The sequence below is a fragment of the Moschus berezovskii genome, chromosome Y (assembly GCF_049115385.1).
Source record: "Moschus berezovskii isolate FMDL1 chromosome Y, NW_MosBer_1.0, whole genome shotgun sequence".
In the NCBI taxonomy this organism is placed as follows: Eukaryota; Metazoa; Chordata; class Mammalia; order Artiodactyla; family Moschidae; genus Moschus; species Moschus berezovskii.
In genome coordinates this window covers 41,346,246-41,490,424 of record NC_142489.1, presented here as the reverse complement: position 1 = coordinate 41,490,424, position 144,179 = coordinate 41,346,246, and the positions used below count along the sequence as shown (strand labels likewise).

Below are 144,179 nucleotides of genomic sequence, written 5' to 3'. Positions count from 1 at the left end.
AATCTATTTGTTACCTCCACTGAATATTCATAAAGGATTTTATTTCAGTGTACCTGGCTAACATAGTGGTTTTCCCCACTTTCTGTAGTTTAATTCTGAATTTACATATGTGAAGCTCATGTTCTGAGCTGCTGTCAACTCCAGGTCTTGTTTTTGCTTATTGTATACAGCTTCTCCATCTTTGGCTACAAAGGGGTGCAGTCACCTTGATTTAGGTATTGAACATTTGGTGATGTCCATGTGTAAAGGTGATATCTGATAACACAGACTTCCCAACATATCCATATTAGGTCTGATGAAAATTTGTCTAACAAACATCTGAAGGTGGCACAATGCTTCAGATAACCGTCAATGTCTATCATACTGATAACATGAACTTTAGATAAAAAGTGTCTGCTAGTTCTCCCTCTGATCACCACCCCTTGCCACTGTTATTAGTCCAACATGGTTTCAATGTGTTTCCAAACTGTGCACTTTCCCTGTAACTACATGCAAGAAAGTTCCTTTCTGGCACTGGGGGTGGGGAAGTGGTTAAAAGATGCTTATAGTGAAAAATATGACTCTTGGTCAGTGATGTTTTCAAGTAAAGGTCTCAATCAAAGAGGAGAAGGGTCAAAATTAATAGAGAGGTTCTTTCATTAAAACAAGAGTTGTGAGGGCAGCAGGCAGAGCTCTCAGAGATGACAGGAGAATCCAACAGGAAGAAGAAACACTCTTCTTGCCTACAAGAGTTCAGCCAAAGAGAGACTCAGGACTCAGCCAACGAAACACCACCAGAGTTCAAACCCTCAGCCTCCCATGGATACACTCTTTAGTCTTGCTGTCTTAATTTCTTCTTTCTATCTTTGAAAGAGCTATCTTTGCCCTCTTAGGAATACTTGCATGTGACTCACCATGGTTGCACACCCTGAATGACTATTCTCTTCCACTGAAATAAACACAATTTCATTGGAGTAATAACTGGCAGTCTGTTTTAGGTCAACCCAATGTTAACATTGGGATAAACATCTGGAAAAACCGCAGTAACTTAGTGTCCTCCCAATACTAGTATTCTAGGATTGTGGCCTTCCTTTTTCTCTCTGAAGGTAAACAAAAACAAAACTAAAACCACAGTAGGTTTCTTAGGTGGGTCTTCAAATGATGTGGCTGTCATCTTGCCTCAGGTTACATGAAATGCATAAAGCACACAGAAGGCACACCAGAGGATGCAAGTGGGCCACGAATTTGTGTGAACATATCAAGAGAGTGCCGTTAAAAGGCTGTAAATTGTCCCAACCAAGGAAGAGGGGTGACAACTAGGTCTTCTTCTCACATCCACTCAAGAAATCAAGAGGGTGTTTAAGACCTTTCCCTAGAGCTTCAAGTGTGCCTTCTCTCCACCATAACCAGGAAGTACTGTGATGTGGTGGCAGAAGCCCAAGGCAGAGTGTATTTGCCCCAAACCTCCAGTTCGAGCCCCACCTAGGACCCAAACCCATCTGTCAAGATGTCACCATTACCATGGCAGCCATTGTTTGGTCCACCTACCATCACCCCTGGAGATGCCACATGCCTCTCCAAGAGTGTCAGACTAAAACCAGAAAGTCCCTAACCCTAATCCACAAACCTCCTAACGACACTTCAACCTCTAAACCAAGCACCCCTTCCCACCACTTGCAAAATCAGAGGTACAGATTTACCTCAGATTATCTAAGAAAGCAAGGCAAGGATGGTCTCCTGTGTGCAGCGAGAGAAACCACCCTCATAGTATGGCTACTTTTATCTCCCCTGAAGCCGTGGTGAAACACCTGGCATCCTTGAGAGGCAGAAATATGCTCCTAGCCCTAGATGCTGCCAATCTAATGGGGATGCGAGCTACAAGGCAACTGACACTGGCGCCAAGGGAAATGTGCTCAAGGAGGTCGTGATGAAGAGGGTGAAAGGCTCGATCAAGTGGTCTGATGTGAAGAATATGTATGGCTGCATCAACAGGCATGGTACCAAGGGAAGATGTGTTCATTCTCCCAACTGCCATCACCTGGAACAACCTCCACAAGTTCTAATGCAGCCTGGACACTGCGAGACAGTGGAGCTCATGAAGAGCAGGGCGAGACAGGCACCAAGGCCATTAACATGACTGGACCAAGGGTTAACCCCAGTGAGAGGAAGCCACTATGCTGCCAACGGTCACAGCTTCCTCCAGGGCTTATACATCTACCACCCTGTGTCATGCCCACACAACCCCAAAGGTGTCAAAGGCAACATTGATGAACACAAGGACAGTGGCGAAAGCTTCACTCTGGCTCAGGGCCTCGGACGCCATATTCCTGGCCACCCCCAAGAACAATGTTGGAGGCGCTTCCCACCCTTCTGCAAGGACCCAGCTGTGACCTGCTGCCCATGGACCATGATTACCAACAGCACCTCCAGGTCTGACTACCTGACCGGATCTGCCACCACCGCAAGGCCAAAGGGCTGTTATTGTGGTCTTGGCCCCAGCTACCTGCTGAGTTGCTCACCAGGCTACTCTTAGGAGCCCAAGGCAGAGGATAGGGATATGGGGAGTGACACCAACAGAGATCCGCAACAGAGGCCCCCTCCGGCTACTAATCCCACCACTTTAATAACTCACCCTGCAACCTACAGCAAGGACCTGGAGCCCAGAGCCAAGATTCCATGGGAGGAGAGGCAAGATCAAGAAGAACTCCACTGCTTCAGTTTCAGCGTCTGTGAAGAACACTATCCCTGAGGAGGAAAACCCCTTGGCATGAATATGCCCTCTGCCACATGGGCTATATAAAACTTCTATTCCCTCGCCAAGGACTCCCTGGCCTTGACCACCGGTGATGTCCCCTTGAGGAGGTGATGTCCTTTGTTGAAGCTCAGTCCAAAAATGCACACTGACTGTGAGATATGGGCCATCAAATAATACATGCCCCTTACCCATGGTGTGATAATTAATTGCAAGATCTATGTACTTCTAAATTTTGTCATATCCTCTACCTTGGTAGTTTCTGTACACACACACTCACACACACAGAGACACACACCTCTGACCTATTTTTTAAAAAGATCAGATCAGGACCATGGCTATTATTCTCCATCCCCAGGTGAATTAGGTGAAGAAATTTTACAAAAAGTCAAGATTTCTCATACTGAAGGTGACCTGATATTGTTGTGATACTATCCACCTGATTGGTCATTTTCTCAATAAAACATTGCACGTTGCTTTCATCTGTTATCACTGTTGTCTGACACTATTAAAAGACTACTTTCTCATAACTGGATTTGGACAGCCCTTTCAATCTTTTTATAGAATGAGTTCTGTCAGTGATCATACACATGGATCTCTTTACAAGTCATGAACTGAAGACGAATTATGAGTTTAGAAGTTGAATGTCAGGGTATTCTAAACGGTAAGAAGTACTCCAAATTCCTTTATTTTCATCCTCTTTCCGTGACCTGGATTTGGAACAATAAATTGGCAGCATGACCCCAAATAATCAGACTTAAAGATTAGATAGGTAGTCGTGGACTGCAAGGATATCAAACAAGTCAATCCTAAAGGAAATCAGTTCTGAATATTTATTGGAAGGACTGATGCTGAAGCTCTAAAATTTTGGAATATGACTCACTGGGATAGACCCTGATGCTAGGAAAGATTGATGGCAGCAGGAGAAGTGGATGAGGTGGTTGGACAGCATCACTGACTACATGGGCATGAGTGTGAGAAGTGTCTGGTTGCTTGTGATGGAAAGGGAAGATTGGCATGCTGCGGTACATGGGGTTGCAAAGAGTTAGAAATGAAATGACTGAGCAAATTAACTGAACTAAACTGATATAAAAGAAAATGAGCATGAGGTGCTGGGGTGGTGGAAAATGGGGAGATGCTCATCAAAGTGTAGAAACTTTCCATTGTAACTTGAGTAAGTTCTGAGTACCTTATGCACAGCATGGAGACTGTAATTTAACAGTACTGTAAATTACTGTACTTAAATTTTGGTATGAGAGTACCAAATTTTGGTACTTAAATTTTGGTATGAGAGTAGAGCATTAACGTTCTCACCATTACAACAAAAAACATAATTCTAACTATGTGAAGTGAAGGAGGTGCTAATTAATCTTATTGGTGGAAATATTTTTTTTCCCTTTTAAAAAATCTATTTAATTGGAGGCTAATTACTTTACATTATTGGGTTGGTTTTGCAATACATTGACCGCAATCTGCCCTGGATATACATGTGTTCCCCATGTTGAACCCCCCTCCCACCTCCCTCCCCATCCCATCCCTATGTTTCATCCCAGTACTCCTGCCCTGAGCATCGAACCTGGACTGGCGATTTGTTTCACATATGATAATGCACATGTTTCAATGCCATTCTCCCAAATCATCCCACTCTCACCCTCTCCCACAGAGTCCAAAAAACTGTTCTATACATCTGTGTCTCTTTTGCTCTCTCATATACAGGGTTGTCGTTATTAACTTTCTAAATTCCATATTTATGCATTAGTATACTGTATTGGTATTTTTCTTTCTGGCTCACTTCACTCTGTATAATAGGCTCCAGTTTCATTCAACTCATTAAAACTGATTCAAATGTATTATTTTTAATTGCTGAGTAATACTCCATTGTGTATATAGATTTCTTATCCATTCATCTGCAGATGGACATCTAGGTTGCTTCCATGTCCTTGCTATTATAAACAGTGCTGCTATGAACATTGGAGTCATGTGTCTCTTTCAATTCTTGTTTCCTTGGTGTGTATGCCCAGAAGTGCAATTGCTGGGTTGTATGGCAGTTCTATTTCCAGTTTTTTTAAGGAATCTCCACACTGTTCTCCATAGTGGCTGTATTAGTTTGCATTCCCACCAACAGTGTAAGAGGGTTCCCTTTTCTCCACACCCTGTCCAGCACTGATTGCTTGTAGACTTTTTGATAGCAGCCATTCTGACTTGCATGAAATGGTACTTTATTGTAGTTTTGATTTGCATTTCTCTGATTATAAGGAATGTTGAGCTTTTCATGTGTTTGTTAACCATCTGTATGTCTTCTTTGGAGAAATGTCTGTTTAGTTCTTTGGCCCATTTTTTTCATTGGGTCGTTTAGTATTTTGGAATTGAGCCGCAGGAGTTGCTTGTATATTTTTGAGATTAATCCTTTGTCAGTTGCTTCATTTGCTATTATTTTCTCCCATTCTGAAGGCTGTCTTTTCACCTTGCTTATAGTTTCCTTTGCTGTGCAGAAGCTTTTAACTTTAATTAGGTCCCATTTGTTTACTTTTACTTTTATTTCCAATATTCTGGGAGGTGGGTCATGGAGGATCCTGCTGTGATTTATGTCGGAGAGTATTTTGACTATGTTCTCCCCTAGGAGTTTTATAGTTTCTGGCCTTAAATTTAGATCTTTAATACATTTTGAGTTTATTTTTGTGTACGCTGTTAGGGAGTGTTCTAGTTTCATTCTTTTTGGAAATATTTTAAAATACATACTTGTACAAAATTACCATATTGTACATCTTCAGTTCAGTTCTGTTCAGTTCAGTCATTTAGTCGTGTCCAACTCTTTGTGACCCCTTGAATCACAGCACGCCAGACCTCCATGTCTTAATAGTTTTCTCTAACTATTTCTCTTAACTATTAAGTTGACTTTTAATAGTTTTCTCCAGCACCACAGTTAAAAAGGATCCATTCTTCAGTGCTCAACTTACTTCACAGTAAACCTCTCACAAACATATATGACCACTGGAAAATCCATAACCTTGACTGCACAGACCTTTATTGGCAAAATAATGTCTCTGCTTTTTAACATGCTATCTAGGTTGGTCATAACTTTCATTCTTACACTTAAACTCATTTTAATTCAGTTGCTCAGTAGTGTCCGATTCTTTGTGACCCCATGAATCACAGCACGCCAGCCTCCCTGTCCATCACCAATTCCTGGAGTTCACTCAAACTCATGTCCATCGAGGTGGTGAGGTCATCCAGCCATCTCATTCTCTGTTGTCCCCTTCTCCTCCTGCCCCCAATCCCTCCCAGCATCAGAGTCTTTTCCAGTGAGTCAACTCTTCACAGGAGGTGGCCGAAGTATGAGTTTCAGCTTGAGCCTCAGTCCTTCCAATGAACACCCAGGACTGAACTCCTTTGGGATGGACTGATTGGATCTCCTTGCAGTACAAGGGACTCTCAAGAGTCCTCTCCAAAAGCACATTCAAACCATCAATTCTTCGCTCAGCTTTCTTCACAGTCCAACTCTCACATCCATACATGACCAATGGAAAAACCATAGCCTGGACTAGATGGACATTTGTTGGCAAAGTAATGTGTCTGCTATTTAATATGCTATCTAGGTTGGTCATAACTTTCCTTCAAATGAGTAAGCGTCTTTTAATTTCATGGCTGCAGTCAGCATTTGCCGTGATTTTGGAGCCCAAAAAAATAAAGTTTAACAGTTTCCACTGTTTCCCCATCTATTTCCCATGAAGTAATGGGACCAGAGGCCATGATCTTAGTTTTCTGAATGTTGAACTTTAAGCGAACTTTTTCACTTTCCTTTTTCACTTTCATCAAGAGGCTTTTTAGTTCCTCTTCACTTTCTGCCATAAAAGTAGTGCCATCTGCGTATATGAGGTTATTGATATTTCTCCCAGCAAACTTCATTTCCACTTGTGCTTCTTCCTGCCCAGCATTGCTCATGATGTACACTGCATATAAGTTAAATAAGCAGGGTGAAAATATACAGCCTTGACGTACTCCTTTTCCTATTTGAAACCAGCCTATTGTTCCATGTCTATTTCTAATTGTAGCTTCCTGACCTGCTTATAGGTTTCTCAACAGGCAGGTCAGGTGGTATGTTATTTCCATCTCTTTCAGAATTTTCAACTTTTTATTGTGATCCACAGAGTCAAAGGCTATGGCATAGTCAATGAAGCAGAAGGAGATGTTTATCTGGAACTCTCTTACTCTTTCAATGATCCAGCGGATGTTAGTATTTGGTCTTTGGTTCCTCTGCTTTTTCTAAAACCTGCTTGAACAACTGGAAGTTCATGGTTCACGCATTGCTGAAACCTGGCTTGGAGAATTTTGAGCATAACTTTACTAGCGTGTAAGATGAGTGCAATTTTGCGGTCGTTTGAGCATTCTTTGGCATTGCCTTTCTTTGGGATTGGAATGAAGACTGACCTCTTCCAGTCCTGTGGCCACTGCTGAGTTTTCCAAATTTGATGGCATATTGAGTGTAGAACTTTCACAGCATCATCATCTTTCAGGATTTGAAATAGCTCAACTGGAATTCCATCACCTCCACTATCTTTGTTCGTAGTGATGCTCTCTCAGGCCCACTTGACTTCACATTCCAAGATGTCTGGCTCTAGGTCAGTGATCACACCATCATGATTATCTGAATCATGAAGATCTTTTCTGTACAGTTCTTCTGTGTATTCTTGCCTCCTCTTCTTAATATCTTCTGTTTCTGTTTAGTCCATATAATTTCTGTCCTTTATCGAGCCCACCTTTGCATGAAATGTTCCCTTGGTGTATCAAATTTTCTTGAAGGTATCTCTAGTCTTTCCTATTCTGTTGTTTTCCTCTATGTCTTTGCATTGATCGCTGAAGAAGGCTTTCTTATCTCTCCTTGCTATTCTTTGGAACTCTGAATTCAGATGCTTACATCTTTCCTTTTCTACTTTGCTTTTTGTTTCTCTTCTTTTCTCAGCTATTTGTAAGGCCTCCTCAGACAGCCATTTGCTTTTTTGCATTTGTTTTCCATGGGGATGGTCTTGATCCCCGTCGACTGTACAATGTCACGAACCTCTGTCCAGAGTTTATCAGGCACTCTATCTCTCAGATCTAGTCCCTTAAATCTATTTCTCACTACCACTGTATAAGCATAAGGGGTTTGACTTTGGTCATATCTGAATGGTCTAGTGGTTTTTCCTACTTTCTTCAATTTAAGTCTGAATTTGACAATAAGGAGTTCATGATCTGAGCCACAGTCAGCTCCTGGTCTTGTTTTTGCTAACTGTATATATCTTCAACATCTTTGGCTGCAAAGAATATAATCAGATTTGGTGTTGACCATCTGGTGATAGCCATGTGTAGAGTCTTCTCTTGTGTTGTTGGAAGAGGGTATTTGCTATTATCATTGCGTTCTCTTGGCAAAACTTTATTATCCTTTGTTCTGCTTCATTCCGTACTCCAAGGCCAAATTTGCCTGTTACTCCAGGTGTTTTTTGACTTCCTACATTTTCATTCCAGTCCCCTATAATGAAAACGACAATGTTTTTTGGGTGTTAATCTTGTAGGTCTTCATAGAACCATTCAACTTTGGCTTCTTCAGTGTAACTGGTTGGGGCATAGGCTTGGATTACTGTAATATTGAATGATTTGCCTTCAAAATGAAAAGAAATCATTCTGTTGTTTTTGAGATTCCATCCAAGTACTGCATTTCGGACTCTTTTGTTGACCATGAGGGCTACTCCATTTCTTCTAAGGGATTCCTATCCACAGTACTAGATATAATAGTCATCTGAGTTAAATTCACCCATTCCAGTCCATCTTAGTTCACTGATTCCTAGAATGTCTACGTTTACTCTTGCCATCTCCTGTTTGACCACTTCCAACCTGCGTTGATTCATGGACTTAGCATTCCAGGTTCCTATGCAATATTGCTCTTTAAAGCATTGGACCTTGCTTCTATCACCAGTCACACCCAAAACTGGGTATTGTTTTCACTTTGGCTCCATCCCATCATTCATTCTGGATTTATTTCTCCACTGAGCTCCACTAGCATATTTGGCACCTCCGACGTGGGGAATTCCTCATTTATTATCCTATCATTTTGTCTTTTGATAAGGTTAATGGGGTTCTCAAGGCAAGTATGCTGAATTGGTTTGCCATTTCCTTCTCCAGTGGACCACATTCTGTCAGACCTCTCCACCATGACCCGCCCATCTTGGGTGGACCCACAAGGCATGGCTTAGTTTTATTGAATTAAACAAGGCTGTGGTCCATGTGACCTAGAGCCACACATCTTGGAATGTGAAGTCAAGTGGACCTTAGAAAGCATCACTGCGAACAAAGCTAGTGGTGGTAATGGAATTCCAGTTGAGCTGTTTCAAATCTTGAAAGATGATGTTGTGAAAGCGCTGCACTCAATATGCCAGCAAATTTGGAAAACTCAGCAGTGGCCACAGGACTGGAAAAGTTCAGTCTTCATTTCAATCCTAAAGAAAGGCAATGCCAAAGAATGCTCAAACTACCGCACAATTGCACTCATCTCACACGCTAGTAAAGTGGTGCTCAAAATTCTCCAAGCCAGGCTTCAGCAATATGTTAACCGTGAACTCCCAAATGCTCAAGCAGGTTTTAGAAAAGGCAGAGGCACCAGAGATCAAATTGCCAACATCTGCTGGATCATGGAGAAAGAAAGATAGTTCCAGAAGAACATCTATTTCTGCTTCATTGCCTATGCCAAAGCCTTTGACTGTGTGGATCACAATAAACTGTGGAACATTCTGAAAGAGATGGGAATACCAGACCACCTGACCTGCCTCTTGAGAAACCTGTATGCAGGTCAGGAAGCAACAGTCAGAACTGTACATGAAACAACAGACTGGTTCCAAATAGGAAAAGGAGTGCGTCAAGGCTGTATATTGTCACCTTGCTTATTTAACTTATATGCAGAGTACATCATGAGGAACGCTGGGCTGGAAGAAGAACAAGCTGGAATCAAGATTGCTGGGAGAAATATCAATAACCTCAGATATGCAGATGACACCACCCTTATGGCAGAAAGTGAAGAGGAACTCAAAAGCTTCTTGATGAAAGTGAAAGAGGAGAGTGAAACAGTGGCTTGAAGCTCAACATTCAGAAAACAAAGATCATGGCATCTGGTCCCATCACTTCATGGGAAATAGATGGAAGAACAGTGGAAACAGTGTCAGACTTTATTTTTTTGGGCTCCAAAATCACTGCAGATGCTGATTGCAGCCATGAAATTAAAAGACTCTTACTCCTTGCAAAGAAAGTTTTGATCAACCTTGATAATTTATTAAAAAGCAGAGACATTACTTTGCCAATAAAGGTCCGTCTAGTCAAGGCTATGGTATTTCCTGTGGTTAGGTATGGATGTGACAGTTGGACTATGAAGAAAGCTGATCACCGAAGAATTGATGTTTTGAACTGTGGTGTTGGAGAAGACTCTTGAGGGTCCCTTGTACCGCAAGGAGATCCAACCAATCCATTCTAAGGGAGATCGATCCTGGGTGTTCATTGGAAGGACTGATGCTAAAGCTGAAACTCCAATACTGTGGCCACCTCATGCGACGCGTTGACTCACTGGAAAAGACTCTGATGCTGGGAAAGGTTGGGGGCGGGAAGAGAAGGGGACGACCGAGAATGAAATGGCTGGATGGCATCACCGACTCTATGAACATGAGTTTGAGTGAACTCCAGGAGTTGACGGTGGACATGGAGGCCTGGCGTGCTGTGATTCATGGTATCGTTGAGAGTGGGACACGACTGAGCGACTGAATTCAACTAAACTGTGGTCCATGTGATCAGAGTGACTGGCTTTCTGTGATTATGACTTCAGTTTGTCTGCTTTCTTATGCCGTCTCGCAATTCCTACCGTCTTATTTGGGTTTCTCTTAACTTGTTCATGGGGTATCTCTTCACAGCTGTTAGAAACCCTTTCAACAACACGCTGGGTTGTCTTTTGGCCCACTGTGAGGGATACTAACTGGAAGGGCTAAAGAAGAAAATCTTATCAAAGACTGTACTCAATACTGGCCTACTTACTCCCTGGGAGGAGGGGGAAAATGAGTCAGGATACTTGGCTACAACACCATTTTACAGCTCAGTCTATACTGCAAACGCGAGGGTAAACACAAGGAGGTTCCTTATGTCCAGGCCTTTATGGCCCTCTACCAGGATTCCAAAGTAAAATGGAAAATATAAGCTTCAGGACTTTGATAAACTCTCTTCCAAAATCCTTTTAGCAAGTTCTGAAACAGAAGACCAGGTTGACCTTCTTTTTCCTCCTCTGCTTCAGCAGAGTGTTCATGGGGAAAGGAAGTAGGACATGCCTGTAAGTCATGAGCCTAGACCCAGAAGTCAGGAGGCTAGGCCCAAAAGTCACTAGGCTGGACCCAGAAGTCATGGGAGGGAAGTCACTCACAATAGCCTTGGCTTCTTCTCAGTATGCACCCCCCACCATGCCATTACGATCAGGAAGTAAGCTTTGTCCTCCACAGAAGGAAACGTCATCCTCAGACATAATCTGCCCCCTAAGAGAAATACTAGATGGGGAGGTGGGAACTATGCACGTTCACGTTCTGATCTATATGCAAGACATTATCCAATGAAAGGAACAATTAGGCTCATATTCCGAGAACCCCCCAAAATTTAAGGATAAATTTGAGTGTCTTAGCCTTAACTTCTCCTTCACCTGGAGAGATATAATGGTCATCCTCACCTGGTGTTGTAAACATGAAGAAAAAGCTCTAATCCTAGATCAGGGTAGAAAAGTGGCTGATGAAATACAGCGGGTAGATGTCAGTCTGGCCCCTGTCAAAGAGGCAATCCCCTCTACATAACCAGACTGGGATCCTAATACAAGCGCAGGAAAGGAATCCTTAAAACACCTCATTATTTGCCTACTACAGAGAATGACCCAGGGTGTCCTAAAGGTTGTTAATTATCATAAGATAAAAGAGGTTACACAGGAAGAAAATGAAAATCCAGCTCTTTTTTGAGGCAGACTCACAGAAGCCTTTAAAATCTTTACCAAGACAGATCTAAAAAGTATGGAGGGAAGAGTCCTGTTGGCCCATTTTTTCATAACCAAGGCAGCCTCAAACATAAGGAGAAAATTACAAAAACTAGGAAAAGGAACAGAGACCCCAATTTCCGATTTGGTAGAGGAGGCAAATAGTGTGTTTTTGAACAGGGACAAGGAAGAGGAAACAAAAAGGGAGCCAAAGGGAACCCAAAAAGTTAGAAGAATAGAGAGGCAGACCCAGGCCTTGACCTAACAACAGGCTAAAATCCTGGCCTTGATTGATCCTGCCACTACATGAGAGTCCCGGGGATAACAAGGGAAGAAGAAGGATGTTAAAAATCCAACGCGGCAAAGACACACCCAGTGTGCCTGCTGCAAATAGGACGGGCATTGGAAAAGCGAGTGCCCACATTGCCCTAATGGAAGGTGTATGGAGACCCCTACTGCTCCCTCTGTGTTAGTCCTGGGCAACCGGGACTGCCTGTGCCCAGCGGCTCGAGAAACCCCTGTGAATGGTGTGATCCAGATTACTCCCCTCGACCTGTGGGTGACTCTACAAATAGAAGGTAAAGATGTGAACAGAGAAGGGGCTGCCTTCTCTGTTCTTCCTTTCCGATTAGGACCTTTAGACTCCCAGACTAAAATGGTGATGGGGTAGATGTAAAACCCCAAAGCCAAAATTTTACTAAGTCCATCTATTGTAAGGTGGGCAATTGGAAAGGAATCCACCTCTTCTTATATATCTCTGGTTGCCCTGCTCCCCTATTGGGGAGAGACCTTCTTTGCCGCTTCCAGGCCAGAGTGACTTGGGGAAAACTAGAAGAGGATAATTTTCTTTGTCTGGTGTCTGATTATTTACATCCAGATGTAGAAAAGTAGGATTCTGTCCCTTTATCAGTTCAGTGCAGTTCAGTTCAGTCACTTGGTCATATCTGACTCTTTGCGACCCCATGAATCACAGCACACCAGGCCTCCCTGTCCATCACCAACTCCTGGAGTTCACTCAAATTCGTCCATTGAGTCGGTGATGCCATCAGCCATCTCATTCCGTGTCGTCCCCTTCTCTTCCCACCTCCAATCCTTCCCGGCATCAGAGTATTTTCCAGTTAGTCAACTCATCGCATGAGGTGGCCAAAGTATTGGAGTTTCAGCATTAGCATCAGTCCTTGCAATGAACACCCTGGATTGATCTCCTCTAGAATAGACTGGTTAGATCTCCTTGCAGTCCAAGGGACTCTTAAGAGTCTTCTCCAGCACCAGAGTTCAAAAGCATCATTTCTTTGGCGATCAGTTTTCTTTGCAGTGCAACTCTCATATGATACATGACCACTGGAAAAACCATAGCCTTGACTAAATGGACCTTGGTTGGCAAAGTAATGTCTCTGCTTTTTAATATACAATCTAGGTTGGTCATAACTTTCCTTCCAAGGAGTAAGCGTCTTTTAATTTTATGGCTGCAATCAGCATATTCAGTGATTTTGGAGCCCCCCCAAAATAAAGTCTGACAGTTTTCACTGTTTCCACATTTATTTCCCATGAAGTGATGGGACCAGATGCCATGATCTTTGTTTTCTGAATGTTGAGCTTCAAGCCAACCTTTTCACTCTCCTCTTTCAATTTCACCAAGAGGCTTTTGAGTTCCTCTTCACTTTCTGCAATAAGGGTGGTGTCATCTGCATATCTGAGGTTATTGATATTTCTTCTGGCTATCCTGATTCCAGCTTGTGCTTCTTCCAGCCCAGAGTTCTTCATGATGTATTCTGCATGTATTCTGCAGGGTGACAACATACAAACTCGATGTACTCCTTTTCCAATTTGGAACCAGTCTGTTGTTCCATGTCCAGTTCTAACTGTTGCTTCCTGACCTTCATACAGGTTTCTCCAGAGGCAGGTTAGGTGTTGGGGTATTCCCATCTCTTACAGAATGTTCCACAGTTTATTGTGATCCATGTAGTCAAAGGCTTTGGCATAGTCATTGAAGCAGAATTATGTTTTTCTGGAACTCTCTTGCTTTCTCCATAATCCAGCGGATGTTGGCAATTTTGTCTCTGGTTCCTCTGCCTTTACCAAAACCTGCTTGGACATCTGGAAGTTACGGTTCCCATATTACTGAAGCCTGGCTTGGAGACTTTTGAACATGATTTTACTAGCGTGTGAGATGAGTGTAATTGTGAACTAATTTGAGCATTTCTTGGCATTGCCTTTCTTTCGGATTGGAATGAAGACTGACATTTTCCAGGCCTGTGGCCACTGCTGAGTTTTCCAAATTTGCTGGCATATTGAGTGCAGCACTTTCACAGCATCATCTTTTAGGATTTGAAATAGCTCAACTGGAATTTCATCACATCTACTAACTTTGTTCATAGTGATGCTTTATTTATTTTTGTAATTTTTTTTTATTGTACACCTTTTTTTTATTCACATATGACAACATACATGTTTCAAAGCCATGCTCCCAAATCATTACACCCTCTCCCTCTCCCTCAGAGTCCCAAAGACTGTTCTATATATTTGTGTCTCTTTTACTGTCTCATATACAGGGTTATCTTTTCCATCTTTCTAAATTCCATATATATGCGTTAGTATACTGTATTGGTGTTTTTCTTTCTGGCTTACTTCACTCTGTATAATAGGCTCCCATTTCATCCACCTCATTAGAACTGATTCAAATCCATTCTTTTTGATGGCTGAGTAATACTCCATTGTGTATTTGTACCAAAGCTTTCTTATCCATTCGTCTGCAGATGGATATCTTGGTTGCTTCCATGTCCTGGCTATTATGAACAGTGCTGCAATGAACATTGGAGTACATATGTCTCTTTCAATTCTGGTTTCCTCAGTGTTTATGCCCAGGAGTGCAATTGCTGGATCATAAGGCAGTTCGATTTCCACTTTTTTAGGAACCTCCACACTCTTCTCCATAGTGGCTGTTATAGTTTGCATTCCCACCAACAGAGTAAGATGGTTCCCTTCTCTCCACAACTTCTCCAGCATTTATTGAATGTAGAGTTTTGGATTGCAGCCATTCTCACTGGTGTGAAATGGTATCTCATTGTAGTTTTGATTTGCATTTCTCTGATTATGAGGGATGTTAAGCATTTTTCATGTGTTTCTTAGCCATCTTTATGTCTTCTTTGAAGAAATGTCTGTTTAGTTTTTTGGCCCATTTTTTGATTGAGTCATTAATTTTTTCTAGAATTGAGCTGCAGGAGTTGCTTGTATATGTTGGAGATTAATCCTTTATCAGTTGCTTCATTTGCTATTATTTTCTCCCATTCTGAAGGCTGTCTTTTCACCTTATTTATAGTTTCCTTTACCGTGCAGAAGATTTTTATTTTAATTAGGTCTGATTTGTTTATTTTTCTTTTATTTCCAATATTCTGAGAGGTGGGACTTGGAGGATCCTGCTGTGATTTATGTCAGAGAGTGTTTTGCCTACGTTCTCCTCTAGGAGTTTTATAGTTTCTAGTCTTACATTTAGCTCTCTAATCCATTTTGAGTTTCTTTTGGTGTATGGTGTTAGGAAGTGTTCTAGGTTCATTCTTTTACAAGTGGCTGATCAGTTTTCCCAGCACCACTTGTTAAAGAGACTGTCTTTTCTCCATTTTATATTCTTGCCTCCTTTGTCAAAGATAAGGTGACCAAAGGTGCGTGGATTTGTCTCTGGGCTTACTATTTTGTTCCATTGATCTATATTTCTGTCTTTATGCCAGTACCATACTGTCTTGATGACTGTGGCTTTGTAGTAGAGCCTGAAGTATGGCAGGTTAATTCCCCCAGTTCCATTCTTATTTCTCAAGATTGCTTTGGCTATTCGAGGTTTTCTTGTATTTCCATACAAATTGTGGATTATTTGTTCTAGTTCTGTAAAAATATCGTTGGTATCTTGATAGGAATTGCATTGAATGTATAAATTACTTTGGGTATTATACTCATTTTTACAATATTTATTTTTCCAATCCACGAACATGGTATATTTCTCCATCTATTAGTGTCCTCTTTGATTACTTTCACTAGTGTTTTATAATTTTCTATGTACAAGTCTTTTGTTTCCTTAGGTAGATATATTCCTAAGTATTTAATTCTTTTCGTTGCAACAGTGAATGGAATCGTTTCCTTAATTTCTCCTTCTATTTTATCATTATTAGTGTATAAGAATGCAAAAAATTTCTGTGTGTTGATTTTATATCCTGAAAATTTACTGTATTCATTGATCAGCTCAGGTAGTTTTCTGGTAGAGTCTTTAGGGTTTTCTGTGTAGAGGATCATGTCATCAGCGAACAGTGAAAGTTTTACTTCTTCTTTTCCAATTTGTATTCCTTTTATGTCTTTGTCTGCTCTGACTGCTATGGCCAAAACTTCCAGAACTATGTTGAATAGCAGTGGTGAGAGTGGGCACTCTTGTCTTGTTCCTGACTTTAGGGGAAATTCTTTCAGCTTTTCAACATTGAGGATAATATTTGCTGTGGGTTTGTCATATATAGCTTTTATTATGTTGAGGTATGTCCCTTCTATTCCCACTTTCTGGAGGGTTTTTATCATAAATGGATGTTGAAATTTGTCAAAGGCTTTCTGTGCATCTATTGAGATAATCATATGATTTTTAATTTTCAGTTTGTTAATGTGGTGTATTACGTTGATTGATTTGCGGATATTGAAGAATCCTTGCATCCCTGGGATAAAGCCCACTTGGTCATGATGTATGATCTTCTTAATGTGTTGTTGGATTCTGATTGCTGGAATTTTGTTAAGGATTTTTGCATCTATGTTCATCAGTGATATTGGCCTGTAGGATTCTTTTTTGTGGGGTTTTTACCAGGTTTTGGGATTAGGGTGATGTTGGCCTTATAGAATGAGTTTGGAAGTTTCCCTTCCTCAGCAATTTTCTGGAAGAGTTTGAGTAGAATAGATGTTAGCTCTTCTCTAAATTTTTGGTAGAATTCAGCTGTGAAGACGTCTGGTCCTGGGCTTTTGTTTGCTGGAAGATTTCTGACTACACCCTCTAGTTCCGTGTTTGTGATGGGTCAATTCAGATTTTCTATTTCTTAATGGTTCAATTTTGGAAAGTTGTACTTTTCTAGGAATTTGTCCATTTCTTCCAGGTTATTCATTTTATTGTCATACAATTGTTGATAGTATTCTCTAATAATCCTTTGTATTTCAATGTTTTCGATTGTGATCTCTCCATTTTCATTTCTAATTTTATTGATTTGGTTCTCCCTTTGTTTCTTGATGAGTCTGGCTAGTGGTTTTTCAATTTTATTTCCTTCAAAGAACCAGCTTTTGGCTTTGTTGATTTTTGCTATGGTCTCTTTTGTTTCTTTTGCATTTATCTCTGCCCTAATTTTTACGATTTCTTTCCTTCTACTGACTCTGGGATTCTTCATTTCTTCCTTTTCTAGTTGCTTTAGATGTAGAGTTAGGTTATTTAGTTGACTTTTTTCTTGTCTCTTGAGGTGTGCCTGTATTGCTATGAACCTTCCCCTTAGCACTGCTTTTAGAGTGTCCCAGAGGTTTTGTGTTGTTGTGTTTTCATTTTCATTCATTTCTATGCACATTTTGATTTCTCTTCATTTCTTCTATGATTTGTTCATTATTCAGCAGCGTGTTGCTCAGTCTCCATATGTTGGCATTTTTAATAGTTTTTCTCCTATAATTGAGATCTAATCTGACTGCATTGTGGTCAGAAAAGATGCTTGAAATGATTTCAATTTTTGAATTTACCAAGGCTAGATTTATCGCCCAGGAAGAAGGTTCCATGTGCGCTTGAGAAAAAGGTAAATTCATTGTTTTGTGGTGAAATGTCCTATAGATATCTATTAGGTCTAACTTGTCTATTGTATCATTTAAAGTTTGTGTTTCCTTGTTAATTTTCTGTTTAGTTGATCTATCCATAATGTAAGTGGGGTATTAAAATCTCCTACTATTATTTCATTGTTGTTACTTTCCCCTTACATACTTGTTAGTAATTGTCTTACATATTGCGGTGCTCCTATGTTGGGTGCATAAATATTTATAATTGTTATATTTTCTTCTTGGATTGACCCTTTGATCATTATGTAGTTTCCTTCTTTGTCTCTTTTCACAGCCTTTGTTTTAAAATCTATTTTATCTGATATGAATATTGCTACTCCTGCTTTCTTTTGGTCTCTATTTGCGTGGAATATCTTTTTGCAGCCCTTCACTTTCAGTCTGTACGTGTCCCTCGTTTTGAGGTGGGTCTCTTGTAGACAACATATATAGGGGTCTTGTTTTTGTATCCATTCAGCCAGTCTTTGTCTTTTGGTTGGGGCATTCAATGCATTTACATTTAAGGTGATTATTGATAAGTACGATCCCGTAGCCATTTTCTTTATTGCTATGGGTTCGAGCTTATACACCCTTTCTGTGTTTCCTGTCTAGAGAAGATCCTTTAGCATTTGTTGGAGAGCTGGTTTGGCGATGCTGAATTCTCTCAATTTTTGCTTGTCTGTAAAGCTTTTGATTTCTCCTTCATATTTGAATGAGATCCTTGCTGGGTATAGAAATCAGGGGTGTAGGTTACATTCTTTCATCGTTTTAAGTATGTCTTGCCATTCCCTCCTGGCCTGAAGAGTTTCTGTTGAAAGATCAGCTGTTGTCCTTAAGGAATCCCCTTGTGTGTTATTCGCTGCTTTTCCCTTTCTGCTTTTAATATTTGTTCTTTGTGTTTGATCTTTGTTAATTTGATTAATATGTGTCTTGGTGTATTACACCTTGGGATTATCCTATTGGGGACTCTCTGGGTTTCTTGGACTTTGGTGATTATTTCTTTCCCCATTTTAGGGAAGTTTTCAACTATTATCTCCTCAAGTATTCTCTCATGGTCTTTCTTTTTGTCTTCTTCTTCTGGGACTCCTATGATTCGAATTTTGGAGCGTTTCACATTGTCCCAGAGGTCTCTAATATTGTCCTCATTTCTTTTAATTCGTTTTTCCTTTTTCCTCTCTGTTTCATTTATTTCTACAATTCTATCTTCTAGCTCGCTTATCCTGTCTTCTGCCTCTGTTATTCTACTGTTTGTTCCCTGCAGAGTATTTCTGATCTCATCTATTGCATTATTCATTGTATATTGACTCTTTTTTTTCCTCTAAGTCCTTATTAAACCTTTCTTCCATCTTCTCAATCCACCTCTTCCATCGTCTCCACTTTATTTATCTGTAACTCCGTTTTCCTTTCCAGATTTTGAATCATTTTCACCACCAAAATTCGAAATTCTTTATCAGGTAGATTCCCTATATCTTCCTCTTTTGTTTGTGTTGGTGGGCATTTATTTTGTTCCTTTACTTGCTGGATATTTCTCTTAAGCATCTTCATCTTGCTTATATTGCTTTCCTTGGGGTGGCCTTTCCATCTTCTGGCAGTTTGTGGAGTTCTCTTTATTATGTAGTTTCCTCACTGTGTGTTGGGTTGGACGGGTGACTTGTCAAGGTTCCCTGGTTAGGGAAGGTTTTGTCAGTGTTCTGGTGGGTGGAGTTGGATTTCTTCTCTCTGGAGTGCAATGAAGTGTCCAGTAATGAGTTATGAGCTGTCAGTGGGTTTGGAGTGACTTTGGGCAGCGTGTATATTGAAGCTCAGGGCTATTTTCCTGTGTTGCTGGAGAATTTGCATAGTAAGTCTTGCTCTGGAACTTGTTGACCCTTGGGTGGTGCTTGGTTTTAGTGTCGGTATGGAGACGTTTGATGAGCTCCTATTGATTAATATTTCCTGGAGTCAGGAGTTCTCTGGTGTTCTCAGGATATGGGTTTAAGCCTCTTGCCTCTGGTTTTTTGTCTTATTCTTGGAGTAGCCTCTAGACTAGTCTATCTGTCATTTCCAAGGTGGGTCCCTCTGTTTTAGCTTCTGTTTGCTGATCTCTTCAGTGTCTAATTCCGCCCTAACACTAGGGTGCCTGTGGACACTTTTCAAAGGCTCAGTTGTTCAATCCTGTCCTGGAAGGGAGGAACACTGCAAATATCTCTGTCGTCTCTGGGGAGTGCTCGCAGCGTCTCAGCCACACTGGGTTTGTCCCCGCTCACAGCGTGTGTGCTGTCCCAGTGTATACTGCACAGGCTCTAGGTTGCTCTGCCGGGAACTGTCCTAGGCTGGCGATGGGTTGTATGAACTTCCCATGTCTGAGGGGCTGAAGTTCAGGTTCTCGGGCACTCCACAAAGACGCAGACGTGTTTGGGCCTGCGTTTTGTGCCTTCCCTGGTCCGAGCAGCTCAGGTGACCAGGTGTTTGGCGAGCGCGGTGGCTGCGAATTATCTCCTCCCCAGTCTCTATCACTCAGTTTTCTGGGTGAACAACCAGCGCACCTTCTAGGCGGATATCGACTGGCCCGAGCCCAAGAAGTCTTGATTAGCAATGAAGCCTGCCTGCAGTTTGGTATCAGATGCCTTTCTGGGGCCTCAGTTGCCCCCTCCGGCTCTGGCTGCCCTCCCTGCCTGTCTCGGCGGGGGATGGGGGATGGGCCTACCTCAGCCGGCTCTCTCTGCTCAGTCCTTTGTTCTGTGAACGGGGCTGGCAGAGTCTTAGGTTAGAGCTTTCCACCTTTTCGTGGGGAAGCTATCCCAGTCTGCTTTGCTATCCCCAGTTCTCTCAGATTGTTCTCGCAGCATTCAAGCCCAGTTCTCTCTCTAAGCAGTTCAGCCATCTCCTCCCTGCCCAGCCCCCGCTTGCTAATGGCGTATGCAGGAGTCTGCACTGCTTCTACGCTGGGAGTTACCGTTTGGCTGGTAATCTGTGGGTTTAAAAAAAAAAATCTCCTTTCTAAGACAATGGGCTGCTTTTCTGGGTGCCTGATGTCCTCTGCCAGCATTTAGAAGTTGTTTTGTGGACTTGACTCCATGTTCAAATGTTCTTTTGATGACTTTGTGGGGGAGAGTGGTCTCACTGTCCTATTCCTCTGCCATCTTGTTCCTTCTGTCTGAGAGGGGAATGAATGTTTGCCCAGTTGCAGGCAGGAATCGCATGGAATCCTTGTGTGCTTCAGGTACTCGCCACTGCACGAAATAACTTTTACTTCCTTTCCAGGCTGCAGAGTCTTATTAGTTTCCAATTCAAGAGTCAGAAAGAACAGGACAGGCGCCCTGGATGTCCAACTGGAGATAGCTCGGCCGTACTCCCCTGTGTGGCTCAAGCCAGGCACCGGGCTCCGGGGACGGTGGGGTGAAGGAGTTGAGGCCTGCGAGGGATGGGTGCCGGGCTGCTGGGGCCACAGGAGGGCAGAGTGAGGGACCGGGAAGGCTACGGGGTCTGGGGCGCGAGGCAGCGGGGATCCGAGCTGGCAGCAGCTGCGGAGACACGGTCTGAGCTGAGGTGAAGGGCTCTGGCTCCGTAGTGATGTTTTCTAAGGCCCACTTGACTTCACATTCCAAGATCTCTGGCTCTAGGTCAGTGATCACGCCATAGGATTATCTTGCTTGTGAAGATCTTTTTTTGTACAGTTCTTCTGTGTATTTTTACCACCTCTTCTTAATATCTTATGCTTCTGTTAGGTCCATATAATTTCTGTCCTTTATCAAGCCCACCTTTGTATGAAATGTTCCCTAGGTAGCTCTAATTTTCTTGAAGGAATCTCTTGTTTTTCCTATTCTGCTGTTTTCCTCTATTTCTTTGCAATTGATCGCTGAGGAAGGCTCTCTTATCTCTCCTTGCTATTCTTTGGAACTCTGAATTCAGATGCTTATATCTTCCCTTTTCTACTTTGCTTTTTGCTTCTCTTCTTTCCACAACTATTTGTAAGGGCGCCTCAGACAGTCTTTTTGTTTTTTGCATTTCTTTTCCATGGAGATGGTCTTGGTCCCTGTCTCCTGTACAATGTCACAAACCTCTGTCCATAGTTCATCAGGTACTCTATCTCTCAGATCTAGTCCCTTAAATCTATTTCTCACATCCTCTATATAATCATAAGGGATTTGATTTAGGTCATATCTGAATGTTCTAGTGGTTTTCCCTACTTTCTAAAGGGAAAGTAGGGAAAAGTAGTAGATTATGTCTGAATTTGGCAATAATGAGTTCATGATCTGAGCCACAGTCAGCTCCTGATCTTGTTTTTGCTAACTTATAGAGCTTCTCCATCTTTGGCTGCAAGGAATATAATTAATCTGATTTCGGTGTTGACCATCTGGTGTTGTCCATGTGTTGAGTCTTCTCTTGTGTTGTTGGAAGAGGGTGTTTGCTATGACCAGTTCGTTCTCTTGGCAAAACTCTATTAGCCTTTGCCCTGCTTCATTCCGTGCTCCAAGGCCAAATTTGCCTGTTACTCTATGTGTTTCTTGACTTCCCACTTTTGCAGTCCAGTCCCTATAAAGGTCAGTGGGGGTGGCCAAGAGGAGCTACACCACGTCCCAGGTCAGGGCCAGCGGTCGAGTGGAGCTACCCCACATCCAAGAGGCGGTAGCTGCCCAGGCGCAGGAGGGCTGAGAGGAGATACTCCATGTTCAAGGTCAGGAGGGGCGGCCTTGAGGAGATATTCCTTGTCCAAGGTAAGTTGCAGCAGTTGCGCTTTGCTGGAGCAGCTTGAAGAGATATCCCACGACCAAGGTAAGAGAAACCCAAATAAGACGGAAACTATTGTGAGGGGACATCAGAGTGGAGACACACTGAAATCATAATCACAGAAAACTAGTCAATACGATTACATGGACCACCGCCCGGTCTAACTCAATGAAACTAAGCCATGCCTTGTGGGGCCACCCAAGATGGGCGGGTCATGGTGGAGAGGTCTGACAGAATGTGGTCCACTGGAGAAGGGAATGGCAAGGCAATTCATTTTACTTGCCTTGAGAACCCCATGAACCTTATCAAAAGGCAAAATGATCGGATACTGAATGAGGAATTCCCCAGGTCGGAGGTGCCAAATATGCTAGTGGAGCTCAGTGGAGAAATAAATCCAGAAAGAATGATGGGATGTAGCCAAAGTGAAAACAATACCCAGTTGTGGATGTGACTGGTGATAGAAGCAAGGTCCAATGCTGTAAAGAGCAATATTGCATAGGAACCTGGAATATTAGGTCCATGAATCAACACATGTTGTAATTGGTCGAACAGGAGATGGCAAGAGTGAACGTAGACATTCTAGGAATCAGTGAACTAAAATGGACTGGAATGCTTGAATTTAATTCAGATGACTATTAAATCTACTACTGTGGATAGGAATCCCTTAGAAGAAATGGAGTAGCCATTATGGTCAACAAAAGAGTCCGAAATGCAGTATTGGGATGCAATTTTAAAAATGACATAATGATTTCTGTTCGTTTCCAAGGCAACCCATTCAATATTACAGTAATCCAAGCCTATGTCCCAACCAGTCACGCTGAAGAAGCTGAAGTTGAACAGTTCTATGAAGACCTACGAGACCTTTTAGAACTAACACCCCAAAAAAGATGTCCCTTTCTTAGATGAGGTCAATCCCCAGGTGTGGGATGTCTCCAGCCCTGGGCTAGCCATAACTTTCCACCGATAAAGATTCTTCTGAGGCCAAATGCTCCCTACCCCTGGAAAAGACAATATCCCTTAAAACCAGAAGTTCTTGAGGGTCTTAGACCGTTAATAAATACTGAGATACTGGAATTCTAATCACCTGTGAGCTTCTCTGCAATACTCCAATCTTGCCTGTTAAAAAACCAGATGGATCTTATTGATTCATCTAGGATCTAAGAGCTGTTAATGAAGCTGTGGTTCCCATCCACCCCATAGTCCCAAATCTGCTGGGATCCAGCTCATGAGAATCCATCCATGACAAAGTCATGAGGAAACGATCTGACAAGCACGGCAGATCAGGATTTCAGGGATTTAAAAAAACTGCCCTGGTGCTCACCTTAAGATGATATCTGTCTTTCTGATGTTTATCTTTCTGACTGCTGTCTTTCTGACTGCTCTTTAATTTCTGCGACACAGGCAGAAGGCCTTCCCCAATCTCTTTCCAAATAAAATCAACTGTTTATGACCTTGGCACTATTGCACATGACTGCTCACAATACCTTAATCATAAATAGCATAAAGAACGTGATCACACAGAAAGCCCTAATAGAGCCCTTTGGGGGGTGAAGAAGCCCTATTAAAGAATATAAAAAATATTATTCTAGAAGTTGTTACTGAATCAACATTTGCTAGCTGTTTTCTGCTCTTGATGTAGAAATTATTGTTACTATAGTTGGAATTTAGAATAATAAGAGTTTAGCCCTAGTGTAGAAACAATAAACAATCATAAATATTTAACCAGTAATGCGAGGCAGAGGCTGACTCACCGGAGCTGCAGAGTCTGTGTAGTAACTAAAAAAGAACTGATCATTGTGTTAAATTTCTAATATGACCTTATGAGATTATAAATTTTCTGTTTTCTGTTTAGCACATGGCAAGTGGAAAAATAGGAATAGCTTACAAAAAAAAGTTTTGCATTCACCTAGCTTGTAAGAAAAGGTCATGAGATGTTAATAGGCCTCAAGGCCAGAAGATAATGTATTAATGTCTACTATAATAAAGAGACTAGTAAACAGAGAAGTATGCGGAAAGCATTTTGGTTTTGTAAAGGGCAAACTGACATAATGTTAAGCTGATTTTGTTCATAGCCTCCCTTTAGAACTGTACTAGTTAAGGGTATATAAACACTGATGTAAAAAAAATAAAATAGTCTTGATTCAACACTCAACCAAGACTCAACTCGCTTTGTTTTCTTCCTTTTATCACTGACGCCGCTCATCCTGAGGGTATCCCTGGACTCAACTGAAGCAGGGACTTCGGTACAAATCCATAAAACCTCCAATCCCAAGTCCCAGGAAATGCTAAGTACTTCTCAGTCTTAGATCTTAAAGATGCCTTCTTTTGCATTCTTCTTCATCCTGAGTCCTAAAATCTCTGCTTTGAAGTGGTGGGACTTGGAAACAAGGGAGGCCATACAACTCTGTTGGACTTGACTACCAAGGGTTTAGGGACGGCCCTCATATTTTTGGGGATTCCTTGGAGAGAGAGCTAAGGGAATTAACTTTAAAGTACTGTAATCTAATACAATATTACTTGTATTAGCAGACGCAAGAGACGCCGGCTCTGGCGCAACCGACCACGTGCAGAAGCGTGGCCAAGAGGAGCTACCCCATGCCCAAGGTGAGGGCGGTAGCTGAGAGGAACTGTCCCACGTCCAAGAGGCAGTGGCTGCGAGGGCACAGGAGGGCCGAGAGGAACTACTCCATGTTCAAGGTCAGGAGGGGTGGCCTTGAGGAGATACCCCTCGTCTAAGGTAAGGTACAGTGGCTGCATTTTGCTGGAGCAGCTGTGAAGAGATATTCCAGGACCAAGGTAAGAGAAACCCAAATAAGACGGTAGGCATTGGAAAGGGGCATTAGAGGGCATATGCACTGAAATCATAATCACAAAAAACTAGTTGATCTGATCATATGGACCATAGCCCTGTCTAACTCAATGAAACTAAGCCATGCCGAGTGGGGCCACCAAGAAGGACGGGTCATGATGGAGAGGTCTGACAGAATGTGGTCCACTGAAAGAGGGAATGGCAAACCACTTCAGTATACTTGCCTTGAGAACCCCTTGAACAGTATCAAAAGGCAAAATGACAGGATATGAGGAATTCTCCAGGTCGGTAGGTGTCCAGTATGCTACTGGAGATCAGTGGAGAAATAGCTCCAGAAAGAATGACGGGATGGAGCCAAAGAAAACAAATACCCAGTTGTAGATGTGACTGGTGATAGAATCAAGGTCCGATGCTGTAAAGAGCAATATTGCATAGGAACCTGGAATGTTAGGTCCATGAATCAAGGCAAATTGGAAGTGGTCAAACAGGAGATGGCAAGAGTGAACATAGACATTCTAGGAATCAGTGAATTAAAATGGACTGGAAAGGGTGAATTTAACTCAGATGACCCTTATATCTACTATTTTGGGCAGGAATCCCTTAGAAGAAATGGAGTAACCATCATGGTCAACAAAAGAGTCCGAAATGCAGTACTTGGATGCAATCATAAAAACGACAAAATGATTTCTGTTCGTTTCCAAGGCAAACCATCCAATATTACAGTAATCCAAGTCTATGCCGCAACAAGTTACGCTGAAGAAGCTGAAGTTGAACAGTTCTATAAAGACCTACAAGATCTTTTAGAACTAAAACCCAAAAAAGATGTCCTTTTCATTGTAAGGGACTGGAATGCAAAAGTAGGAAGTCGAGAAACACCTGGAGTTACAGGCAAATTTGGCCTTGGAGCACGAAATCAATCAGGGCAAAGGTTAATAGAGTTTTGCCAAGAGAATGTACTGGTCATAGCAAACACCCTCTTCCAACAACACAAGTGAAGACTCTACACATGGACATCACCAGATGGTCAACACTGAAATCAGATTGATTATATTCTTTAGCCAAAGATGGAAAAGCTCTATACGGTTGGGAAAAACAAGACCAGGACCTGACTGTGGCTCAGATCATGAACTCCTTATTGCCAAATTCAGACTTTAATTGTAGAAAGTAGGGCAAGCCACTCGACCATTCATATATGACCTAAATCAAATTCCTTATGATTATACAGTGGAAGTAAGAAATAAATTTGAGGGACTAGATCTGATAGAGTGCTTGATGAGCTCTGGATGGAGGTTCGTGACATTGTACAGGAGACAGGGACCAAGACCATCCCCATGGAAAAGAAATGCAAAAAAGCAAAATGGCTGCCTGAGGAGGCCTTATGAAGAGTTGCAAAGAATAGCTAGGAGCGATAAGAAAGTCTTCCTCAGCACTCAATGTAAAGAAATAGAGGAAAACAACAGAATAGGAAAAACAAGAGACCTCTTCAAGAGAAGTAGAATTTCCAGGGGAACATTTCATGCAAAGATGGGCTCGATAAAGGACAGAAATGGTATGGACCTAACAGAAGCAGAAGATATTAAGAAGAGGTGGCAAGAATACACAGAAGAACTGTACAGAAAAGATCTTCATGATGAAGATAATCACAATGGCATGATCACTCACCTGGAACCAGACATCTTGGAATGTGAAGTCAAGTGGGCCTTAGAGAGCATCACTACGAACAAAGCTAGTGGAGGTGATGGAATTCCACTTGATCTATTTCAAATCCTGAAAAATGATGCTGTGAAAGTGCTACACTCAATATGTCAGCAAAATTTGGAAAACTCAGCACTGGCCACAGGACTGGAAAAGGTCAGTCTTCATTCCAATCCCAAAGAAAGGCAATGCCAAAGAATGCTCAAACGACGGCACAGTTGCACTCATCTCACACGCCAGTAAAGGCTTGCTCAAATTCTCCAAGCCAGGCTTCAACAATATGTGAACCGTGAACTTCCAGATGTTCAAGCAGGTTTTAGAAAAGGCAGAGGCACCAAAGATCAAATTGCTAACATCCGCTGGATCATGGAGAAAGCAAGAGAGTTTCAGAGAAAACATCTATTTCTGCTTCATTGCCTATGCCAAAGCCTTTGACTGTGTGGGTCACAATAAACTGTGGAACATTATGAAAGAGATGGGAATACCAGACCACCTGACCTGCCTCTTGAGAAACCTGTATGCAGGTCAGGAAACAACATTTAGAACTGGACATGGAAAAAGTGACTGGTTCCAAACAGAAAAAGGAGTACGTCAAGGTTGGTTATTGTCACCCTGTTTAGTTAACTTATATGCAGAGTACCTCATGAGGAACGCTGGGCTGGAAGAAGCACAAGCTGGAATCAAGATTGCTGGGAGAAATAGCAATAGCCTCAGATATGCAGATGACACCCCCCTTATGGCAGAAAGTGAAGAGAAACTCGAAGACCTCTTGATGAAAGTGAAATAGGAGAGTGAAAAGTTGGCTTGAAGATCAACATTCAAAAAAAGGAGATCATGGCATCTGGTCCCATCACTTCAGGGGAAATTGATGGGGAAACAGTGGAAACAGTGTCAGACTTTACTTTTTTGTGCTCCAAAATCACTGCAGATGTGAATGCAGCCAGGAAATTAAAAGACGCTTACTCCTTGGAAGGAAAGTTATGACCAACCTAGATAGCATATTAAAAAGCAGAGACATTACTTTGCCAACCAAGGTCCATCTAGTCAAGGCTATGGTTTTTCCCGTGGTCATGTATGGATGTGAGAGTTGGACTGTGAAGAAAGCTGATCTCTGAAGAATTGATGGTTTTGAACTATGGTGCTGGAGAAGAATCTTGAGAGTCCTTTGGACTGCAAGGAGAAACCAGTCCATTCTAAAGGAGATCAATCCTGGGTGTTAATTGGAAGGACTAATGTTGAAGCTGAAACTTCAAACTTTGGCCACCTCTTGACTCATTGGAAAAGACTCTGATGCTGTGAGGGATTGTGGGTGGGAGGAGACGGGGCCGACAAAGAATGAGATGGCTGGATGGCATCACCGACTCGATGGACATGAGTTTAATGAGCTCCGGAAGAAATGATGGACACGAAGGCCTGGTGTGTTGTGATTCATGGGATCACAAAAAGTAGGACACGACTGAGCGACTGAACTGAACTGAACTGAATCTAATACAATATGTGGATGACTTGCTCATAGCTAGTCCAGATTTTACCAGCTTTCAAATGGACACTCTTAAAACTCTAAATTTCCTGTATGCAAAGGGTTATTGAGTATCCCCCCAAGAATGCTCAGATTAGCTGAACCCAAGTAAAACATCTTGGATTTATAATTACGGAAGGAAAAATAATGCTCGACCCCCAGAGGAAATTCCTCATCTTAAATACCTCATACTCCCAAACAAAAAGCAACTTAGGGGATTTTTAGGAATGACTGGGTTTTTCAGGATCTGGATTCCTAATTATGGCAATCTGGCCTGAGCAATTCGTGAAAAGTTAAGAGAGGAAGGGGAAGAGCCACTCGACTGTGATGAGACCTGCAAGTTTGTCTTTAATGTCCTAAAAGAGTCTATCACTACAGTCCCAGCTTTAGGCCTCCCAAACCTGGAAAAGCCTTTCAGTCTTTATGTTTCTGAAAGGAAAGAAACTGCTCTTGGAATGTTAGGGCAAATGATGGGACCTGTATTACAACCCGTGGCTTATCTCTCAAAAAAACTAGATGAGGTGGCCATAGGGTGGCCCACTGGCCTCCATGTAGTAGCAGCCACCGCTCTTATGGTTAAGGAGGCATCTAAGCTGACCCTGGGTCAGCCTACCACAGTTTATACACCTCACCAGGTGCAAGCAGTCTTGTAAACTAAAGGGGATAGGTGGATGACAGAAGGAAGGATCACCCAATACCAAGTGCTTCTCCTTGCCACTCCAGAAACAAAATTGAGGATCTGTCAGGCTTTAAATCCAGCCATCTTACTGACAGATCCCCTTACTTCCCCTTTGGACCACCAATGCATGCAAATCGTAGATGAGTTATGTTCTTCTCACCCGGACCTATCAGAGACAACTTTATCTGACCCAGAGGAAGAATGGTACACAGATGTGCAGTAGTTTTGTAGAAAAAGGAGAGAGGAAAGCAGGATATGCTGTAGTGAGCCTAGAAGAAACTAAAAATTGTGGGTCTCTTCTCCCAGACACCTCAGCTCAGAAAGCTGAACTTTTTGCCCTAACAAGAGATTTGGAATTAGGGGAAGGAAAGAGGATTAATGTGTATACAGACTCTAAGTATGCTTTCCTCATCCTGCATGCCCATACAGTAATTTAGAAAGAAAGGGATGCTCAATGCTTGAAGCTCTCTTATTAAACAGCTCATTCTCAGGCTCCTGGAAGGGGCAAGATGAGGAGGTCCACGGAAATAGAAAAGTTGATTAGGAGGAAAAACGAGCTGCTAGGGAAGCTACCCCTGTCACTGCTATCTGCCCCCTTTTTACACAAGGAATCCCTGACTCCAGATTATACCCCAGAGGAACATTCCCAATGTGTTGAGCGGGGCTGGGATATTGGGTCACATGGGTGGTTTCAGACTGATCAGGCCCAAATAATACTCCCTGACTCTCAGGTTTGGAAAATTACTAACTCCTTACATAAAAGTACCCACTTTGGAAGAGATAATCTGGAGTCCTTGCTCAAGCCTATTCTCTACCATTCCCAGTTGGCTAAGGTTGTTAGACAGGTCACACAGAATTGTGATACCTGTCTAAGAAATAATTAAAAAACCAGATCCTTGCCACTTCCTCTAATTAAACCTGTCCAACATCAGGGGTCAAACCTAAGAGAGGACTGGCAGGTGGATTTTACAGCCATGCCAAAGGCCAAAGTGTTTTCTTATTTACTAGTCTTTATTGACACGTTCACAGAATGGATTGAAGTGTTCCCCACGAAGACAGAGAGAGCCACAGAAGTCTGTAAAGATCTGCTGAGGGAAATAGTACCTAGATTTTGGCTGCCTCGATCACTTCAGAGCGACAATGGGCCCTCATTTACAGCCACGATATCCCAGAACCTGGATGCATGCTTAGGCATAAAATACCACCTCCACTCATCCTGGAAGTCTCGAGTTTCAGGAAAGGTAGTGAGAGCCAACCAGGCTCTTAAAAGGGCTCTGGCCAAGCTATGTGAAGAAACACATAATAAGTGGCTAATTTGCTACCCATAGCCCTCATGAGGGAATGGACAGCCCCCAAACAGCCACTATTATTAAGTCCTTATGAAATGATGTATGGATGTCCATTCTTAACTTCTGATTTGTTTTTTGATGAGGACACTAATACACTGTTCAGTTCAGTTCAGTTGCTCAGTTGTGTCCAACACTTTGCGACCCCATGAATCGCAGCACGCCAGGCCTCCCTGTCCATCACCAACTCCTGGAGTTCACTCAAATTCATGTCCATCAAGTCGATGATGACATCCAGCCATCTCATTCTCTGTTGCCCCCTTCTCCTCCTGCCCCCAATCCTCCCAGCATCAGAGTCCTTTCCAGTGAGTCAACTCTTCACATGAGGTGGCCAAAGTATTGGATTTTCAGCTTTAGCATCAGTCCTTCCAATGAACACCTAGGACTAATCTCCTTTCAAATGGACTGGTTGGATCTCCTTGCAGTACAAGGGACTCTCAAGTGTTAAAACATATAATTGACTTAGGATGGTTTCAAAAAGAACTCCAACGATATGGAGAACAGACCCTCCCTAAACCACAGGAAGACTTGAAATCCCCAGGTAGAGCTGTGAGACCAAGTATTAGTAACGACCGGCAAGAAAAATGGAGTCCAAGCCAGCTGTCCGAGAAATGGACAGGACCATATCACGTTGTCCTAGTAATTTCAACTGCTGTAAAAGTGAAGGGTCTATCTTCCTGGGTCCACAATTCTAGAATAAAACCCTATGTCCTACAGGGGCGAGGAGATAGGGACTGAGACTCCAAAACCAGAGGACAACTATTCCTGTGAAGATCTCAGACTCTTTTTCAAGCAGAACCCCATCAACTCTCTCTCAGATAAGTAGAATGCATCATATGATGTTCTTCCTCTTTCTAATCGTGTCTCCCTGCATTGATATTAATCTCTCCCTAAACGAGGCATATATGATTGCAAACCACACTGCTTCTCGACTCAACCTAACCAGCCTCTGCTGGATCTGCATTAATGGCAGAAGTTGGGGGTATATACAACCTATACCAGGGTATCAATGACCCACCCTTCCAGCCGAGCTATATGCTTTTACCCAGCGCAACCCATCTGGTCACTGTATGGCCTTTTGGGAAACAGGGGGAACAAAACTTCATGCTTTGGTATCAGCAACAGCTGTTTATATTTACCCCCTCAATAACATCTGAAATCCCACCTGAGCCCTTATTTTCTCTCTCGACTAACACTCCCCAAGTGACCTTCCCTATCCGTCTAAAAAGCAATTCCCTTACAGGGGTGTCAGTGGGAAATCTAGGCAACTCACAATGTGCAATGACCTTCACTGTTAAAATTGATGGTAAAAACCGGCACCTAGAAATTTCCCTAGGGTATTATGATTTAGTCCAAAGTCTGGGAACTAGAGGTTCTGGCAGAATTGACACACTATACCTATCCCCAAACATGAGTCTCCCTTCAGATACTATTAACCAGTCTCAAAAATCCATGTTCTGTTCTGGACGACCAAAGAACCAGACCGGTTCATCCTGGCTTATAAATCGGGCAGGCAACTCTGACGACTGTTATTCCCTTGTTTGGGTACCCACCCCTGAAAACCTAACCCTATGGTGGGAGCCTAAACGAAATACTGTCTGCCTTGAGGACAAAACCCAGGATGCCTCACAACACTTAAATCCCTTCCTAATGCCCTCACTGCTGCCGGTTTTGCAGCAAATGGAGTGACAGTCTCCTCCCAGCTACTAAAAGACTGCCCCTGTTCCATTATGCCATGTTCCAGTTATAAGGCAGATGGAAATCCTGTTCATCTTTGGCAGACCCGTTTTGCTGCCCAGCTTAAACCCAGTCATAGTGTCTATTTCATTGTGGAGATAAAGTTTATTTATCCCTACCACCTTTTTGGTCAGGAACTAGCTCCCTAGGATATGTCACGCCCCACAGAGAGCTGGCCTGGAGTAATACCTCCTTGCTTGTACCAGTATATACCAACCAAAGGATATGTCATGTGATAATACTTACCCCTCTTTTTCCTGGACTGACCGCTGGTTTGACAGGTGCTGCTATGGAGGGAAATTCTTTACATAAATTTCAGCAGCTTTCTACTGACACTGCTCTATCCGTAGAAAAAATGGTAAGGACCCTCCAATGCCTACAATCCCAGTTAGACTCCCTAGCCACAATGGTCCTACATCAGGCCCTAGATTTACTGACTGCAGGACAGGGGGGCACTTGTCTGTATCTAAAGGGAGAATGCTGTTTTTATCATAACCAGTTTGGGCAGGTCCAAGAAGATATCAAGGGGCTTTTGGAACAGACCACAAAGTTCCGGGATTTGAGTTCAACAGGTTTATGGAGTTCTCCTTCTTTCCCTTCTTGGCTCCTACCATTCACGGGTCCAGTGATAACTATCTTATTAGGCCTCTTATTTGGCCCCTGTATACTCCAACTCCTTGTAAAGTTTATTTCTAGCAGACTCCAACAGTTCCAAGCCAAACTGATATTACTAAAACGGTAGAAGCTGGTTTTAGATGTGGAATACCCCAACTTAGATCAGGTAGAGAGAGACTTCTTCTCTGCTAGGCAGGTCTATGCCCATGAACAGCAGGAAGAAGTTACAGAAGAAAGAGACCTCCGCCCCAATTCCCAAGAAGTATATTGAGTATGAAATCTCCCAGGGAGGAGTTGTTAGGAGGAGCACACTGATTGAAACAGCCAACTCTGGCCAGGCACCATAGTAACCATTTGAATGAGTTATTGTATGACAGTTCTTGATAAGAAATACAGAACTAGTAAGCTACCACCACCTGGAAGAGTTCAGGAAATGTTGAAAGGAGACACCACGTATTTGTCCACTTCCCATAATCCCTCTCGCCAGCATCCATTTTGGCTCAGTGATGCGTATGCCACCAGGAAAGACCCTGAATTAAAATGATTGGCCAAAGACCACCTGGAAACTAAACCCATCACCATAAAACCTGAGACTGCAAGCCTCGAGGCAGAGCAGTTCTCCTGGGTTCCCTTACCCTACTGCTCTCCACCCGGGTGCCCTTCCCAATAAAATCTGTTGCTTTGTCAGCGCGTGTCTCCTCAGACAATTCTTTTCTAAGTGTTAGACCATAGCCCGCTCTTGGGGCCCTGTAAAGGTGCCTCCCCCTTCCTACAACAGGAGGACTTCCTCGGAGGAAGTTGGAGGTCACCATTAACCCACTGTAGAGCCGCCAGAACTTACACAGGACTGTGGAAACCAGTCTTGGAGGGCACAAACAGAACTTTGTATGCATCAGGGCCCAGAAGAAAGGAGCAGTGACCCCACAAGAGACTGGTCCCCAGACTTGCCTGTGAGTGTCCAGAAGTCTCTGATGAAGGTGTGGGTCTTCAGTGCCTGCTACAGGATTAAGGGCACTGAGTGTAGCAATGCATGCATGGGACTTTTGAAGGATGTCACAATTATCTTCATTACCTCCACCATAGTTTGGCCTCAGGTCAGATAACAGGGAGCAAACACAACCCTGCATTTCCAACAGAAAATTGGATTACAGATTCAATGAGTATGGCCCAGTCCTTCAGAAAAAGACCCAATTTCCCCTCAGTCAGTCTCTCCCATTAGGAAGCTTCCATAAGCCTCTTATTTTTCTCCCTCAGGGGTTAGACAGACTGAAAACCACAACCACAGAAATAAGAGGGCATTCATTGCATGAATGAAGCTTACTGGTTTGTCAAGTAGGTTCCAAATCTTAGGAGAAATTGGCTTGAAGGAAGACAGTCTAGGGTAAGTACATAGTTCATTAACATAGCTTAAGAAAAACATTTCTATAAGAAAAAAAAATGGCTACCTCAAGGTTTGAAAAAAGTTAAGTTCAGGTAGAACCCCCTGTTGTCATGGTGACACAGATATTTAAAAGAAACTTCCTTTTAAATTTGTATAGAGAAAACAATTAAAAAGAAAAAATCTGACCGTTGTAGTTTGTTTCCTCCTGCTGCTTAAGAGAGAGTTAAAAACAAGTCTGAGACTTGCAGCCTATTTCCTCCCTTTGGAGACCCCTAGCCTTCCTGCCTGTTGCCCTCTCAGCAACTCATTCTGGCCCACTATGGCTCCCTGTTGCGCCGTCGTGAATTCCTGTCTTCCTCAGTCTCATCTAAGTGCTTCATTGTAAATTGCTCAGGAATAGAGAGAAGGAGAAGGGACTGGGGTGACTTGAATTAAATTTTAAAGGATAACAGAGCATTGCCAGTTGAAGATAGAACATTTCATGTATAAAACTTACATATGAATTATGGGGTTTAGGTAAAGAATTATTCAAATTTATATTATTTTACAGAAGGTCACTAAATAGCTGCATCAGTTTGTTGAAATAACCTTATTTTCCCACTCTAAAATGGCACCTTTATCCTTATCACGTGTCTGTATTTGTGTGTTTATATTTTCGTATCTTTGGGCCAGAATAACACAATATCATGCACAGAGGGGCTTGTGAGCAACAGATTTCTTAATTTGTTTCCTTCTTTTCTCAGGGGTGTGGAGTCTCGGGGTAGAAGATCAGCGTACCAGTATAAACAGATGAAGTCACTTTCCTGAGTTGCAGGCTTGTCTCTTATAGAACATTTCCAGCTTATAAGTGCAATTTTTTTTGATAAATCTGTTAGGTAGGTAGAATAGGGGAAAGGAGTCCAAAATGTTGGTGGCCAAAAGACAAGGAAGGGAAAAGCCTGCGAAAATAGAACAAAGGAAAGTCCGAGGACAGGAGTGAGGACCTCAGGTAAAACAAACAACACTCCTAGCTGGCCCAATTTACATAGGGCAGTCCCAGGGTGAAAAAAGCATATAAAAAGAGGAGCCAAAGCTAGCTCTGTCTCTCTGATTGCTAACTAGCTTACCTTTTACTGTCGCTTTGTCTCACAAAGAATTTTTGCAATGAGAAATCAGAGCCTGAGCTTCATTAGGTCCTGAAGTCAGGCATCCTGGGTTTTGGTTGGGCTTAAGTCCCAGGAAAGACAGCTGAAGGGCAGGAGGAAAAAGCAGTGGGAAAAACGTGCCACGGAATCCCCTTCATAGCTAACTGGGAAATTTGCTAAATATCTGACTGGTGCTCACAGTTTTCATTGGTCTGATTCTTGGCACAAAGAGTAAGGACATACGAACCCCCACCAACTTGGGTAACTGCTACTGGGGCCCAGCAGATAGTTCCTTTCGGACATACTGAAGAATAGCCTCTCCAGAGTCCCTCAGTTGTGCCCACTGCTGCCCGCCTGTTCGCAGGGTGTTTGAGGAAACAAGAAACGAGAGATTGTAAAGGAAGTAAGATTTCTTGAGACATATGTCCTTCCAGCCATAGGAGTGAGGGTCTCCTACCTTAACCGGAGGTCTTCTGGAATCTGAGACTGGGCCGCATGAGCTTTCTGCTGAGTTCGTTTTTCGCTCTCCTTGTCTCCAGCATGATGGGCCTTCCCCTGCATTGGGTTTTCTTCGCATTCTGCTTCTACCAGGGGAGCTTCGCTGAGTTGGTCTCCTGCTGTGCTTGGTTTATTCCACGCGGAGGTTGTTTCAGCCAGGTTAAACCTGAGTCACAGCACCATAGATGTCACACGTGTGTATGTTCCTCGGTTCTTTGTCTTGTCACAACAAAATTTTGGAGTGATGGACATTAAAGCCGCCTCGGTGTGCCACAGCTCTCGGGTCTTGGATAGACCGTGTTATAGCTCTCAGGTCTTGAATGGACCATGTTATACCTCTTAGACAAATCAGTGTTACAGCTCAGTGTTAGCAGGAAAATCCATTTTTGAGGCGTGAGGGCAAGTCAGTCCAAAGATGCGAGGAGAAGAGCGGCCCAGTGCATGGGAGAGAGAGGCAGAACTAGCTTTGGTTCCTCTTTTTATATGCCTTTTTTACCCTGGGTCTGCCCTGTGTAAATTGGACCAGCCAGGAGTGTTGTATGTTTTACCTGAGGTCCTCACTCCGGTACTCAGACCTTCCTTTGTTCTATTTTTGCGGACTTTTCCCTCCTTGTCTTTTGGCCACCACCATTTTGGACTCCTTTTCCCCATTCTACCTACCTACCTAAGTTAGTCTTAGTACTCAACTAACAGATTCAGCTCTATCCTGCTGCTTTTACTTATGCTTCTGGTGTTCGGGGCTTGAAATAAAGGTACTTTAGTAATGTACTCTATACTGTACTGAGCAGTAAGCATACAAAAGCACAACCACTTATAGAGGATACACACATGAAACTATGTACACCACACACTTGAAAAAAAAACTTTGAAGAATTTTAAAATATTTTTCAATTCAGTTCAGTTTCTCAGTCACGTTTGACTCTTTGCCACCGCATGAACGACAGCATGCCAGCCAACCCCAACTCCTGGAGTTTACTCAAGCTCATGTCCATTGTGTCAGTGATGTCATCCAACCATCTCATCCTCTGTCATCCCCTTCTCCTTCTGCTCTCAAGCTTTCCCAGCATCACGGTCTTTTCAAATGAGTCAGCTCTTCGCATCAGGTGGCCAAAGTATTGGAGTTTCAACATCAGTCCTTCCAATGGGCACCCAGGACTGATGTCCTTTAGGACAGAGGGGATGGATCATCTTACAGTCCAAGTGACTCTCAAGAGTTTTCTCAAAAATCACAGTTCAAAAACATTAATTTTTCGCCAATCAGCTTTCTTTATGCTCCAACCCTCACATCCATATATGACCCCTGGAAAAACGATAGCCTTGGTTAGACAGACCCTCGTTGACAAATTAATGTCTCTGCTTTTTCATATGCTGTCTAGGTTGGTCATAACTTTCCTTCCAAGGAGTAAGCATCTTTTAATTTCATGGCTGCCATCACATTTGCAGTGATTTTGGAGCCCAGAAAAATAGTCAGCCACTGTTTCCGCTATTTCCCCATCTATTTGCCATGAAGTGATAGGACCGGATGCCATGATCTTAATTTCCTGAATGTTGAGCTTTAAGTCAACTTTTTAAACTCTCCTTTTTCACTTCACTTTCTGCCTTAAGGGTGGTGTCATCTGTATATCTGAGGTTATTAATATTTCTCCCAGCAGTCTTGATTCCAGTTTGTGCTTCTTCTAGTTCAGCGTTTCTCACGATGTACTCTGTATATAAGTTACATAAGCAGGGTGACCATATACAGCCTTGACCTACTCCTTTTCCTATTTCGAACCAGTCTGTTGTCCCATGTCCAGTTCTAACTGTTGCTTCCTGATCTGTATACAGTTTTCTCAAGAGGCAGGTCAGGTGTTCTGGTATTCTCATCCGTTTCAGAATTTTCCACAGTTTCTTGTGATCCACACAATCAAGGGCTTTGGTATAGTCAATAAAGCAGAAATAGGTGTTTTTCTGAAACTCTCTTGCTTTTTTGATGATCCAGCGAATGCTGGCAATTTGATCTCTGGTTCCTCTGCCTTTTTTAAAACCTGCTTGAACATCTGGATGTTCATGGTTCACATATTGTTGAAGCCTGGCTTGGAGAATTTTGAGCGTGACTTTACTAGCGTGTGAGATGAGTGCAATTGTGCGGTAGTTTGAGCATTCTTTGGTGTTGCCTTTCTTTGGGATTGGAATGAAAACTGACCTTTTCCAGTCCTGAGGCCACTGCTGAGTTTTCCAAATTTGCTGACATATTGAGTGCAGTACTTTCACGGTATTATCTTTTAAGATTGGAAATAGGTGAACTGGAATTCCATCATCTCCACTTGCTTCTTTCTTAGTGATGCTTCCTAAGGCCCACTTAACTTCACATTCCAGCTTCACACAGACACAAGCCCACATGTCTTTCCTGCTCTCTATAGTGCCTGAATTCAACAAATGGAAAACTAAAACTAGAAAATTGACCCACCCTCCCAGGAGAGCAACCAGTTCAGAAAGAATCCACTGGCAAGATATGACATTCTGTCCCTCTATATCTCTTTTTAAACTGCCTACTGGAAATGTCACCACTTTCCTTTAAACCTTACTCGCAGTTGACCCCTACAAGTCTTCTTATCTTCTGACCTGAATTCATTATGGTGGCCAGATGGGTTTTGGCATATGGCAAGGTCCTATGGCAAGGGCCCAACGCTTCCTGGTCCTCAGTCTACAGGTGCTAGGGCATACCAGCATGCTGCTGCTGCTGCTGCTTAGTCACTTCAGTCGTGTCCGACTCTGTGTGACCCCATAGACGGAAGCCCACCAGGCTCCCCCGTCCCTGGGATTCTCCAGGCAAGAACACTGGAGTGGGTTGCCATTTCCTTCTCCAATGTGTGAAAGTGGAAAGTGAAAAGTGAAAGTGTGAAGTCGCTCAGTCACGTCCGACCCTTAGCGACCCCACGGACTGCAGCCTACCAGGCTCCTCCATCCATGGGATTTTCTAGGCAAGAGTACTGGAGTGGCTTGCCATTGCCTTCAGCATACCAGGACCCAATTCCCCTCTGCTCACTATTTGGTCTCTGAAATGATTCTTTTTCTTGCCTATATGTGTCTCCTCTTTTTATACCTGTCTGTTTTCTTGTCTGAGAGATGAAGCTGAAAATTTCCCAGGGAAGATGACCTACGGAAAGCACTTTGGAATTCCGCAGAATCTACCAGAACATGGCTGGTGTAGGAGTAGTTTTTTCTCCTAGTCACACTTGTTTTTTCTCCTTATTGTTCTGTATGTGATACTGAAGTTTCCAGGAGACAGTAACAAGAAAAATGTTCAGACTCCACTGCTTTGGGGGCTGTTCATTTGACTCTCCTGGAAAGAAAAGTAAAATGCTTCCCCCAACAAAGCTCTACATTTAATACCTTATCCCAGCTCAAGATGGACCTGTGAAATTTGTGTCCAGGATGTGGAATCAGAAACCAACCCCAGCAACTGGTAGTAATGCTCACAGTGAAAATTATGAAAGAGAAATTGAGAAAGTAACTCCAGAATTTCCCTGCAGTCTCAGTGGGAAAGAATCTCCCTGTCAATGTAGATGTGAGTTCAACCCGTGGTCCTGGAGGATTCCACATACTATGGAGCAACTAAATCTATATAACACACCTATTGAATTTGTGCTGTAATACCCAGGAACCACAGTTAGTGAGCCCATGCATTCCAGAGCTCATGGACTAAGGACTCTCTTCTGCTCCATAGGTATGCACAACAAAAATTATGCCTCCTCATATAGTCACTGTTTATCCTTCAGTGTTTTCCCTTAGATTTACTGAGATATAGTATGACTTTAAGACATACAACGTGGTATTTTTTATACAAGAATATATTGAAAATGTTTCCAGCAATAAGGTCAATTTCCTTCACCTTACAAAATTAGCATTTTGTTGTGGTTATCATGGTGATAACACTCATGCTCTAGTGCCTGGCCCAGCCTCGGCAAAGTCCAGGGATGCCCTCTGGATGAGCAACATCAACGAGAAAAAAAAGCGAGTCGAGTCTTTGTTGAGTGCAGAATTAAGACTGCTTTGTTTTTCTACATCAGTGCTCATATACCCTAAAACCAACAATTTTAAAAAGGGAGAAGGGATTGTCTTGATAAAATTGTGCCAGGAATGCAGTCATAAACCATCTTCCAGAACAGTAAGTACCTTCATGCATAACTCTTAAACAATGAACTCTTAAGACATCAAGGCCACAAGGATGAAAAATGGCTTTAATTGTGTAGCAATTAGTCAACTGTAAAAACTATTAACAAGTCTTATCTTGGGAGCCTCAGTTCTTGGCAGACTTTGTGACTCCCTCGGTAGTATGGTATCTGTTTTTGGGCTCTACACCCATACATCTGCAGAGACAATTTTCTACACTAATTCAGTTCAATTCAGTTCAGTTCAGTTCAGTCGCTCAGTCGTGTCCGACTCTCCGCGACCCCATGAATCACAGCACGCCAGGCCTCCCTGTCCATCACCAACTCCCAGAGTTTACTGAAACTCATGTCCACAGAGTCGGTGATGCCCTCCAGCCATCTCATTCTCTGTCGTCCCCTTCTCCTCCCACCCCCAACCTTTCCCAGCATCAGAGTCTTTTCCAGTGAGTCAACTCGTCGCATGAGGTGGCCAAATGTTTATTCATTTTGTTATCAGCCTTTATCTCTATGTTTATTTCTAGTGTACTCCCAGGCACACCATAGACAGGGGGCAGGAAGACATATCAGCAAGCACTCGCATGTGACTTTGAGGGCCAAGAGTCTCATGAGCTCCCTCCAAATCTCACCCTATGAGCCCCTTCTAAACTCATGAAAGGCTGTGTATCTATTTTGCTTGTGGAGTGTTTAGGGCTATTGTTAGCAGACTTAGTTTTATGCCAGGGTCACTTTGTGTAGTCCTGAGCATTCAAAATTTTAAATTAACATTTTAACGCCAACAGAACAAGAAGGGGTAGGATGTTCTGTGTAAAAACATTTTCTTCATTCCTGGCCTGTTTATAGGGAATAAACATACACCCTCAGGGACTGTATTGCTGCCATGCAAAGGCTTCAAGGGGGATATTTGAGCAGGAGTCAGAAGAATTCTTAGAAAGCACAGAGGACTACCAAGCATCAGAAGAAGAAAAGACTGAGGCTTGGGAGTAGATGATGGGGCAGCCCCGAGAAGTCCCCAGAGGTTTGGATGGCCTTGCGTGCCAGTTCCTCAAGCCAAGACCTTGTCATGGGCGGGGTCTCTCATTCCCGACACTCTAGCAACTTTCAAGAATACAGTACAGTACTTTTAACTATAATCTCCATGCTATACATTAGGTCCTTGGAACTTACCCTTTTTAACACTGAAGGTATGTACTCTTTGATGAGCATCTCTTCATTTTCCACCATCCCTTTCCCTTATGCATATTTCTTAAATATTCTTAAATGGCATTGCTGCTGCTAAGTCACTGCAGTTGTGTCCTGCTCTATGCAACCACAAAGATGGCAACCCAACAGGCTCCTCTCTCCCTGGGATTCTCCAGGCAAGAATACTGTATCAGGTTGCCATTTCCTTCTCCAATGAATGAAAGTGCAAAGCGAAAGTGAAATCACTCAGTCGTGTCCGACTCTTCACGACCCCATGGACTGTAGCCCACCAGGCTCCTCCGTCCTTGGAATTTTCCTGGCAAGAGTACTGATGTGCATTGTCATTTCATTAAATGGCTTTAAATCGTGTCAATTAGAAGAAAGAAAAATACAAATGAGCAGAATTCTGCTTGCAGAGAGCCATTTTTTTTTTTTTTTAACGTGCCATGATGTTTTGCTCACTTTTTATTCTTTCTGCTTCATAGAGTACTACCTAAACATTAAGTGTGGTAGTTGGGTCCACCCTGCCAATTTCTTAGTGCAATTCCAGGGAAGGGGAATGGAATGAAATAAAAGAGATTAGGGTGCTTCCTTATTAAAAAAAAAAAAAAACATTTTTTTTAATTTTACACTTTAGAATTCCCTGAGACGTTCCACCTGTATGTCCATAATTAGTCTTTAATTCATGATTTTTAAGAGAACAGTATGTACGATTTTTGCTATAACATTCTAAAAACAATTGAAATGAATGTATTGATACAATTATGGTCTCAGTTCAGTTCAGTTCAGTCGCTCAGTCGTGTCCGACTCTTTGCGACCCCATGAGTCACAGCACGCCAGGCCTCCCTGTCCATCACCAACTCCCGGAGTTCACTCAAACTCATGTCCATCGAGTCGGTGATGCCATCTAGCCATCTCATTCTCTGTCGTCCCTGTCTCCTCCCACCCCCAATCCCTCCCAGCATCAGAGTCTTTTCCAGTGAGTCAACTCGTCGCATGAGGTGGCAAAAGTATTGGAGCTTCAGCATTAGCATCAGTCCTTCCAATGAACACCCAGGATTGATCTCATTTAGAATGGACTGGTTGGATATCCTTGCAGTCCAAGGGACTCTCAAAAGTCTTCTCCAACACCACAGTTCAAAAGCATTAATACATCAGCAATCAGCTTTCTTCATAGTCCAACTTTCATATCCATACATGACTTAGGGCAACAAAATTTTCTCTAGGTGGCAATTCCGTATAAATTTTAGTCAGCCCTCCATCTATGTGGTTCTTCTACATTCAGAATTTTACCTATGCATACTTAACCAGCTTCAGATTGTGTAGTGCTCTAGTGTTTTCTGTTGAAAAATAAAATCTTCCTATTAGTGGACTTGCATAGTTCACAGACCTCTTGTTCAAGAGTCAACTGTATTTTGAGAAGAATGTAAACAAAAACACAGCAAACCTAAGTTAGGTGACGTAGCAAACTAAAATCAAGTTAAGGAGACCTGAAAGAAAGTGAAGTCGCTCAGTTGTGTCCGACTCTCTGTGACCCCATGGACTGTAGCCTACCAGGCTTCTCTGTCCTTGGGATTTTCCTGACAAGAGTACTGGACTGCATTGCCATTTCCTTCTCCAGGGGATCTTCCCGACCCAGGGATCGAACCAGAGTCTCCCACATTGCAGGCAGATGCTGTCCCTCTGTGCCACCAGGGAAGCCCTAAGCAGACCTAGTAAACAGCAAATACTGAAGATAAATAAATGAAATAGAGAAGAGAGAGAGAGAAAAAAAAAAGCAGGAATCAGCAAATCAGAGGTTGAATATTTAGAAAGATCAATAAATTGACTCAACTTTAATGACAATGGTCAAACGGACAAAAATGATGAAAATTACTTACCTTAGGAATAAAGAAAATAATTGTACCAACTTTAGAAAAATAAATATAATTGTAAGGGAATAGTATGGCACAAAGTAGAAAATTTAGATGAAATGGACAAATTTCTAGAAATAAACAAATGACTAAAATTGACTCGACAAGAAAATAAAAGTCAAATAGCAAACATATGGAATTGGTAATTTTTAAACTTATTCTTTTAAACTTAATTTTTAAACAACGAAACTCACAAAAGCCACTCCCGCCCCCACCACACCTAGACCCAGATAGACTCTCTAGTGAATCCTCCCAAATATTTAATCAAAAAATTGTGCCAGTTCTCCATACATGCATGCTAAATGTATCAATAGAAGTGGAAAGAAACATGTCCCAACTTATTATGTGAGACCAGTGTTACTTGGATGCCAAAATGAGAAGCCATTATTATTTTTTTTTTTAGAATTTTCCTCAGTTTTGATTTATCCAGTATTTGCTCATGATGAATCTCATGTTTTACATCTTTGACAGGAAAATGACAGGAAATGATATTGTGTTCATATCATATCATATCATTGTTGATGATGTTCACTTGGATCACTTGACTGAAGTTGGTCCAGTCAGTCTCCTTTAATGCAGAGTTATTCTCCTCTGTCTTCCAATTAGCATATTTATTGTATTTTAAGTATATGAATATTTTATTGTTCATAAAATTTTAGGTTTATTAATTACTTATATTTATTTGATTAATCATGAACTCTCACTGTAAATATTTATTTTAATGTTCACCTATTTCCAGCCTTGGACAGAGGGAAATTTTTTAAGCTGGTTTCTCTGTTCTATTGTTATCTCCACATCATTTATTAAAAAACAATTTGATGCTTTTGGTACAAGATATTCCAGGCTCATGAGTACTTTCCCTGCACTAGCCATGGCATTAACGCTTTCTTTAAGAATACCAAATTATTTCACTTAAGGTGAAATTTAGAATCTGATATATGAGGCCTTCTTTTTCTTTGGGATGGTCTTGATTCTTGTCTCCTGTGCAACGTCACAAACCTCCATCCAAATTTCATCAGGCACTCTGTCTATCATATCTAGTCCCTTAAATCTATTTCTCATTGCACTGTTTAATCATAAGGGACTTCATTTAGGTCATACCTGAATGGTCTAGTGGTTTTCCCTATTTTCTTAAGTTTAATTCTTAACTTGGCAATAAGAAGTTCATGATCTGAGCCAAAAAGGCTCTCTGAGGAGGTCTTACAAATAGCTGTGAAAAGAAGAGAATCATAAAGGAAAGGGGAGAAGGAAAAACATATCCATTTGAATGTAGAGTTCCAAACAATAGCAAGGAGAGATAAGAAAGCCTTCCTCAATGATCACTGTAAAGAAATAGAGGAAAGCAATAGAATGAGAAAGACTAGGGATCTATTCAAGAAAATTAGACATACCAAGGGAATATTTCATGCAGAGATGGGCTCAATACAGGACAGAAATTGTATGGATCTAACTATACCCTAACCAGTAACGCTGAAGAAGCTGAAGTTGAACAGTTCTATGAAGACCTACAAGACCTTTTAGAACTAACACCCAAAAAAGATGTCCTTTTCATTATAGGGGACTGGAATGCAAAAGTAGGAAGTCAAGAAACACCTGGAGTACAAGGAACTTTGGCCTTGGAGCACGAAATGAAGCAAGGCAAAGGCTAATAAAGTTTTTCCAAGAGAACGCACTGGTCATAGCAAACACCCACTTCCAACAACACAAGAGAAGACTCTACACATGGACATCACCAGATGGTCAACACCGAAATCAGATTGATTATATTCTTTTCAGCCAAAGATGGAAAAGCTACATACAAATTGCAAATACAAGACCAGGAGCTGGCTGTGGCTCAGATCATGAACTCCTTATTGCCAAATTCAGACTTAAATTGAAGAAAGTAGGGAAAACCACTAGACCATTCAGATATGACCTAAATCAAATCCCTTATGATTTTACATAGAAAGTGAGAAATAGATTTAGGGGACTAAGATCTGAGAGATAGAGTGCCTGATGAACTCTGGACAGAGGTTCGTGACATTGTACAGGAGACGGGGATCAAGACCATCCCCATGAAAAAGAAATGCAAAAAAGCAAATGGCTGTCTGAGCAGGCCTTACAAATAGCTTAGAAAAGAAGAGAAGCAAAAAGGCAAGTAGAAAAGGAAAGATGTAAGCATCTGAATGCAGAGTTCCAAAGAATAGCAAGGAGAGATAAGAAAGCCTTCTTCAGCGATCAATGCAAAGAAATAGAGGAAAACAACAGAATAGGAAAAACAAGAGATCTCTTCAAGAAAAGTAGATATACCTAGGGAACATTTCATGCAAAGGTGGGCTTGATAAAGGACAGAAATTATATGGACCTAACAGAAACAGAAGATATTAAGAAGAGGTGGTAAGAATACACAGAAGAACTGTACAAAAAAGATCTTCACGATCCAGATAATCATGATGGCATGATCACTCACCTGGATCAAGACCTCTAGGAATGTGAAGTCAAGTGGGCCTCAGAGAGCATTATTACGAACAAAGCTAGTGGAGGTGATGGAATACCAATTGACCTATTTCAAATCCTGAAAGATGATGCTGTGAAAGTGCGGCACTCAATATGCCAGAAAATATGGAAAACTCAGCAGTGGCCACAGGACTGGAAAAGGTCAGTCTTCATTCCAATCCCAAAGAAAGGCATCACCAAAGAATGCTCAAACTGCCGCACAATTGCACTCATCTCACACGCTAGTAAAGTCATGCTAAAAATTCTTCAAGCCAGTCTTCAAGAATATGTGAACCATGAACATCCAGATGTTCAAGCAGGTTTTAGAAAAGGCAGAGGAACCAGAGATCAAATTGCCAACATCTGCTGGATGATGGAGAAAGCAAGAGAGATCCAGAAAAGCATCTATTTTTGCTTCATTGACTATGCCAAAGCCTTTGAGTTTGTGTATCACAATAAACTGTGGAACATTCTGAAAGAGTTGGGAATACCAGACCACCTGACCTGCCTCTTGAGAAACCTGTATGAAGGTCAGGAATCAACAGTCAGAACTGAACATGGGACAACAGACTGGTTCTAAATCAGAAAAGGGGTGCGTCAAGGTTGTATATTGTCATCCTGCTTATTTAACTTATATGCAGAGTACATCATGAGGAATGCTGGGCTGGAAGAAGCACAATCTGGAATCAAGATTGCTGGGAGAAATATCAATAACCTCAGATATGCAGATGACACCACCTTTATGGCAGAAAGTGAAGAGGAACTCAAAAGCCTCTTGATGAAAGTGAAAGAGGAGAGTGAAAAAGTTGGCTTGAAGCTCAACATTCAGAAAACAAAGATCATGGCATCTGGTCCCATCACTTCTGGGAAATAGATGGGGAAACAATGGAAGCAGTGTCAGACTTTGTTTTTTTGGGCTCCAAAATCACAGCAGATGCTGATTGGAGACATGAAATTAAAAGACACTTACTCCTTGGAAGGAAAGTTATGACCAACCTAGATAGTATATTAAAAAGCAGATGGACCTTGCCATCTGCCATCAGCAAATTTGGAAAACTCAGCAATGGCCACAGGACTGGAAAAGGTCAGTATTCCCTCGAATCCCAAAGAGAGGCATTGCCAAGGAATGTTCAAACTACTGCACAATTGCACTCATCTCACACACGAGTAAAATAATGCTCAAAATTCTTCAAGCCAACCATGTCTATCTAGGTTGGTCATAACTTTCAAGGCTGTCTGTTGTCACCCTGCTTATTTAACTTATATGCAGAGTGCATCACGAGAAATGCTGGGCTGGAGGAAGCAAAAGTTGGAATGAAGATTTCTGGAAGAATTATCAATAACCTCAGATATGCAGATGACACCACCCTTAGGGCAGAAAGTGAAAAACTAAAGAGCCTCTTGATGAAAGTGAAAGCGGAGAATGAAAAAATTTTGGCTCAAGCTCAACAGTCAGAAAACTAAGATCATGGCATTGCGTCCCATCACTTCATGGCAAATAGATGAGTAAACAGTGGAAACAGTCGCAGACTTTATTTTTTGGGCTCCAGTATCACTGCAAATGGTAACTGCAGCCATGAAATGAAAAGACATTTGCTCCTTAGAAGAAAAGCTATGAACAACCTAGAGTGCATATTAAGCAAAGACATTATTTTGCCAACAAAAGTCAATCTAGTGAGGCTATGGTTTTTCCAGGAGTCATGTATGGATGTGTGAGTTGGGTTATAAAGAAAGCCAAACACGGAAGAATTGATGCTTTTGAACTGTGGTGTTGGAGAAGACTCTTGAGAATCACTTGGGCTGCTAGGAGATCCTACCTCAAGGAGATCAGCCTGAGTATTCATTCTAGGACTGATCTTGAAGCTGAAACTTCTATACTTTGCTACCTGATGCAAAGAACTGACTCATTTGAAAAGATCCTGATGCTGAGAAATATTGAAGGAAGGAGGAGCAGGGGACAACAGAGGATGAAATGGCTGGATGGCATCACCGACTAAATGGACATGAGTTTGCGTAAATCCAGGAGTTGGTGATGGACAGGGAGGCCTGGTGTGCTCAGTCCCATGGGGTCGTAAAGAGTTAAACACAACTGAGCAATTGAACTGAACTGAACTGATTTGAGGCCTACATGTACTCATAATTTCCCATTTCCTCTAAATAGACAGGGTTAGGAAAGCATAGATATGTGTCTGCATGCTTCTGTGTGTGTTTGTGTTTGTGTGTGCACACCCCCTTATATATCTGAGGTTTTGATATGACAAAATGCTGAATTGTCCCCAACCCTGTTAATGTCTTTCTTAACATGTTCAGATTTTAGATCGACTCCAGGCAGTGCTTTTACAAACATGTCCCCACCCCCTTACTTTGCTTGGGCTTTGATACTCTGCACTGGGACATCCCTATGTACGGGTACTCTCCTTTTCCTACTCAGCCTCTTACTGCCCAGACAGGGCTCCCTCACCTTCATACATGGATGCCCTTCTCCCCTTCTCAGCCTCTGACTTTATACACACAACTGCGTATTCCTTGTGAATTTCCTCTTCTAAGGATTTAGGCTTTTATTCTGCATGACTTTCCAGCCTCTTCTGTAATGTCCTGTAGACTAAACGTGCTTCTCCAGGCAAGTTGTTCTCTGTGAATGCGTCTTGAACCCACTTTGGGATTGAGTTCCCTTGACAAGTCCTAGAATGGATATCCTGTTATATCTGCTCTAGTTCTGAGATCTGATGCAACACACATCCGCTTTTGTGTATCTTATCACTTCACTGTGTTTGAGTAGTGACTCACCCATACTAGGCTACTCTGACTACATTGTTATCTTATTTACCCCTACTTCTCTAATGTGTCACTCAGGCCCACTATCATTCCATGCCTCCCTGTCATAAAGTGTTTTGATTGATCTCACTTTTTATTTTGTGATTAGTTGTTCAGCAAGAGAGTGAAGAAGGGAGGGTCTTGAATTAAATTGTGAAGGCTATTTGGGTATTGAGAATCAAAGATACATAAAATACATTTCAGGTAGGGAGCTTACATATGAAATATGGGTATAGGGAAATAATTCTTCAAGTTTATATATTTCCAAAAGGTTACTAAAGAACTGCATCATAATCTGTTGAAACAAGTTTCATCTCCCTATGTAAACTGACATCTTCTACTTTAGCATATTCTTAGTGTGTATATGTGTGCATATATCTTAGTTCATTTGGAAGAGTATAACAAATTACCATGCACAGAGGGGCTTCTGAACAACACAGATTTCTTTCTTACAGTTCTTTAGGCTACAGGTACATCAGGGTAACAGCATGGCCAGGTGAGGGCCTTTTTCTTAGTTGTATACTTGTCTCGCATAGGATTTCCCTTGCATATGAAGGAGTTCCATTCTGAGATTGCACGTGTAAGTCCAATTTGTTCCTAAGACCAATTTGTTAATAAGTCCAAAAAAGTTTGCATTAGTACCCAACTAACAGATTTGTGTATATACTGCTGATATTACATAGGCTTCTGGACATTCTAGGCTTGAGATAAAGGTACTGTACTAATGTACTCTATACAGTACTGTGCAGTAAAATACACAAAAGCACAACCATTTGTAGAGGATGCACTCATGTAATAATGTCCACTAGACACGTGAAAAAAAAACTGAAGCATCTTAGACCAAGTTTAGATTTACATAAAAAAAGATAGCTCACATATATTAGAAAATTTCTATGAAATACACATATTATTATTAACTAGAATGGCCTACTTCATTTCTAAGATTCTTCCCACTAAGATTTTCTTAGTTTTTATCTAATGCTATTGTTTCAGCTCCAGGAACTCATCCCAGATCCTATATTGCCTTTAGTAGTCATGTCTCCTTAGGTTTTTCTTGGATGTGACAATTTCTCAGACTTCCCTTACTTTTATGATATTGATAATTTTGAGGAGTTTTAGTCAGGCATTGTACAAAATGATCCTCAACTTGGATTTCCCTGATGACTGATTTTTTTTTTCTCCTTTTATCTTGGGACTATAGATTTTTGAGGAGGAAAACTGCAGAAGTGGAATGTCCTTTATATCTTGTGATGATATTGACATGCCTTATGCCTCTTAATGTTGATCTTGACCTCCTTGCTGAAGTAGTTTTTGTCTAGTTATTCCACTGTCAGCTATTCTTTTTCAGTCTCTCCATATTGTCATTTTTTTCAAGGGTGAGGGGAAAGGAAATCACTATGTCTAACTCACTATTAAGGAATAGGGAATTTCTCTCCACATCCCTGAGACCCAAATGACCTATTATCTGAAATTTGTCTGCATGGGAGAATGGTCTATTCTCTTACATGTGTTCAATCATTTATGTGTATCAGTATGGACTCACATACATTTATTTTACACTTTGAGGTATAATCTGAAAGAGTACTAATTTAATTTATTATGTTGCTCATCTTGCTATAGTCTTGTCCATTGAAAGCTTATTCCTGTCTTCTTTGACATAAACCCATTACTGTAATACAGTTCATTTGTTGTTTGTGTGTTTTTAAGCACTTTCTCTTTGACACAGTAAGATTGTTCAGATTCCTCTTCTATATTTAGTCTCTGAGCCCTACTGCTGCTGCTGCTGCTGCAAAGTCGCTTCAGTCGTGTCCGACTCTGTGCGACCCCATAGACGGCAGCCCACCAGGCTCCGCCGTCCCTGGGATTCTCCAGGCAAGAACACTGGAGTGGGTTGCCATTTCCTTCTACAATCTCTGAGCCCTACAGTCTCTCTTTTCCCTATGAAGTCTGTTTACTTTTATTGGAAAATAGAATTGGGATCCAAGATCTCTACTTCCTTCTATATCATTGTATCTATTTCTTTCAGCTGTCATGAGTATCATTTCTTTTATACGCTTACAGAAAAACAGAGCAAACAAATATATGTACTTATAATAATGTTCCATCTATTTAATTGTTCAGGTATATGTATATAATAGTACCATGATTGTTAACCCGCACCCCTAAAAGAAAGAACGCTATCATTAGATTACAGTGATTTTCGCTTTTCCTTTGTCTTGCAAATCCATTCATTTTCAAAGGTACATAAGTCAGGAAGAAGACCCTGCCTACTACAGCATCTAGATTCAACAAATGGAAATATAAAACTAAAAGGTGTACCCACCTTCCCATTTCAGCAACAGGTTCAGAAAGAATACACTGTCAAGGAGATGGCATTCTGTCAAACTACACCTCTTTTTATGCCAGGTATAAATGTCACCACTTCCTTTAAACCCTACTTCTAGTTGACCCCCTTCAGTCTGCTCATTCTATGCCCTGCAATCAACACAACGGCCAGATGGGTTCTGACAGGTTGGGTCTCTCTGTGACATCACCGTAGTTCTAACCCTGCCTGGTACTCAGTCTTGTTGCTAGGGTATACCACCACACCAAGAGTCACTTACTTCTTATCTGCTCACTGTTTCATCCCTGAAGTGGTTCTTTATCTTGCCTATGTGTGTCCCCTTTTTATGCCGTTCTGTTTTCTATTTTTGAGAGAGTAAACTGAAGAACTCCTGGTGAAAGTACCCTGTGGAAAGTGCATTGGAAGTAGGTTCAATCTTCCAGATGTACCCAAGGCTGGCTTGTGAGCAAATCTCACTGGCTTTTTCCCCTCATTGTCTTGTACATGATACTGAAGTTTCCAGGCAACAGTAACCTGAGTAAGGTGCCAACTCCCCCTTCACTTCAGGGCTGTTCATTTGGGTTTCTGGAAAGAAACATAAATACCTGTTCCTCAACAAAAACTGTACATTCAATACCTTAAGCTAACTCTAGAAAAAACTGTGAAATTTGCATCCAGAGGGCAGAATTGGAAGCTTGCCACAGCAATAGGTGTTAACCTCAACGTTCCCAATTTCCAGGTACCAACAGACACACAAAATTATATTGCAATATGTGGGCTATTCGGCGACAGTATCTCTGAGTGCATTTCTGTGTTAAAGAAGGAGAGGAAAATTTGAAGAGGACTGTTGACATACTGTATTCAAACTAGTAAAACTATTCTGAAGCAAAACATAAAAACCTCTGAGATTTTTCCCAACTACAGTTTTACCTTTTCCAGAATGTCATATAATTGGCATCAGCGAGTGTATATCAATGGATATTTGGTGGCTTCTAATTTGTATGTGTGTGAGTGTGTTTGTGTGTATGTGAGAAAGGGTCGGAATTAAGCTGTTAGATAATGCATGGGAATGTTTTTGTGTGGGCCTTAACTTTCACATCATTTGTTGAAATATCTAGGAGGATAATTGCAAGCTCATTTAGTGTGAGAATTTTAACTATGTAAGAAATTGCTTCCAAAGTGACTGTACCATTTATCATTTCGAACAACAATGAATGACTTTCCTGTTGTTACTCCTCTTTGCCAGTAATTGGTATTGTCAGAATTTTGTATTTGCACTTTCTAGTTAATGTGTAATGGTGTCTCACTGATTTTACCAGTCTACTTTTAAAAAGTCATCTTATTTCCATATTTCCATTGTTTTATTACCATAAATTCCTCAGATGTTTTATCTTTAATCTGAATTTTAAGTAGATTTCCTGCTCAGGAAATCTGCGACTGTTCATAAAATCATTTATTACTTTGTAAATTAGTTCTCTAATGATTTTTTCATGAAGGACTCATAATTTCAGATCATGTGTATTGGGAAATATTTTATTTTTAAAATATAAACTGACTAATCTTCTTTTCCTCAATATTGCTTTGACCAATAATGTTTAATACTTCCATGCAAAAATTTAAATTGAGCATGATGATTTCCTTTTTCTTTTTTATTCCTATTTCCTTTTTTATTTCCTTATATACTTACTAGATGTTAATCAAATTTGTATTAGTATAAGTTGCAGTTGTAGATTTATTCTGAAGTTTTACTTACAAGCATATAGTTATGTTGTCAGAATCTTGAGTTTATGATGTGATATTGACATATTGACATTATGATTTTGGAAAACCAAATGCTCGTTATGCAAGTATGGCCACAGTCTATGACTCATCTCTACAGAGGTTCAAATGAATCCACTTATATAATGCTATAAAGAGGGAATAATCATAAAATATGTTGACATAGATATTGAAGAAAATATTTTAAAAAGATCAGACAGTAATTTGCTAGGCATGTTAATTTTCCCTCAGTGTATTTTTTAATTATGAAATTCCAAATATTTTGTATATAGTCTATAAACAAGATAAATTAGCAAGCACCTCAAACATAGGTTTATAGAAAGCCTAATTTTTGGTTTTCACTAGTTTAACTCTGAGTCTAGTAACCAACATTACTGTGTTTCTGTCAGTAAAGAGAATATGCTTCTTCTCTTGGAGGAAAACTATTTTATTCAATATTTTCCAATGTTTTGATTTTCCATAGAAAATAAATCTTAAACTAGACACTTGTTTTTGATTGTCTGGTACTGTGCCTAATGAATATCTTTCTAATTAATATGTTATCACTAGTAAAATGTCCTGGAGAAGGCAATGGCAAGCTACTCCAGTACTCTTTCCTGGAAAATCCCATGGGTGGAGGAGCCTGGTAGGCTGCGATCCATGGGGTCACTAAGGTTTGGACATGACTGAGCAACTTCACTTTCACTTTTCACTTATTGAAGAAGGAAATGGCAACCCACTCCAGTGTTCTTGCCTGGAGAATCCCAGGGATGGGGGAGTCTGGTGGACTTCGGTCTATGGGGTCTACAGAGTCCCACACGATGGAAGTGACTTAGCAGCAGCAGCAGCAGTAAAATGTACATTCTGTTTACTTACAATACTGATTTAAGTGCCTTATGATAAAAGACATATTAATTTAAGTTTGGGATTATAATGTACACACCACTGTAATATAAAATGGATAACCAAAAAAGAACTCCCATATACCATATGGTTCTCTGCTGAATACTCTATAATAAACAAAATGGGAATGGAATTTTTAAAAGAACAGATATATGTATAATGGATCAATCTGCTGTACACATGAAACTAGCACAACATTGTTAACCAATAATACTCTAATAAAGTAAATATGAGAAAAGAAAATAAACTTCATAGAAGACAAAACTAGCAATAAGCTGAAAAGTTAATAACCTATACAGTCCATAAATTTCTCCAGGCTAGAATACTGGAGTGGGTAGCATTTCCCTTCCCAAGGAGAACTTCCTAACCAAAGGATCAGATCCTGGTCTCCCACATCGCAGGCGGGTTCTTTGCCAGTTGAGCCACAAAGGAAGAATGACTACTGGAGTGAGGAGCCAGTCCCTTCTCTAGTGAATCTCTCTGACCCAGAAATCAAACAGGGATCTCCTGCATTACAGGCGGAATATTTACCAACTGAGCTATAAGGGAAGCCCATACAAAGCAAATATGAAAAAAGAAAATAAACTTTCATAGGAGACCAAAAAACAATAAACTACAAAAACATTTGGAATGAGGAAAAATGTCACTGTACTTCACAGTATAACAGCTTTAGCTATATAAATATCAATCATTATTTTAAATTGAAGGAAATTAACTCAGTATTGCTCATTCACGAGTGAACAGTGAAGTCTCTCAGTTGTGTCCGACTCTTTGCGATCCCAAGGACCGTAGCCTACCAGCATCCTCTGTCCCTGGCATTTTATAGGCAAGAGTACTGGAGTGGGTTGCCATTTCCTTCTCCAGGGGGTCTTCCCAACCCAGGGATCGAACTAAAGTCTCCCGCACTGCAGGCAGACACTTTACCATTTGAGCCACCAAGAAAGCCCACTGCATATAAATACATAGCCATTACGAATAGAAACATATGCTTGTATTTCTATCAGCCATTCATGTCCTTTTATGTTGTTCCATTATAATAGAGTCTGTGTTCGTTATCTCTCTATTAATGTACTGAAATTTTTCTCATTCATACACCAGATATTAGATAAGTACCTACTATGTGTCAGATCATTTCAGTCACTGGAGTTACAGCATTAAAAAAGAAAAATCCTTGCCTTCATGAATTCATAATTTACTCCCAAGTTAGGCAGAAATAGACAATAAGAAAATAAGCCAAATACATCATATAATTACTCACTACTACGTGCTGTGATTCATGGGGTCGCGGAGAGTAGGACACGACTGAGCGACTGAACTGAACTGAACTGATGGAGAAAAAAACAGGCTCAGAATCAAAGAACACAACTTACTAAAGATACATGGAATCATAATGAACACTTACTTGTTCTGTGTTTTTCATTTTTTGTTACTATATAGGAAATCTGAGGCAATGTGAAACTGACATTGAAAAAGTCATATTATAAAATATATCTTGCTATTAGTCAAGGTACTGTGTATAATAGACATGAGTTTTTAGTCACATCCTCAAAATGACATTCTTTTTGTATTTTACATACAGTCTTCCTTTTAAAGTTGATGTACTTTTAATGGGGTCTCAAAAGTCTTACACGACTCCTTACACAAGGATTAAGAACAGCACATATTTGAATTATAATGTGGATTATTTTTTCTTTAAGTTTTTATATGCATTCTTAACCATGTTATTCCACACAGATTTCTTTTACCCTGATGGCTATCACTTTCCAGAATCTTAATAAGTTTGGAATTAGACACAAAGAATTTCCTGAGATGAGCATGGTTTTAAGATTTTTTTTTTTTATATATAACTCTTATTTGATGTCTTGAGTTATAGAAAAATAGCACATTAATTGTTTTTGAAAATGATGAGTCTTCTCCAAAGCACAGTTCAAAAGCATTAATCCTTCGGTACTCACTTTTTTTTTTTTTTTCATAGAGCAACTATCACATCCATACATGACTACTGGAAAAACCATAACTTTGACTAGACAGACTTTGTCAGCAAATAATGACTCTGCTTTTTAATATGCTGTCTATGTTGTTGGCCATAGCTTTTCTTCAAAGAGCAAGCATCTTTTAGTTTTAAGGTGACCATCACATTCTGGAGTGATTTTGGAGCCCAAGAAAATAAATTCTGTCACTGTTTTCACCTTTTCCCACCTTTTTGCCATGGAGTTATGGGATTGGATGCCCTGATCTTAGATTTTTTAAAGTTTAGTTGTAAGCCACCGTTTACACTCTGATCTTTCACTTTCATCAAGAGGAACTTCATTTCTCCTTCAGTTTCCTCCATAAGGGTGGTGTCATATGCATATGATATTTCTCTGGCAATCTTGATTCCAGATTGTGCTTCATCCAGTCAAGCATTTCACATATGTACCCTGCACACAAGTTAAATAAGCAGCATGAAAATAAACAGCCTTGATGTACTCCTTTTCCAATTTGGAACCAGTCAGTTGCTCCATGTCCAGTTATAACTGTTGCTTCCTGACCTGCATACAGATTTCTTAGGAGACAGGTAAGGTGGTTTGTTAGTCACATCTTTTTCAGAATTTTCCACAGTTTATTGTGATCCACAGACTCAATTGTGTGGACATAGTCAATAAAGAAGAAGTAAATGTATTTCTGGAACTCTCTTGCTTTGTTTATCATCCAACAGATGTTGGTAATGTGAGCTCTTGTTTCTCGGCATTTTCTAAATTCAGCTTGTACATCCAGCTTGGATTGTTGAAGCCGCTCTTGGAGAATTTTGAGCATTACTTTACTAACATGTGAGATTAAATCAGTTGTGTGGTAGATTGAGCATTCTTTGCATTGCTTTTCTTTAAGATTGGAATGAAAACTGACCTTTTCCAGTCCTGTGGTCATTGCTGAATTTTCCAAATATACTGGTATGTTGAAATCAGCACTTTCAGAGCACCATTTTTTAGGATTGGAAATAGCTTAACTGGAATTGCATCATCTCCATTAGCTTTGTTTGTAGGGATGCTTCCAAAAACCCACATGACTTTGGACTCCAGGATGTCTGGATCTAGGTGAGTGATCACACCATCATGGTCATATGATTCATTAAGATCTTTTCTGTATAGTTCTTCTGTATTCTGGATACCTTTTCCTAATATCGTCTACTTATTTTAGGTTCATACAGTTTCTGTCCTTTATTGTCCCTTTCATTGCATGAAATGTTCACCTGGTATCTCTAATTCTCTTGAAGAGATCTCTAGTCTTCCCATTGTGTTGTTTTCCTCTATTTCTTTGCATCGATCAATGAGAAAGACTTTATTATCTCTCCTTGCTATTTTTTGGAACTCTGCATTCAAATGGGTATATCATTCCTTCTTTCCTTTGACTTTCACTTCTCTTTTACTCAGCTATTTGTAAGGCCTCTTCAGTGAGCCATTTTGACTTTTTGCATTTATTTTTTTCTTGGAGATAGTCTTGGTCACTGCCTCCTGTACAATGACATGAACTTCTGTCCATAGTTCTTCAAGCACTCTGTATATCAGATTAGTTCCTTGAATCTATTTGTCACTTCCACTGTATAATCGTAAGGGATTTGATTTAGGTCATACCTGACTGGTCTAAAGGTTTTCCCTTTCTTCATTTTAAAGCTGAATTTTGTAATAAAGCAGTCTTGTCTGAGCGACAGTCAATTGCTTGTCTTTGCTGATTGAATAGAACTTCTTCATCTTTGACTTCAAATAATATAATCCATCTGATTTTGATGTGTAGAGTCATATGTGTGTTGTTGGAAGAATGTGTTTGCTATGACCAGTGCATTCTCTTGGCAGAACTCTGTTAGCCTTTGCTGTGCTTCGTTTTTACTCCACAGCCAAACTTGCTTGTTTTCCAGGTATCTCTTGACTTTACTTTTTCATTCCAATCCCCTATGTCGAAAAGGACATCAATTTTTTTTTTTTTCTGTTAGTTATAGAAGGTCTTGGTCTTGTAGGTCCTCATAGAATCACTCAACTTCAGTTTCTTCAGCATTTTTGTGGTTGGGGCATAAACTTGGATTACTGTGATAACGAATGGCTTGCCTAGTCATTTTCGAGATTGCACACAAGTACTGCACTTAGTACTCTTTTGTTGACTATGAGGGCTATTCCATTTCTTCTAAGTGATTTCTGCCCACAGTAGGAGATATAGTGAGCCTTTGAATTAAATTTGCCCATTCCCATCCATTTTAATAAAATAATAGATATGTGTATAAGTGAATCATTTTGCTGTATACATGAAACTAATACATTTTAACAAATGATACTACAATATAAAAGAAAAAATAAAAATAGAAAATAAACTTTCATAGAAGACAAAAATAGTGATAAATTATAAAATATTTAGAATGAGGCAAAATATTATTATACTTCACAGTATAATAACTTTATGAATATAAATATCACTCATTATTTGATATTGAAGGGAATGAACTTAGCATTGCTTTTTCATGTAAAGATATATGACTGCAGATATCAATAGAAATATAATGACATTTATATCAATCATTAATCTCCTTTTATGTTGTTTCATTACAAAATAATTTACGTTTGTTATATTTCTATTAAAATACTCAAATCCTTCTATTTCATACATCGGATGTCTGTTAAGCACCTACCATGTGTCAGAGTATTTCAGGCATTGGAGTTATAGTGTTTAAAAGTGCTTTTCTTCTTATTGAATTTATATTTTACTTCCAAGTAAGTTAGTCAGTTCAGTTGCCCAGTCGTGTCCGACTCTTTGTGACCCCATGAATCACAGCACACCAGGCCTCCCGGTACATCTCCAACTCCCAAAGTTCACTCAAACTCATGTCCATTGAGTCGGTGATGCCATCCAGCCATCTCATTCTCTGTCGTCCCCTTCTCCTCCTGCTCCCAATCCCTCCCAGCATCAGAGTCTTTACCAGTGAGTCAACTCGTCGCATGAGGTGGCCAAAGTATTGGAGTTTCACCTTTAGCATCAGTCCTTCCAATGAACACCCAGGATTGATTTCCTTTAGAATGGACTGGTTGGATCTCCGTGTAGTCCAAGGGACTCTTAAGAATCTTCTCCAACACCACAGTTCCAAGTTAGGTCAGGTTAAGCAATAAGCAAGTAAGTCAACTATATCATATAATTACTAAGGGCTATGGAGAAGTAACAGGCACAGAAAGAATGAACTTAACTAAAGATATATAGAAACAAAAAGAAAACTCCCTTCTTCTGTTTTTCATTTTGTCCTTAACACAGAACGTCCAAACACTGTGGAACTGATGTTGAGAAAATTATGCCATGAATTATATCTTGTTTTTAGTCAAGGCATTTTTTTAATTTTATTTTTTTAACGTGTTGATTTTAATTCGAGGCTAATTACTTTGTAGTATTATTATATTGGTTTAGAAGACTCTTAAGAGTCCCTTGGACTGCAAGGAGATCCAACCAGTCCATTCTGGAAGGAGATCAATCCTGGGTGTTCATTGTAAGGACTGATGCTAAAGCTGAAACTCCAATACTTTGGCCACCTCATGCGATGAGTTGACACACTGGAAAGGACTCTGATGCTGGGAGAGATTGGGGGTGGGAGGAGACGGGGATGACAGAACGAGATGGCTGGATGGAATCACCGACTCAATGGACATGAGTTTGAGTGAACTCCTGGAGTTGGTGATAGACAGGGAGGCCTGGTATGCTGTGATTCATGGGGTCGCAAAGAGTCTGACACCGACTGAGTGACTGAGCTGAACAGAACTGAACTGTATTGGTTTTGCCATACATTGTCATGAATCTGCCCCAGGTGTACATGTGTTCCCCATCATGAACCCCCCTCCCACCTCCCTCCCATCCTATCCCTCTGGTTCATCCCAGTGCACCAGCCACGAGAATCTGTATCATGCATTGAACCTAGACTGGAGATTCGTTTAACATATGATAATATACATGTTTCAATGCCATTCTCCCAAATCATCCCACCCTCGCCCTCTCCCAGAGAGTACAAAAGACTACTCTATACATCTGTGTCTATTTTGCTGTCTTGTGTACAGGATTATCATTAAAATCTTTCTAAATTCCATATATACGCATTAGTATACTGTATTGGTGTTTTTCTTTGCAGCTTACTTCACTCTGTATAATAGGCTGCAGTTTCATCCAACTTATTAGAATTTATTCAGATGAATTCTTTTTAATTGCTGAGTAATACTCCACTGTGTATATGTACCACAGCTTTCTTATCCATTCTAGTGCAGATGGACATCTAGGGTGCTTCCTTGTCCTGACTATTATAAACAGTGCTGCAATGAACATTGGAATAATGTGTCTCTTTAATTTTTTTCTAATTTTTCTTTATTGGAGACAATTACTTTACAATAATATATAGGTTGGTTTTGCAATGCATTGAAATGAATCCGCCCTTGGTGTACATGTGTTCCCCCTCTTGAACCCTCTTCCCACCTCCCTCTTCCCCATATCCTCCTTCCAGGTCATCCCCTTGCACAAGCCCCAAGCATCCTGTATCATGCGTCGAATCTGGACTGGAGATTCATTTCACATATGATAATATAAACGCTTCACTGCCATTCTACCAAATCATCCCACCTTCACCCTCACCGACAGAGTCCCAAAGACTGTACTATACAACAATGTCTCTTTCGCTGTCTCATATACCGGATTAAGGTTATCATCTTTCTAAATTCCATATATATGCATTAATATACTGTATTGATGTTTTTCTTTCTGGCTTACTTCTCTCTGTATAATAGGCTCCAATTTCATCCACCTCATTGGAAATGATTCAAATGCATTTTTTTTCACGGCTGAAAAATACTCCATTGTGTATATGTACCAAAACTTTCTTATTCATTCGTCTGCAAATGGACATCTAGGTTGCTTCCATGCCCTCGCTATTATAAACAGTACTGCGATGAACATTGCAGTACATGTATTTCTTTCAATTCTGGTTTCCCCAGTGTGTACGCCCAGGAGTGTGGTTGCTGGATCATATGGCAGCTCTATTTCCAGTTTTTTGAGGAATCTCCACACTGTTCTCCATTGTGACTGTACTAATTTGCATTCCCACCAAGAGTGTAAGAGGGTTCTCTTTCCTCCACACCCTCTCCAGCATTTAATGCATGTAGACTTTTGGATAGCAGCCATTCTGACTGGTGTGAAATGGTATCTCATTGTGGTTTTGACTTGCATTTCCCTGATTATGAGGGATGTTGAGTATTTTTTCATGTGTTTGTTAGCCATCTTTATGTCTTCTTTGGAGAAATGTCTGTTTAGTTCTTTTGCCCATTTTTTGATTGGGTCATTTATTTTTCTGAAATTGAGCTGCAGGAGTTGCTTGTATATTTTGGAGATTAATTCTTTGTCAGTTGTTTGATTTGCTATTATTTTCTCCCATTCTGAAGGTTGTCTTTTCACCTTGCTTATAGTTTCCTTTATTGTGTAGAAGCTTTTGATTTTAATTAGGTCTGATTTGTTTATTTTGCTTTTATTTCCAATATTCTGGGAGGTGGGTCTTGGAGGATCCTGCTGTGATTTATGTCGGAGAGTTTTTTCCCTATGTTCTCCTCTAGGAGTTTCATAGTTTCTGGTCTTACATTTAGTTCTCTAATCCATTTTGAGTTTATTTTTGTGTATGGTGTTAGGAAGTGTTTTAGGTTCATTCTTTTACAAGTGGCTGACCAGTTTTCCAAGCACCACTTGTTAAAGAGACTGTCTTTTCTCCATTTTATATTCTTGCCTCCTTTGTCAAAGATAAGGTGTCCATAGATGCGTTGATTTATCTCTGGGCTTTCTATTTTGTTCCATTGATTTATATTTCTGTCTTTATGTCAAGACCATACTGTCTTGATGACTGTGATTTTGTAGTAGAGCCTGAAATCCGGCAGGTTAATTCCGCAAGTTCCATTCTTCCTCCTCAAGATTGAGTTGGCTACTCGAGGTTTTTTGTATTTTCATACAAATTGTGAGATTACTTGTTCTAGTTCTGTGAAAAATATAGTTGGTAGTTTATAGGGATTTCATTGAATTTATAAATTACTTTGGGTAGTATACACATTTTCACAATATTTAATCTTCCAAGCCATGAGCATGATATATTTCTCCATCTATCAGTGTCCTCTTTGATTACTTCCACCAGTGTTTTATAGTTTTCTATGTACAAGTCTTTTGTTTCTTTATGAAGATATAATCCTTAGTATTTAATTCTTTTCATTGCAACAGTGAATGGAATAGTTTCCTTAATTTCTCTCTCTATTTTCTCATTATAATTGTATAGGAATGCAATGGATTTCTGTGTGTTGATTTTATATCCTGCAACTTTACTGTATTCATTAGCTGTAGTAGTTTTCTGGTAGAGTCTTTAGGGTTTTCTGTGTAGAGGATCATGTCATCAGCGAACAGTGAAAATTTTACTTCTTCTTTTCCAATTTGTATTCCTTTTATGTCTTTTTCTGCTCTGATTGCTGTAGCCAAAAATACCAGAACTATGTTGAACAGTAGTGGTGAGAGTGGGCACCCTTGTCTTGTTCCGGACTTTAGGGGAAATGCTTTCAATTTTTCACCATTGAGGATAATGGTTGCTGTGGGTTTGTCATATATAGCTTTTATTATGTTGAGATATGTCCCTTCTATTCCCACTTTCTGGAGGGTTTTTACCATAAATGGGTGTTGAATTTTGTCGAAGGCTTTCTCTGCATCTATTGAGATAATCGTATGAATTTTATATTTCAGTTTGTCAATGTGATGTATTACGTTGATTGATTTGGTATTAGGATGATGTTGGCCTCATAGAATGAGTTTGGAAGTTTCCCTTCCTCGGCGATTTTCTGGAAGAGTTTGAGTAGAATAGTTGTTAGCTCTTCTCTAAATTTTTGGTAGAATTCAGCTGTGAAGACATCTGGACCTGGGCTTTTGTTTTCTGGAAGATTTCTGATTACAGCCTCTAATTCCGTCCTTGTGATGGGTCTGTTAAGATATTCTATTTCTTCCTGGTTCGATTTTGGAAGGTTGTACTTTTCTAGGAATTGGTCCATTTCTTCCAAGTTATTCATTTTATTGCCATAGAATTGCTGATAGTATTCTCTAATAATCCTTTGTATTTCAATGTTGTCGCTTGTGATCTCTCCATTTTAATTTTTAATTTTATTGATTTGGTTCTTCTCCCTTTGTTTCTTGATGAGTCTGTCTAATGGTTTGTCAATTTTATTTACCTTCTCAAAGAACCAGCTTTTGGCTTTGTTGCTTTTTGCTATGGTCTCTTTTGTTTCTTTTGCATTTATCTCTGCCTTAATTTTTACGATTTCTTTCCTTCTACTAACCCTGGGATTCTTCATTTCTTCCATTTCTAGTTTCTTTAGATGTAGAGTTAGGTTATGTAGTTGACTTTTTTCTTGTTTCTTGAGGTGTGCCTGTATTGCTATGAACCTTCCCCTTAGCACTGCTTTTACAGTGTCCCAGAGGTTTTGGGTTGTTGTGTTTTCACTTTCATTCATTTATATGCATATTTTTATTTCTCTTTTGATTTCTTCATTGATTTGTTCATTATTCAGCAGCGTGTTGTTCAGCCTCCATATGTTGGCATTTTTAATAGTTTTTCTCCTGTAATTGAGATATAGTCTTACAGCATTGTGGTCAGAAAAGATGCTTGGAAAGATTTCAATTTTTTTGAACTTACCAAGGCTAGATTTATGGCCCAGGATGTGATCTATCCTGGAAAAGGTTTCGTGTGCACTTAAGAAAAAGGTGAAATTCATTGTTTTGGGGTGAAATGTCCTATAGAGATCTATTATGTCTAACTGGTCTATTGTATCATTTAAAGTTTGTGTTTCCTTGTTAATTTTCTGTTTAGTTGATCTATCCATAGGTGTGAGTGGGGCATTAAAGTGTCCCACTATTATTGCCTTGTTGTTAATTTCCCCTTTCATGCTTGTTAGGAATTGTCTTACATAATGCGGTGCTCCTATGTTGGGTGCAGAAATATTTATAATTACTATATCGTCATCTTAGATTGATCCTTTGATCATTATGTAGTTTCCTTCTTTGTCTCTTTTCACAGCCTTTGTTTTAAAATCTATTTTATCTGATATGAGTATTGCTACTCCTGCTTTCTTTTGGTCTCTATTTGCGTGAAATAACTTTTTCCAGCCCTTCACTTTCAGTCTGTATGTGTTCCTCGTTTTGAGGTGGGTCTCTTGTAGACAACATATACGGGAATCTTGTTTTTGTATCCATTCAGCCAGCCTTTGTCTTTTGGTTGGGGCATTCAACCCATTTACGTTTAAGGTGATTTTTGATAAGTATGATTCAGTTGCCATTTTCTTTTTTGTTTTGGGTTCAAGTTTATATACCCTTTCCGTGTTTCCTGTATAGAGAAGATCCTTTAGTATTTGTTGAAGAGCTGGTTTGGTGATGCTGAATTCTCTCAGCTTTTGCTTGTCTGTAAAGTTTTTTATTTCTCCTTCATATTTGAATGAGATCCTTGCTGGGTACAGTAATCTGGGCTGTAGGTTACTTTCTTTCATCACTTTAAGTATTTTTTGCCATTCCCTCCTGGCCTCAAGAGTTTCTGTTGAAAGATCAGCTGTTATCCTTATGGGAATCCCCTTGTGTGTTATTTGTTGTTTTTCCCTTGCTGCTTTTAATATTTGTTCTTTGTGTTTGATCTTTGTTTAATTGATTAACATCTCTTGGAGTATTTCGCCTTGCATTTGCCCTGTTAGGGACTCTCTTTGTTTCTTGGACTTGGGTGATTATTTCCTTCCCCATTTTAGGGAAATTGTCAACTATTATATCGTCAAGCATTATCTCATGGTCTTGCTTTTTGTCTTCTTCTTCTGGGACTCTTATGATTCGAATGTTGGGGGACATTTCACATTGTCCCAGAGGTCTCTAATATTATCCTCATTTCTTTTAATACGTTTTTCTTTTTTCGTCTCTGTTTCATTTATTTCTACAATTCTATCTTCTAGCTCGCTTATCCTGTCTTCTGCCTCCGTTATTCTACTGTTTGTTCCCTCCAGAGTGTTTCTGATCTCATCTATTGCATTATTCATTGTATATTAACTCTTTTTTATTTCCTCTAGGTCCTTATTAAACCTTTCTTCCATCTTCTCAACCCTTTTCTCGAGGTTATCTATCTGTAACTCCATTTTGCTTTCAAGATTTTGAATCATTTTCACCATCAATATTTGAAATTCTTTATCAGGTAGATTCCCTATATCTTCCTCTTTTGTTTGTGTTGGTGGGCATTTATTCTTTTCCTTTACTTTCTGGGTATTTCTCAGCCTCTTCATCTTGCTTATATTGCTGTGCTTGGGGTGGCCTTTCCGTCTAATGGCTTTTCGTGGAGTTCTTTTTATTATGTAGTTACCTCATTGTGTGTGGGGTTGGACGCTTGACTTGTCAAGGTTCCCTGGCTAGGGAAGCTTGTGTCAGTGTTCTGGTGGGTGGAGCTGGATTTCTTCTCTCTGGAGTGCAATGAAGTGTCCAGTAATGAGTTTGAGATGTCAGTGGGTTTGGAGTGGCTTTGGCAGCCTGTATATTGAAGTTCAGGGCTATTCTACTGTGTGGCTGGCAAATTTGCCTGGTATGTCTTTCACTGAAACTTGTTGACCCTTGAGTAGTGCCTGGTTTCAGTGTATGTATGGAGGCATTTGATGAGCACCTATCAATTGATGTTCCCTGAAACAGGAGATCTCTGGTGTTCTTAGGATTTGGACTTAATCCTCTGCCTCTGGTTTTCAGTCTTATTCTTGCAGTAGGCTCAAGACTTCTCCATCTGTTACTTCCGAGGCCATTCCTTCTGTTAAAGCTCTTCTGTTAGCTGGTCTCTTCAGTGTCTAATTCCCGTCCTGACACCAGGGGGTGGTGGTGGAAACTTTTTTTTTTTTCGGCTCACCTGTTCAGTCCTGCTGTGGGGAACGAGGAACGCTGCTAACAAATATCACTGGCAGCTGTGGGGAGTGCTCGCAGTGTCTCGGCTACAATGTGATTGCTCCCGCTCGCGGCTTGAGTGCTTTCCCTGTTTATGCTGCTCAGGCTCTAGGTTGCTCTGCCGGGAACTGTCTCTGGCCGGCACTGGGTTGCCTGAACTTACCAGGATTGAGCGGCTCAGGTTCAGGTCCTCGGGTACTCCACAAAGGTGCAGAGTTGGCTGGGCCTGCATTTTTTGCCTTCCCCGGCCCTACTAGCTCAGGTGACCAGGTGTTTGGCGTGCGCGGTCGCTGTGACTTATCGTCTTCCTGGTCCCTGCTGCTCAGTTTTCTGGGTGTCCAACTGGCGCACCTTCTCAGGCAGGTATCGACCGTCCCAAACCCAAGAAGTCTTGGTTAGTATGAAGCCTGCCTGCCGCTTGGTATGGGAAGCCTCTCTGGCACTGCAACTGCCCCTTCCGGCTCTGGCCGCCCTCCCCTGCCTGTCCCGGAGGGGGCTGGGGCTGGGCCGCCCGCAGCCAGCAGGTTCTGCTCAGTCCTTTGGTCTGTGAGCGGGGCTTGCAGAGTCTTAGGTTGGGGCTTTTCACCTTTTCGCAGGCTTTTCGACTTTTAACTGCACAGTCTGCTTAGCTATTTCCCCATCAGCGCCCTCAGATTGACCTCGGGGTATTCAGACCGAGTCCTCTCTCTAAGCGCTGCTGCCACGCCTCCCTGCCGGCCCCCGCTTGCTAGTGGGGGGTGCGGGTGTCTGCGCTGCTTCTCCACTGAGAGTTTCCTCTGGGAACTTAGTCTGTGAGTTTTAGTTATTTGTTTCTTTTTTCTCCTGGTTATGTGGCCCTCTGAGTTCCTAAGGCTCATCACAGACTCGTTTGTGAGTGTTTCCAGGTGTTTGGAAACTTCTCTCTCTCTCTCTTTTTTTTTTTAGGTCTCCCTTCCTGGGACGGAGCTCCGCCCCTCCCTCTTTGTCTCTGTTTTTATCTTTCATACTATTTCCTACCTCCTTTTGAAGACTATGGGCTGCTTTTCTGGGTGCCTGATGTCCTCTGCCAAAGTATGAACTGATGTCCTCTGCTGGTATTCAGAAGTTGTTTTGTGGGATTTGCTCAGCGTTCAAATGTTCTTTTGCTGATTTTGTGGGAAAGAAAGTGGTCACCCTGTCCTATTCCTCCGCCATCTTCTACTCCTCCAGTGTTTCCCACTATGATAAACTCTCCTCTCCTCTTGTTCTGCCTCATCTCTGGAAACTTTTCCAACCGGTGCATGGACCAAAACACTCCCCCCAACACACAGTTCCTTGAAAGTGTGGTGACATTCAGATGCCATCACATCTGAGACCACCTGCGACCTGCTTCCATACTCTCAAACGTGGACTTCCTGTTTTGAGATGCTGAGTTGCATAGAGTGCCTCAGTCGGTCTGATCCCTTTGTCGACATTCACACTGATGGGGGCAGTGAACCTTCTATTCCCACTGGAGCTTACGGAGTTACCTGCCTGAATTAAAGTTTCAGCTCTATGACCTCTGTGAGCTTGGACAGGTCACACGTCTTCTGCTGCCTTGGACAGAAACTAGAGGTGGAAAGGTAAGCCACCATGCTGGGGGGTGCCAGTTAAGCCAGACTTGAAGTTGTTCAGTGCAGCCAACTCATGGAAGGAAGTTGGATAGGGATACTCAAATTAGCTTGGGTTCTTTCTTTGTCTCTGGACACAAACCCCACCTTTCCAGCCTGGACTCGACTTTTTGAAGGCTGAGAAATGGACCACAAACCTTAGTCTGATTGCTGCAGCACTGAATGTTCTGCTGACTGCTCTCTTAAGCACTATTTCTGAAGCCATCCATTTCTGCTATTTCTCAGAAGACTGGGATTCCTTCAGAAAGCCAAGTCAGGTGAGGTTCAGTTCAGCTAAGTTCAGTTCAGTCACTCAGTCGTGTCCGACTCTGCGACCCCATGATTCACAGCATCCCAGGCCTCCCTGTCCATCACCAACTCCTGGAGTTCACTCAAACTCACCTCCATCGAGTTGGTGATGCCATCCAGCCATCTCATTCTCTGTTTTCCCCTTCTCCTCCTGCCCCCAATCCCTCCCAGCATCAGAGTCTTATCTACTGAGTCAACTCTTCACATGAGGTGGCCAGAGTATTGGAGTTTCAGCTTTAGTATCAGTCCTTCCAATCAATACCTTCCCCACAAAAACTACAAGTCAGCTTCTTTGTTGTCTAAGTCTTAGTAGCTCAGTTGTAGTGTGACTCTTTGTGACCTCATGGCCTGTAGTCCGCCAGCTCCTCTGACCACTTAATTCTCCAGGCAAGAATCCTAGAGTAGCTAGCTGCTGTTCCCTTCTCAGAGGATCTTCCCGATCTCTGATAGAACCCTGGTCTCCCCCATTGCAAGCAGTTTCTTTACTGTCTGATCCACTAAGCCCAGGTTCAAAACCCATCCATTGTGTACAATATTTACAGAGCTACTGGATTCCCCCAGGGAAAGGGGTAAGGGACAGAAAAGGAGTTGCACGCCAAGCCGTAACCCAAAACAACAATATTTTATGCTCTTAAAGCTCTGTAGGCAATCTTGAGTAGTCTTGCCTGTTTTGGGGGACACTGGGCAGAAACAGAGGCTGAAAGGCAGTGACTCTGTTGCAAGGATCTGCTCCCCAAATCTTTGGCATCAGGGCAAATGAACAGATATGGCATTTTCATCTTTTAAGGCACATTCCACACACGAGCCTCAAAAAAAAAAAAAAAAATTCTGCTTTCCAGGAGCCAAGAGAAATAGAAAACCAACTGTTCCAAACAGGTATTGAGATTTCCTCTCTCTGAAGGAATCAGGGTCTTGAGAATAGTCTTACAATGTTTTGTCCTGTGTTTACAAGCAATTGCGTACTCTCCAAGGGTGGTTAAAGTTTCAACAGCATCAGTGTATGTTCTGATTTCTATCCAAGCAGCTTCCCCTGCTTCCAGCCAAGCCATCCTGGATATTTCTGAAGTGGTAGCATTTGCAGCTCCTGGTTAGAGGCCCTGCTTTCATCTTGAAATGACCTCCCCTCTGCCTTCTGCCCCAACAGAAGCCCAGTCCTGTGGTTTTCCAGGAGGAAGGCTGAGGAGCTGAGGACAAATTCTGTCTTACTTAAAACTGCAAAGCTGGTGGTGGAAATGGAGATGAGCTGCTGGTGTGGGAGAAGGTGAAGGAAAAGCATAGGGATGCCTTACCTCTGGTTGGAAAAATTCTGAGACAACATGTTTACTGCTGGGAGGAGGTCAAAGACTGTCTGCTCCTGGCTGCAAATGGACCTGTTAAATTTCCTGATGATAAGTATTATGGACCTGGCATTTTTCGTCTTTCTTTCGTTCTTTTTTTTTTTTTTCTTCAAATTTTTGTTAGTAAAGAATCTTCCTGCAATATGGAAGACCTTGGTCTGATCCCTGGGTCGGAAAGGTCCCCTGGAGAAGAGAAAGTCTACTTACCCTGGTATTCTAGCCTAGAGAATTCTGTGGATTTTACCGTCCATGGGGTCCCAAAGATCAGTTACGACTGAGTGACTTTCACTTTTAGTAAAGCCATAACTTAAATGGGGCTTTTATATTTTCAAGCTTAAAGAGGTTTTTTTTTTTTTTTTTTTTAAGTCCACTCAGTATACTACCAATAGTACTAATATCATTTTGAAATTTTTATGCATATAGAATTCAGCATGATTTTCAATGTTGAATACACTGCCTCTAAAAATTAAAACAGTTGGGCTTCCCTGGTGGCTAACACGGTTAAGAATCCACCTGCAGTGAAGGAGATCTGGTTTCAATCCCTGTGTCCGGAAGGAGGGCATTGCACCCCACTCCAGTATTCTTGCCTGGAGAATCCCAGGGACAGAGGAACCTGGTGGGCTACAGTCCACGGTGTCCCAGAGACATGAACACGAATGAGCGAGTAACACACTCTAAGAAAATCTGAATAAATTTGAACGTTTTCTTTTCCTAAACAGAGTTATTCTTGAAAGCTAATATACAATGTGAAAAATCTAACCCTACATTGTTGAGATGAGTAAAAATGGAGCAGACCTGAAGGTGTAAAATGTGTGTGTCTGTGTGTTTCCAATTTGGCAAAACAGTTTCCCCTTTCTTCAAAGGTTTGTTGATTTCAAGCGAAAGTCCTAACTCTGTGGGGTGAATTCTGTGGTGAAGAGGGGCCACAGAAAAGCCGTATTTTCATGCTAATCACCACGGGGTCACTGTTTATGAAGTGGCACGGATCGAAAGGAGGGCTGTCAGAGACTCAGACTGCTCAGACCTGTCAAGAGCGCTTGCTTTCTGTGGGAGATGAAACATCACTGTTGAGGGCTACTGGTTCTGGAGAATTAACGATCCCCTCCCCGGGAAGGCCTGCTGAAGGGAAAGAGAGCGGACTTCCCCGACCCTGAGCTCTCTGCCCCGACCCCTCCTCCTCGCTACCAAGCATCCCCCTCATGAGTCCTTGTGGCGTTCAGCGCTGCCCTCACCGAGACTGGCTCCTTTTCTACCTACATAGGTTGGGGATCAGGCGGGGCTGCGGAGAGTTCCAGTGCACATGATGCCCTCCTCCCCGTGTCCAGCACATGAGTCAGAATGGCCAGGCATCCGTCGAGTCCCGGTAGACCCGAGCGGCGGACTTCCCCACGACCCGTGGCCTCTCCGCAACTGGGCACCCTTTGCTGCCCCATGGGACACAGTCATGCAACTTGCTCTGGGCTTCCAGCCTCGGGCCTTCCACGCGCTATGCCTGGGCAGCAGGGAGCTCTGCCTGGCACTCGGCCTTCTGCAGCTAAGGCCCGGGCGCTGCCTTCCTGCTCAACCTGAGCACCACCACTGCTTGGGACCTGCTCGGCTGCCTGGGTGGGCGCGCGACCCGCGTGGACTGGGGTGGGGGGAGCGGTGACCTATCGGTGTGCGAGTGAGGGCGCCCGGCCCGCAGGTGGGGACCCTTCCTTGGGAGGTGAGGGTGCACAGCTGGGGACCTCTCCATGCGTGGTTCAGGGCCCGTGCGTACTGCGCGGGTGGAGACACCTCCAGGAACAGTTGAGCACGAGCGGCTTGCTAGTAGCGCTCCCTCTACTCTCGGGGTGAAGACGTTGGACCCGCAAGTAGAGACGCCTCTGTGCATTTTCAGGGCGCGCCTAGGTGCCCGGTTGAGAGCCTGCGGCCCATGGCTGGTCCTCTGTGGGAAGTTGACGTGGTGCGGCTCGCCAGTGGGGACCCCTTCATGCGAGTTGGGGCACACGGTCCACCTACGTGGGGACCACTGTGTGAGCAGTTTAATGCGCATGGCCGGCAAATAGTACTCCCTCAATTTGTGGTTAGGCCTCCCGGCCCCCAAGTAGACGTAGGTAGGGACCACTGAGTGCGGGGTTGAGGATGCACAACTCAACGGTGGGACCCCTCAGTGTGATAGTGAGGACTCCTGGCCCGCAAGTAGGGACCCGTCTGTGTGTTTTCTAGGGCGCATGCACCGCAGGTTCGGACCCCTCCATGCCCAGGTGAGGGCCTGCGGCCCGCGAGTGGGGATCTTTCCGTGTGTGTTTGAAGGTACACTAACCGCGAGTGGGGACCCCTCTGTGCACTGTTGAAGGTGTGTGACCCCCTATTGGGGACGCCCTTCATGGGTGTTGAGTGGGTCCTGTTGTTGAGGACCTCTCCGTGCGCGGTTCAGGGCACACAGCCTGACAGTGGAGTCCCCCTCCGTGTGCGGGTGAGGACGCCCAGCCCACGAGGAGGGACCCAGCTGTGCGTTTTCCAGGGAACAAGTATTGTGGGTCTGGACCCCTCCGTTCCCAGTTGAGGGTGCCCTGCCAGTGAGTGGGGACCTCTCTGTGCTTTTAAGGGTCCATGACCCGCGAGTGCAGACCCCTCAGTGGGAGGTTAAGGGTGCACAGCCCAGTGCTGGGGACCTCTGCGTGTGCAGTTGAGGGCCCATGGACATTGATGGGGACAATTGTGTGTGCAGTTGAGGGTGCAGGGCCCACGGGTGGGGTCCTCTTCGTGTTTGGGTGAGGGATCAAGGCCCGCAGGTGGGGACCACTGTATGCACAGTTGAAGGCACCAGTCCGTGGGTGGGAACCCCTCCGTGACCAGTTGAGGGCCCATGACCTGCGAGTGGGGAACTCTCTGTGACCAGGTGGGAGCCTGTGGCCAGCTAGTGGGGGCAACCTTCATGGGAGTTGAAGGTGCACAACCTTGTGGTGAGGACTACAACTCTGTGCGTGGTTGAGGGCGCATGGCCCATGGGTGGGGAGCCCTTGCTGCGCAGTTGAGGGCATGCATACTGTGGGGGGGACCCCTCCATGCCCAGTTGAGGGCCTACAATTGGGGATCCCTCCATGCGTGGTTGAGGGTCCACGGCCCTCAGGTGTGGACCCCTCCGTGTATGGGTGAGGACGTCCAGCCCATGAGGTCCCTTCCGTGTATGCTTGGGGGCACGCTGCACACGAGTGGGGACCACTCCGTGCGCAGCTGAGGATGCATGGACCGCAGGTGGGAAGCACTGCGTCAGCTGTTGAAGACATATGGCTCATGGGTCTATGTGTGGGGGCCTCTCTGTTCCTAGTTGAGAGCTCGTGGCCCACGAGTGGGCCCTTCATGGGAGTTGAGGGCACACAGCCTCGTGGTGAGGACCACTACATGCATAATTGAGGGTGTGCTGCACACTAGTGGGGACTGCTCCATATGAGGTTGAAGATGTACGGCTTGCGGGTGAGAACCACTGCATGAGCGGTTGACGGTGCACATCTTTTTGGGGGCAACCACTTTATGTGCAGTTGAAGACACACGGCTCATGGGTCTGCGAGTGGGGACCTCTCTGTGCCCAGTTGAGAGCTTGTGGCCCACTAGTGGTGACGACCTTTATGGAAGTTGAGGATGCACATCCTTGTGGTGAGGGCCACTCCGTATGTGCTTGAGGTCTCTTGACCCTTTCAGGTCCCAGCAAGGAGATCCAGTGGGACTCAATGACCACCTCAGCCGCCATGGGGTTCACCCACCCCCCAGGTTCTCCCAGGAGCCTGGGGAAGGCTCCGCTCCCAAGAAGGAGTTGCCAGGTGGCATGCATACATCTGATGAGTCCTTGAACATGCTGTCTGAAGGTAAGAGCCTCTGGGTAGAGGCAGGCCTAGGTTGGGGGCCCCAGGCTCCTCAAGAACTCCTTTGTAAATGACCAGGAGGCTCTCTACCCTGATTTCTGGAACCAGCTTCAGGGCATGAGTGGAAAGGGACCACCTTAATCTTGCAGCTCGTCACTCACCTCTCCTTGTAATGTGAGTGTGGTGCCTTTCATCTGCCTGCATGTCACGTGGCTTCAGTCCTGCTGAACTCTCTGCAACGCCAGGAACTGTCACCCCCACCAGGCTCCTCTGTCCGTGGGGATTCTCCAGGTGAGAATACTGGAGTGGGTTGCCATGCCCTTCTCCAGGGGATCTTCCCCACCCGGGGACTGAGCACTGTAGCCTTGTGTTAATGATCAATAACTCTGCCTTGAGATGCATGATATTCTGAGTCTTGAGGTAAACGGTGACTTCTCACCTGGTGCTGACATTTGCTGTAAGACAACGAAGAGTAGGCAGCCAGACCTCTGGAGATTTTCACGTTGAATTTTGGTTTGTCCACTTCATCCAGGGGTATTTACAATGAAATGCAGGTCACCCATCGTTGGCGTTTCTGCTCTGCCCTCTTCATTTCAAGACTCTTGTACTGTGGTCCTCAAATTGGCCCCCTTTTTAAACTCCTGTTCATCTAATTTGGATGCCCCGGTAACTCTCCAGCCTTTTTACTCGCCTCCCTCACTTTCAGAAGAGGTTCTTTAGTTCTTCGCTTTCTGCCGTGAGGGTGGTGTCATCTGCATATCTGAGGTTATTGATATTTCTCCTGGCAAGCTTGATTCCAACTTGTGCTTCATTCAGTCCATCATTTTGCATGATGTATGTATTTTGCATGAAGTTAAACAAGCAAGGTGATAATATACAGCCCTGATATACTCCTTTCCCAATTTGGAACCAGTCCATTGTTCCATGTCTGATTCTAACTGTTTCTTCTTGACCTGCACACAGATTTCTCAGTAGGCAGGTCAGTGGTCTGGCATTCCCATCTCTTTTAGAATTTTCCAGAGTTTGTTGTGATTCACACAAAAGTTAGAATAGTCACTGAAGCAGAAGTAGATGTTCTGGAATTGTCTTGCCTTTTCTATGATCCAACAGATATTGGCATTTTGATCTGTGGTTCCTCTGTCTTTAAATCCAGCATGAATATCTGGAATTTCTCGCTTCATATACTGAGCTTGGAGAATTTTGAGCATCACATTAAAGCTCTAAGAAAAACTAATTGTAAGATTTAAAGAACTTTTAGATACGAGGCTTAAAAATTTAAGGAATTCTTAGTAACATACAATTTAGGGTACTATGTCAGATATATTTCAAAAGAGCTGGGGAGAGAGAAAGGGTTGAGATTTTCTTAACACCTTTTTGAAACTGAGACTTTATAATGAGTAAGCACTTTCTTAAATTGAAGCAACATTTGTCAAGCTTATTAGAGGCAAGGTGACTTACAAACTAAGTATAAGTAATGCAAGGGCTGTGACAGTAACCTCCAGGAAGGGCTCATGGCATCTGGGTACAGGACTCTTCAACCGGGCCTCTTCCACATGGGCTGAGGACTAGCCCTTCTTGCAAATCTCCTTCAGTATTTCTTGACCTCTAATAGGGTAATAGTGACAGTGATTCTCATAGGATTACATAGACTCTGCGTTATGTGCTTCCATAGTGCTGGGAAAAAGAGGGGATTCAATAAACGCTAAATCTAGTAAGAATGCCTAAGAAATACTGTGATGTGCTGAATCAATTCAGCCGTGTCTGACTCTGTGCTACTCTACAGACTGTAGCCCTCCAGGCTCCTCTGTCCATGGGATTCTCCAGGCCAGAATATTGAAGTGGGTTGCAGTGCCCTCCTCTGGGGGATCTCCCATACATAAGGATTGAATCCGCATCTCTTATGTCTACCTGCATTGTCAGGTGGGTTCTTTACCACTAGGGCCAACTGGAAAGCCCAATAGCATATTCATAAATTGAGTGGGAAGATGAAACAAATGTTGGGGAGGAATAGAATTAAATGGCCCAAGGGGACGTCTCTGGTGGGCCAGGAGTTAAAATTCAGCATTGCCCCTGCAGGGGGCAAGGGTTCAATCCTTAATTGGGAACTAAGCTTCCCACATGCCACGTGGTATGGCCAAAAAAAAAAAATGGTGTTTTTATTTAAAATTTGTTTAATTGGAGACTAATTACTTTACATTATTTTATTGGTTTTTCCATACATTGACATGAATCTGTCCAGGTATACATATGTTCCCTATCTTGAACCCCCCCTCCCACTTTCCTCCCCATCCCATCCCTATGGTTCATCCCAGTGAACCAGCCCTGAGCATCCTGTATCATGTGTTGAACCTGGACTGGCAATTCATTTCACATATGATAATATATATGTTGCAATGCCATTCTCCCAAATCATCCCACTCTCACCTTCTCCCACAGAATCCAAAAGACTGTTCGATACATCTGTGTCTTTTTTCCTCTCTCATATACAGGGTTCTTGTTATCATCTTTCTAAATTCCATATATATGCATTAGTATACTGTATTGGTGTTTTTCTGTCTGGCTTACTTCACTCTGTATAATAGGCTCCAGTTTCATCAACCTCATTAGAACTGATTCAAATGTATTCTTTTTAATTACTGAGTAATACTCCACTGTGTATATGTACCACAGCTTTCTTATCCGTTCGTCTACAGATGGACATCTAGGTTGCTTCCATGTCCTGGCTATTATAAACAGTGCTGCAATGAACATTGGAGTACATGTGTCTCTTTCAATTCTGGATTCCTCAGTGTGTATGCCCAGAAGTGCGATTGCTGGATCATATGGCAGTTCTATTTCTAGTTTTTTAGGGAATCTCCACACTGTTTTCCATAGTGGTTGTACTGGTTTGCATTCTCCACACCCTCTCCAGCATTGATTGGTTGTAGACTTTTGGATAGCAGCCATTCTGACTGGCGTGAAATGGTATTTCATTGTGGTTTTGATTTGCATTTCTCTGATAATGAGTGATGCTAAGCATCTTTTCATGTATTTATTAGCCATTATCAAGGCAGAGCAATCTGAGCTAAAGAGGTGGATTCAGGTCAGTCGCTCAGTGGTGTCCAAATCTGCAACCCCATGGACTGCAGCACGTCAAGGCTCCCTGTCCATCACGAACTCCTGGAGTTTACACAAACTCATGTACATCGAGTTGGTGATGTCATCCAACCATCTCATCCTCTGTTGTCCCCTTCTCCTCCCGCCTTCAGTCTTTCCCAGTGTGAGGGTCTTTCCAGTGAGTCAGCTCTTCCCATCAGATTGCCAAAGGATTGAAGTTTCAGCTTCAGCCTCAGTCCTTCCAATGAATATTCAGGACTGATTTCCTTTAGGATGGACAGGTTGGATCTCCTTGCAGTCCGAGGGACTCTCAAGGGTCTTGTCTAACACCGCAGTTAAAGATGGGGGTTCGGTTCAGTTCACTCAGTCGTGTCTGACTCTTTGCGACCCCTTGAATCACAGCACGCCAGGCCTCCCTGTCCATCACTAACTTCTGGAGTTCACTCAAACTCATATCCCTCAAGTCGGTGATGCCATCCAGCCATCTCATTCTCTGTCGTCCCCTTCTCCTCCTGCCCCCAATTCTTGGTACAAGTCAACAAAAAGAATGACTCCCACAAGACTGTGTGGATCACAATAAACTGTGGAACATTCTGAAAGAGATGGGAATACCACACCACCTGACCTGCCTCTTGAGAAACCTGTATGCAGGTCAGGAAGCAACAGTTAGAACTGGACATGGAACAACAGACTGGTTCCAAAAAGGAAAAGGAGTACGTCAAGGTTGTATATGGTCACCCTGCTTGTTTAACTTATATGCAGTGTACATCATGAGGAACGCTGGACTGGAAGAAGCAGAATTTGGAATCAAGATTGCTGGGAGAAATATCAATAACCTCAGATATGCAGATGACACCACCTTTATGGAAGAAAGTGAAGAGGAACTCAAAGGCCTCTTGATGAAAGTGAAAGAGGAAAGTGAAAAAGTTGCCTTGAAGCTCAATATTCAGAAAACAAAGATCATGGCATCTGGTCCCATCACTTCATGGGAAATAGATGGGGAACAGTGGAAACAGTGTCAGACTTTAATTTTTTGGGCTCCAAAATATCTGCGGACGCTGACTGCAGCCATGAAATTAAAAGAGGCTTACTCCTTGGAAGGGAAGTTATGACCTCCTAGATAGTATATTAAAAAGCAGAGACATTACTTTGCCAACCAAGATCCGTCCAGTCAAGGCTATGGTTTTTCCAGTGGTCATGTATGGATGTGAGAGTTGGACTGTGAAGAAAGCTGATCATCGAAGAATTGATGCTTTTGAACTGTGGTGCTGGAGAAGACTCTTGAGAGTCCCTTGGACTGCAAGAAGATCCAACTAGTCCATTCTAGAGATCAATCCTGGGTGTTCCCTGGAAGGACTGATGTTAATACTGAAACTGCAATACTTTGGCCACCTCATGCGACGAGTTGACTCACTGGAAAAGACTCTGATGCTGGGTGGGATTGGGTGCGGGAGGAGAAGGGGACGACAGAGAATGAGATGGCTGGATGGAATTACCAGCTCGATGGACATGCGTCTGGGTGAACTCCGGGAGTTCGTGATGGACAGAGAGGCCTGGCATGCTGTGATTCATGGGGTCACAAAGAGTAAGACACGACTGAGCGACTGAACTAACTGAACTGATGAGACCCCTGCGTCTATACCACAGGCTGTGCATTGAGGCCAGAACCCTCAGGAACCAGTGGTCTTTTTGAAGAAAGTGGTTATCTCGGAAATGAGATAAGACTGCCTTAATCTTGGGCATGTTTCAGTTCTTCTTTCCAGCCACTTTGATTTCATAAGACAGAAAATACTGTTACATGTCAGAGAAAAGCCCAGAGATACAAACTCCAAGTGGTAAGTACGCTTAGACCTCTCCCCGTCTGCATTGTTAGGAAACTTGAACTGTTTATCATATCTTTAAGCCTGTATCTGCTACTTTAGGATTCACTTCCAGGCCGACAGACTTTCACCAAGCCTGCGTAATTGTCTAATGCGGTGTCTGGCACTTACTCACCACTTAACAGAAAAGTCAACTGAATTCAAACAAAGATTCCCTAAGCACTTGCAACCTGGTCAACACCATTTTAGCTGAGGCAGGGCCTGGGGTGTGAGTGTCTCTGAGAAGAATCACATGGGGAACTTATAAATAAAGAAAGACTTAGAAATAAATAAAAGCTGAATTGAGTATTATTTGGTGGTGGGAAGCTGGAGAGAGGCATGTGGGGATGAGATACATCAAGGGGTGTTTACAGATTCTGCATTTTTATCTTGGGGCCAGCAAAAGGGCAGTTAAGGTTTCTGAGCAGAGACAGAACACTTACTAACCTAGTGACTGGAAAATTCCATGGATGGAGGAGCCTGGTGGGGCTAAAGTCCACAGGGTCACAAAGAGTCAGACACCACTGAGCAACTTCACTTTCACTACCATGGCAACAGTTCACAGTGAGGGTATCTGTGTATAATTTCTAATGAAAACATGAGTTCAAAATACAAGGAGCATCTTTGTAAAGAATCAGGATTTCCCACAATCCCTCCCATCTTTCCAATAATCCCTTGCTTTTACATACGCCTTCTCATGGGTGTAAACTAGTGATTTCCAGACTCCCACCACTGACAGTGACCAACACCAGTGCCCACAGGTGCACAGAAACCTCGCTGTGAGTATGAAGAACACCTCGAAGAACTTTTAGGAACATCACCCAGATGTGGGCCCCTAAAGAAAAACCAAAAATGTTCTCTGCTCTGTGAGTGTAAACTCATATTTTTAAAATAACCTGGGGAAGGCAGGTGATGGGGGCGGGGGAGTTCTCAATGGACAAATATTTTTAGAATCACTCTAGCAGAGGGTTCCATGAAAGTGAGAGATGAAAGTTAGGTAAAAGCCTGGGCAATCTGGTCTCAACCCAGTTTATGTCATAGCGCAAAGAGACCTCCTTGGAGCTGTGCCAGAGCTACCAGCGTGCTGCTGTAACTACAGAAGCCGGAGTTCCAGCACACTTGTTTACTGGTGGTGAAGTCCCACAATGCAACATTCACCCTGTTGGGTTCAAACAGAGGTCAACCAGATCCTTCAGCAGCAAGGCTTGGGAATGCTCAGAGATTCACCCTAGATCCACCGTGTGAGAGCACCCTCCGTCAGCTTGGCAAGGCTTACAAAAACCAGAGAGAGAGAGGAAAACAAAAAACAAAAAACAGGCAGGGCTGCACGCCAGGCAACACTGGGGCAGAATCTGGAAACAGTCCAGGTCTGGCGCCACTCCCACGCAGGGTCAGCTTATGGCCAGAGAACATGTGGCTCTTTGGGGTGACTCACAAGCATGGCCAAATACAGCCCATCTGGCCGTCTCTGTGTCAGTTCTCAGCTGCCTATCACCAGGGGGACATCGCTTCAAAGTGACCATGTCACTTCTGTTTACTGATTCAGTTCAGTTCAGTTCAGTCACTCAGTAGTGACTGACTCTTTGCAACCCCATGAATCACAGAACGCCAGGCCTCCCTGTCCATCACCAACTTCCGGAGTTCACTCAAACTCATGTCCATCGAGTCGGTGATGCCATCCAGCCATCTCATTCTCTGTCGTCCCCTTCTCGTCCTGCCCTCAATTTTTCCCAGCATCAGAGTATTTTCCAGTGAGTCAACTCGTCGCATGAGGTGGCCAAAGTATTGCAGTTTCAGCTTTAGCATCAGTCCTTCTAAAGAACATCCAGGGTCGATCTCCTTTAGAATGGACTAGTTGGATCTCCTTGCAGTCCAAGGGTCTCTCAAGAACCTTCTCCAGCACCACAGTTCAAAAGCATCAATTCTTCGATGATCAGCTTTCTTCACAGTCCAACTCTCACATCCATACATGACCACTGGAAAAACCATAGCCTTGACTGGACGGACCTTGGTTGGCAAAATAATGTCTCTGCTTTTTATTATACTATCTATGTTGGTCATAAATTCCCTTCCAAGGAGTAAGCCTCTTTTAATTTCATAGCTGCAGTCAGCATACACAGTGATTTTGGAGCCCCCCCAAAAATAAAGTCTGACACTGTTTCCACTGTTTCCCCATCTATTTCCCATGAAATGATGGGACCAGATGCCATGATCTTTGTTTTCTGAATGTTGAGTTTCAACCCAACCTTTTCACTATCCTCTTTCATTTTCATCGAGAGGCTTTTTAGTTCGGCTTCACTTTCTGCCATCAGGGTGGTGTCATCTGTATATCTCTGGTTATTATTATTTCTCCCAGCAATCTAGATTCCGGCATGTGCTTCTTCCAGCCCAGCGTTCCTCCTTATATGATGTACTCTGCATATAAGTTAAATAAGCAAGGTGACAATATACAACCTTGATGTTCTCCTTTTCTTTTTTGGAACCAGTCTGTTGTTCCATGTCCAGTTCTAACTGTTGCTTCCTGACCTGCATACAGGTTTCTCAAGAGGCAGGTCAGGTGGTGTGGTATTCCCATCTCTTTCAGAATTTTCCACAGTTTATTGTGATCCACACAGTCAAAGGCTTTGGCATAGTCGATGAAGCAGAAATTAGAGCGGCATAAAGGGAACTGGTCACAGTCTGCACATGTCTGCCTGCATCGTGTGCAGCACCAGGTTACTGAGGTCCAGCCTCGGCTGAGTCCAGGGATACCCTTAGGTTGAGCGGCATCGACAAAAAAGAAAGAGAAAAAGTGAGTCATGTCTTGATTGAGAGCAGAATCAAGACTTTTATTTATTTATTTATTTTGCATCAGTGTTTATATAACCTATACTAGTAAAATTCTAAAGGGGAGTGAACAAAGTCAGGTTAATATTACAGCAGTTTGCCCTTTACAAAACCAGTATTTTCCTCATGCTTCTCTGTTTATGAGAGTCTTTTCTATAGTAGATATTAATACATTATCTTCTGGCCTTGGGGCCTGTTAACATCTTATGACCTTTTCTTACAAGCTAGGTGAAGGCAAATCTGTTTTTTGTAAGGTATTCTTATTTTTCCACTTGCCTTGAGCTAAACAGAAAAGTTATAATCTTATAGGGTAAAGGTTCAGCAGGTTGCAGCATATTAGAAATTTAACACAGTTGTCAATTCTTTTTAGTTACTACAAACAGACTCTGTGGCTCCTGTGAGGCAGCCTCTGCCTAGCACTCCTGGTTAAATATTAACTATTGTCTTATTGTTTCTACACTAGGGCTAAACTCATATGGCAGAAAGTGAAGAGAAACTAAAAAGTCTCTTGAGCAAAGTGAAAGAGGAGAGTGAAAAGTTTGGATTGAAACTCAACATTCAGAAAACGAAGATCATGGTCTCTGGTCCCATCACTTCATGGGAAATCAATGGGGAACAGTGGAAAAAGTGTCAGACTTTATTTTTTGGGGCTCCAAAATCACTGTAGATGCTGATTGCAGCCATGAAATTAAAAGACTTTTACTCCTTGGAAGGAAAGTTATGACCAACCTAGATAGTATATTAAAAAGCAGAGACATTACTTTGCCAACTAAGGTCTGTCTAGTCAAGGCTATAGTTTTTCCAGTAGTCAAGAATGGATATGACAGTTGGACTGTGAAGAAAGCTGATCGCCAAAGAATTGATGCTTTTGAACTGTGGTGCTGGAGAAGACTCTTGAGAGTCCCTTGGACTGTAAGGAGATCCAACCAGTCCATTCTAAAGGAGATTGACCCTGGGTGTTCATTGGAAGGACTGATGCTAAAGCTGAAACTGCAATACTTTGGCCACCTCATGCGACGAGTTGACTCACTGGAAAATACTCTGATGCTGGGAAGGATTAAGGATGGAGGAGAAGGGGACTACACAGAATGAGATGGCTGGATGGCACCACTGACTCAATGGACATGAGTTTGAGTGAACTCCGGGAGTTGGTGATGGACAGGGAGGCCAGGCGTTCTGTGATTCATGGGGTTGCAAAGAGTCAGTCACGACTGAGCGACTGAACTGAAGTGAACTATTCATTCGTTCGTTCGTTCCATCGCTCAGTCGTGTCCGACTCTATGCGACCCCGTGGACTGCAGCCTATCAGGCTTCTCCGCCCATGGGATTCTCCAGGCAAGAATACTGGAGTGGGTTACCGTTTCCTTCTCCAGGGGATCTTCCCGACCCAGGGATTGAACCCGGGTCTCCAGCATTGGAGGCAGACGCTTTAACCTCTGAGCCACCAGGGAAGCCCGAAGTGAACTATATTAACAATAATTTCTACATCAAGAGCAAGAACACAGCTAGCAAACGTTGATTCAGTAACAACTTCTAGAATAAAATTTTTACATTTTCTGATAGGACTTCTTCACCCCTCCAAAGGGCTCTATCTATTAGGGTTTTCTGTGTGATCAAGTTCTTTATGCTATTTATGATTAAGGTGTTGTGAGCAGTCATGTGCATTAGTGCCAAGGGCATAAACAAGTTGATTCTATTTGGAAAGAGATTAGGGAAGGGCTTCTGCCTGTATCACAGAAATTAAGGAGCAGTCAGAAAGATAAGCATCAGAAAGACAGATATCATCTTTAAGGTGAGCGCTGGGGCAGCTTTTTGAAATCCCTGAAGTCCTGATCCGCCTTGCTTGTCAGGTCTTCTCCTCATGACCTTGTCATGGGTGGGATCTCATGTGCTGTCTCCCGGTACCAGGTCACTGGCATCCCTAAGACTTTAGGTTCTTCTAACTCTGTTATTCATCCTGGAACTCAAAACTTCCAGCGACACAAGACTGCAGACAGGAGAACATCCATCTTCTTTTTGACTTTTCTAAAACTGCCAGCCTGAAAGAAAGTAACAAGAAGGAAACTGGAAAAAGAAGCATGCTCGCCTATTAAATCACAAAGCATCTGCACCCTCCAGGTCTCTTCACTTCGTTTACCGGTTGTAAATGCAGGACAGTCTCCTTCTCATTTCTCCTGGACTAAATAAAACACAAGAGCTTGGGGACTTGAGGCAGTGGAGTTAGTGTGGGACCCCCAGAGATGCCGCCCCAGACGAACAAGAAAACACACGCAGAAAGTTCTCTATCAGAGCAATCTATTCAAGACAACCGAATATGGTCTGTTGATTCTCTCTTGGAACAAATGAGCCAAAACACACACACACACAGAGTGATTCTTTCCGGGAGCGTGTGAGGGTGAGGTTTGCAGTGGGGGAACTGGTGGAGAGCATGGAACGGGGTGGGGTGGTGGTGGTGTGGATGGAACTGAAGCTGGAAGATGCGAACAGGACATCTGGTTGTACGTCTGATACAAATAATAAAAACCATAGAAGCCAGAAATTCACAAACCTCAGGGAGTGGCGGGAGGAAATATTCTTCATTGGATGGGAAACATGATCGGGGGAAAAAAAAAAAAGTGGGCTGAAAGGTTAAAAAAACAAGAAGCAGAAGAAAAAAAAAAACAAAAACACGGAACAAAGTAGACCCTTATTCCCGACAAAGTGCACTTCGCTTGGATCTGAGATCTCTTTTCAGAAAGACAAAGTGAACATTGCACCATCAAGTGGGATCAGTCGCGCTTCCCCGGGCGTGCGTGTGTGCGTGTGTGATGAGCTTCCTGGCACGGTGGAAGATTCCGGGGATGGATCTGTGCGTTACTATCTGTTTTCAGCACCAAGCGCTCTATACGACTTCTAGGAGCAGCTTGCACGGACAAAGCAATGTGCCCACCGAGCGCTGGCAGGGCGTGCAGAGGGTGTGACTCAGGGCAGGCATGATTTCCAGGGGAGTCAGCTGCCTCCTCCTCATAGTCCTCATCCTGGGAGCCTCTTCCCGATGATACACGGGCAGTTCTGCCTTCCTCAGCAGCGTCAGGTCATCGCCACGCCTGGTATCCAGTACTTGTCCTTGGCCTTACAGTTCCCCTGGCTCCAACCCGGCAACTTGCGGCCTGGTTCAGGTTTACCAGGAATTCCCCGTCAACACTTGGGAGATACTGCTTACCGACCAACCCATTACGATCCTCTCATGAGCCTTTTATACCGAATCCCACCTTCACCACCCTCCAGCAGCATCTGACTCATCAAACAAAAATGGCGTCCGGACCCTGGACAGCTGATGCTGTGTGAACAGTGACATGTTTTCATTCGGGGAGGGGTCCAGAGGATGTTCAACTAGACATCTGCAAACTGCATCTCAAAATTAATCATTTTGGGGGGTGGGGGGAGCAGTGATTATACATGGACCCCCAAAGGCATCTCCTATCTTCAAAGGTGGGAGTGGAGACTCCAATACAACACTGACCTTCTGAAAGTTTAAGCGTTTAGATATAGCAGAGCCTGAAGAACACACCCGAACTGTGAAGAGAGTGCGTTTTGGTCTTCTGCAGTCAGGAGGGTTTGAAAAACTCTCAGATCCACGGAGATTTGTTAATGAGCTGAGAGAGATGAATTCACTCTGGCTTTGGGGCTGCTCCCGGGACAATCCAACTTCTGCACAAATGCCTAGCCATGCTCTACCATTGGCTTTTAGGTCCATGGACAGATGCCACCACCCTCCGAATACCATCCAGTTCGGTTGCTGGAACACAAAAGGGCTGCAACCTACCCACCACCAACCCCACACCCAGCTAGGGGCTCTGCAGGAAGATGGATAAGTGCAGACGCCCTGCTTCTAATATACAAGCTGGGTCAGCATGGGGTCATGACAACATTAAAAGTATAAATGTCACCTTGTCCAAGGGAAAGGAAAACTCCCCTAAGGACACACAAAGCCATGTTTAAAAAAATTTTTTACCAGTAAATAGATTTGTTGTTTTAAAAAAAAGGGACGATTTCTTTATCCTAACCTGCTGCCAGAGGAAGCAAACTGTGAAGATGGGCTGTGAACAGACACACCCTACCTCTGTTAATTCACCCTCAGGACTGAAAACCTCTCCCTGATTGCTTCTGTTGCTGTGAGACCCAGTGAGGTCCCAAAGACCGCTCCGGTGTGTCAGCCCTAGAGGGACTTGGCCAAGAAGCTCCTGGTTTGGAGGGGGGAGTCCCCACGCAGATGGCCTCGAATCTTGAATGAGGCAGCATTGGTGCTGTGGAGTGGGGCGGTTCCAACGGCCCACTTTCAGTGATGCTGGTTCTGGGAACACTTCTTCGGTTTGAGGGCACCCCATTGGCCGCTGTTCCAGTCCGATGCACTGGAAAAAAATACAAAACAAAACGAAAAACGCCCAGGTCTTCCTGGAGAAGAAAAGGGGCTGGGGTCTTCCTCTCCTGCCACACAGACCAGCCCTGAAACTGACCCCATAGCTGCCCACCGGGAGTCCCCTCTCTGTCTTCCACCAAGCTCAAAGTGAAGGGACCACTCTATCTGTCTCTTACTAAAGATTTCCTTTTGTTGTTGTTGTTAAATATGAACCACACAAAGCTCTCATGTCTAAATGGTCCTTTTACAATTTTAAAATTGTTTTAACATAAAAAAGTATCTTTTTGTCTTATCCAAAAATACTCCAGGCTTTTTCTAAGTCACTTTTTTTTCTTCTTCTCCCTTCTGTATAAAGTCCCCCTTGCCCTGCCTTCTTACATAAAGCATTTATTATGCTCCAAAAGTGCCCTTGAGGTTGGAAGATGGGAGGCGACTATAGGGAGGGGGATAGGGGAGTGAAATGGGGTGGGGGGAGGGGAGGGAGAAGGGTGAAGGGGAAGATTCTGGTGAGAAGGCTGTCATCAGAGACTGTCACGTTATCTGAGAGAGAGGGGCTGTCTCTTCGGTGGGTGAAACAACCGCAAAGAAGCAAGACACCAGTAACAGTGTCCACCTTGGAGCCAAGGCCCACCTCGCCTCCCCCACCCCACCAACCAAGACGACAGGATTCTAGCCCATAGAAAAACCATGGGGACAGGGTTCTAGAAAATAGAAACTGTTGGGATTACAAACGTACCCATTTCATCCATACAAATTGGTCTTTTGATCGTCCTTGTGAGAGTTTAACTGTAGTGTCCAAATTTTTAGGGAAAAACAGAAACAAAAAACCCATTGATGGGTGAAGTTTTTCTTCCCCTTTTGGTTTATCACAGCATTTTTTTTTTTTCTCTTTTCTTGTTTTGGCACAGCCTTTCCTGTTTTTTCATTCCTCTCAACCATCGGAGCCTGTTTTGGGTGGAAACCGATCTGGGCACCATGTCAAGCTGGTGGCTCTGTGCTCCCCTGAGGCTGGACAGTCCAGGTGGAAACCATTCCTTTCTCCCCCACCCCTTTGGATAGGACTTGTGTGTGTGTCTTCCATTTTAAACTTCTTGGTGAAGGTTATGATTTAAAAAAGAGAGAGAGAGAGAAACTCCTGCGGCCAGGGATGACTTGGACTCAAAGTACTCTCCCTAAGGTCAGGTTGGTGCTGTTTCGGAGATGACAGAATTGTGTCTGAAAAGTGCTACAACCCCATACATCCACTGCTGGTCCATTAGAATGCTCTTCTCATGTCTATAGTATTTTTTTGTGTGCATATGTTTACTTTCGCAGACCTAACAGGCACACGTGAAAGGAGAGAGAAAAGCGCCTGTTATCTTGAAAGGCAACACAAATGCCCTTAAGAGCACAGGATGGCTTGTGGCCTGTGGCCCAAATCCGGTCCATTGTCCACTTGTTTATAAATAAAGTTTTATTTGCACACAGTCCAGAGGGTTTATTCAGACAAATTCTAGCCAATAGATGAGTGTGTAAACATCATTAGCAACCAAGCCCAGGCCATGGCCATCTATGGGTGTCACAGACAAGACCCCTACACAGTGGAGCAGTTGGCAATTGAAGCCTGAGAACACATTTAGGGGTGGCGCCGGGGGGCGCAGGCTGACACTCAGCCAGCCAGCACCCTGCCTTACAGTTCAGGGCAATTGCAAGTGCAGAAAGCTAGACACCTCAGGGAACCAGCAGAGGGTTACTGGGACCCAGGAGACCTGCTGAATGGAAGTCTGGGCCTTCGTCACCAGATAGCCTGGGTGGGAGTGCAAAGGTTGAAGCCAAGGCTGAAACAAGTTGCTCAGCCTCAGCACCTGTGATGTGGGGAGTCACTCTGCTGTGGGAGGAGTTCCCAAGCACCCTAAGACTTCCTGCAGTAGCCCCGGTTTCCACACCAGGTGCCAGCAACTCCCCACCCACACCCCAAAATCAGTAACAACCCAAATGCCACCAGACACCTCCAAAGTCTCCAGGGGAGCAATTGATGCAGCTGAGAACCACTAATTCCACCAAGAAAAAGCCCCACACATCAGAGCACAGGAAGATGGCGGAGGAATAGGATGGAATGAACATTTTATCCCCCACAAAATCAGCAAAAGAACATTTGAACGCTGAGTTCAGTTCAGTTCAGTTCAGTTCAGTCGCTCAGTCGTGTCCGACTCTCCGCGACCCCATGAATCACAGCACGCCAGGCCTCCCTGTCCATCACCAACTCCCGGAGTACACTCAAACTCATGTCCACAGAGTCGGTGATGCCATCCAGCCATCTCATTCTCCGTCGTCCCCTTCTCCTCCCGCCCCCAACCTTTCCCAGCATCAGAGTCTTTTCCAGTGAGTCAACTCGTCTCATGAGGTGGCCAAAGTATTGGAGTTTCAGCTTTAGTATCAGTCCCTCCAATGAACATCCAGGATTGATCTCCTTTAGAATGGACTGGTTGGATCTCCTTGCAGTATAACGCTGAGTAAATCCCACAAAACAACTTCTGAATAATGGCAGAGGACATCAGGCACCCAGAAAAGCAGCCCATAGTCTTCCAAAGGAGGTAGGAAATAGTATAAAAGATAAAAAGAGAGGCAAAAGAGGGAGGGACGGAGCTCCATCCCAGGAGGGGAGGCTTTAAAAAAAAAAGTTTCCAAACACCTGGAAACATGGATGAGTCTGTGGACAGACGTGGAACTTCAGAGGGCCACATATCTGGGAGATAAAAGACATAAATAATTAAAACCCACAGACTAAGTGCCCAGAGGAAACTCTCAGTGGAGAAGCAGTGCAGACGCCCACACCCCCCAGTAGCAGGCGCGGGCTGGACAACGAGGCGCGGCGGCAGTGCTGAGAGAGAGGACCGGGCATGAACGCCCCGAGGGAAAGCTGAGGGTGCTAATGGGAGGCAGCTAAGCAGACTGTGCATCAAAAAGCCCCAACCTAAGGCTCCACCAGCCCCGGTCACAGAACAATGGACTGAGCAGAGTGAGCCGGCTGTGGGCAGCCCATCCCCCAGCCCCCGCCAGGACAGGCAGGGGAGGACGGCCAGCGCCGGAAGGGGCAGCATGAACCCAGAGAGGTTTCCCATACCAAGCAGCAGGCAGGCTTCATTGCTAACAGAGACTTCTTAGGTTCGGGTCGGTAAATACCTGCCTGAGAAGGTGTGCCAGTTGTACACACATAAAACGGAGTGGCAGGGACCGGGGAGGCAATAAGTGGCAGAGACCGCGCTCTCCAAACACCTGGTCATCTGAGCTACTCGGACTGGGGAAGGCACAAAACGCAGGCCCAGCCAAGTCTGCACCTTTGTGGAGTACCCGAGGACCTGAACCTGAGCCGCTCAGACCTGGGAAGGGCATGCAATCCAGTGCCAGCCACAGACAGCTCCTGGCAGAGCAACCCAGAGCCTGAGCAGCATAAACAGGAAAAGCACAAACGCCGCTAGCGGGAGCATTCCAGGAGTAGTCGAGACACTGCGAGCACTCCCCACAGACACCAGTGATATTTGTTAGTAGTGTTCCTCCCTTCCCACAGCACGACTGAACAGGTGAGCAGGAAGAAAAAGAAAACAAACAAAAAAACAAGTGTCCACCACTGCCCTCTGGTGTCAGGATGGAATTAGACCCTGAAGAGACCAGCAAACAGAAGAGTTTTTACAACAGAAGGAACTGCCTTGGAAGTAACAGAGGGAGAAGTCTTGAGCCTACTGCGAGAATTAGACTGAAAACCAGAGGCAGAGGCTTAAGTCCAAATCCTGAGAACACTAGAGATCTCCTGTTTCATGGAACATTATATGATAGGTGCTCATCAAATGCCTCCATGCATACACTGAAACCAGGCACCACCCAAGGGTCAACAAGTTTCAGTGAAAGACATACCACGCAAATTCTCCAGCAACACAGGAGAATAGCCCTGAGCTTCAACATACAGGCTGCCCAAAGCCACCCTAAACCACTAACATCTCAAACTCATTACTGGACACTTCATTTCACTCCAGAGAGAAGAAATCCAGCTCCACCCACCAGAACACCGATACAAGCTTCCCTAACCAGGGAACGTTGACAAGTCACCCATCCAACCCCACACACAATGAGGTAACTACATAATAAAGAGAACTTCACAAACTGCCAGAAGACAGAAAGGCTACCCCAAGCACAGCAATATAAGCGAGATGAAGAAGCAGAGAAATACTCAGCAAGTAAAGGAACAGGATAAATGTCCACCAACACAAGAAAAGAGGAAGACAGAGGGAACCTACCTGATAAATAATTTCGAATTTTAATTGTGAAATGATTCAAAATCTGGAAAGGAAAATGGAGTTACAGATAAATAAACTGGAGAAAAGGATTGAAAAGATGCAAGAAATGTTTAATAACAATTTAGAGGAAATAAAAAAGAGCAAATACAAAATGAATAATGCAATAGATGAGATCAGAAACACTCTGAAGGGAACAAACAGTAGAATAACTGAGGCAGAGGACAGGATAAGCAAGCTAGAAGATAGAATTGTATAAATAAATGAAACAGAGATGGAAAAAGAAAAATGAATTAAAAGAAATGCGGACAATATTAGAGACCTCTGGGACAATGTGAAACACTCCAACATTCGAATTATATGAGTCCCAGAAGAGGAATACAAAAAGAAAGACCATGAGAGAATACTTGAGATAATAGTTGAAAATTTCCCTGAAATGGGGAAGGAAATAATCACCCAAGTCCAAGAAACCCAGTGAGTTCCTAACAGGATAAACCGAAGGTGAAATACTCCAAGATGTATATTAATCAAATTAACAAGGAACAAATACTAAAAGCATCAAGGGAAAAATAACAAATAACACACAAGGGGATCCCCATAAGGATAACAGCTGATCTTTCAACAGAAACTCTTCAGGCCAGGAGGGAATGGCAAGACATATTTAAAGTGATGAAAGAATGTAACCTACAGACCAGATTACTGTACCCAGCAAGGATCTCTTTCAAATATGAAGGGGAAATCAAAAGCTTTACAGACAAGCAAAAACTGAGAGAATTCAACATCACCAAACCAGCTCTCCAACAAGGATCTTTTCTAGACAGGAAACACAGAAAGGGTATATAAACTCGAACCCAACACAATAAAGAAAATGGCAATGGGATAATACTTATCAATAATCATCTAACATGTAAATGGGTTGAATTCCCCAACCAAAAGACAAAGGCTGGCTGAATGGATACAAAAACAAGACCCCCATATATGTTATTTACAAGAGACCCACCTCAAAACGAGGAACACATACAGACTGAAAGTGAAGGGCTGGAAAAAGACATTCCACACAAATAGAGACCAAAAGAAAGCAGGAGTAGCAATACTCATATCAAATAAAATAGATTTTAATACAAAGGTTGTGAAAAGAGACAAAGAAGGAAACTACATAATGATCAAAGGCTCAATCCAAGAAGAAGATATAATAATTATAAATATTTGTGCACCCAACATAGGAGCACCACAATATGTAAGACAATTCCTAACAAGTATGAAAGGGGAAGTTAACAATAACACAAGAATAGTGGGAGACTTTAATACCCCACTCACACCTATGGATAGATTAACTAAACAGAAAATTAACAAGGAAACACAAACGTTAAATGATACAATAGACCAGTTAGACATAATAGATCTCTATAGAACATTTCACCCCAAAACAATGAATTTCACCTTTTTCTCAAGCGCACAAGGAACCTTTTCCAGGATAGATCACATCCTGGGCCATAAATCTAGATTTGGTAAATTCAAAAAAATTGAAATCATTCCAAGCATCTTTTCTGACCACGTGCAGTAAAATTAGATCTCAATTATAGGAGAAAGACTATTAAAAATGCCATCATATGGACGCTGAACAACACGCTGCTGAATAATGAACAAATCATAGAAGAAATAAAAAGAGAAATCTAAATATGCATAGAAATGCATGAAAATGAAAGCACAATAACCCAAAACCTCTGGGACATTGTGAAAGCAGTGCTAAGGGGGAAGTTCATAGCAATACAGGCACACCTCAAGAAACAAGAAGATATCAACTACATAACCTAACTCTACATCTAAAGAAACTAGAAAAGGAAGAAATGAAAAACGCCACGCCTAGTAGAAGGAAAGAAATCGTAAAAATTAGGGCAGACATAAATGCAAAAGAAACAAAAGAGACCATAGCAAAAAGCAACAAAGCCAAAAGCTGCTTCTTTGAGAAGGTAAATAAAATTGACAAACCACTAGCCAGACTCATCAAGAAACAAAAGGAGAAGAAGCAAATCAATAAAATTAGAAATGAAAATGGAGAGATCGCAACCAACAACATAGAAATACAAAGGATTATTAGAGAATATTATCAACAATTATATGACAATAAAACGAATAACTTGGAAGAAATGGACCAATTCTTAGCAAAATACAGCCTTCGAAAACTGAACCAGGAAGAAATAGAGAATCTTAACAGACCCATCACAAGCAAGGAATTAGAGGCTGTAATTAGAAATCTTCCAGCAAACAAAAGCCCAGGTCCAGACGGCTTCACAGCTGAATTCTACCAAAAATTTAGAGAAAAGCTAATACCTATTCTACTCAAACTCTTCCAGAAAATTGCTGAGGAAGGGAAACTTCCAAACTCATTCTATGAGGCCACCATCACCCTAATCCCAAAACCTGGTAAAGACCCCACAAAAAATAATACTACCGGCCAATATCACTAATGAACATAGATGCAAAAATCCTTAACAAAATCCTTGCAATCAGAATCCAACAACACATTAAGAAGATCATACATCATGACCAAGGGGGCTTTATCCCAGGAATGCAAGGATTCTTCAATATCCACAAATAAATCAACGTAATATACCACATTAACAAACTGAAAAATAAAAAAACATATGATTATCTCAATAGATGCAGAGAAAGCCTTCGACAAAATTCAACATCCATTTATGATAAAAACCCTCCAGAAAGTGGGAATAGAAGGGACATACCTCAACATAATAAAAGCTATATATGACAAACCCACAGAAAACATTATCCTCAATGGTGAGAAACTGAAAGCATTTCCCCTAAGGAAAAAGACAAGGGTGCCCACTCTCCCCACTACTATTCGACATAGTTCTGGAAGTTTTGGCCACAGCAATCAGAGCAGAAAAAGACATAAAAGGAATACAAATTGAAAAAGAAGAAGTAAAATTTTCACTGTTCGCTGATGACATGATCCTCTACAAAGAAATCCCTGAAGACTCTACCAGAAAACTACTGGAGTTAATCAATGAATATAGTAAAGTTGCAGGATACAAAATCAACACACAGAAATCCCTTGCATTCCTATACACTAATAATGAGAAAATAGAGAAATTAAGGAAACTATTCTGACACTGTTTCCACGGTTTCCCCATCTATTTCACATGAAGTGATGGAACCAGATGCCATGATCTTCGTTTTCTGAATATTGAGCTTCAAGCCAAACTTTTCACTTTCCTCTTTCACTTTCATCAAGAGGCTTTTGAGTTCCTCTCCACTTTCTTCCATAAGGGTGGTGTCATCTGCATATCTGAGGTTAATTATATTGCTCCCAGCAATCTTGATTCCAGCTTATGCTTCTTCCAGCCCAGCGATCCTCATGATGTACTCTGTATATAAGTAAAATAAGCAGCGTGACAATATACAAACTTGACCTACTCCTTTTCCTACTTGGAACCAGTCTCCTATTCCATGTCCAGTTCTAACTGTTTCTTCCTGACCTGCATACAGGTTTCTCAAGAGGCAGGTCAGGTGGTCTGGGATTCCCATCTTTTTCAGAATGTTCCACAGTTTACTGTGATCCACACAGTCAAAGGCTTTGGAATAGTCAATGAAGCAGAAATAGATGTTTTTCTGGAACTCTCTTGCTTTCTCCATGATCCAGCGGATGTTGGTTCTTTGATCTCTGGTGACTCTGCCTTTTCTAAAACCTGATTTAACATCTGGAAGTTCACGGTTCACATATTGCTGAAGACTGGCTTGGAGAATTTTGAGCATGACTTTACTAGTGTGTGAGATGAGTGCAATTGTGTGGTAGTTTGAGCATTCTTTGACATTCCCTTTCTTTCGGATTGGAAAGAAGACTGTATTTTGGGGACTCCAAAATCACTGCAGATGCTGATTGCAACCATGAAATTAAAAGACGCTTACTCCTTGGAAGGAAAGTTATGACCAACCTAGATAGCATATTAAAAAGCAGAGACATTACTTTTTCAACAAAGGTCCATCTAGTCAAGGCTATGGTTTTTCCCGTGGACATGTATGGATGTGAGATTTGGACTGTGAAGAAAGCTGATCGCTGAAGAATTGATGCTTTTGAACTGTGGTGCTGGAGAAGACTCTTGAGAGTCCCTTGGACTAAAAGGAGATCCAAATAATCCATTCTAAAAGAGATCAATCCTGGGTGTTCATTGGAAGGACTGATGCTGAAGCTGAAACTACAATACTTTGGCCACCTCGTGCGTTGAGCTGACTCACTGGAAAGGAGTCTGATGCTAGGAAGAATTGGGGGTGTGAGGAGACGGGGACCACAGAGAATGAGATGGCTGGATGGCATCACAGACTCGATGGACATGAGTTTGAGTGAAATTCAGGAGTTGGTGATGGACAGGGAGGCCTGGGGTGTTATGATTCATGGGGTCACAAAGAGTCGGACACGACTGAGCGACTGAACTGAGCTGAACTAAACTGAATTCCATTCATTGTTGCAACGAAAAGAATTCAATACTTAGGAATATATCCACCTAAGGAAACAAAAAACTTGTACATAGAAAACTATAAAACGATAGTGAAATCAATCAAAGGGGAAAGTAATAGATGGAGAAATATACCGTGTTCGTGGGTTAGAAGAATGAATACTGTAAAAATGAGTACACTACCCAAAGTAATTTATACATTCAATGAAATTCTTATCAAGCTACTAATGATATTTTTCACAGAACTAGAACAAATAATCTCACAATTTGTATGGAAATACAAATACCTCGAATAGCCAAAGCAATCTTGAGGAAGAAGAATGGAACCAGGGCAATTAACCTGCCAGAATTCAGGCTCTACTACAAAGCCACAGTCATCATCACAGTATGTTACTGTCATAAAGACAGAAATACAGATCAATGGAACAAAATAGAAAGCCCAGAGATAAACCCAGGCACCTATGGACACCTTATCTTTGACAAAGGAGGCAAGAATATAAAATGGACAAAAGACAGTCTCTTTAACAAGTGGTGCTGGGAAAATTTGTCAACCACTTGTAAAAGAATCAAACTAGAACACTACCTAACACCATATACCAAAATAGAGTCAAAATGCATTAGAGAGCTAAATGTAAGACGAGAAACTATAAAACTCCTAGAGGAGAACGTAGGCAAAACACACTCCGAAATAAATCACAGCAGGATCCTCCAAGACCCCCCTCCCAGTATATTGGAAATAAAAGCAAAAATAAATGAATGGGACTTAATGAAAATCAAAAGCTTCTGCACAGGAAAGGAAACTATAAGCAAGGTGAAAAGACAGCCTTCAGAATGGGAGAAAATAATAGCAAATGAAACAACTGACAAAACATTAACCTGCAAATTATACAAGCTTCTCCTGCAACTCAATTCCAGAAAAATAAACGAACCAATCAAAAAATGGGCCAAGGAACTAAACAGACATTTCTCCAAAGAAGACATAAAGATGGCTAACAAACACATGAAAAAATGCTCAACATCCCTCATAATCACAGAAATGCAAATCAAAACCACAATGAGATACCATTTCACACCAGTCATAATGGCTTCTATCCAAAAGTCTACATGAAGTAAATGCTGGAGAGGGTGTGGGAAAAATGGAACCCTCTTACACTGTTGGTGGGAATGCAAACTAGTACAGCCACTATGGAGAACAGTGTTGAGATTTCTCAAAAAACTGGAAATAGAACTGCCATATGATCCAGCAATCGCACTTCTGGGCGTACATACTGAGGAAACCAGAATTGAAAGAAATACATGTACTCCAATGTTCATCACAGCACTGTTTATAATAGCAAGGACATGGAAGCAACCTAGATGTCCATCTGCAGACGAATGGATAAGAAAGCTGTGGTACATATACACGATGGAGTATTTTTCAGCCATCAAAAAGAATGCATTTGAATCAGTTCTAATGAGGTGAATGAAATCGGAGCCTATTATACAGAGAGAAGTAAGCCTGAAAGAAAAACATCAATACAGTATACTAACGCATACATATGGAATTTAGAAAGACGATAACGATAACCCTGTATACGAGACAGCAAAAGAGACATAGGTGTATAGAACAGTCTTTGGGACGCTGTGGGAGAGGGTGAAGGTGGAATGATTTGGGAAAATGGCATTGTAGCATGTATATTATCATATGTGGAATGAATCACCAGTCCAGGTTCGAGGCATGATACAGAATGCTTGGGGCTGGTGCAATGGGATGACCTGGAGAGAGGATATGGGGAAGAGGGAGGTGGGAAGGTGGTTCAAGAGGGTGAATACATGTACTCCCCGGGCAGATTCGTGTCAATATATAGGAAAAACAACCAATATATTAATGTAAAGTAATTTGCGTCCTATAAAAAGAAAAAAAAAAAACCCCACAAATCATTTATGAAGTGAGAGGAGACGTCCATTCCCGGAGCACTGCCCAGCGCAGATGTTTCCTTCACCAACACGTGTCTCTGAGACCTGTCACGGTCCTGGGAGTGCACCCACATGGGTCTCAGGGGTCTGGACCATTCGTGACCCCACCTTTCCTGAACCCTCCTTCTACCTGCACCCCCCTTCCCACCTGCGGAAGGGTGCCCCAGTGTGCCACTTAGGGAGCCGTCTGACTCACTGGTGCCCACTTTGTCACCCCGGGCATTCCAGCACACCTCAAAGATGCCTCCGGTGCCTCAGTAGCTGTGGATGAGATTTTCACCCTGCAAAGCAAGGGTATTGTCACTCGAGAGGCAGAACATTGGCAAGGCACACACCCTCCCTCAAGCCCACCCCCCGCCCCCCGGGGATGTCAACCCAGACGCTTCCAAAGACACAGATGCTAATAGAATTTTCAGTTAAAGGGGCTCTGGCAGCTGCAGGAACATGTGCCTCAAAACTATGGCCACAGGGTGGGTGGGGGGGTGCCTAAATGACCCATGGCTTCTCACTGAGAGAGACAGCCTGTATGGTTTCCACTGAGCTCAAGCCTCCTAGGAGAAGGAGAAAGTCAGCAAGATCAGATATGTTCTTATATTTCAACCAGGCTTCCGTTTCACTGAGTGTTCAAAGGAGCCTCAGAATGACTCAAGAGAGTTTTATGATTTAGGGAGGAGAAAAGGGATGCAAAATGTGGGAAGCTGCTGTATATATACAACATAGGGACCTCAGCTCGGTGCTCTGTGATGACCTGGAGGCTTGAAGATAGGTGAGGAGAGGGAGGTTCAAGAGGGAGGGGACATATGTATACATATGGCTGATTTCCTTGCTGCACAGCAGAAATCAGCTGTACAAAATAGCAATTATCCTCCAATTTAAAAACAAACAAAAAGGGTGGGTAAATGATTTGCTCAGCTGCTGACTGCAGGCAGAACCTGACTAATGATGGCAATTTTTCTGAAAGTCAAACATCCTCCTGTGCTGCGAGGATGATCCCTGGGTTGGGAAGATGCCCCTTGAAAAGGAAAAGCTACCTTAATTCCACCATTCTTGCCTGGAGAATCCCAGGGACAGAGAAGCCTGGCGGGCTATATAACATAAGTCCATGAGGTTGCAAGAGCTGGACACAAATGAGCAATTGAGCACACAAATGGGCGCCCGCCAGTCTGGTTTCCACCTTAGGGCCACTGTTGCATTTCCATTTGCCAAGAAGGCACAATTGCATGAGGAGACCACAGAGGAGGAGCCTGAAGTCTCAGTGGACCACCCTCGGCCCCAGGATGGCTAACGTGGCCTCAGTTACTACCTCCCTCGAGAAAGCATATAGGCCTCAGGGCACACCAAGGTGGTGGTGGATTGGAAAAAGGCCGTTTCATCTATCCTGGGACCACACGCAATGTCTGCTGTCAATGGAAGACAGTGGGTGCAAGGTTTCCTGCCAAGGACTCAGAAAAAAAATAACCCGAGACCCTGGCAGGAGCAACCCAACATCTACAAAGAGCCCAGGGCATTTGGCACTGAGTGGACCCTCTAGGGAACCGGGGAAGTGTCTAGGTCCGTGTCCGAGACAAGGCATTCCTGAGTGCAAAATCAGGTTCTGGGGTCACCAAGAAAGTGAAATCAAAGCATCAGTCACTTAGTTGTGTCTGACTTTTGGCGACCACATGGACTGTAGCCCTCCAGGTTCCTCTGTCCATAGGATTCTTCAGGCTAGAACACTGGAGTGGTTGCCATTTCCTTCTCCAGGAGAATCTTCCCAACCCAGGAATTGAACCCTGGTCTCCCACATTGCAGACAGATTCTTTACCATCTGAGCCACCAGTGAAGCCCACGGGTCAGTGAGAACTTGACTGTATTGAGTATGGGGCTTGGGGGGACCTGGGCAGTGGGCATGCAGGGGGTTTACCTGAGTGTTCCAGATGTGTCAAGTACTTCCCATCGGGGCTCAAGGTCATGCTCTAAACGGGCTCCTGGTGCTTGGTGAGCCTGTGGATGCACATGCCCCACTCTACGTTCCAAAGTCAGACTGTAGAATCGAACGAGGCACTGAAAAGACACAGAGAAAGTCCCTGAAGACACCCTTGGTTTCAAAAAAGTCATCCACAGGTTCCCGCCAGTCTCCTGAGGATGCGACTCTCACAGTGGGAGTGACTTTCCTTACATTTCAGAGACCATAAATGTGTACCTCTTCCTCTTTTAGAATGTGACTCAACATGCACTGAACACAGAGCCACTGTCCAGGGAGGGGACATGTATGCCTGTGGCCGATTCATTCTGAGGCATGCCAAAAACCATCTAAACACCCTGCAGTATTTCTCTTCCAATTAAGATATATAAATTAAAAAAAAAAGTCATGCAATAAATCTCTCCTTTTGGATGCTATTATAAAGGGAACAAATTGACAGCCACACTCACTTATTTCTGCACTTCTTTGAGACAGGAATGATACATATTCACTACATTTTCTAAAATGATCCCACCACCGACGACACGTGTATCGCTGCCAAGTGAAAAATAAAGCCAAAAATAAAGCCACGAGCCATATTCGGGGAAATGGCGAAATGAGCGAACACAAATTTTAATACGACGGGAATTAAATCCCGTTAATTAAATCGCATCCAATTATATAATCACACTCCCGGGAGCTGCAAATTTTAGTTATGTCTAAATCTGAAAGAAGAGCATGCCTGCATGTGTGCCAAGCTGTCTCATTCATGTCTGACTCTTTGCAACCCCATGGACTGCAGCCCTGCCAGACTCCTCTGTCCATGTGATTCTCCAGACAGGAATACTACAGTGGGTTGCTGTGCCCTCCTCCAGGGGATCGTCCTGACCCAGGGACTGAACCCATGTCTTTTACATCTTCAGCATGGGCAGGTGGCTTCTTTAGCACTAAGGCCACATGGGAAGCCCACTCACTACAAAGCTATTTCACCCAGCATTTCTTTCCTCTTCTGGGACTTACAACCATCCCTTTATGCTTGGTTCCTAGAAGGCTCACTTAAGTCCCGTCGTGGGTACCATGTGATTCAAGAGCACCTTCAGTTCAGTTCAGTTTAGTCACTCAGTCGTGTCCGACTCTTTGCGACCCCAAAAATCACAGCACGCCAGGCCTCTCGGTCCATCACCAACTCCCAGAGTTCACTCAAACTCACGTCCCTCGAGTTGGTGATGCCAACCTGTAACCTCATTCTCTGTTGTCCCCTTCTCTTCCTGCCTCCAATCCCTCCCAGCTTGCCTTGATTCATGGACCTAACTCTCCAAGTTCCTATGCAATATTGCTGTTTACAGCATCAGACCTTGCTTCTATCACCAGTCACATCCACAGCTGTGTATTGTTTTTGCTTTGGCTCCATCCCTTCATTCTTTCTGGATATATTTCTTCACTGATCTCCAATAGTGTATTGGGCACCTACGAACCTGGTGAGTTCCTCATTCAGTGTCCTATCTTTTTGCCTTTTCATACTGTTCATGAGGTTCTCATGAATACTGAAGTGGTTTGCCTTTCCCTTCTCCAGTGGACCACGTTCTGCCAGACCTCTCCACCATGACCCGCCCATCTTGGGTGTCCCCACACGGCATGGCTTAGTTTCATTGAGTTAGACAAGGCTGTGGTCCATGTGATCAGATTGACTAGATTTCTGTGATTATGATTTCAGTGTGTCTGCCTTCTGATGCCCTCTCACAATACCTACCATTTTACTTAGGTTTCTCTCACCTTGTTTGTGGGGTATCTCTTCACGGCTGCTCCAGCAAAGTGAAGATGCTGTTCCTTACCTTGGACAAGGGGTATCTCCTCTAGGCCGCCCCTCCTGACCTTGAACGTGGTTCCTGTTGGTCCTTTTGGGCCCGCTCAGCCACCGCTACTTGGACGTTGGTTTGCTCCTCTTGGCAGCTGCCCTTGACCTCGATTGTGGGGTAACTCGTCTTGGTCGCTGTCCCTAACCTCGGTCGTGGGGTAGCTCCTCTTGGCCGCCCCCCTGACCTCAGGTGAGGGGTAGCTCCTTTCCGCCGCCCTTCTGCTTAGTCCGTCACCACTGGCGTGCCTTACAAGTAACAAACAAAACAAATAATTTTAACGTTCTGTTCCTAGACATTTAAGTGGATTTCAGGACAGTGACTTGCAATAAGAGGATAACAGCTCTCATGTTTTTCTGGATTAGCTTTTCAGTTGATGGAAGAATTCTTTTCTGTGCTTTCTGAGAGATGGCCTTGGGTCAGAAACTTTCAGTAACAGATTGTTCATCCTGATGCTCTGTGACAAAACTCAGTCGTGTCCGACTCTTTGCGACCCCAAAATGGTCTCCCCCTCATTTACAGCAGGGCTGAGCCACTGGCCACTTCTCCCCACCACCCCATTCTCTGCAATTCCGGAGAGAAACCCACTGACGCTTCCTCCCAAGTCCTGTCTTTCCCAGGCCAGACACATACTCACACTTCACGGGACCACTGTCTCCACAACCCTCAGTGTATCCTATGTTCACTCCTGGAATCTCTTTAGCTTGTGTGCCTCAAGGTTCTTATTAAAACATCCTACTTGGAGTGCAACATTGTATCCTGTGTGAGATCTGACCAGGACAAGGAACACACAATTCTGCAGCATGAACACTCAGTGATGAGCTTTTGCAGACTTCTAATTTCTCTGTTCCCTTCTGTCATGCCACTGACTGACTAGTCCTCTGAGTCCGATGTTGGTGTCATAGGGGGTTTACTACATAAACCACGGGTCCCTGTCCTCCAGGAACTAATGCCTGATAATGCGAGGTGAAGCAGATGCAATCATAACAGAAATAAAGGACACAATAAATGTAGTGTACTCGAATCATCTTGTAAACCTTGGAAAAGTGATTTTCCATAAAACTAATCCCTTGTGCCAAAACAGTCAAGGACAGCCAGGATGAATAGTTAGGCTGGATATGGTATCGTCGAGCAGACCTTTTATAACCATTCAACATTCTCACCACCTGCAGCTCCGAGTTGGGCCAAGTAAATCAAGCCCGAAGTGAAGTGAATTGAACTGAAAGTCACTCAGTCATATCCGACTCTTTGCGACCAAGGACTATACAGTCCATGGAATTGTCCAGGCCAGAATACTGGAGTGGGTAGCCTTTCCCTTTTCCAGGGTATCTCCCCAACCCAGGGATCAAACACATGTCTCCCACATTGTAGGCAGATTATTTACGAGCTGAGCCACCAGGGAAGCCCAACCAAGCCGGAGGTCCAAGCTAAATTGCTTCCTTTTTCAGTCGTAGTAAAAACCTTCACCAAAGCAATGTACTGGGAGAGTGGACGTACACAATTCCTCTCTCCGGCCTCAAGGTGAAAAGCATCCTTATCTCAACTTAGCCATCACAATGATAACTTCTATCTCGTGGCCCTTTCACAGTGAGTCATCTCTCCCTTTACTTTTTGTCAGTTTCTAAGTAACTTTGAATGTGAGTCACTCAGTCGTGTCCAAATCCCTGCGACCCCAAAGACTGTAGTCTGCCAGGCTCTTCTGTCCATTGGATTCTCCAGGCCAGAAACCTGGAGTGGGGGTAACTTTTTCCCCATTTCCAGGGGAACTTCCCAACCCAGGGATTGAACCCGAGTCTCCTGCATTGAAGGCAGACTCTTTAGCATCTGAGGGCACAAACACATTTGCAAGACACACTGACAGCATCTCCTGGTCTCTTGGGGGACATAAGTGACTTTTGCTGGCCACGTGGCTGGTGTACCCTCAGCCACCAAGGCTGCTTTTGGGAACCGAGACTGGGGTGCAGGCTGTCTAGTCCTTTACCTCACCAGCATGATGCTGGAGTTGGGGTTGCTGGTGGCCAGTCTGGTGGGACTACACTTGACTGTGTGCCAGAAGGTCATGGACAAACCTGTCCTGCTTCATACTCCGGATCTAGGGGAAGTAAATGGAACACGGTGAGCAACGGCTGATTCTCCCACCGGGGCGAGGTTCAGCACCATTCCTGCTGGAGTACTGTGGAGGTTTCTGTGTCCCTGGGAAGCTCACATCCAGCAGGGTGGGCGGCTGACAAGGGGCAGGTGCTTCACAGGCAGAGGCATCTGCTGATCAACACGGGGATCCCTTGAGAAAGGCCAGGGGAATCCATACTACCCTGGTCTGATATTGGAAGCTAGGCAGGGTTGGGTTGGATCTAGTTAGTACTTGGATGCAGAGAAGGCAATGTCAAGCCACTCCAGTACTCTTGCCTGGAAAATCCCATGGACGGAGGAGCCAGGTAGGCTGCAGTCCATAGGGTCGCTAAGAGTCAGACATGACTGAGTGATTTCGCTTTCACTTTTCACTTTCACACATTGGAGAGGGAAATGGCAACGCACTCCAATGTTCTTGCCTGGTGAGTCCTGGGGACGGGGGAGCCTGGTGGGCTGCCGTCTATGGGGTCGCGCAGAGTCGGACATGACTGAACTGACTTAGCAGCAGCAGCAGCAGAAGTACTTGAATGGGAGAAAGCCCTCAGGAACTGAAGGAGGCTCCATGGGAACCTTGAGAGATAAATAGGACTTCACTGCCGGGGTGAGCGGCACATCGTTTGCAAAGAGAAAAGACATCAGAGGCAGCAAGAGTGCTAACAACACAACGGTCAGCTGCAGGAGGAGCACTGGGACTGAAGACCCAGTGCGGGGCTCACCAAGGGTCACAGATCCTGGCCTTGCAGCCTTACCTTCAATGTCATGTCATCAGAGCAGGAGGCTAGAAACATGCCAGAGGGATCCCATTTGATGGCGTTGACCTTATTCTGCAAGACAGCAAAAGGCTTTCCCCCCCTAAAAAAATGAAGAAGAAGAAGAAATGAAGGCCTAGGAGCTTCCATCAGCGGGCAGGAGCGCTCTGTCTTCTCTGCAAAAAGCTCAGAACCTGTAACACAATTTGAATGAAGAGTTCCAAAGAACAGCAAGGAGAGAGAAGAAAGCCTTCATCAGCGACCAGTGCAAAGAAATAGAGGAAAACAATAGAATGGAAAAGACTAGATATCTCTTCAAGAAAATTAGAGATTACCAAGGGAACATTTCATGCAAAGATGGGCTCAATAAAGTACAGAAATGGTATGGTCCTAACAGGAGCAGAAGATATTAAGGAGAGGTGGCAAGAATACACAGAAGAACTTTATAAGAAAGATAAGATCTTCATCACCCAGATAATCATGATGGTGTGATCACCAACCTAGAGCCAGACATTCTGGAATACGAAGTCAAGTGGGATTCAGAAAGTATCACTATAAACAAAGCGAGTTGAGGTGATGGAATTCCAGTTGAGCCATTTCAGATCCTAAAAGATGATGCTGTGAAAGTGCTGCACTACATATGCCAGCAAATCTGAAAATCTCAGCAGTGGTCGCAGGACTGGAAAACGTCAATTTTCATTCCAATCTTAAAGAAAGGCAATGCCAAAGAATGCCCAAACTACCACAAAATTGCACTCATTTCATATACAAATAAAGTAATGCTCAAAATTCTCCAAACTAGGCTTCAACAGTATGTGAACCGTGAACTTCCAAATGTTTAAGCTGGGTTTAGAAAAGGCAGAGGAAACAGAGATCAAATTGCCAATATCTGCTGGATCAAAAAAAAGCAAGAGAGCTCCAGAAAAACATCTACTTCTTACTTTATTGACTATGCCAAAGCCTTTGACTGTGTGGACCACAACAAACTCTGGAAATTTCTTAGAGATGGGAATACCAGACCACCTAATCTTCCTCTTGAGAAATCTGTACGCAGGTCAGGAAGCAACAGTTAGAAATGGACATGGAACAACTGATTGGTTCTAAACAGGGAAAGGAGTATGTCAAGGTTTTATATTGTCACCCTCCTTATTTAACTTATATGCAGAGTACATCATGAGGAACACTGGGCTGGAAGAAGCACAGGCTGGAGTCAAGATTGCCGGGAGAAATATCAACAACGTCAGATAAACAGATGACACCACCCTTATGTCAGAAAGTGAAGAACTAAAGAGCCTCTTAATGAAAGTGATAGAGGAGAGTGAAAAAGTTGGCTTAAGACTCAACATTCAGAGAACTAAGATCATGGCGACTGATCCCATCACTTCATGGGAAATAGATGGGGAAACAGTGGAAACAGTGGCAGACTTTATTTTGGGGGGCTCCAAAATCACTGCAGACGGTGACTACGACCATGAAATTAAAAGACACTTACTCTTTGGAAGGGAAATTATGACCAACCTAGACAGCATATTAAAAAGAAGAGACATTACTTTGTCAACAAAGGTCTGTCTAGTCAAAGCTATGGTCAAAGCTTCTTCCAACAGTCATGTATGGATGTGAGAGTTGAACTGTAAAGAAAGCTGAGCTCCGAAGAACAGATGCTTTTGAACTGTGGTGTTGGAGAAGACTCTTGAGAGTCACTTTGGACTGCAAGGAGATCCAATCTGTCCATCCTAAGGGAGATCAGCCCTGAATATTCATTGGCACAACTGATGCTGAAGCTGAAACTCCAGTACTTTGGCCACCTCATGCAAAAATTGACTCATTGGAAAACACCCTGATGCTGGGAAAGATTGAAGGCAGGAGGAGAAGGAGACGACAGAGGATGAGATGGTTGGATGGCATCACTGGCTCAATGGACACGAGTTTGAGCAAGCTCCAAGAGTTGGTGATGGACAGGGAGGCCTGGTGTGCTGCGATCCACGGGGTTGCAAAGAGTCGGACAAGACTGACTAACTGAACTTAACTAACACAACCTTCCAGCAGGAGGAAGGACTGCTCTGTCGTCTCTGCAAGAAGACTGCTTGCATTCACCCTGGATAAGCAAGCACCACCTTAGGTTTCAGGCATGTTTCCCTTTCTCCTTCCTCCTTGATCCAAAGTGCACAGTTATACGCCCTACACAACCAGCCACCCTCAGCCATATTTCTCCAAGGGGAAAACAAAAATAAAAACAAAATCACCTCTAAGAAGGAAGCCAAATGAATTTATATAGAAACCAGTATAAAACCAGTAAGTTATTTCAAAGCTGACTTCAAAAGTAATTTTCCTTCTCATGTTTTTCTCCCTTTATTTCCTCAGACATTTTTATAATAGCTACTTTAAAGTCTTTCCTGCAAAATCCAACACCTTGTTCACGCCAGATAATTAAAAAAGAAAAAAAAAAAAGAAAACACTGCCAACCCAGGTGGATAACTGACCATCGGAGGTAGCTACGATTGTCCCAAGGAGGTGGTAGGAGAGTGAGTCAACAGACACAGTAAGTAGGCTTTTAATCCTAGGCAGAGACTAGCTGATTTCCCAGCTCCCCACACACATTTCGTGAACCAGGGGCCCCACAGTCAGGACTCACACTCACCGTGTGTCCCTGGAATGTTTTGATGGGGTGGTTTCAGCCGAGTCTGCAGACATGAATACACATGTCTGTGCTGCAGGACGTAAAGGTAGTGTTGTTCTGCCAGTCCACATTGAGAGCAAGGGCTGCAGAGAAGGAAATAGTGGAGGTGTGGGGGAGCGGGTATGACACGGGCATTTAGCAGGTGTGCACAGAGCTCAGCTGACTCAGATGTAGCAGCAGCCGAGTTGAAAAACCTGACAATGTGATAAAGCAATGCTCGCAGTGCCAACACAGCCTCGGTCCATCACAGACTCTGAAGTCTGCCATTTATGTTTGCAAGGACGACCAGACCGCTCCAGAAAGAGACCTGACCCCCACCCCAAAGCATCACCCAAAGTGATGCTCTGGGTGCCCTGAGCACACAGCATCTTTCTCCCCTGGTGCTGGTAAGATAGTAGGGGAGAAGCACATTTCTGCTCCCAGGAATGTCACCCGGCTGGATGATGGATTTTCTTTCAGTAGGGAAGAGAGAGGGCAGAGGAAAAAGACTTCACAGCCTATGTTCAATGTGTGTGTGTGTCTCTTGTTCAGTTATATCCTTGGACTCCAGCCCGCCAGGCTCCTCTGTCCATGGGATTTTCCAGGCATGAATAGTGGAGTGGGTTGCTATTCTCTTCTTCAGGGAATCTTCCCTTATCCAGGGATGGAACCCAGGTCTTCTGCGGGGCTGGCAGATTCTTTACCATCTGAGCCACCAGTGAAGTCGCAAGTTCAAGGTATCAGTGTTTAAAGAAATGCACCACAACCCGTTACTGTGTTCTACAACTTGAAGATGCTGAGTTGACAAAAACCTCTGAGGGGAGACGTGTGGCCTTAGGATGGACACTGTCTCTAGGTTCTGGGTCTTTCTCAGGAACCGCTGGCTTGAAGACCTCCATGAGTGTTTGGGAGACTTGACGGCCCTCTCTTACCTTCTGCCATCTCCCCAGGGTATGATGCAACACCCTTGTTCTCTCCAGACACATCCCTGTTCCTACAGAAAAAGAGGGTTAAGTCCTGTAAGCCTCTGCTCAGATCTGCATCAACTGATCAATACCTAACCTTGTATCACATGTTTCTTACATGTAAGACAGCACTGAAGTTGGACAAGAATCCAGCTCACCCAGGATATGATAAATTGGACAATGCCCTCCCATCTTTAGCCTTCAACATATATTTATTAATTTTTAAAAATTTATACTTTGGCCACCTGTTGCAAAGGGCCAACTTGTTGGAAAAGACCCTGATGTTGGGAAAGATTGAAGGCAGGAGGAGAGGAGATGACAGAGGATTCCATGGCTGGTTGACAACATCGACTCAATAGACACGAGTTTGAGCAAACTGCGGGAGTTGGTGATGGACATGGAGGACTGGCATGCTGCATTCCATGGGGTTACAGAGTCAGACACGAATGAGTGACTGAAAAATTTCTTGCTGTGCTGGGTCTTGGCTGCTGTGTGAGTGTGGTCTCAAGCTGAGGTGTGCGGGCTTCTCATTGAGGCAGCTTCTCTTGTTGGGGAGTACAGACTCAGTAGTTGCAGGGCACGCATTTACTTACTCCACACCACATGGTATCTTCCCAGGTCGGGGATCGAGCCCGAGTTCCTTGCCTTGCAAAGGTAGACTCTTAGCCACCGGACCACCAGGGAAACCCCTCTTCATAACCTTCAAACCAGAGGTGCACCCTGTCCACTCTCCTGCCTTCCAGAACTACAGGATGGATCCCATCAGCTTCCATGTGTTAGCACCACCCCCTCACAGAGCCTGTGGTGGAAGGGTTTCTCGTAGAGGCAAGGGTGGCTTTTTCTCAACAACCCACGAAGCAGGGGTTCAGCACAGGTTTACGGCTCTTGCTGAATTTGCCACACGCGCCCAGTGGAATGAAGGAGCTGGATTTGCTTAGTCAGCAGGATGATCCAGGGTGTAAGGAAGCAAAGCCCACAGCCGCCCTTGTGTATAACACCGCAAACACGAGCCAAGTCACAGATTTCCCAGGCCGTCCTCTGCATTCAGGCGTGCAATTAATATGCATGGAAGGGTGACAATCTCACATGCGTTTCCTGGGATGGTTAGCAGCACCTGGCCATAAAAACTAATGTGTGCTGAGCCTGGGCCATCTAAACGGAGAACAACATGTACTCAGCTGACTCGGTCTGTGTCCACTGTGCTGTTGAGACCTTGCCCTCCCCCGATTAGTCACGATTCAGGACTCAGCTGTTTGAGCAGGTCTGGGTGACCTCCCTACTCACACTTGGCAATTGACTTTTGACCATCAGCAACGCTCTAGGTACAGGAAAGCTTCACTTTGCTTTCTCTATTTAACTTTTACTTGAGGAAAGGTTATAGAACTGATGACTTGGAACTGTGGTGCTGGAGAAGACTCTTGAGAGTCTTTGGACAGCCAGGAGATCCAACTGGTCCATCCTAAAGGAAATCAACCCTCCTATTTATTGGAAGGACTGATGCTGAAGCTGCAATATTTCTGGTCACCTGATGGGAAGGACTGACTCATTGGAAAATACCCTGATGCTGGGAATGATTGAAGGTTGGAGGAGAAGGGGGAGACAGAGGGTGAGATGGTTGGATGGTATCACCGACTCGATGGACATGGGTTTGAACAAACTCCGGGAGATGGTGAAGGACAGGGAAGCCTGGTGTCCTGCAGTCCATGAGGTGGCAAAGAGTTGAACACAAATGAGCAACTGAACAATAACAAATATAATCCTGAGAAGGTGCAGAAATGTAACAGGAAGGCTCTACCTTGAATCCTTCACTCACTGGTTGCATGTCACGGCCCTGCAGTACAGGGCCACACTTGGAAGGAAATGGGTCCAGACCCGGCTGCGTGTGCAGTGTCATAGTGTTTGATTTCAAGGGCCTTTCTGTGTAACCACCACCGCGGTCAAGAGCCACAAGCGTGTTCCAACACCACCAGCACCTCCCTTGGGCCATGTTACTGGCCCATCATCTCCTCCCTGGACTGAGATATAAATGGTATCTCATCCAGGATGTGATCCTTGGGAGTGTGACTTTTTTTTTTTTTTCCAAACTGCAGAAGCCCCTTGAGACCTATTCAAGCCTTTGGGTATTACCCACTTTATGAGTCACTCTCCACCTTAGGAACTTCCCTGGTGGCTCAGACAGTAAAGCGTCTGCCTGGAAGGTGGAAGACCTGGGTTCAATCCCTGGGTCAGGAAGATTCCCTGGAGAAGGAAATGGTAACCCACTCCAGTACTCTTGCCTGGAAAATCCCATGGACAGAGAGAGGAGCCTGGTAGGCTACAGTCCATGAGGTCGCAAAGAATCGGACATGACTTCAGTTTACTTCACTTCACCTTATGAGTCATTCAGTGTGTCTGACTCTTTTTGACCCCATGGATTGTAATAGCCCACCAAGCTCCTCTGTCCATGGGATTCTCCAGGCAAGAACACTGGAGCGGGTTGCCATTTCCTTCTCCAGGGGAATTTTCCCGACCCAGGGATCAAACGTGGGTCTCCTACATTGCACGAAGTTTCTTTAGTATCTGAGCCACTAGTTAGGTCCCGGCTGAGCCATGATTTGACCCTCGTGGCTTGGGCATATTATCAACAGTCTATTGAAAAAAAATGATAATCTATTCCTTCTCATGGCTGAATGGCGGAACACTGAAAAAAAATCAGTCCCTCAGTTTTTACTTTTTGGAACCCCATGGACTGTAGCCCACCAGGCTCTTGTGTCCATAAAATTCTCCAGGTAAGAATACTGGAATGGGTTGCCATGCCTTCCTCCAGGGGATCTTCCTGACCCAGGGATTGAACCTGGGTCTCTTGTATCACAAACAGATTCTTTGCTGTCTGAGCCAACAGGGAAGTTCCCACACTTGTTTTTAACCTGTTCTTTCTCATTGCTGAGCAGTGGAACACTGTTAAGCACTAAGACCTAACACTTCCTGTTGACAGAGGGCACCCCCACCCCTCCACCCCCCCCCCCCCCCCCCGCCCAGGCCTTCATGGGGAACACCTCCAGAGAGGCAAGGAAACTACTGATTATCAATGCATCACATACTGAGGATGGTTGTCCCTGCAGCTTGAACAAAAGCATGCTCCCTTGTCTTCCATCTCGGACAGAGTCTATCACATTGCTTCATGCTGTAGAGAAAGAGCAAATAACATCCAGAGCCAACCTAGCAATGGGATAAGGTTGGAGCCCATGGGCAGCGACATCCCAGATCAGATGTTTCCTGAGGCCAGAAGAGTCACGTGGTCCATGGGATAGAAAGCTTGGGACCTTGGGAATGATCTGGGGAAATTTTACATCCTGCTGAAAGATTCAATACATGAGTCCTCAAGATGAAAACTGGTACAGGAAACCTATGGCATATTCCTCTCTGAAAAGATTGGAAGTCAGGGCTGTCTGTGTTACAGACATCCCCTCAATCACATGAGCACACTGGTACTCAGCACCAAGAATGAGAACCCTGGTAGGGTTCTGCTCCGTCACTGAGTCCCTTCCCTACAACAAAAATTGAGATGGTCTTAACTTCTGTCATGAGGCTGCGATCCCCAAAAGGGGCTAACGCCCAACCCAACAGAAATCCACCAGGCTCACCTGCCTCGGTCTGCTCACTCTACAACACAGACGGCCAGCTTGAAGGAGGTAACACACACGGATCAAATCATGGGAGTCCGCATTGTCAGGGGCTGGGGATAGGGGCACTAGAGAGCGTGTTCTTAATGGGTAAGGGGTCTCCTTCTGGGGTGACAGGAATGTTCTGGAGCTAGGCAGCAGTGAATGCTCTGTATATTCTGCCCACTGGAAGCACACACATGGACACATACACGCAGACCCACACACAGAGGCACACACTGACCACCCACCGCCCCCACAAGAGATACAGATCCCACAGTCACACTCACCCACACAGAGACGCCCCTCCAGAAAGATAACCACACCCACAGACCCCCCAAAGACACATACCTTCCAACACGCAGACCCCTTCCACAAAGTGAGACACATACCCACACACAGACCCCTACCACACAGAGAGACACACACCCACACACAGACACCCACACCCACAAAGACCCCTTCCACAGAGAGAGACATACACCCAGACACAGACACACACCCATACACAGAGACACTCTCACATAGACTGCTTCCACAGAGAGACACACTCACACACAGAGACACACACACACAGACCCCTTACACAAAGAGACATACACCCACACACAGACAACACCCACACACGGACTACTTCCACAAAGAGAGACACACACCCACACACAGAGACACACTCACACAAAGACTCACCCCCCTCACACACAGAGACTCCCCAACAGAGAGACACATACACAGACCCCCACCTGCAACAGATACACATTGCCACACAGAGAGACATACACAGAAACACACACACACAGACCCACATACACATACTCACAGGTTGGGCGCCCAAACTCCCTGCTCTTGGAGCCCTGCCCACTTTCTACTGGGGAAACATAATTCTAAAAAGGCTCATCGACTCCTAACTTCATCAATGCTGTTAAGAGTAAAGCAGTACCAAACATCCCCAGCCCAGCACACACAGAGATGTGTGCAATGTGCTGTCCCCGAGCACAGCCACAGAAGACGTGGGCTGACTGCCTCTCCAGCAGGGCGAGGTATGCATGGGCGCCTCCTGGGGTCTACTGGCTGTACCAAGAGGGAACCAAGGGCCGCCTGCATTTGCCACAATCCTGTCAAGGACCCTGAGGGGAACCTCTCCTTCCAGTCCGCTTCTGCAGGACCACACCCCTCCCCTTCTGCTTGGAGTTCACTCCTGAGCACCGAGGTGGGCTACACTGGCTTGGGGAGTCCTGGGAGCCACCCCTGTGGTTCTGAGCATCACCAGGAACCTGGATCTGCCCAGCAGGAGAGACCCTCGGATGTCTGCCAACATATCACCTCAGGGACACCGGATGCATCAGCAAACGTCCATCCCTCATGCTCAGGACTGCTCTTGAGGCATGCCTTCTTCTGAGCATTCACCATTACTTTAAGGGACTCTTCTCAGGACTCCAAGTTCTTATTTTTGAATTAAAAACAAGAAAAAAAATTTTTTTTAAACTAAATACAAAAAATGTACTCACTGGAATGAAACAGACACCGTTGTTTGGCTTCTACTGTGTGAGCATCCAGATTATTGTCTGTGCTCCACAATAAATAAATAAATAGGTAATAAATAGATAATAGATAAATAAATAATTTACTCATTCCTCCCACAAAGTTTTTTCTAGAAAATTATGTCATACAGGAAAACACAATGAGTCCCTCTTTTTCCTAAACTAGCACTGCTGCTGCTGCTGCTACTAAGTCACTTCAGTTGTGTCTGACTCTCTGCAACCCCATAGATGACAGCCCACCAGGCTCCCCCGTCCCTGGGATTCTTCAGGCAAAAACACTGGAGTGGGTTGCCATTTCCTTCAATTCATGAAGGTGAAAATTGAAAGTGAAGTCGTGTCTGACTCTTAACAACCTCATGGACTGCAGCCCACGAGACTCCTCCATGGGATTTTCCAGGCAAGAGTACTTGAGTGGGGTGCCATTGCCTTCCCCAACTCAACTTAAAATTTTCTAGTAAGCATGGTAAAAATAATAATAATAATAATAAAAAAGAAACCAGCAAAATTATTTTCATAAGATACATTTTATTTCATTCCATTATGGTGAAAATGTCCTCACTTCAACATGAATCAATATATTGGTATCACCTGACCTGTGCCTTTTTTGCTGGGTCTTTGGAATCCAGGGTGTGTCTTACACATTTAAATCACTCAGACAGCACACTTATGAACTCAGCCACACCTGTCTGGTTATTATACTCCTCTGGACAACAGCAGCTGTTAACTTATATGCAGGAAACTACCAGTTTTGGTGGGAATACCATTTTATTCTCAAATTTGGAAACCTATCATTAAACAAACAGACAAAACTTTTCTTTTTTAAATGAAAAGATGTTTAGCTGCACAGGACATGAGATCTTAAGTTTCCTCAGCCATGGATTGAACGTGTGCACCTCTGCACTGGAAAATGTAGAGTCTTAACCACTGGACCCAGCAGGAAAATCCCAAACTTGAAAAACTATTGAAAAAAAAAAAAAACACAACTAACTAACAATGTATATCTAAAACACCTTATTGGGGCAATTTTCCAATTGAAAAGCTGCAGAAATGGTGATTTCTGAAAATTCCCTGACCATCACTCTGTGAAGTGGGGACACTACACAGAATAGAGAAACTGGGTTCCACTGGGGTCTGGCACTGATGTACTGCTGTACATATTAAGGAGAAAAGAAAAAAAGATCTCCGCCCCAGAAGACAAAGGAAGTCACGAATGATTATGAACACATTATAGTGTTGGGGAGACACTTGGGGAAGAAGCCGGAGGCAGCTTGATGCGAAACATTTGGAATTAATTCTCAACTGGAATCTTCAGCTAAATCGGAAACTTGACGCCTCCCTGTCAGTGACATTTTAACAAAGATCTTCCTTCAGAAAAAACTGATTCTACTTTGTATCAACTGCATTAATGTTCCCCATGCAATACTGACAGCACTGAATGTGTTTCAAAAACTTCAGGCCAACTCCAGTGCTAACTCTGTGTCTGACTCTCTGTGACCCCATGGATTCTCCAGGCAAGAACACTGGAGTGGGTTGCCATGCCTTCCTCCAGGGTATTTTCCTGATTCAGGGATTGAACCCACGTCTCTTATAAGTCTCCTGCATTGGCAGGAGAGTTCTTTACCGCTAGTGCCACCTGGGAAGCTTTAGACCAGTTAACATTTTTAACCTCCACTGCACTGTTTGGTTTATAGGATTTTAGTTCCATGAACAGGTACTGAACCTGGGCTCTGAGCAATGAAACCACCAAGTCCTAACCACTGGACTGCCAGAGAAGTCCAAGCGATTTTTTGTTTGATGGAGATCAGTCCTGAGTGTTCATTGGAAGGACTGATGCTGAAGCTGAGACTACAATCCTTTGGCCATCTGATGTGAAGAGCTGACTCAATTGAAGTGACGCTGATGCTTGGAAAGATTGAGGCAGGAGGAGAAAAGGATGACAGAAGATGAGGTGGACATGGAACAACAGACTGGTTCCAAATAGGAAAAGGAATACATCAACTTTGTATATTGTCACCCTGCTTATTTAACTTATATGCAGAGTATATCATGAGGAATGCTGGGCTGAAAGAAGCACAAGCTGGAATCAAGATTGCCGGGAGAAATATCAATAATCTCAGAAATGCAGATGACACCATACTTATGGCAGAAAGTGAAGAGGAACTTAAAGGCCTCTTGATCAAAGTGAAAGAGGAGAGTGAAAACGTTGGCTTGAAACTCAATATTCAGAAAACAAAGATCATGGCATCTGGTCCCATCACTTCATGGGAAATGGAGAAACAGTGTCAGACTTTATTTTTTTGGCTCCAAAATCACTGCAGATGCTGATTGCAGCCATGAAATTAAAAGACACTTACTCCTTGGAAGGAAAGTTATGACCAACCTAGATAGTATATTAAAAAGCAGAGACATTACTTTGCCAGCCAAGGTCCATCTAGTCAAGGCTATAGTTTATCCAGTGATCATGTATGAATGTGAGAGTTGGACTGTGAAGAAAGCTGATCGCTGAAGAATTGACGCTTTTGAACTGTGGTGCTGGAGAAGACTCTTTCGAGTCCCTTTGACTGCAAGGAGATCCAACCAGTCCTTTCTAAAGGAGATAGATTCTGGGTGTTCATTGGAAGGACTGATGCTGAAGCTGAAACTCCAATACTTTGGCCACCTCATGCGACAAGTTGACTCACTGGAAAGAAGTCTGATGCTGGGAGGGATTAGGGGTAGGAGGAGACGGGGACGACAGAGAATGAGATGGCTGGATGGCATCACCAACTCTGTGGACATGAGTTTGAGTGAACTCCGGGAGTTGGTGATGGACAGGAAGGCCTGGCGTTCTGTGATTCATGGGGTCACAAAGAGTCAGTCACGACTAAGTGACTGAACTGACTGAACTGAGGTGGTTGGATGGTATCACCGACTCAATGGACATGAGTTTGAGTAAACTCTGGAGTTGGTGATGGACAGGGAGGCCTGTCCTGCTCCATGGACTGGACAACTTACTATGTGTTACCTTAAACATACACTGGGCAAAAGTAAGCATGACTTACCCAAAAGCTTTTATGGATCAGAAATATATATTAGCCACTCTGGGTTAAGCATGCACTGAGGGTCAAAGTCAGTAACCTTAACTCAAATTTCCTTCCTGATAACATATAATTTTCAAGAACATTGCTATTATTCCTGCCATAGTTGATTCATCATGGTCGATAATCTCTCACTCAGAGGCTTCTAGAATTCCTGATGAAAACCACAGAAGCTCACAGAACCTAAACAAGTCCCCTTTGATTTCTTAAGGGGAGGCAGAATTTCCAGAATTCCAAGAAACTGTGATGTTTCCTGAGAGATTAAACATAAATGAAAAAGCAATATATCTTATGCAAATACGCACTTTGTCTACTCCAGAACTCAAAGTGTAATTCCCCTTCTTGTTCCACTTCAAGGGAAAGATGGGACATTTTTGTTGGCCTAAGGTGCTGGCCAGGTTACCAGGTACATTAAAACCAAAGAGAGAAAGCAGGGTGACTTCTGAGACCTGCTCGGTCTGTAACCCAGATGATGACAATTGAAAGCAATCCCTCCTCCAACCCTAACACGAGGGAGGCTGGCCAGGAGGACTTACCATCCTCTGTTCATATTCCTGCAAAACCATCATAGGTACCCATAGCCAATAGTCTTCTGTCACTCTGTGGGTCAGAAACACACACCAACACTAATTACATTTTAGAGCCTGCACGCAGGCATTCTTTCCCTGAGCAGGGGTCAAACTCATGGCCCCTGCAATAGAGGTGCAGACTCCTCACATCTGGACCACCAGGGGAGTCTCATGCTTCCCTCTCCCAAAATCATCATAAGGCCGTGGGGGCAAGGAAAACACGGAGCACCCTATCACCACTGACGACATCAACAAAAGACACCATAAGAAAAATTACTGTGTGACTTCAGGAGACCTAGGCGAGCTTTGAAAAATAGCTGCAGATACTTTGACGAGAGATGAAATGACAAGATGTACAGAAACATGATAAACTGTTGGTGGGAAAGCAAACTAGGACAGCCACTATGGAGAACAGTGAGGAGAGTCTTTAAAAAACTGTAAATAGAACTGCCATATAACCCAACAATCCCACTGCTGGGCATACACACCAAAGAAACCAGAATTTAAAGAGACATGTGTACCCCAATGTTCACCACAGCACTGTTTATAATAGCCAAGACATGGAAGCAACCTAGATGTCCATCAGCAGACAAATAGATAAGAAAGCTGTGGTACATATACCTATGGAATATTAATTAGCTAGTAAAAAGAATTCATTTGAATCGGTTCTAATGATATGGATGAAACTGGAACCTATTATATAGGTTCCAAATAGGAAAAGGCGTACGTCAAAGCTGTATATTGTCACTCTGCTTATTTAACTTATATGCAGAGTACATCATGAGAAATGCTGGGCTGGAGGAAGCACAAGCTGGAATCAAGATTGCAGAGAGAAATATCAATGACCTTAGATATGCAGATGACAGCACCCTTATGGAAGAAAGTGAAGAAGAACTAAAGAGCCTCTTGATGAAAGTGAAAGAGGAGAGTGAAAAAGTTGACTTAACTAAGCTCAACATTCAGAAAACTAAGATCATGGCATCTGGTCCCATCACTTCATGGCAAATAGATGGGGAAACAGTGGACACAGTGGCTGAGTTTATTTTTCTGAGCTCCAAAATCACTGCAGATGGTGATTGCAGCCATAATTAAAAGATGCTTGCTTCTTGGAAAGAAAGTTATGACCAACCTAGACAGCGTATTAACAAACAGAGACATTACAAACAGATTTTTGGACTTTGTGAGTGAAGGCGAGGGTGGAATGACCTAGAGAATAGCATTGACCCATGTATTATCATATGTGAAACAGATCACCAGTCCAGGTTTGATGCATGAGACAGGGTGCTCAGGGCTTGGTGCACTGGGATTACCCAGAGGGATGGGATGGAGAGGGAAGTGGGAGGGGTTTCAGAATGGGGAAAACATGTACATCCGTGGCTGATTCATGTCAATGTATAGCAAAACCACTACAATATTGCAAAGTAATTAGCCTGCAATTAAAATAAATAAATTAAAAAAATAAAATTGAAACCAGAAAAAAAAATAAACTGTATAGTCCAAAAAGAAAAATAAAAAATAAGAACGTGATAAAGTTAAAGTGAAAAGATGCTGGAGAACTGTGTGTGTGTGCGGGCACAGATGTTGAAGGTTGGGTGGGAAGTCAGCGTCTCCTTTGGCACACCTCACAGGGTACCCCCACATAACAGGTTCCCCGATAAAGCTGCCAGATTCCTCCTCCTGACATGCAGCTTACTGAACACCATCCCACTGGCAGTCCTCCTGGACCCACAATCCTATCCCCTTCCTGGGGTCGGCCCCAGGTCCTTCCAATGCTACAAGCCCTTGCTGAAGCCACAGACACCGCACAGGTGTCCCTAACGGCGTCTGGGAGGGAGGCAGCTTACGTTCCAGTCCAGCAAACTGACATCTTTGTTACTGGGGACATCGTGGCCCCCCTCCCGGATACAGTGCCTTAGCACCAAGTGCGTGGGAGCCCCCACTGCTCTTTTCATTCAGGTTCCATATCCTGGCGGTCGAATCTCCAGGCCTGCGCAAGAAACACACCGGGCACTCAAGCTCCTGGTCCCAGAGCAAGAAACACACACCACTACTTGTCGCCTGGCTGGGTCTCCATGCTTTTAACGTCGCTGCACAAAAAAAAAAAAAAAAAAAAAATCAACATACTTTTCTCTTCCCAATCGTAGGTACCCTTAATCATTTTAAATGTCTGCACATAGCTTTTCACATGGCTGAGAAAACAGCTGAATAAGGACTTTTGCACAGTCTTAGACACCCCAAGGGTTTCCCCCGCTCAGAGCCCTGCTCTGTACACTCTAAGAAGATTCCACACAAGATATAGGAAGGGAGTGTCTGTCAAAGGAGGAAAGACTGGGACACCTGGACCCCAGCAACCCCCAACCTGACCCTGGAGGACTCAGACCCGTGGACCCTGGGAATCCCCCAATCTGACTCTTGAGTCCTTGGATACCTGGGCCCTGGGAACCCCCCAACCTGTTCCTGGAGGACTTGGAAACCCAGACATTGGGCACCCCCCAACCTGCCCTGGAGGACTCATACCCCTGGACCCTTGGCAGCCCCCACCCGACCCTGGAGGACTCAGACACCTGGACCCCAGGGACCCGCTCCACTAACCTGATCCTAGAGAACTCAGACACATGGACCCTGGGCATCCCCAGCCTGACCCTGGAGGACACTGACACCTGGACCCCGGGGACCCCCCAACTTGAGCCTAGAGGACTTGGATATCCAGACCCCGGGCACCCCCCGGCCTGACCCCTTATCCAGAAGCCAAGAGGTCACTGACAGGGTTCCAGGCACAAATGAATACCTCGGATTCATGGCCCCGAAGGAAAGTGGCTTTGCTGGGTGGGATTTCCATGTCTCCGTCTATTTCCATTGGTTTCGAATGATTATCTGTCATGGGAAACAGGACAGGACATGTGTCTGACTGACACAGAAGAAACCCATCCATCCTCAGGGCATGTTAGCTTCACAGACAACTTCCTCCACTGCACTGCCAGTTCACTTGTGATTATTGTAACCAGGTGATGGCTTCTGTTTAAGCTTCTGTGAAGCCACACTTCTTCATAGTCTCCAAATTTGATAGGGGAATTAAAAACTGGTGTTTATTCTTTGTAACTAGGGCCAGGCTCATAGGTAATAGCAACGGGAATAAGACTGGACACAAACAACAGACAGCTGTCTCGTGAGCCAAATTTGAAGGTTCCTTCTTTCTCTTTTATTTCTACAGTATAAAGAAGCATAGTTTGTTACATTTTCCTAAGAAGTCAATGAGGAGAAGGGGACGACAGAGGATGAGACGGTTAGATGCTGTCACCGACACAATGGATGTGAGTTTGAGCAACCTCCAGGAGATGCTGATGGACAGGGAAGACCAGCATGCTACAGGCCATGGGGTCTCAAAGAGTCAGACACCACAGAATGAAGAACAGCAACACAAGTGAAATTAGGAGTTCCTGAATACCAAAGGCTATCTAACTCTTTCTTATATGCCTAGAACTTAAGTTGTGTTGTTGCTGTTTAGTTGCTAAGTCATGTCTGACTCTTTGTGAGCTAACTTCTCTGTCCATAGGGCTTCTCCAGGCAAAAATACTGGAGTGGGTGGACGTTTCCTCCTCCAGGGGATCTTCCCAACCCAGGGATCAAGCCCGCATCTCTTAATGTCTCCTGCACTGTCAGATAAGATATTTACTGGTGAACAACTCAAACGTTGCTGCTAGAATGCAAGTTACAATTGAAATGACAGTGGGAATAATTGAGATATATATAAAGCTTTCTCATCAAAAGTTCCTTCTGTTGAAGGGACAAGTGATTTCACAAGACATCTTCCTGAGGTGTCACCTCCTTACCTATGAAGCTCCCACATGGACATGCCGTCTTACAGAAGGGTCACCACCAATAGCCCCTCAGCCTGCAAACAACCTCACAGTCTTGGGATTCTTGCTATTTTCTTACTGGAGCCAAGTGTGTTCCAGGCTTTTGAAGCCATGCAGACACACCGCAGATGACCCAACAGGGACTCCAGTTTGTGAAAGGGTGGTGGTGACAAGTCATGGGAAATGCCACCCAGAAGAGACTCATCCTGGATTGTGCGGTAATGTTAAGACACTCAGTCAAATGCCCGACTCTTTGCCACCCCATGGACTGTAGTCTGGCAGGCTCCTCTGTCCATGGGATTTTCCTAGGCAGGAATACTGGAGTGGGTTGCCATTTCCTCCTCCAGGGGAATCTTTCTGACCCAGGGATTGAACCTGGGTCTCCCACACTGCAGGCAGATGCTTTACCATGTGAGCCCCCAGCAAAGTCCTGAAAATGGACCCATTTTTTTCTCTTCTATGCAGCACAAGAAAGGAGGTTCTTGAAGGTCAGGATGAAGTCTAACTTCAGACTCGGTAAATCTGGCTGAAGCTGCCTTTTAACAAGAGCATGTGGGACAGAGTAGAAGTTGGAAAATAGTGGACACTGTATGCGTGTGTCTCCGGGTGGCGGGGGGGAGTTGGTGGCCAGCCTTCAGGGGGGAAGTAACCCGACTACAGAGGCCCCCTCAAATGAAGAAAGATCTGGGAGCTTCCAGTGCACCTTGAGGTGTGCACCTGTCTCCATGTGGCTATGCTTCCTTGGTGTTTTAGATTGAAAGACGTGGTGGAGTTTAAAAGTTTGCAAGATTTCTGTCACGGTAGTAGGTAGCTAAGATTTCTCAAGGCTCACCAATTACACTTCCTTTCTGGGGTGGAAGGTGAAGAAAACAGGGACGTTCACCTTCTGGGCCTGTAGCTGAAGCAAACAAGGACGTTCACCTTCTTCCTGTTTCATTTTTAGCACCTTTATGGAGAGACACCATGGGACTGGGCAAGCCCACGAATTATGTGTGGGCACAAGCCACGTTATGTTTTCTTCTCATTTCCTGGCCCCCGGTCCTTGTGAACCTTGTGAAAAATGATTATCGGAAGGTCATTTGATTAGGCACTGCACAGACTGTTCTTGAAGCCGTCCTGCATGGCAGCCTGTCCTTCTCTCTGCCCAGCGGTAGAACCGTGTCCCGACTCCAGTGGGGAGACGCCTCGGCCTGGAGATGACAATCTTCCCCTTGGGAGTGCACAGTGGCTCAGAGGGTAGGGGCATTCTAAATAGGGAGTCTTACATGCACGGACACATAGGCACACTCTGAACATAGAACTTCCTTGAAGCTGTCTCTGAATTTGTAAGCAGAAGGTTCTCTGGCCTTCCCTGGTGGCTCGGACAGTAAGGAATCTGATTACTAGTGCAGGCGACTCAGATCCAATGCCTGGGTCAGGAAGATCCCCTGGAGAAGGGAATGGCTACCCACACTCCAGTGTTCCTGCCTGGAGCATCCAATGGAAAGAGGAGCCTGGTGAGCTACAGTTCATGAGCTTGTAAAGAGTTGGATATAACTGAGCAACTGTACTCTCTAACTTGAGTCTCTCTGCCTTATTTGGTACACACTTTTGGGCTTTAGCTAATAGGAACTCTGCTGTAACCAAGCGTATAAGCCAGCATTCACTATGTGGGCCTGGTGACCTCTCAAAGACCATGGGCTATGAATGTCATGTCAGAATCCATCCACAGGGCAGGATAGTGCACGGGGCCTCCAGAGACAAGACCCTCCTGAGCCGGCAGTGTTCACATGGCAGCACGACCACCTTTACGCCAAGTGAGTTGTCAGAGCAGCAGAACTCCTACAACTGAGGATGTGCAGGTATTAGAAAATCACATTATCGATACCATGTGTAAAATTAGACTGCCAGCAGGAACGTGTTGGCGCTTTCCACGTGGAGCTTGTGGTAAAGAACCCGCCTGCCCATGCAAGAGACAGGGATTCAATTCCTGGCTTGGGAAGAACCCCTGGGCAGAGGAAACGGTGACCCGCTCCAGTATTGTTGCCTGGAGAAGTGTGTGGACAGAGAAGCCTGGCGGGTGACAGTCCACAGGAGTTGAGAAAGAGGCGGAATTGGCAGAAGTGCCTTTGTGCATACACATGCATGGGAATATGCTGTTGTGATGCAGCGAGCTCTGTGAACAACCTAAAGGGATGAGATGGGCTGGGAGGGAGCTTCAAGAGGGAGGGGACATGTGTATCATGTGTATACCTATGGCTGATTCACGTTGATGGATGGCAGGGGGCCTATGTATACCTAAGCAGACGCTGGTGTTAACAGAAGAAACCAACACAATACTGCACATTAATTATTCTCTAATTAAACAAACAAACCACGTCTAAGCATTTCAATGGGAAAATCAGAGCAAAAAGGCCTGCTGAATGGAGAGTAAGCTAACGCTAGCCAAAGCCTGCAGGACACCTTCCAGTGGACCCAGCTAGACTCGGAGGACACCAGAGAAGCCCGCCGGACCGGGCACCCCTCACTCACTGATGGCATGTGCTGCTTTCTCCTCCTGGTTGATGGTGGCCTCACCTTTTTTAGTGGGTTCTACTGCGAAACGGCCACGGGGGCCACTGTCATGGCTACTGCCGCTGCTGCTGCAGCCATGGTCTCCTGCTGTTGGGCAAGCTTCTTCTGGAAGACCTGCTGCCACATTTGCACCACGTCCGGCATCACCATGCCCATCAGGGACAGGGACACTATGGGTTGTCCATCAAACACCGTGCCAACCTGAGGACAGAGCCCCAGGGATGGGGGTGGGTCAGCTATGGCTGGTTTTCTCTTGGCTCGGAAATGCAAGTCCCTTTTTCTCCGGGGAGGCGTGGGGGGCTGGCCTGGACTGGGACTGGGAAGGGGTGGCCCATAGACACCCAGCACTTGGTCAATAGCAACGTGAACCCAGACGTGAGGGGCCCACCCCAAACCTCCTATTTCCCATCACGACTGGAGGGCTGCAGTGGTCTCAATGGAGTGGGGTGATCCTGGTCCTCAGGGTGGGGGTGAAGCTGGGAAAATCTGGAGGCATGTCTGGTGGTCACGACTGTTTAGGTTACAGGTGACATGTAGTGGGGAGGGACAAGAGATGCCACGCAACATCCTCCAGTTCACAGGATGCCCCCTACTCCACCCCCAGAGAGGAACGGTGTGATCCTCAAGAGTGGAGGGTGTGGAGTGAGAGAACCCCACACTTGCTGGATACTCTTGACAAGTCTCTGGCTCAAGCTAGAAATTCCTGCCACCCCCAACCCCAATCAATGTCTGACTCATAGCATAACTGTCCTCTGACTTTATCAAACACATGTACTGCCATGTGAAGTGACTTCCAAGGACTCAGGGTACAGAAGAACACAGCCATGATATTGTTAAGGATGGCACCGCTGAGTTACCACACCTATTTCCTCAGCTTCCTCTGAATCTCCTAGTTTCCATCAACCATGAAAAAACAAAAAACCTTCCTACCCACTTAGAAAACACAGGGGAGAGTGAGAGAGTTCTTTCCTGAGAAGGTGCTCTGATTATTAGAGTCACATGAAGCTCAGGGCCTCTCACCGTGTCTGCTAGATGTTCAGACAGGTTTTAGACCATTTTTTCCTCATAAGTCAGTAAGAACTGAAGAATGTAGTTATCAAATACATAGTAATTAGAATGAAAAAGCACCACAACTGACTACCAGTTACTACAAGATATTTAAAAATTAGAAAACAACAGAAAACAATGTAGATAACATTGTTAAAAGAAGCCACCCTCATCTCCTTATTCTGCCAATGGAGTAGCCAGTGTTGACCGGCTAGCCAGCCAGCTTTTATGTCACCTTCTTTGTACATTCATGTTCCAGGTGGACAACGATTTTCTAAAAGGTAGTAACTGCACAGAGTAATAAAATAGTTCCTTGCTTAAACTCTAAATGCATACCATCTCATTTGTAACAACCAGAAAGCTAATTGACAAATGAGATGACCTTTCAGTCTCCTCTAGGCAATGCTGGATTTTGAATTGTCAAAGGAGAGAAGGTATGGAAATGAAAGACATGGAAACTGGGTGTGTATGTGTGGATATGTGTGTGTGTGTCTGTATGTGTGTGTGTGAAAGTGAAAGTCACCCAGTCATTTCTGAGATTTGCAACCCCTTCTCCAGGCCAGAATCCTGGAGTGGGGAGCTGTTCCCTTCCCCAGGGGATCTTCCTAATCCCAGGATTGAACCCAGGTCTCCTGCACTGCAGGTGGATTCTTTACCAGCAGAGCCACCAGGGAAGTCCAAGAATACTGGAGTGGGTAACCTATCCCTTTTCCAGTGGATCTTCCTGACCCAGGAATCAAATATGGGTCTCCTGCATTGCAGGCAGATTCTTTACCAGCTGAAAATTCTTTGCCTTTATAAGGGAAGCTCGTAAGTGTGTGTGTGTGTGTGTGTGTGTGTGTGTGTGTGTGTGCGCGCGCGCGCTCACGGGTGTATGTCTCTGGGTATGTGTGTGTATGTGTGCCTGTGTCGGTATGTATGTGTATATGTGTATCTGTTATGTGTGTGTGTGTTGGGAAATCCAATCATGGTATTGCATTATCTGAGAGCTGGGGTCCTGTATTCCTATCCCCACATGTGTTTTGTGGGGGAAAAAAGAGAATTAAATAGGGTCACATTGCCAGTGGAAGATCCTGGGCACCCGATGTAAGAAAAGGAAAGAGGAGCTTGCCAGCTGTCAGGCAGGAAAGCCCACAGTGTTGGCAGAGAGCAGGGTATTCTCCAAGGTGCAAGGTTTTGGAAAATGGCAAAGGAATGCACTTGAGAGAACGTGAGGTATGCTACTTCTATGATCCTAAAAGCTGAAGAGAAAGTGAAAGTAAATGCCACGAAGAAGACAGGCTTGCAAGGACGAGACAGGGGAAGAACAGGCGGAGGAAAGTGTAGAAGGGTTCAGGGAGATGGGTTGGATTGTGGAGTGACCGTGGGAGTGGACTTCTGGTGGTAAAAGTGAGGGTGCGTGTGGCCACTGAACAATGTCAGCTGTGGTGGATGCATTGGAACAGAAAACGGGGACTTGGAGCAGAGTGGCGTGTTGGATGGAGTGGGCGGGTGTGGGTTAATGGGGGCGGGACAAAGGGGAAAGGTCAGCAAGTGCAGTTACAATCAGAAGAACTCAGACCGAGACTCTGGGAAGACCCAGAAGACACAGGAGGTCCCGGAATCCTCACAGGACAGTCCCCAGATGGAAGCAAAGCAGATGGGAAGGGGATCTGTCTTGATCCCTCATCTTTTATCTTTAAAATGGTTTAGTTCAGTTCATTTCAGTAGCTCAGTCATGTCCAACTCTTTGCTGCCCCCTAGAATGCAGCATGCCAGGCCTCCCTGTTCATCACCAACTCCCAGAGTTTACTCAAACTCATGTCCATTGAGTGGGTGATGACATCTAACCATCTCATCTTCTGTTGTCCCCTTCTCCTCCTGCCTTCAATCTTTCCCAGCATCAGTGCCTTTACAAATGAGTCAGCTCTTCTCATTAGGTGGCCAAAGTACTGGAGTTTCAACTTCAGCATTAGTCATTCCAATAAACACCCTGGACTGATCTCCTTTAGGTTGGACTGGTTGGATCTCCTTGCCATCCAAGGGACTCTCAAGAGTCTTCTCCAATACCACAGCTCAAAAGCATCTGTTCTTCGGTGCTCATCTTTCCTTACAGTTGAACTGTCACTTCCATACATGACTACTGGAAAAACCATAGCTTTGACTAGACGAACCTTTGTCAGCAAAGTAATATCTCTGCTTTTTAATATGCTCTTTGGGTTGGTCATAGCTTTTCTTCCAAGGAGCAAGCATCTTTCAATTTCATTACTGCAGTCACCATCTGCAGTGATTTTGGAGCCTCCCCAAATAAAGTCTCTCACTGTTTCCATTGTTTCCCCATCTATTTGTCATGAGGTGATGAGATCAAATGTCATGATTTTAGTTTTCGGAATGTTGACTTTTAAAAAAGGGTATAACCCATTTAAAAACTGCTATAAAATTTGTCCCTTTATGCAAGTGCCCTGATCTATAAAGAGGGAATATATTTAAGCAAATTGGGAGTGATTTAAATGTACACATCTGGTCCCAACCTCCTGGAGGCAGCTGTGCAGAGAGCGCTCTAACAAAGCCATCACTTTAAATAACCATCTTGAACTCAACAGTACTCATCTCATCACTTCGATCTTCTGGGAATGCCCTCGGTCAGGTTCACAAAAAACACAGATTCTATGCGAAATGACTCACAGAGTCTCTTTTCCACCAAACTGCTGAGAGACATCCAGGAGGAAGAGAGATTTCTGTGCCTGGGCATGCCGACGCCTGTTGTGAGACATGGCTGAGCCTTAAACAAGGCGGGTCTTACCTCCGAGGGTGCACTACACACGGATGTGTTTCAACACTTTTACCATTGTGTTTGCCCTCGGTGGCAGGCAGAATCCACAGATACAGAAGGGCTGATTGGCACCTGAGCACCCCCTGTGGATTTTGGAACCATCGCAGGTCTTGGAACAAATCCCCAGAGGATTCCAAGAGACAACCATGTAAATCAGAATCCTTTTCAATGCATCATGATTATCTCTTTATGGTGAACGGTGTTAGATTCCTGATCTCCAAAGAAGAAGATTTAGTTTCGGGGCCAGGGATCAGGCTTGATCACTCAAGAGCTTTTGTGTGGCAGAAGTTTTATTAAAGTATAAAATGGACCAGAGAAAGGTTCTGACACAGACATCAGAATGGGGACGAAGAGTGGCCCCCTCACTAGTGTTCAGTTCAGTGGCTCAGTTGTGTCTGACTCTTTGCAGCCCCAATGCGCTGCAGGACACCAGGTCTCCCTGTCCATCAGCAACTTCTGAAGTTTACTCAGACTCATGTCCATTGAGTAGGTGATGTCATCCAACCATCTCATCCTCATCATCCCCTTCTCCCACCTTCAATCTTTCCCAGCGTCACGGTCTTTTCAAATGAGTCAGCTCTTTGCATCAGGTGGCCACAGTATTGGAGTTTCAGCTTCAACATCAGTCCTTCTAAAGAACACCCAGGACTGATCTCTTTAGGATGGACTGGTTGGATCTCCTTGCTTTCCAAGGGACTCTCAAGAGTCTTCTCCAACACCACAGTTCAAAAGCATCCATTCTTCAGTGCTCAGCTTTCTTATAGTTCAACTCTCATATCCATACATGACCACTGGAAAAACCATAGCCTTGACTAGACGGAGTGTTACTAGTATTAGCAACGGAGCTATATCCTTTCTTATTAATTATTACAATAAATCAAAAGAATGTCTCAAGTCTGTGAAAACTTTACCAGATCCACTCCCATAATTTATGTTTTAAGGTAACAGGATTAGCCAGAGGTTTTCAGGAAGGAGAAACTGTCCTCAAGCAGGAGATACACTGTTGTTATATAATCCTTGCTGCTGCTGCTAAGTCACTTCAGTCGTGTCCGACTCTGTGCGACCCCATAGACGGCAGCCCACCAGGCTCCCCTGTCCCTAGGATTCTCCAGGCAAGACCACTGGAGTGGATTGCCATTTCCTTCTCGAATGCAAGAAAGTGAAAAGTGAAAGTGAAGTCTCTCAGTCGTGTCCGACCCTCAGTGACCCCATGCAGCCTTTTAGGCTCCTCCGTATATAATCCTTAGGACAGAATTTAAAATGAGCTGTTTATGTACTCATCAGTTCAGCTTAAAGAAAAAAAAATGTTTTAAATGACTAAGACTTAAGGAATGTTGAGGGGAAAAAAAAAATGCTTGTCCTTTCCTCCTCCTTGAGAATTTCAAGCCTCTATCTTCACCTCGAGAACCCCAGACCCCTTTCTCCTTCTCCTCCTCCTCCTCTGGGGACTCCGGACTTCGTATCAACCTGTCTAGGCATTGTCTCTTTCACTGATACCACCATGACCAACCAGTCCACAGCCGTCTACAGGTCCTCGAGAGCTGGCTTCTTGGGTATAACAACACTGGGATCCCCTGCTGGAGAAAAGGACAGCACAAAGGGAGAGGGGACCCTAGTGCACTGGGAGAGGCCATGAAAAACACCCTTCCTAAGGTCTTCCCAGAGTGCCCAGGCTCCCCGGGGCGGGGTGGGGTGGGGGGTGCTGCAGGACCTATGTCCTGCTCCCTCTGCCTCCCCAACCCCAGAAGGAGGGCCCACATCACCTCGTTGATGCTGATTTCGGCTTCAACATACTAAAGGCCCTTCTGCAGGATGGAGATGAGGGCAGTTGGTGTCACTAGCATCCCATTGAATTTGGACTGGCTGATATGGCTCTCGATAACAAATGTGAATGCTCAGTGGGAAAAACCTGCAGAAACACAGGGAGGTTGGGTGGGTGGGTAGGTGGATGGGGTTCCGTGAGCCCTGGACTTGTAGCAGGCACCCCCGGGGATTCAGACACCCCTAACGAGTATGGGATACGGTGGTAGGGACGTGGGCATAGGACAGCCGGCCTCTGGTGTGGGAGGTCATGGGCGGTGTTCCAGAGACAGACAGCAGACCAAGGTGTGCATGCATGAGTTCAGTTCAGTTCAGTCGCTCAGTCGTGTCCGACTCTCCGCGACCCCATGAATCACAGCACGCCAGGCTTCCCTGTCCATCACCAACTCCCGGAGTACACTCAAACTCATGTCCACAGAGTCGGTGATGCCATCCAGCCATCTCATTCTCCGTCGTCCCCTTCTCCTCCCACCCCCAAACTTTCCCAGCATCAGAGTCTTTTCCAGTGAGTCAACTTGTCGCATGAGGTGGCCAAAGTATTGCAGTTTCAGCTTTAGCATCAGTCCTTCCAATGAACACCCAGGATTGATCTCCTTTAGAATGGACTGGTTGGATCTCCTTGCAGTCCAAGGGACTCTCAAGAGTCTTCTCCAACACCACACTTCAAAAGCCTTGATTCTTCGGCTATCAGCTTTCTTCACAGTCCAACTCTCACATCCATACGTGACCAAGGGAAAAACCATTGCCTTGACTAGACGGACCTTGGTTGGCAAAGTAATGTCTCTGCTTTTTAATATACTATCAAGGTTGGTCATAACTTTCCTTCCAAGGAGTAAGCGTCTTTTAATTTCATGGCTGCAATCAGCATCTGCAGTGATTTTGGAGCCCCCCAAAATAAAATCTGACACTGTTTCCACTGTTCCCCCATCTATTTCCCATGAAGTGATGGGACCAGATGCCATGATCTTTGTTTTCTGAATGTTGAGCTTCAAGACAACATTTTCACTCTCCTCTTTCACTTCCATCAAGAGGCTTTTGAGTTCCTCTTCACTTTCTGCCATAAGGGTAGTGTCATCTGCATATCTGAGGTTATTGATATTTCTCCCAGCAATCTTGATTCCAGCTTGTGCTTCTTCCAGCCCAGCGTTCCTCATGATGTACTCTGCATATAAGTTAAATAAGCAAGGTGACAATATACAACCTTGACGTACACCTTTTCCTATTTGGAACCAGTCTGTTGTTACATGTCCAGTTCTAACTGTTGCTTCCTGACCTGCATACAGGTTTCTCAAGAGGCAGGTCATGTGGTCTGGGATTCCCATCTCTTTCAGAATGTTCCACAGTTTATTGTGATCCACACAGTCAAAGGCTTTGGCATAGTCAATGAAGCAGAAATAGATGCTCTTCTGGAACTCTCTTGCTTTCTCCATGATCCAGCGGATGTTGGCAATTTGATCTCTGGTGCCTCTGCCTTTTCTAAAACCTGCTTGAACATCTGGGACTTCACGGTTTGCATACCGCTGAAGCCTGGCTTGGAGAATTTTGAGCATGACTTTACTAGCGAGTGAGATGAGTGCAATTGTGCGGTAGTTTGAGCATTCTTTGGCATTGCCTTTCTTTGGGATTGGAATGAAGACTGACCTCTTCCAGTCCTGTGGCCAGCACTGAGTTTTCCAAATTTGCTGGCATATTGAGTGCAGCACTTTCACAGCATCATCTTTCAAGACTTGAAATAGCTCAACTGGAATTCCATCACCTCCACTAGCTTTGTTAGTAATGATGCTTTCTAAGGCCCCCTTGACTTCACATTCCAAGATGTCTGGCTCTAGGTCAGTGATCACGTTATCGTGACTATCTTGGTCATGAAGATCTTTTTGGTACAGTTCTTCTGTGTATTCCTGCCACCTCTTCTTAATATATTCTGCTTCTGTTAGGTCCATACCATTTCTGTCCTTTATCGAGCCCATCTTTACATGAAATGTTCCCTTGGAATCTCTAATTTTCTTGAAGAGGTCTCTTGTTTTTCCTATTCTGTTGTTTCCCTCTATTTCTTTGCATTGATCACTGAGGAAGTCTTTTGTATCTCTTCTTGCTATTCTTTGGAACTCTGCATTCAGATGCTTTTATCTTTTCTTTTCTCCTTTGCTTTTCGCCTCTCTTCTTTTCACAGCTATTTGTAAGGCCTCCTCAGACAGCCATTTCGCTCTTCTGCATTTCTTTTTCATGGGGATTATCTTGGTCCCTGTCTCCTGCACAACGTCACGAATCTCCGTCCAGAGTTCATCAGGCATTCTATTAATCAGATCTAGTCCCTTAAATCTATTTCTTACTTCCACTGTATAATCATAAGGGATTTGATTGAGGTCATATCTGAATGGTCTAGCGGTTTTCCCTACTTTCTTCAATTTAAGTCTGAATTTGGCAATAAGGAGTTCATGATTTGAGCCACAGTCAGCTCCTGGTCTTGTTTTCACTAACTGTATACAGCTTCTCCATCTTTGGTTGCAAAGAATATAATCAATCTGATTTTGGTGTTGACCATCTGGTGATGTCCATGTGTAGAGTCTTCTCTTGTGTTGTTGGAAGAGGGTGTTTGCTATGACCAGTACGTTCTCTTGACAAAACTCTATTAGCCTTTTCTGCTTCATTCCGTGTTCCAAGGCCAAATTTGCCTGTTACTCCAGGTGTTTCTTGACTTCCTACTTTTGCATTCCAGTCCCCTATAATGAAAAGGACATCTTTTTTGGATGTTAATTCTAAAAGGTCTTGTAGGTCTTCATAGAAGTGATTAACTTCGGCTTCTTCAGCATTACTGGTTGGGGCATAGGCCTGCAGCTGGTAAAAAAGCAGAGGCTTAAAATAAAAAGAAAGCAGAGGTTTTCCAGTACCATTATTATTATTATTATTTAAACAAATAACTTAATTAAAGAAAATATTTGGCTACCAAATGCTGCAAGTAGGATCTTAGTTCCTGGACCAGGGATTGAACCCGTGGTCCCACCCCACCCCCTGCTGCAGCACTGGGAACTTAGAAGTCTTAACCACTGGACGGCTAGGGAAGTTTCCCTCTCCCCTCCAACACAATCCTCTTCAGAGTTATTAAAAGCAAAAGAGAGGCCACAGTTTGCCCTGGGGTAGCCGTTACAGAAGTCAGACCCTACGCTCTGTGTGCCCGGGTTCTGCACGACTCCTTCCAGAAGTTCATGCTGATGTCTGCTAGCAGGAGCCCTTCCCAGCGTTTGGAGCAAATGAAGTTTACCACCAACCATGGCAAGAAGCATGAGGCGGTTTTTCACCCATCACAGGGTGACCTTGAGTCAATTTATGGAACTGGGCATGTTTCCCTCCCCGACCCTTGACTAAAGGCTGAAGGGTCCCCCACACCCTGCAAAGCCCCTAAAGCTCCCTCGTCAAGTGCCTATGAATGAACCCACTGACAACACTGGGCAGGTGAAAGGTGCTCACAGATAAGGCATGTGTGGAGCTGCTTGGATGAAAATATGCAGGGAGAAAGACTGGGCCGGTGACTACACATAACAAATGAGGCGCATTTCAATGAAGGAGACTGCTGTAACAAACAAGTCGCATGTCAATGAAGGAGGCTGCAGGGCCAGGAAGGAGGTTTTAGAGGCCTTTGTGCTGGAAAGGGAACGGTCTGAGGCATCAGTTTCCGCTTTGCTCTGTCACCTGTTGGGTGGTCCTGGGCACCCCACCTCCATCACTTGTGAACATCTTCCCATCAAGACTGGCTCATCCTATGTGCTGGGGTGGGTAGAGGGTTAGTGGGGAGTCTCACACAACCTGCACACTGCCTCTCCACCTCACATTCCTAGGACATCCCCTTCATCAGCTGGATGATGAGCCGCCAGTCCCCAGCCTCCATTCGGGTCAGCAAATGCAACCAACCTCTGCAACACACAGAATGGCCAGCAAGATGGCAGTGTTGCTCCATGCAGGGAGAGCTCTGTCCTCAAATGTCCCTTTCTCTCCCCCCACCCCTCCTCCTCACGGCCTGATTATTAAGAATATATACTATAGGCACTTGATTCATATTTATTTCTAGAGTAATACTGTAGAGCTTGATATTAACTTCCTGTGTTATTTCTTTATAAGCCGGAACCACCTACATGAGACTGTGCAGGAAAACACCTTGGAGGTTCTCCCTCCAACACAGGGTCCCTGTGCTCCTGTTGTTGGAAGGACATGCACAAAGGAAAGCCATTTACAAATCGGCCTTATGTCTTTCCTTCTGACTTGTTCTCTCTCTGACCCTCCTTTGCCCTAACCACTCCCACCACAGACATCCACCAACAGAAACATCCACCCCTGTCTTCAGCAACGACCTTATTCTGCATCTCCACCACCACACACAGATTCTTAATCTCCAAGCTCTGTCATCCAGTTTCCAGCAACAGTGAATGAGAAAAACCCCAGGTCAGCAGACAGAGAAGGACCAAGTGGGTATTATCGGCTGAAAGACGCCTCAACCCCACGGACTCCCTTCCTACATACTCTGGGCCACAGTGGCTTCTGTCTTGTAGAATTCTTCCCGGGTGACCATCTCACCCATTGACTTTTTCCATCTCTTTATCCATGTCTCCACCAGCAGATGGGACAGGACGCTGGACTGAGACTCATTGGCTTCCCTCCTGGTATCTTCACAAGGGCCACAGCAGGGCCACGCCCACTAGGGTAATAACAGGACGCCACCCACGAGCCGCGACACGGTACCCACAGCTGACCAGGTCTTGCTTCTAATTGAAGAAAGCTTCCTAATTCATGTAAGCCTCCCCACGGACCACCTCCACTCCCTGCTGGCTCAGACAGTTAAAGAATTTGCCTGCAATGCGGGATGACTTGGGTTTGATCCCTGGGTGGGGAACATCCCCTGGAGAAGGGAATGGCAATGCATTCCAGTATTCTTGTCCCCAGGACAGAAGAGCCAATGGGGTTGCAAAGAGTCGGACACGACTGAATGACTAAGCACACACAGGGTTGTCTTCAATCTCTTCCTTGTACCCTTCTCTTTCATTTATGCTGTTTGGTCCTGAGTTCACCCTCGGGGTCTGATACATGTCATGAACTAGCTCCAAGCTCGTGGCTTGAAACCTGTCTCTCAGCCCACCACAAAATTCCACCTAGAACCTTCTTTGGAGCATTCCCCCAGGGCACAGCGTGGACTTGGCCAGGGCCTCTGGCAAATAACATCTCAGCAACTGACGAAGCAGCAGTCAGAGAGAAGTCACACTTCTGGTGTATGTCTTTGCCTGTTCCAGTTGCTGTAAGAAAATCCCACAGGCTGCATGATGTCAGCCACAGACATTTATTTCTCACAGTTCTGGAGGCTAAACTCCAAGATCAAGGCAGTGGCATGTTTGGTGTCTGCTGAGAACCACTTTATGTACCACACAGATGACTATGTTTTCCCCGTAACCTCAGGAGCAAGAAAACTCTGTGGGACCTCTTATAAGGGCACTAACTGCATTTACGAAGGCCCTTTCCTCAGGACCTGATCAACTCCTAAAGACTGAACTTCCAAATATTAACTGGGGATAATTGTTCAGTTACTCAGTTGTGTCTGACTCTTGTGTCTGCGAACGCATGGAATGCAGAACACCAGGCTCCTCTGTCCTTCACCATCTCCCGGAGTTTGCTTAGACTCATGTCCATTGAGTTGGTGATGCCATCCACCATTTCATTTTGTGTCGGCTACTTCGCTTTCTGCCCTCAAACTTTCCCAGCAACAAGGTCTTTTCAAATGAGTCAATTCTTCCCATCAGGTGGCCAAAATATTGGAGTTTCAGCTTCAGCATCAGTACTTCCAGGTGAATACTCAGTGTTGATTTTCTTCAGGATGGATTGGTTGTATATCCTTGCTGTCCAAGGGCCTCTCAAGAGTTTTCTCCAACACTGCAGTTCAAAAGAATCAATTCTTCAGTGTTCAGCTTTCTTTACGTTCCACCTCTCAAATCCGTACATGGCTACTGGAAAAATCATAGCTTTGATTCCGTGAACCTGAGTGCAGTTATCTTGGACGACTTCCATCTGCAGAAAGGTTGCTACCCTTGGGGTGGCCCAGCATCTGCCATCATCAGCACCCACCACTCCCAATCGGACTCCAGGGCTGCTGAACATATTCACTTGCAATTTGCCAGTCCTTAGGCCCCTGTGCTGTAAGCTTGTTCAGCTTTTCCCCAGCTTTCAGTGAACCCCTTCTTCCACTCAACAAGATGTGGAGGAATAAATAACAGAGTATGAGCGGGTAGAGACAGAAATGGTCAGAAATGGCTCAGTGGCAGATGTGGAAATTGGTGAAAAGGGACAGAATGGAGAGCTTGGTGGCACTTGGATGACCGATCCATGTGACAGCTCAGTGTGAGTGCCATTGTTGTCCACTGGAGCACTCGTTGAACACTGAAGACCTGCCCACTACTTAGTAGAAGGCATCCCTGATGAAGCACTCCTTGGGAAGTTTTCTCAACCGTGACATTTGGACGAAACTGTTCTTTGTTGTGAGGAGTGTTATGTCCTAGGCATTACAAGATGTTTAGCAGCATCTATGAAACTCCAAAACTTTGGCCACCTCATGCGAAGAGTTGACTCATTGGAAAAGACTCTGATGCTGGGAGGGATTGGGGGCAGGAGGAGAGGGGACAACAGAAGGTGAGTTGGCTGGATGTCATCACTGACTCGATAGACATGAGTTTGAGTGAACTCCAGGAGTTGGTGATAGACAGGGAGGCCTGGTGTGCTTCGATTCATGGGATCAAAAATAGTCGGACACGACTGAGCAATTGAACTGAACTGAATGATCTCTACAAAATAGATGTTTGTTTTTCGTTTTGGAGATGTGTGTGTGTGTGGCTTCCCTGCATGGCATGTGGGATTCTTAATTCCTGAACCAGGGACTCAACCCATGGCTGTGGCAGTGCAAGTGTGGAGTCCTAACCACTGGACAAATGGGGAAGTCTCATTACACACTAGATGTTAGTAGCAAGCCTTCCCCAGTCATGACAACTGAAAATGTCTAACTAATCCCACTACAGCAGTGAAAAAAAGACCCACAGGAATCACACACACTAAATGACACACTCCTCAGGTTTACACCATGCACACTTCCGCTTCATTTATAAATACTATGGGTGGATTGATGCCACTGAAAAGCAAGTCAGAGAATTCAGGTAACACACAGTAATGGAGAGTGGGAGAGGATAAGCAGGTGATGTCAGAGTATTTCTGAAGTGAAAAAAAGTGTAATAATGATAAGATGGGAAATGTTTGTGTGTGCTTAGTTGCTCAATCCTGTCTGACTCTTTGCCACCCTCTGTAGCCCTACCAGGGATTCTGTAGCGATTCTCCAGAAAAGCATACTGGAACGGGTTGCCATGTCCTCCTTTGGGGGATCTTGCCAACCCAGGGATCGAACCCAGGTCTCCAGCATTACAGGCAGATTTTTACCGTCTAATCTACCAAGGGAAAGGTGGATTTTTATACTACATTTTTAAATAAGGCACAACAAGACCATCAAGAGTACAGTGTGCACCCATTTGTTCACTGCAGCATTATTCACAATAGTCAAGACATGCAAACAACCTAGACATGCATCAACAGGTGAACAAATAAAGAAGACACGGTACGTATAGAAAATGGAATATTACTGAGTCAAGAAAAATAATAAAACAATGTCATTTGCAGCAATGTGGATGGAACTATATACTATCATACTAAGCGAAGTGAGTCAGACAGAGAAAGACAATAACCAAATGATATCACTTATATATTGAGTCAAAATTTTTTTGAAAGCACCAATGAACTTATTTACAAAGCAGAAGCAGACACCGAGATTTAGAAAACAAACTTATGGTTACTCAAGGGGAAGGTAGGAAAGGGATAATTAGCAGTATGGGATTAACAGAGACACACTACCATACACTGAACAGGTAATCAACAAGAACCTACTGCATGGCACAGAGAACTATAGTCAATACCATGCAATAACCTTTAAAGTAACAGAAGTTTAAAAAGAATATAAATATTTACATTTATTGGGCTTCCCTGGTGCCTCAGCTGGTAGAGAATCTGCCTGCAATGCAGGAGACCTGTGTTCAATCCCTGGGTTGGGAAGATCCCCTGGAGAAGGGAAAGGTTACCCACTCCAGTATACTGGTCTGGAGAATCCCACAGTCTATCGAGTAAAAAAGAGTTGGACACAACTGAGCAACTTTAACTTGCTAAAAACCTAAAACTAACACATATTGTAGATCAAATATACTTCAATAAAAACAGTATGTTAAAAAAAAAAAAAAAAAAAGATCTGCAGCTCTACACCTGAAACTAACTCATATTATAGATCTACTATACTTCAATAAAAACAGTACTTTAAAAAAAATAAGAATTTGAAGAGCACTGTTCTTCCCATTTACGGTGAAAGATGCTAGTCTCATGAGAGGATAGCAGCATGTTCATGGATGTGCCTCATACACTAGGCAACCCAAGTAGATTAAAAACTAAGCATATACTTTGTTTCCTCCTAAACCACTAGGCCAGATCTCTTTCACAAATGGCCTCCCAAACCATTTAAGCTGTACAGTGAACCATCCTGCCCAATTACTGTCAGCCTGATTCATCAGCAGAACCCGCTAAAGAGTCACTCACTGACCCTTGAAAACACTGCTTAGTCAGTGGAGAAAGGCAGACATGTAATATTCAGGCAGCTGTATGGCCGGTGGTCCACCTTCAGCTGAAACAAAGGCAACTGGGTTGGGAAGATCCCCTGGAGAAGGGAAAAACTACCCACTCCAGTATTCTGGCCTGGAGAATCCCGTTGACTGTATAGACCATGGAGTCACAAAGAGTTACACACGACCGAGCATGTCCAACTCTTAACATTAAAGGCAGCATTAAAGGCACTTGTTTGAGGCACTAAATGCAGAGTCTTTATTAAGGACTTCATAGACTTAATACTGGGAATAAGATATACAAAGCCAGCAGGCACGATATGAAAATTGTCTAGACCAGGGATATGAAGCCCAATGCCCACGTTGCCTGTGTTTGTAAATTCGGTTTTATTGGAGTAGTCTTTGCCCATGAGTTGATATGCTATCTGTGGCTGCTTTTCACACTTCAATGGCAGAGCTGAGTCATGGAAAGAGATTCAGTATGAGCCACAAGTGAAAGTAAAAGTGTTTGTTGCTCAGTCATGTCTGACTCTTTGCAACTCCATGGACTGTAGCCTGGTAGGCTCCTCTATCCATGGGGATTCTCCAGGCAAGAATACCAGAGTTTGTTGCCATGCCCTCTTCCAGATGGGCCACAAAGTCAAAAATATTTAGGATATGCTCCTTAACAGGAAATGTGTGCCAACTTGACTATTATGTGTACACTGGATATACACACTTCTGTGTGTCTGTGTGTTCAGTAGCTCAGCTGTGTCCATTCTTTGCGACCCCACAGACTGTAGCCAGCCAGGCTCCTCTGTCCACGGGATTGTCCAGGTGAGAATACTGCAGTGGGTTGCCATTTCCTCCTTCAGGGTATCATCTTGACCCAAGGATCGAACCCACGTCTCTGGCATCTCCTACACTGGAAGGTGTATTCTTTACTAACTATGCCACCTGAGAAGACATATATACACATATGTATGTATATATATGTGTAACCACAGACATATGTGTGTACACAAACACACACACACACACATATATAGACCCGCAGACACAGACCACATGAAAGCAGTGTCACGGTCTCCCCCATATCCATTCTTTCATTTCTTACTGCTATGGACTAAATGTCTGTTTCCCAACATTCATACATTGAAAATCCACTCCCTAAGGTGGTGGTGTCTGCTTTTAAACTGCGGTGCTTGAGAAGACTCTTGAGAGTCCCTTGGACTGCAAGGAAATACAACCAGTTCGTCCTAAAGGAGATCAGTCCTGGGTGTTCACTGGAAGGACCGATGCTGAAGCTGAAACTCCAATACTTTGGCTATCTGATGTGAAGAGCTGACTCATATGAAAAGACCCTAATGCTGGGAAAGATTGAGGGCAGGAGGAGAATGGGACAAGAGAGGATGAGATGGTTGGATGACATTACTGACTCAATGGACATGGGTTTGGGTGGACTCTGGGAGTTGGTGATGAACAGGGAGGCCTGGCATTTTGCAGTTCATGGGGTCGCAGAGTGGGACACAACTGAGTGACTGGAGTGAACTGAAGGTGATGGTGTCAGGGAGGTGATCAGGACACGAGGGTGGGGTCCTCACGAATGGGGTTAGTGTCCAAACCGACACTGGCAAACATTCAGTTCATGACTGTTATTTGCAGGACGACATACGACTTTCTTCCCACAACACCTTCCTGGCCTTTCAGTAGCCCACAGCGACTTTGCCAGCACCTGAGAATCCCCATTCTCCGTAATGGTGAGAAACAAACTATTCATGTTTATGAGCTACTTGGTCTGCAGCCTTTTGTCACAGCAGCCGGAAAGGCCCTGAGACACTCCTTCTTCTCTGTGATCGACAAGGTGACGGTACCTGTAGTTCCTGTTCACTTAGTGCTTCCCTAAGTGTTAGCCGGCAGTATTAGAGCTTTCTAGCTGCTAGTCGATGGGACCCATGACCGTCATGGAAACCTGGGTGATCTGACCTGAGGAACGAAGGACTCACACTCCTTCTCAAAAACAGTGAAGAGTCTGCAGACTTGAGTGTGGTCCTGCAAACCTCTCATTTCCTATGCTAAGAAGCTTGGGCCGTCTCTCACTATACCTCGCAAGGCTGCATTTGCTAGAAGCATGTATACTACTTTCCTGAAGGACACCTCTGCTTAAGACTCTGCTCCCTTGGTCTACAACAGTGGTTTGTGGTTGTAAAGTGTGGGCACTTCTGTTGGGCAGAGGAAGACACTGGCGACACCTGGAAATACTTTTGCTTGTCACCAGAGGGTGTGTTGCTGTTCAGTTGCTAAGTCTTTGAGCAATATTCCACGTGTTTGCTACAGTTTCTTTTTATTATGAAGGGGGTGACAGGATGAGGTGGCCGGATGACATCATCGACTCAGATGGACATGAATCTGAGCAAACTCCCGGAGATGGTGATGGACAGGGAGGCCTGGCGTGCTGCAGTCCATGGGGTGGCAAAGGGTCAGAAGAGACTGGAAGCGACTGAGTAACTGAACTGAACTGAACTAATCAGTTAGAACTCAGCACCCTTGTGAATAGTGTGTCCATCAGCAAACATTTAAGGTTGCTGTTAGAGAAAACGTCCAGAAGGCAGCCGGTTTTATTCATTTCTTCCTCTTGTTAGTATGATAACAGCAACTTAGGGGGTTATCCCAGGCCCACTGAAAATGAGAATAAAATAAGACATAGGAAGTCACTAAAAGCTTTTGTCTCTTTGATGTTTCTCTTTAAGGGAAACTTTATTTCTTATTTAAGACTATTGACACCTTTGTAGTTGTTTCAGAGAAACAGTTTCTCATTCCCTTCACAGATTTCTGGAGGTATTCATCTGTTGTTATTGTCACATGTGTGTTTTTAGAATCTGTTTAGTACCTGTCTCTTGATACAGGAGGTCCATGTGAATTATGAACTGCATAGATATTAGTGGGTGTAAGTTGACTCCAGCCCTCATATCTGGGCCTCTTCCCCACTGACAAACTTTGTTAACCACTATTTTCTTACCAGGAGTATGAACCCTATTTCACTTTTGTTTGGATACTCATCACCATCAATATATATTTTTATCCCCTCTGAAAGATATATTGTGTGATATCTGTTTAGTCCACCTTGCTTTACTTACTGTGATTCACTAGATTTCTGCATATTCCTGAAAATGACATTTATTTTTTACATTTTCACAATGTCAGAGTCATATTTCTTTGTGTCTCTCTGACCCATTTCTTTCTCTTTTCATCTGAACCTAACGATTGTCTTTCCTTTCATCTTTTGGACATCATGAATGCTGCTTCAGTGAATGTTTCTGGGGGGATTCTTTGGGGGCGGGTGTGTTTTCAATGATCTGTTGGTTTCTCAAATACTCAGAGTGGAACTGCCACATGACATTGTCTGTCTCATTCTATAATTCCAAGGTCCTTTGACAGTCATGCTCATAAAGGCTCTGTCTGCTTACCTCCCATCAGTGGCATACAAGGGTCCCTTTTACAAATATTGATCTACTCTATCTTGTCTGTAGTGTTTTGGATAGTGGCCTTTTTGATTTTCTAATAGAGATATCACATTGCAGTTTAACTTTTTGGATCACTGATAATAAAGCAAATGAGGCACACTTCCAGACGCTTCTTTCTTAGCATTGATTGTATTTACCTGCTGAAGTTTCATTCCTGGTTGTGAGGTTAGTTTTTGTTTTTATTTCGGTGTGCACACTTGTCCATTTTGTAAGGGCAACTGTCATTTAGAGCCTGATGAGTAGTCAGTGTCCATCAGCCTAAGTTTGAAGCTTGCTCTTCCTGAATGCGGCCAAAAAACATCAACATTTCTTCGTGTTATACTTTTGTTACTATGGCAACTACATCTTTAAAAGTACGCGCAATTTCCACTTGTAAAGAACAGTAGAATGAGCTGAAGGAAGTCCCCAGAAAGCCTGTGTCTCCTTCCTTCTCAGTTTTATTGTAGTTCCTATTTCTTGTTTGACCAAACTGATGTATAGAGTTGCCTGTTTTGTGGCTGTACCAGTTCTTGCTTCCTTAGACAGATACACAAAGCCATTCAGCAGTGGTTATTTCCTCCAACCTGCTCTCAGAAATTGTGTAGTAGATTACGTTTGCTATGTTGGTCCCTGTGGATTTTGTATTTGACAGGTATTTGTGGGGATCCATGAATTTCAGCCTTCTAATGTAAGCCTCCCTCTCACCCATCCCCTTTGCTAAGCATAAGGATTTCCCAACACTGGGTGTCCATTTCACTTCAGTCAGGGTACTCACTGCTAGCAATATTTTCTGTCCAGTTTGAAAGATAATCATATGACCTGTGTCTAATCCGCCCTTCTTCGCGGACTGTGATTATCATAACACTTATCTGCACCTCTGCCAATGACATTATTTCCTTGTTTCAATGCCTGAGCCATATTCCATTGTGAACCCTTGTTCCTTGATCCACTCATGTCTCCAACCCTGTGTACTTTCTTTGCTTTCATCTCTGGGTGTTGGGAGTGCTGCTGCAGTTCATCCTCTGGGGCATGTGGTTTTCAAAATCTGTATTTTTGAAGTATCTTAGGAGTGGAGAGGCCATGTTATACTTTCTCTTTTTTTTCCTATAATGTCCCTTGCACAGTGATTCTTATGCTGGATCTTCCCACTGATAAGTTCCCAATACTATGAAAGGATCCCCTGACTAATGTTAATCTCCCATTTAATGGTCTGGACCATTTTCCATATTGGCCTTTTCTAGTGCTCAGAGTTGATGTCTCTTCGCTGTTTAAATTTCATATCTCTGATAAGAAACTTTGTTGAGCAATCCTCATGGGCGTTTTGCATTAGTCATGGGGTTTTTGCTTTTTGAAAACACTTTGAGTTGTATTTACCTGGTGGTGTTTACTTCCTGAGTGTGTCCCAGTTTTGTTTCTATTTTTAATATATTATTTTGGATCTGTGACCCCTGCCAAGTTGAAGGGTAGGTGTCATGTCGAGTTCAGCATCCTTGTAAATATCAGATATCCATCAGCAATAGTTTGAAGGCTTACGATACAGAGAAAAGCCTCCATGCTACAAGGACTTTTTACTCTCTCCTTTTTTAGGATGGCTACCAGTGCATTAATTTATTGGACCTTGTGGTACATTACAGTAGAATGAGCCAGATAAGTGACTGAACCTGGTGTCTCCTCACTCTCCTTAGCTCAACCCTCCTGAGCTCTCCTTAGTGCAGCTGTCCTAGTGAAGTTCTTCTTAGTTTAACTCCCCTTAGCTTAGATCTCCTTAGCTCAGCTCCCCTAAGCTCAGCCCTCCTAGCCCTCCTTAACATAGCTATCCTTAGGATAGCTATCATTGGCTCGGCTATCCTTAGCTTAGCATTCCTTAACACAGCTCTCCTCTCCTTAGCTTAGCTCTCTGTAGCTCTTCTTACCTTGGCACTCCTTAGCTCAGCCCTCCTTAGGATAACTATCTTCGTATCAGCTCTCCTTCTGACAGTCAGTTCAGCCACTCAGTCTTATCCAACAGTTTGGGACTCCATGGACTTCCTGGGCCTCCCTGTCCATCACCAACTCTCCAGAGTTTACCCAAACTCAAGTTCATTGAGTGGGTGATGCCATCCAACCTTTTCATCCTCTATTGTCCCCTTCTCCCCGATCCCCCTTCAATCTTTCCCAGCTTCAGGGTCTTTTCAAGTGTGTCAAATTTTTTTATCAGGTGGTCAATGTATTGGAGTTTCAGTTTCAGCATCAGTCCTTCCAGTGAATAATCAGAACTGATTTTCTTGAAGATGGACTGTTTGGATCTCAATGTAGCCCAAGGTACTTTCAAGAGGCTTCTCCAACACCACAGTTAAAAGGCATCAGTGCTTCAGCACTCAGTTTTCTTTGTTTTCCAGCTTTTACTACTGGAAAAACTATAGCTTTTGCTAGATTGAACTTTGATGGCAAAACAATGTTTCTGTTTTTTTTTTTTTTTTTTTTACTTTCCTTTTATAAATATTTTAATTGGAGGATAATTACTTTACAATATTGTATTGGTTTTGCCATACATTGACATGAATCTGCCCCAGTAGTACATGTGTTCCTCATCTTAAACCACCCTCCCACCTCACTCCCCATATCATCCCTCTGGGTCATCCCAGTGCAACAGACCCATGCATCGAACTCATGTCCATCGAGTCGGTGATGCCATGCAGCCATCTCATTCTCCGTTGTCCCCGTCTACTCCCACCCCCAATCCCTCCCAGCATCAGACTCTTTTCCAGTGAATCAACTCGTCGCATGAGCTGGCCAAAGTATTGGAGTTTCAGCTTCAGCATCAGTCCTTCCAATGAACACCCAGGATTGATCTCCTTTAGAATGGACTGGTTGGACCTCTTTGCAGTAGAAGGGACTCTCAAGAGTCTTCTCCAGCACCACAGTTCCAAAGCATCAGCTCTTCGGCTATCAGCCTTCTTCACAGGTTATAGTTACCATTTTTCAAATTTCATATATATGCGTTAGTACACTGTATTGGTGTTTTTCTTTCTGGCTTACTTCACTCTGTATAATAGGCTCCAGTTTCATCCGCCTCATTAGAACTGGTTCACATGTATTCTTTATAATGGCTGAGTAATACTCCATTGTGTATATGTACCACGGCTTTCTTATGAATTCTTCTGCAGATGGACATCTAGGTTGCTTCCATGTCTTGGCTATTATAAACAGCTCTGCAATTAACATTGGGGCACACGTGTCTCTTTCAATTCTGGTTTCCTCGGTATGTATGCCCAGGTATGGGATTGCTGGGTTCTATGGGAGTTCTATTTCCACTTTTTTTTTAAAGGAATCACCACACTCCATAATAATTGTACTAGTTTGCACTTCCACCAACAGTGTAAGAGGGTTCCTTTTTCTCCACACGCTCTCCAGCATTTATTGCTTATTGACTTTTGGATAGCAGCCATTAAGACAGGCATGAAATATTACCTCATTGTAGTTTTGATTTGCATTTTATGATTATGAGTGAAGCTATGTATTTTTTCATGTGTTTGCTAGCCATCTGTATATCTTCTTTGGATAAATGTCTGTTTAGTTCATTGTTCCATTTTTTGATTGGGTGGTTTATTTTTCTGGAACTGAGTTGCAGGAGTTGCTTGTATATTTTCGAGATGAATTGTCATTTGCTATTATTTTTTTTTCCCATTCTGAAGGCTGTCTCTTCACCTTGCTTATAATTTCCTTTGTTATACAGAAGCGTTTGATTTTAATTAGGTCCTATGGAAAGGTTGGGGGCGGGAGGAGAAGGGGACGATGGAGAATGAGATGGCTGCATGACATCACCGACTCTGTGGACAAGAGTTTGAGTGTACTCCGGGAGCTGGTGATGGACAGGGAGGCCTGGCATGCTGTGATTCATGGGGTCGTGGAGAGTCAGACACGACTGAGCGACTGAACTGAACTCAACTGAACTGATGTGTTTCTTTTTGCTTTTTAAAAAATTTATTTAATTGGAGGCTAATTATTTTACATTTTGATATTCTTTTTGCCATAGATTGACATGAGTGAGGTGGGACATGGAGGATCCTGCTGTTATTTATGTCGGGGAGTATTTTGCCTATGATCTCTAGGAGTTTTATACTTTCTGGTCTTATGTTTAGATCTTTAATCCATTTTGAGTTTATTTTTGTGTACGGTGTTAGGGAGTGACTTAGTTTCATTCTTTTACAAGTGGTTGACCAGTTCTCTCGGCACCACTTGTTAAAGAGATTGTCTTTTCTCCTTTGAATATTCTTGCCTCCTTTGTCAAAAAGAAGGTGTTCATACGTGCTTGGATTTATCTCTGGGCTTTCTATTTTGTTCCATTGATATATTGCTCTGTCTTTGTGCTAGTACCATACTGTCTTGATGACTGTGGCTTTGTAGTAGTGCCTGAAGTCCGGCATGTTGATTCCTCCAGTTCCAGTCTTCTTTCTCAAAATTGTTTTGGCTATTAGAGGTTTATTGTATTTCCATAAAAATTGTAACATTATTTGTTCTAGATCTGTGAAGACTACCATTGGTAGCTTGATAGGCATTACATTGAATCAATAGATTACTTTGGGTAGTATACTCATTGTCACTATATTGATTCTTCCGACCATGAACATGAAGTATTTCTCCATCTGTTATTGTCCTCTTTGATTTCTTTCACCAGTATTTTATAATTAATAGGTCCTTTGTTTCTTTAGGTAGATATAGAATCAGTCTGTTGTTCCATGTACAGTTCTGACTGTTGCTTCCTGACCTGCATACAGGTTTCTCAAGAGGCAGGTCAGGTGGTCTGGTATTCCCATTTCTTTCAGAATTTTCCAGTTTATTGTGATCCACACAGTCAAAGGCTTTGGCATAGTCAATGAAGCAGAAATAGATGCTCTTCCGGAACTCTCTTTCTTTCTCCATGATCCAGCGGATGTTGGCAATTTGATCTCTGGTGCCTCTGCCTTTTCTAAAACCTGCTTGAACATCTGGGAGTTCACCATTCACATATTGCTGAAGCCTGGCTTGGAGAATTTTGAGCATGACTTTACTAGAGTGTGAGATGAGTGCAATTGTGCGGTAGTTTGAGCATTCTTTGGCATTGCCTTTCTTTGGGATTGGAATGGAGACTGACCTTTTCCAGTCCTGTGGTCAGGAAGCAACAGTCAGAACTGTACATGGAAGAACAGACTGGTTCCAAATAGGAAAAAGAGTACATCAAGGTTGTATATTGTCACCCTGCTTATTTAACTTCTATGCAGAGTACATCATGAGGAACGCTAGGCTGGAAGAAGCACAAGCTGGAATCAAGATTGTCAGGAGAAATATCAATAACCTCAGATATGCAGATGCCACCACCCTTATGGCAGAAAGTGAAGAGGAACTCAAAAGCCTATGATGAAAGTGAAAGAGGAGAGTGAAAATGTTGTCTTGAAGCTCAACATTCAGAAAACAAAGATTATGGCATCTGGTCCCATCACTTCATGGGAAATAGATGAGGAAACAGTGGAAACAGTGTCAGACTGTATTTTTGGGGGCTCCAAAATCACTGCGGATGCTGATTGCAGCCATGAAATTAAAAGACTCTTACTCCTTGGAAGGGAAGTTATGACCAACCTACACAGTGTATTAAAAAGCAGATATATTACTTTGCCAACAAAGGTCCATCTAGTCAAGGCTATGGTTTTTCCAGTGGTCATGTATGGATGTGAGAGTTGGAC

General features: G+C 43.7%; 1 pseudogene; it reads right to left on the bottom strand.

Annotated features, from left to right (window-relative positions):
- Window positions 1-71,288: 71,288 nt before the first annotated feature.
- LOC129557907 (F-box-like/WD repeat-containing protein TBL1Y) lies at window positions 71,289-126,400 on the bottom strand (annotated as a pseudogene).
- Window positions 126,401-144,179: the final 17,779 nt, after the last annotated feature.